Source organism: Lonchura striata, chromosome 6, assembly GCF_046129695.1.
Source record: "Lonchura striata isolate bLonStr1 chromosome 6, bLonStr1.mat, whole genome shotgun sequence".
Lineage (NCBI taxonomy): Eukaryota > Metazoa > Chordata > Aves > Passeriformes > Estrildidae > Lonchura > Lonchura striata.
The window spans coordinates 3,856,625-3,998,131 of NC_134608.1; the positions used below are offsets into that span (position 1 = coordinate 3,856,625).

The 141,507-nt window shown below is 44.7% G+C and overlaps 1 protein-coding gene across 1 annotated transcript; it reads left to right on the plus strand.

Moving 5' to 3' along the window:
* The first annotated feature begins 11,544 nt into the window (after nucleotides 1–11,544).
* PELI2 (pellino E3 ubiquitin protein ligase family member 2) lies at nucleotides 11,545–77,770 on the plus strand. The gene is made up of 6 exons (XM_021534638.3): nucleotides 11,545–11,704; nucleotides 36,129–36,258; nucleotides 68,429–68,530; nucleotides 73,480–73,677; nucleotides 73,955–74,143; nucleotides 77,141–77,770. The coding sequence occupies exons 1-6, from the start codon at nucleotides 11,628–11,630 to the stop codon at nucleotides 77,720–77,722; spliced, it is 1,278 nt and encodes a 425-aa protein (XP_021390313.1). The 5' UTR covers nucleotides 11,545–11,627; the 3' UTR covers nucleotides 77,723–77,770.
* Nucleotides 77,771–141,507: the final 63,737 nt, after the last annotated feature.

A 141,507-nucleotide genomic window follows, 5' to 3' on the forward strand; every position in this document is an offset into this window, starting at 1 on the left:
GGCAGAGCAGCATGACCCTGCATCAATCCAAAAATGCTGCCAGGAGGCAGAGAGAGGTGAGGACACTTCATGCACATCCCAGGGCGAAGCTTAGCCTACCCCATGAACAGGAATTATCCTATGTAACTGTGGGCATCCATCCTCTCAGTATAATATATAAACATCATGGTAAATATAAAAAGATATAATATTTTATAGAAGTACAAAAATACGATATGTAAAAATATAAGTGTGAGGTTGTTAAACCAACAACTTCTAAAAAATTTTTAATACTGGTAGGGACCTCAATATTTAAATGCCTGAAAGGAGGTAAAACCCCCAAACAATAGGGTTGGAAATAGGAAAGCAAAAGGGATTTGAAGCAGTAGGTTTAGGAGCAAAAAGTGCTCAGCACACAACCAGGTCTAAACCTCTTTCAGGGGGCATCTGGATGAAGCTCCCACAGCATTAATCCTTTTTAAAATTCACAGACTCCAGGCAGGGACCTCAGTGGTCACAGAGAATCAATTTAAGTGAAAATCTCCAAATTACACAGCCAGCATCCTACCCTTCCCTGTGCTTGCAGTGATGAGTGACTGGCCAGAGAAGCTTCAAGGGCTTGATTTTGGGAAAAGCTGAGTTGTCAGCACTGGCAGCAGAGCTTCACTGAACTGAACTGGCAGCATCACTGGAAGTAAAAGCAGGGAGGTTTTCTGTTTTTTTTTTTTTTTTTTTTCTCCAAGAGAGAATTTTCAAAATTTCTCCCTGATTGCTGAAGTTTTGGCTGGGTCTGTCAGGATTTGCTGGTGTGGGCAGCAGGGCTGGGCTGCACTGGAGGCTGGTCAGTGCTGGGGGTGGGGGCAGGACAAAGATACGTGTGTGCAAACCACCAAAACCTCCAGGAAAAATGAGGACAGGCTTGAATTTTTATAAGGAGGTCAGCACAGCCGTGGCTTTGTGCTTCCCACGACCTGCGGACAATGTCCCTTCTCACTGTTACACATTTGCAAAGAGGAGGAGGGGAAAGAATAAAAGTCAAACTTTGTCTCCTTTGCCTTGCCCGTGCCAGCCATGCCCTGTGGGCACAGAGGAGGTGACAGGGTGGCTGGGGTGGAGGTGACACCCTGCAGCACCAAGCTGCCATCGCTGCATCCATCAGCAAGGCACAGAGACAATGTGAATTTTGGGAGGTAGAAATGTTTATCTTGACTTCACGCTGCAAACTGTGTGGAGTAACCAGGAGTCAGAGCATGAATGGCTTACTACAGGGAGAGAAGAAAAACAAAAAAATTAAAAAAGAACCCCAAAGCCCTCAGGACTCTTCAGTCTGCTTTAAAGTTCTCATGTGGCATGAAACAGAGACATCTGCACTTTTTCAGTGTTTCCTTATCGTCCCAAAAACAGAGGAGCATTTGCCCACATGAACACGTTTGTGAGAGGATCCAGGCACAGACACGCTGAAATATTTAAATGTAGCACCATGCTCAGTCGATGACCTTTGCATAATTAGCAGCTCTTTCTCTTTCTGATCATGGAAATGGCCTGTGGCTTCTGTAGCAGGGACCTTTGTGCTGCCTGCTATAGTCTCCATATGCTCCATTTGCATCCTGGAATTATCGATCGCAAATGTAAAGATTTATAAGCAGCTGTGGCAGGGCTGAGGATCCCAGGTTGGGGGTTGAGGTCACCAAGGCTTTGGCTGCCGCAGATGGGACGAGCAGAGGGTTTGGCTGTGCAGGGCCTCGCTAATGAGCTGCAGGTTGGGTCAGTTCTTGGATGAGGAGGCTTCCTGTGGCTCTGTTCCCATCTCTTCCCCAAAATCAGGGGAACAAAACATGAAATAAATAGGATAATACATAAAATGAATCTTGTGGAATGAAAACTTTTGGGGCAAGGCCAGGTTGGATGGGGTTTGGAGCAACCTGGTCTAGTGGAAGGTGTCCCCGTTCATGGCAGAGGGTTGGAACAAGATGGGCTTTAAGGTCCCTTCCAACTCAAGGCATTCCACAACCCTGTGATTTTCCCACCACCAGACTGAGATTTATAAGGTTGCTTTTGCTTTCCTGGATGCTTGGATTTGACTAAAACATCTGACCTGAGGGCTTCTTCACTCCAGAAGGCAGAGGGTGATTTTTATTAGCAAGGGGTTTCCTGTTCCTTTGATTCCTTCGATAATGTATTTTCTGTTGCTGGGGTTGGATGTACTCCCTGTATATGATTGCTAACCCTTAGCAATGAATTCATGTTGATTTTCTTTCAGCTCAAAGGCTTTCCTCATTCATCTTCTCTCTCTTAATGGCAACAGCAGGTACGTCTGCGCTCTTTTTGTACCAAAAAAAATGTATCACACACTTTTCACAGATTCTTCTGGTATTTCCATACAAAATCTTCCCCTCTAACAGAGCTGGTAAATCTCGGCTGTGCGAGTGCCTTTTGAAGGCGATAACTCGTCTCCTTTGTTAAGGAAAGGCATTATCTGATGAGGTACAAGGCATCTCCATCTCCCAACCATTCCAGAAGCAATCAGGGGCCCACCAGGATCGTGTTTCTCAGCCATTACCTGATTGCTCTCAAGCACCGTTCCAGCCGTCCATCTCCTAAAGAGCCCATAATAAAGACAACCCCACCGGAATCCCGGCCGCTGCCGACAATAGCGAGCCTTTCAGCCTGTAAAGATAATGATTCACTAATTATCCACCCGGAGGAGAGGTGACCATCCATAACCACCTCTGCAAGCTCCCACAGCCGGCAGGAAGGCCGGGAGCTGCGGCCGCACGTTGATTTTAAAGGATGCTGCAGGATGTCGCTCCCTCTGCCACATCCCCCCGACATCTGCGCGCCGATGGTGGTCGCTGCTTTTTGGTGGTGTGTTTGTTGTGGTTTTTTGTCTTCCGATTTTTCCCCCCTCTTGCTCAGATTTCAAGGGTTTTTTGGGACTGCAGCAGCCTTTTTTCCCCCTTTTTTTTCCCCCTGAGTTTATGCACTGGCTGGCTGAAGGCAGCCTGGAAGTTTGCCAGGGGCACCTGGCAATGCACTCAGTAAATTACAGCAGTGAAAAGAATGTCAGATGCTGGGAGGGAGGGAGTTATAAGGCTTTACTGGTGTATATATTTTGGAGGCCAAATGCTGCTTTTATTACATATTCAGGTATGACCTGGCATCTCTTTACCCTAACAAGATGTAGAGGAGGAAATGATGAATTGCCAGGTCTTGCTACCCACAAAGACAGAACTCCCAAGTTGTTTTTAATCACAGAATGGACTCACAGAGTAGTCTTGGATGGGAGGGACCCTTTAAGGTCATTTTGTCACCTTCAACTAGTGCAGGTTGCTCACAGCCCTGTCCAACCTCTGCCTTGAATGTTTTCAGTGCTGGTCACCCACCACCTCTTTGGTCAACCTGTTCAGTGCTCCACCACCCCATCATAAACCCTTCCTCAAAGAACACAAGGTCCCACCAAGATCCCACAGCCCTTTCTGTCCCATCAAGTCCCAGAGTGGTTTCCTTCTCCAAAATCAGTGCTGCAAAGATTGCCAAAGGCAGTGATGAGGAATTTGGGGAGACAAGGGGATGGGCTCCCACGGGCTCAGTGCTTTTGGCTGTGGAGCTGAATCCTGCTGGGGAACAGCCTGGGCTGGATCTCAGTGGGGATGTGGAGGAGGTTTTTGTAACCTGCTGATTATCTGCTGGTTGAATGGGAGCTGGGGGAATGTCTCTCATTTCCAATATGCAATAATTTCTAAAATGCATTTCATTCTCTGTAGCAGAAATATGTGGAAGTGATGTTTGATTTTAAAGTGTCTTTGTGGGTGTTCACGCTTTGCTGGTGGGCGAGATATTTTGGCAGCTGCAGACTGGGGAAGTTTTGGGTCTGAGGTTCATAGTGCTGGTACTGATGTCTCCCATCATCCTGAAACTCCTCGAGCATCCCCTGAAAAGGGGATTTCTTGGCTGATAAAAATTGGTTGGGTGATACCAGCAGCTAGAGGAGGTTTTCAGAGATCTGTGCAATTGGATGACAAACCCTCACCAAGGGAGCCTTTCACACCAGAGCCAGGCTGAGACCACAGATCTGTGCTGTGCCAGAGCTCCAGTGCTTGGAAAGCAGAGCTCCTCTCCTACCCCATATCCTGCAATGATTTGGGTGTTCTCATGATGTCTGACTGGGAGAAGTCTGGTTGATTTATGGGATGGCTGAATTTCTCTTTGTGGATGAGGACCCAGCCATCTGCTCTGGAAGCTGCTCCCCTGGGGGATGGGGACCATCACTGCCAGGGATGGCTCCTGCAGGAGGATGATGTGATCCAAGCCCAGGGATCCATATTCACCAGCTTTGTCTGCTGGGATAAAGGTCAGAGTAGCAGAATTGCCCCTAAATTAGGTACAAGTAAATTATAGGGAAACTGTGTCCATCTTTTGCATCCCACCACTGTGTGTGTGTTAACTTTGCAATGGAGGCAAAATAAAAAGGAAAAAGGGGTGAAATCTTGAAGAGCAAAGGTCCATTCCCAAAACAGCAGCTGGGATAGGATAGAGGGATGTGGTGATTTGAGAGGGGATTTGGCTCTGGGCTGCAAGGTCCTCAGGAGGAGTTGGAGCTGTGGCTGGACCTGAATCCTCCTGGGAAAATTGCAATAAAGGCAATACCAAGATTTGGGATGCCAGTGTTCTGATTTTGGCAGAAACACACAAAAGATGTTTATTTTTATTGCACCTTAGCTAACACAAGTCCTTCAGGAACTGAGCTGCAAAGTGAGTGCACAGTGCTGGTGCTCCAGGGAAGGAGGAGGCTGTGGAGCACACGAAAAGGGACTCAGAACATCCCTCTGGATTAACCCACGTTGCTGTAAAAGATGTACAGAAGCATCTGGGCACGTTTGGTGGTTTAGATCATTCTCTTTCAAGAGGAGGACCTGTAGTGCCTGTCACACCTGGAATGACAATATATCAATTACAGGCAGCCATTAGACAGATATGGCTAAGGTCATCTTCTATCTACTTTACTCTTGCTGGGTCCTTCTAGAACTCCTTACAGTCAGCTTAAAATTTTTTTGGCTTGTCAGCAAACTTTCCCATTAGAAGTCAGCAGCCTGGCCAGGGCCCCACAATACCACAAAAACCCAGCAATAACCTCTCCCCACTGTGAAAACGAAAACTGATTTCCAGCCTTTGGTTTCTCTTGTCTCAGCTGTTAATCCATGCAGCCCTTTCTTTAGCTCATGCAACTTTTATCTCTTTGACAGCTCTTGTGGTGCCAAAGCTTTGCTGAACCCCAGGTATGTGATACACATGCGATCACCTCCTCCAACATATTCATTGACTGCTTTAAGGAGTGTGAATGCTTTATAAACTTTGACTTCTTTCTGCAAAAACTTCCTATTGCTCTTTCCCTGGTGTATCAGACCTTCCCAGTGCATCTCAGGTATCCATATTTACTTGAACTCCATTGGATTTTCATTTGTGTAGTGCAGGTCAGTCTTTGACTCTTTAAGTTTTTAAACTTGCTTCTTCAGCAAAGTTTATTTCTTTTAAACTTGCTTCTTCAGTGGCAAATTTGTTATTTCTCATCCTGTAGACAAGCGCAACCCTTCTCAGAATTGTACAAACGCAAATATATAATAATATATTTATACAACGTTTTATAGAATATAATGATATAATTATTCATGTAATTGTATTTGAATCTCTTTCCAAGTCTTGAGCCAGTGGCATCTCATTCTAGAAATTTGCTCCTCTGCCAATTTACCTTTTTATTCCAAAATTTTCTTGGTGATACTTATATTTAAGAAGCTCATCAGAGCCACTGCAGAGAAGGAGGGTTTTTCTGTGGGAGTCTCAAGCCCAGACACATGGGGAGCTCCTTTACTCGACCCACCAGTGTTTTATTTCACCCCAAACTTCTCATTTTCACTGCTTGCTGGTCCCAGTGAGTCCCTGATTGACTTTCTGTCTCTGCTTTTTTTGTGAGCATTTTTATGCCTCTGGTAAACTGCTTTGAAATATCTTCTCCCCTTGCCTTGCAGTGGTTTTATATTTTCCAGTGTTTGTGCTATATTCCATTTCCCTAATTTTTGACAGCTATCTTTTTTGTTCCTAATAGCCTTCCCCACTCTGCTACTTAACTTCTTTGCTTTTAAAAATTCCTTTAGGGTCTTTATTAAGGAATGTTACATATTAAGCTGGAGCCTGTACCATATCTTTAAGCTGCTGCCAGAGTATTTGAAAGTATTTTATCCTTTTAGCTTTTCCACTTATTTTGTAATGCAATTCTCCTCTCTAAATTTTAGGTGGTACTATGAGTCGAGACCATTATATGTTGTGGTGGAAAATTAAGACAATAGGAGAGCTTCTCAAATGGGGTAAGGAAAAGGAAATTGGTTTTAGCCTGACCTAAGTTAGGCACTGAACCCCTGAAACATGGACTGAGAGGCTTCCCCAAACATCCTAATCTTGGTATTGCATCAATATGAGCAATCAGATCTTATTTTTTCTGTAATTTATTTATTAAATCTACTTTTAAAACACCTGCTGCACTTTCTTCTGCTATTTCTACTTGGTGGCTGCTTGAGAGCCTCACTCACCTGCCAGCTGGAGACTTTCCAGCCTGAAAGCTATCATCCACCCAGATGATACCTACTTCATTCTAACCTTAGAGCTGAGAGAGTTTTTCTCCTTTTTGGGAGAAAGGAGAAAAATTAAATTTTTATTCCCCTCCCTGGAGCACCAAATCCAGGCTGTTGCCACCCCAGAGTTTAATTTTCCCATTCCCAACCATCCCCACTGATGGCTGAACATAAAGCTGATCCCAGGCCTGGAAACCTCTCTATGAACCAGGACTGGGAATGGAAACCTTTCTCCCAGTTTATGCTCTGATCCCATGTGCCATGAGTTCCACGTGCAGTGGAAGCTGCAGGTGTGATCCAGGGGCTGTTTAAACTCGTGGGATCCCAGAATGGTTTGGGATGGAAGGGACCTTAAATCCCATCCCATCCCACCCCTGCCATGGCAGGGACACCTTCCCCTATCCCAGGCTGCTCCAACCTGGCCTTGGACACTCCCAGGGATCCAGGGGCAGCCACAACTTCTCTGTGCAACCTGTGCCAGGGCCTCCCCACCCTCACAGCCAAGAATTTCATCCCAATATCCCATCTAAATCTCCCCTCTTTTACTTTAAAAACCTCTTTCAGTACTTTTGAAGCCCATTCCCTAAGCCCCAATTCATAAAAGCACTGAAGTACACTCAGAGTCCAGCACATCTGGAAGTACTTTGCTGAATTAGAGACTTATTAATCTTCCTGCATTTAAAATAACTTTTTATTACATTTTAAAAATAAATGGGCATGTACTATTTCTTCATGTTTGGGAATTTTTTTTTTTTCAAACATTGATTTTTAATGCTCGCCTGGCTTGGCTGGATATCCCTCCATCCAGCCAAGCAGCTGCTTGTGCTAAACCTGGGAGCAAAATCCCTCTTTCAGTATTGATGCAGCCTAGAAGGAGCTCCAAGTTATCTGTAACTCCCACTTTTAGTTTTTTGTGGTTGGAAAACAACCCAGCCTCCCTTTCAGCGCCCTAAAAAGCCACCCTGAGACACCCCAAATCCAAAAGGGAAGGATGTTTTGAGCTGAAAAGTAGCAGAGTGCAGCTGTGGGCTTATTTCTCAATTATTTCAATGGGTTTGGGGGAAAAACGCCAGCCAAATGTTGCTCGTACCATTTGAAAAAGGAATTTTTTGGAGCTGGGGGAAATAGAGAGTCTGGGATTTGGGGTTGGGATCTTTGTGGCACAGGGAGCTGTGTAATGTGTGGCAGAGCTGCTGCCTCCTCCTGGCTCTGCTTCATTAGCCAAAACGTAGAAATTTTAAATATTAAACAATTCTAAGCAGGTTTCCAGTGCTGGCAGCTATTGGTCTTTGGGAATAGAAATGAGAAAACCTAAAATTTGGCAAGAAAAGACTCAACAACCCTCAGAACACCTTGTGGGGCTGGGACTGATCTTCCTTCAAGCTAAAACACCCTGTGGGCAGAACGAAGAGATTGGACGTGGACAAATAAAGCAGATTTTCCAAGGAAAAAGAGTAATGGATCAGCCCAAGCTCAGGGTTTATGTCATAGTGTCCCACCACAGGTCCATGGCAGCACAGCTTATCCACCTCCTACAAACACCACAGATGTAAATATTCCCCTGTGAATCCCACTGGGATCTTTTCCCCCTGCACATTCATTTTTCAGCAATGCCAAGAAGAGCATTTTCTGTATTTAATAATATTTTCAGCAGTGCAAACCAGTGCATTTTCTGTAGCCATGGAGTGGGAATCACTTCTGTGTTTAATGACAGCAAATACAATGGTTTGTGTGCTAGGAAAAAAATCTAGTTTTGGGAAAAGGGTGCAGAGCTGCTCAACTTCCCTCTGTTTTCCAAAAAGAGCAGCGTTAAAAAATGAGGGAGTGGAAAAGAGGGGCAAACTCAGACCTCCAGGGTCCTTCCTCATCCCTCCATCCCCAGGTGGGAGCAGTAAAAGATGCTCTAAGTCCAGATCCATCCCTGACTTGTGGAAGCCCATCTGAGCTGAGCTGCTCGGGAGCATTTTTTGGAAGATTACTGGAGTTTGTTAATGCCATGTGAAAGCCAGGCTGCTGGGAAGGTCTTGCTTTCAGGGGAGAGATGCAGAAATTGAAGAGGATGCAGCCAGGAGCTTTGTTTTCCACGCTGTTTTTGGGAATTTATTTGTTTCCTTTGACAGTGACTTACGGCCCGGCTTTCTTTTCTATTTTGTTAGAGCAATAAAGAAGATAAATCTATAATAATTCAGCTCCCTGTCTTCAATAAAATCTTGTCTTCTTCACACAGCCCCTGGGAAGATCTCCATTTTGCAGCCCTTCGAGATTAGTTGTGTTTTTCCATTTCACCTCTTCACCGGAACGACAGAAAAATAATATTACCAGTAAAATTAATAGCTAAATACAATTTCTGGCAGAGGGAAAGCTTTCGGCAGGAGCAGCTGTGACTGTGCTGGCCCCAAGGATGCTCTTCAGCAAAGGTGGATGCTCCCATTGCTTTTGTCTTTGATAATGGGTTGGAAACATCAAATATCAGCTAATGAGAGTTTCAATCTTCAGCACGGATTAACATCAAGCCAATTTTTGTTGATTTTGGGCTTTAGTCAGGTGCAGAGGACAAAGGAGGAAGATAAGAGGATGGTGGTGGGGCAGACATCGAGGCACAAAAATACTCTTGGAAGTTGTTATAAATGAAAATTTGTCCGGCCAAATTAAAATGAAAAAAATAAAATATTTATTTTGCAATTTGAATTTTATCTAGCCAGCCACAAGGAAAGAACAGAGCCAAGCCCGGGGTCGGCCCTGGGTGTGTGACAAGGAGTCAGCCTCAGCAGAGGTTTTCCCCTATGCCCACACACCTCCATCCTGGCACAAGTGGTTTTTATAGGGAAAATTCCTCCTGAGGCCAAGATTTCAGCAATCAGTCCTTTCTTCTATTCAGAGTCCCATATTTTGATGAGATTTCTTTTCTTGGTGAAGAGGTAGAACAATTTGATGTCTGGAGTTGGTGAAACCCTTGATGGAATTTACGGGAACGCTGCATTCACATGGATCTGTCCTGAGGATTTCCATGATATCCATCTTGGGTCATTCATGAGCAGGCCTGGGTATCCCCATATCACAGCCATCTCCAGAGAGCCACATCCTTTTATTTGTAAATCGGGTTTCAACATACACCAGGTTTCACCTATGAGGGTGGGGGGGACTCCTAATACAAACGTGTACACTAACAAATATTCAATATCACATATATCGTACTAGAAACGGCACAAATTATATCTACTACACACAACAAAAGTCATGGAATGGGTTGGGAAGGATGTTAAAGAGTAGTAAAGAACAAAGGGGGTGAGGGCATTTCTGTCCCCTCAGACAGGAATTTCTGTCCCCTCCAGAGGACGCAAAAGGAATTTCAACATTTCATTTTTACCATTAAGAAAGACAACGAACAAAAAGCTTAGAGATCACGAATTTCACTCCCCACAGAACTGCTGAGGTAGCATTTTCGTTATATGGGGAAGACTGATGTGAAGTGGCATTAACAGGCATGACTCAGTAAGCACATTCTTAATATTTATTCTAGATCTTCTGACAATCTAGCAGCATAGTTTCTTCCAGAATTCAATAGGCATTTAAAGATGCTGTCAAAGGCGACAGTTTTACCCAGATCCAAGTTCATTCGCAACCTCAGAACCAGGTTCCCAAAGCTGTATTGGGCCAGCAACAACAATCACACTTTCTAGGTCAGAGCTTGCTTCTCTCTTGGACCTTTGAAGACAGCCTTGGTGGCACCTGGAAGAATAATCATAGGCCCTGCACACCACCAGCTCACACTGCAGGTGAACCTCTGCATTGCTCCCAGTGACCTGGAAAGCGTTGAATTTAAACCGGAGGATGTGTCTCTGCGGTGAGTAATAAGCAGCATAGGTGAGATCTTTGACGCACCTAAAAAGGAACAAAAAGAACACTGTGATGAATACACGCGGCAGAAGAGGCTGGGATGTGGCTCCAGAGCTGGGGGCCGGGAGGTGGGGCAGGAGGGCAGCGTGAGGGCACTTGCACCACCGCTGTCCATGGAAGGCGCAGGGATGGGCACCGTGAGGGCACAGGGATGGGCACCATGAGGGCACTCGCACCATGGCTGTCCATGGAAGGCGCAGGGATGGGCACCGTGAGGGCACAGGGATGGGCACCGTGAGGGCACTTGCACCGTGGCCGTCCATGGCAGGCGCAGGTATGGGCACCGTGAGGGCACAGGGATGGGCACCGTGAGAGCGCAGGGATGGGCACCGTGAGGGCACTCGCACCATGGCTGTCCATGGAAGGTGCAGGGATGGGCACCGTGAGGGCACAGGGATGGGCAGCGTGAGGGCACTCGCACCACCGCTGTCCATGGGAGGCACAGGGATGGGCACCGTGAGGGCACTCGCTCCGTGGCCGTCCATGGCAGGCGCAGGGATGGGCGGCCGCCCCCTCAGGGCAGGAGCGGACCCGGGACCCTGCAGCGATCGGGGGGGGAGCACTGCACAACCCCCAGCCCGGACAGGAGGAGAGGCGGCCCCGCAGTGACCCAACCCGGGGTTTAGAGACACGCTGGATGGATGCCGTGGGCAGAAGGGGACCTAGAGCCGCACAGGCGATGCGGAACCCGGGCTGAGGTGACCCACAGCCCCCACTCGGGACCCCTCGCTGACCTCGCGGGTGCGCGGCCCCTTTAAGACCGGCCGGGTCCCCTTTACTCTATGTTTACATAACACGGCCGGGCCGTACCACTGCTGCTTGAGCGGGGGGGGGGCGCACCCGCGCCCAGCCCCGCCCCGCCCCGTCCGCCGGCCGTTAATAGGCGCGCGGTGGGCGGGGTCACTCTCAGCCCCGCGGGGGGGGGGGGGGACGGCGCCGGTTCGCTCCTCCCGCCCCCCCGGCGCGGCGGGTTGGTCCGTCCCCGCGTGGCCCCGCCCCCGCGCCCCCCGCGGTGTAGTGGCCGTTGCCGGCGGCCGGCGGCGCAGAGCGGAGCGGAGCCCGCTCGGGACGCGCTCCCCTGGCGGCGGCGCGGACGGGGGCGGCCGGTGCTGCCACAGCGGCGGCCCCATGTTTTCCCCCGGCCAGGAAGAGCTGTGCGCGCTGAACAAGGAACCCATCAAGTACGGGGAGCTGGTGGTGCTGGGGTGAGTGCCGGGCAGGGGTTCTGGCGGTGGTGCGGAAGGGAGAAGCGCGGCGGTCCGCTCGCAGCCTCCGGCTCAGCGCCGGCCGCGTCTCCGCGCTGAGAGAGCGCTCGGAGCTGAGGGGGGCGCGTGGCGCTTCCCGCCTTCTCCGCGGCCGCTGGAGGCGGGGGGGTGACCCCGGTGCCCGAGGGGAGCCGGGAGGGATGGATGGAGGGTTCCCGTTGCCTGAGGGGAGTAGGGAGGGATGGAGGAGTGAAGCGGGGGAGGTCCCGGTGCGTGACGGGGCGCGCGGTGCGGCCGTTGCGGGGACCCGGTGCCGGTTGCCGGTGCCGGAGGGGAGCGGGGATGGACGGACGGATGGATGGGGGGTGGTCCCGGTGCCGGAGGGGAGCGGGGAGGGAGGGACGGATGGATGGGGGGTGGTCCCGGTGCCGGAGGGGAGCGGGGATGGACGGACGGATGGATGGGGGGTGGTCCCGGTGCCGGAGGGGAGCGGGGATGGACGGACGGATGGATGGGGGGTGGTCCCGGTGCCGGAGGGGAGCGGGGATGGACGGACGGATGGATGGGGGGTGGTCCCGGTGCCGGAGGGGAGCGGGGATGGGTGGATGGATGGGGGGTGGTCCCTGTGCCGGAGGGGAGCGGGGATGGGTGGATGGATGGATGGGGGGTGGTCCCGGTGCCGGAGGGACGGACGGAGCGAGGTCCGGCCGCTCTCGGGCATCGAGGTCACGGCGGGGTTTGGAGAAGAAACTTCTTGCAGTGCCTGGGGGTGCGGGGTTGTGGCACACAGATCTCCCCGCTGCGGGCCCCGTCCCTCCGCCGGTGCCGCCGTCCCTCGGCCGCTGCGCTCCGGGAGACGGCGTCCTCCCTGCAGATGGCAGGGATGATGACTTTGGAATGGGGAGGGTGAAGCGCTTATACTCAGATTCGTCGTGGAAATGTTTATTTTCTCGGCTTGATACGGATCTTAAAGTAATCCGCTTGGCATTACGCTGTTGCCCTGCTGTTAAAGCTCGCAGCCGCTGTGCTGAGCGCCGCGGAAGCAGATGAGAGAGAAGCGTCTAAGCCGTGCTTGCTGGGAGCCCTCGCAACCTCAGAAGAGATGCTTAATTTTGGTAGTTCAGTGCGTGGCAACGTGTGGTTAATGGAGTAGTTTTTTCACTGCTAAACACAACGGAAAGGTTCGGAGCCAGCCGCGAAGCAGCACGGTCACAGCCTCGCTGCGTTACTCAGCCTCCCCCAGAATCTGGTACATATCTGCTGCAAGGTCTTAGAAAAGCCTATTCTGGCTTCTTAGGGATTTTTTTTGTTCTGTTTTGGTGGTTTCCTAAAGAGCCGTGTTCACCTTTGCAGAATAAATGTTTGGAAAAGAGCAATCCAGGCTGGGTACTCGTATCCAGCAGTGCACCTTTTTTCCTTCAGGGATGCTGAATGTTTCCTGTCACGAGACTGGGTCAAGACGCAGTTACCGTGGAATAAAACACAGCTGCTATCATGAACGTGGTGTGGCTGGTTCTTGAAATCCTTGAATTTAAGTCCCTTGCTTCGTGAGGAATACCCTTATCACACTAAATTTAATAAAGAAACGCTCTTACTGTTTCAATTGTGGCAGTGGAGGGCAAGCTCAGCTGTGCAACACTGTCTCTGACAATAAAGTCATAGTATAATGCAGAATCTTTAATTAAATTAGAGTGCATAAATTGATGTTGTGCTGCAGAGGCTCTTTGTGCACAGCTGGAAGCATTTTCCTTTCTGTTGCTTTACTATTTTTAGCAGCAGTTGAAAGTACAGAAGTATGAAATGTTTTGGCTCTGATCTTAACCTGGCAAAGTCTGGTGCGCTCTGCTTTTAATATGGGGGCGCATTGATCTCGGCTTATCGGTTCTGCTGGGCTCTTGATCTTCACTGTGTGTGTTGAAACACACAAATAAAATCGCAATAAAATGTATATGGCTGGGTTTAGGTCCTGTTTGAGTTTCAGCTGCTCTCTGAAACTACTGAGGCTGCATCTTGTAGGTGTAAGATGCACTGAAAATGCAAACAGATGCTCTTGTCCTTGCAGTGCAGCCAGGGACAAGAAGTCTGTGCGAGGGAGCCGAGTGTCCCCGTGGCTGCACTCAGACAATGTGGCACTGGCTGTCACTGCTCACACAATGGGATGTAGGGCTAGATGGAAACGATCCAGGAAATCTCATGACTTCTGCAACTGCGTTTTTAAATTTCAGACCGAAGACTGTTGTTTTAAGAGCCCTTTGCTGCTTCAGGAGTTCATTACTGCCTGTCCTATCAGAGGTGTCTTAAATGTTTGTAGTGCCATAAATAATGTAAACATCCCTCTCTTTGGTGACTCACTATTTGTGACTAGGAACTCTTGGAACAGCTTAAGCTGTTCAGTATGCTGAAAAAACCACTTAATACCTGTTTTGTATTAAAATCTTGTAATCTGGAGTTTCATTTAAATAAGACAGTGTAAATCTGCTCTCCTCCCTGCAGTGACACTGAGACCTGGGGACCAGCACAAGCTTACTGTTGCAGCTCCTGTTACAGCTGCCTTATTAAAATTGATAGAGCAGCCTCGCAGCTAGGTTTAAAAAAAAAAAAAAAAAAAGAAAAAGCTGTTTTGAGACACTGTATGGGTTGTTTTGTTTTTTTTTAAAGAAGCCTTGATTGTGATGTTGATGAATAACTTGTGTCTTGAACTGTGAGACTTTTAAATTAGGTGGTGAAAAGGATGATGAACAAAGGAATTGGCATACCTGGCAAACTGCTGAGCTCCTGTTTTTAAGATGACAAAACTTTCCCTTTATCTTTAGCTCTCACTCTGCCTTAGCAATATTAAAGTGGGGTTGCTCTACGTTGACCTTTAAATCGAGGGGAAGGCGTGTTTTTTTGGCAGGAGGTGGCTCTCCCAGCAGGGCACGTTCCTCATTGTCTCAATACTTGGGATTGCTCAGTCTGCACCTCAGGGTGAGCCCCAGCAAAGCCCGAGGCGTTTCGTGTCACAAACACATTTCTGATAACCTTCTCCCAGCTCTGTGCTACGTCTGTGCTGGCAGTGATGTGGCAGCGTATGTTTGGTTAAGGTTTTGCCGAGGTTTACATAATCAATGTTGTAGTGGATAGAAACAGTTTATGTAAATCGAGCCAGACAGGTCAAGACTGCTGGTAAAGAAGAGATCATCTGCTTTATTGTGAATCTGCTTGTGTACATCTGCTCGTAGCATCATCTGCTCACAAAAGGCTCTGGATTTCTTGGTGAAGCAAAAACATTCATATTCTAATTCTTTTTGAAGAAAAAAAGAAAGCAGCTTTGTTTGAAGTCCTGTCAAAGTAATGGCTCATTATATATTTCTTGGAACGTGGGGCTGGAGGGAGTTAAGGAGATGCTGAATGCAGTACCAAGTACCTGAATAGTGTCAGGGTGTTTGTTACTGCCTTTGTCAGTAGCTTTTGTTTGACTTATCTAGTGCCTTAGTGTTTTGGCCCCTTGCTCCTGGTGCCCCTTTGTCCCCTAACTTGAAATTGTGCCCTTTATTCCAGCAGTGTCACTTCTGCTAAATGCATGGAGGAGCTGGTCCCTGGCTGCAGGGGGTGACTGTCACTGCAGGCAGGTGTCAGTGGCCTGGTGCCCTTAAATCCTTTGGGACTGCACGATGGGGATGGGCAGCTGTGACCTCTTAGGAAAGTCACTTGATTAAAATGATGTAAATTGAAGGAGGAACAGCAAGGAGACATGAGCTGTAGTCAGTGGCAGAGTTCTGTAGCAGTGAAAGATTTGTACCTGATGCTGAATGCTTTATTTGGATGGGGTTTCTGGTACCTGTGTACATGTAAATGGAATATTTCTTATTAATCAAAGGCTTTCTTGGTATTTGCTACTCCTTAGCAAGGTGGTGCAGCCTGGTGCATCCTCAGCTGAGGAAGACTTTGTTGTACAGATTTAGCGGATTTTCCAATATCTAATGAATTTTAAAAATTTAACCAAACAAAGCTCGAAGGACTGTCCCTCAGTGTTGTTACAGTAGTAATTTTGAACATTTTATATGTAAATTTTCCATTGACTATCATTAAAATGAAGGAATTGTTTAATTTGGAGGCTTCAGTGCTGAAATAAGCCACTGTGAGTTATGTGAGCATTGTTTAATGTGGATTCATGGACATCCTTGAATAAACAGGCTGTAGTTCTGCTTAAATTAAACTTTTTTTAAAAAGTACAATGAAAGGATAGGTCTTGGAGCAGCCTGGTGTGGTGGAAGATGGCCCTACCCACAGTAGGGGGTTGAAACCAAATAGTTTTTAAGGTCTCTTCCAATCCAATCCCAATCTGGGATTCTACAAAAATTCTCACTTGTGTTTACAGTCATACATTCTGTGATAATTTTTGGGAAGCTCTTCTCTTTGATGGACCACTTTATACTTGAAGCAACTTTAGATCTGAAACAGTCTTTTTGTATTAATCCAAAGAGACATGCATTTTTAAATTCCTATTTTTCATAATGTCTCTTTCTGACTGATCAGAATTCCCACTACCGCCACCTTCTTGCAGGGTAAATAAGGTTTCTGAAGTATTTTCTCCTTGTAAACAAATTTCTATTTTTTTTTAAACTTTTACCTGTCTGGCTTTTCAAGTCACTCATGTCCATCTCTTGCTGTGCAGTTTGGGAAGAAGCCAGTGCAGGTTTGCAGTGGTGTTGACAAGTGCAGAAGCAGTGTGGGATCTCTGCTTGTCCTTGGATGGTGTTTGCTGCTGTGCATGGACTGAAGGAGGAGGGAGAGTCATCCTGGCTGTGGAATTAAACTGGGGACTTAGTTTGCACATAGATGGATTTGCTGATACCAGACTGAGGCTTGGTTTAATGACTTGGTGGTTTCCTGCTCTGTCTGCTATAGATATATTGGTGAAACTGCTTAGGTGACTCGAGTTCTGCTGTTAAGCCTTATTTAAAAATGTACTTTAGGTTTCATTTAAAGGAGTGACTGCAGCATATAATGGGAACTACCAGTTAAATGTGTTCAAGGTCATGATTCTCTGAGAGTCATTGGCTCCAGCAGTTATAGCTGGAAGGCTGCTGTTCTGGAGAAACAGATTTTTTTTTTTAAAAAATTTTTCTTTTTCATATTTTTTTCTTTTTCATATTGACAGTGGCTTCTTGGTGACCTTTATGTCTTGTGCTAGGTTTACGGTGGATCTTATATGTGCATATTGCAAATGCGTCATCAGGGTCAGTTCAGAACTTGCAAGGAGATTAATCAAACAGCAGAAGAATTGTGTGTGAATAGAACATTAACTGCAGTGTAGGGAAACAGTGGAAAGGATTATATCTGAGGAAAGGTCTGTGGATTTTTTTGGAAAGCTTGTACATGGCTGGATAGAGCAAACATTTTGCTTCATTTAAGAAAGAAAACATACTTGAGTTGTTTTTTTTGCAGCTATCCTATTCCTTGGAGTACATTTGACTTTCTCAGAGTGCAGGTTTGTATCCAGCTGTAGGCTTTATTCACAACATCTCAGTACTGATGTAAAATCAGAGAGCAGAAACGTCAGACTCTAAAATCTATGTTTATTGAAGCAAATCACAGCATCAAATGTGTCTGCATGTTTAATGTTTGTTATAAAAAGGAAACTGAGTGCATTCTGGAAGTTAAAACTAATCCCCTTGGTGTGTACAGGCAGGAGGTCACACATGTGGTAGTGAAAGACTTCGGTTTTATTTTCTTAAAATATGGAAAACAGTTTACTCTGAATAAACAAGTCTGGGAAATATAGGACTTTGCCTTTGATGCAGTTCTTGTGTAGAACCAAGTATCTGTTCCTCTTCAGCCCTGGCAGAATCAGGGATGAATAGTTTTCCATTTTCAGCTGAAATTTGTAAATGGGTAAATGCTGTAGCAGTCCACTTGGTTCTACTTTAAAATATGCATATAAACCAAGAAATTATTTCTAGGCTGTTAAGAATTGGTTTTTTTGCTGAAAGCAGTATCTTACTTAAGCTATTTCGTGTTCTTTCTTAACTGTTCTTTTACTGTGATTACAAGGTTGCTTGAGAACAGGTTTTTCCTAAGAAGTCAGGAATTTATTATCCAGTTCAAATGGAAATGATGGCTGGTTTATACTTACAGAACTAATGTTGCTCTGACTTGCTCAGTAGTGATAGAAGGTATAAACTTGATACTTTAAGACAACAAACTCCTTATTCTGTACCCTAATGAGGTGTGTGTGTAGTACTGAGCCTGTGCCTTGCTCTAGGTTGAGTTTGTTAGCTCAGGGTGCCAGGAGAAGTGTTACAACTGTTTGCAAAGTCCTACAGAAGTGTCTTGTTTCCTGTTGGTATTATCTGCACAGCCTTTGGTTCCCAGTTTGTCCTGAGCACTTGTGACTGGTGTAGCTGTGAAACCTTCCCAAGATGACTCCTCTGGTGTGTTATTTGCAGTCTTTGTTATGTGCTTCTTGTGGTGTCATCTCAGTCTGGTTATTCTGCACTGTCATACTTGTGGCTTACTTGTCCTGTGGTCAGCCTGGCAAGTGAAGTAGAGAAGGATTTGGTCTAAGCTCCCACCTTGAAGCAGGATCTCGAGCTGGTTTCCAGGGCACTTTGTGCTTTCAAATCCTTTTTTGCCTCTGCTGTTTGATACCCTAAATCTCATTTGTGTTGGGATGCTTTTTCTTTTATCAACAGAAATCCTTGTTTATTCTTGCTCTGTCCCAAGGTCACAAATGGAAGCTTGCACGTGACTTGTCACGAGTTTAAAGCTTGAGGGACAGGAATGAGGATGCTGGCATAGGGAGTGTGCCTGCTTCCAGAGACTTCTGAGCCAAAGCTGCTCATTCTGTTGGTTTTATAAAGACATCACTAAATGCCCTTGCATTTTCATTTCACCTACATAGTAGACCAATATGTTGAGGGGCTTCTGCCTTTCCTTGTTTCCCTCTTGATAAGCTGCATTTCAGAATTTTATGCCTCCCTTATTTTTGCATCATGTTTGTTTTTAGGCATCTCCTGCTGTAGCTTGATGTGGGTTGGTCCTGGGTCTTGAGTTCATAGTGATGTCCCTGTACTTTAGGAGACCAGTTTGTGCCTTGTCTGACAAACTGTAAGTAACATCTGGGATTAGACTGCTTTAATCCTATTACTTGTTAGCCTGGAATAGTCTTGGTAGTCATGTTAAACAAAAAGTACAGTTGAGAGCAGTGGGGGTTCCAGAGCAGAGATTAGTGAGCTCTGAGGGCTGAGCAGGAGCAGTGCTGTCCCACCAGCTGTGCCCCCTCTGTGCTGACTCCTCTGCTTGACTTTGTAATGTCACCTCCTGTGCAAATACTTTCCCTGGGTCTCTGCATTGTCCATGACTGAATAATGATTTAAAACCAAACAAAGAGCAGGGGAGGACAGTGGGCAGCAAACTGTTTGTAGAGTTTTCTTAAAGTCTGAGTAGCCATTGTGGTGCTGGGAATTCAGCACTAAGAGTAACCTGTCTTGGGGTTTGCCTAGGAATAAACATCTCTCCTGCCTTTCCTGCAAACAGCACTCATTGGCTTGAGTTAAAAGATCTTTGGGATTCAGGAAGACAGCCCTTGCAGGAAATCCCTGTACAGTGAAACTTCAGTAGATTTAAATATTTGGTATTTGAAGGCTTGTCACTGAGGGGCCGTGTGGCAGGAGGATGCATTTGAGTGTGATGAGGCTATGAGTGATGTGTGAACAAGGTGACACTGGACTTGCATTGTCTTCATCTAGACAATGCTTCTATAATTACACATTCTGATTAGTATAACCTCTGTTCCCAAAAATAGCAACTATCAGCTGTTTTGCAGTGAAGTTTCTCTCAGTTCTTTGTATTCCAGCCTTGGAAGTCCTCATGTGAGGTCACTGGGAAGCATGGATGCAGCTGGGTAGGGCAGCAGTTATTGGCTCATGGAGAAAAGAGAGTAATTCAGCTAAAAGCTTTCCTCTGTTTCACAACAGAAATGTCATCTGGAGAGAGCATATTAGAAACAGCAGTTGTGAAAATGGATACAGACAACGTCTACAAAGCTGAAGAGTTTGTTGTGTTAAAAGCAAAGTGGTTTGGAGATGAGCTCTATTTGATGAGGAATGATGTGAAGGTGCTGATAGCTGAAGGACCTCTCTAAGCATCCTGCTTTTAATAGCAGTTTGTTTCTGCTGGAGAGGGAAAGCAAACAGGCTCTGTTTTGTGCTTCTGGAAGTTACTTACTTCAGATAATTTAACAGTATAATTTTTAATATTTCATGCTGACCTCACTGTAGATACAACTTGTGTTTCAAGGAGGATGGAGTAGATGTGGGCTGTGCCTAATCTGGGTAGCACAAGGCTTCCTGTTCTAGGGAATTGGTACAAAGGCCACACGTGCCCTCACTGAGTGTTTGTCAATAAAGACCTGATGTTCTTTATTGCTTGTATTAACTATGATATAGTTACATTGCTGTGTAGCAACTAATTGTATTTACCAAAGGTGCCAGCAGGCAGCTGCACAGTGAGTCAAGTACTGTGTAAAATGTCTGTCGTGCTGCCTCCCCAGAGGAGTGGGGACAGGCAAGGAAAGTTGTGAGACAACTGGCATATAGTAGGTTAAAAAGAGAAGGCCAAGAAGGATTGTGGTCATCTCCTTGAGTACTGTAATGTAAACTCACCCCCGTTTTTGCAAAATAATTTTATTTTCTCTTTACATTCAAGAAATTTGAGGACAAAAAGTTATCAGTCTTTCTTTCTGAGAAATGCTTTTTAACTTTTTGAAGCACTTGCTGAACTGTAACTATGCATTTAGTGGGCTTTCAGATTGCTCTTCACCCAGAAATGTGTGCTGTCTTTAATTTATAATCCAGTTTACAAGCTGTCATGAAAGAATTTTATTCTCCAAACTGGCTGGCTTTAGCAATGCCTCAACAAACCAGGTAAGCTTCAGACTTCTAAGGTGTATCCTCTTTTAAGGCATGGAAATGTCATGGGTGAGGACAGAGTGGGACTGACTGTGAAGACGATTAGTCACTGTATGAAAGTAAACAAATTGAAGTGAATAAAAGCTCAAATCCCTGCTTGCCTGTTAAAAATAAACTGGAGCCCAAATGTGCAAACCCTGGAGCACATGCCCCTAGAAAGAGTAAAAGAACTGTTTAGTCTGGACACAGAAGTTAATGGGCTGAAACTTTGATATAAGCACAGCTGTATTTCTTCATGTGCAACAGCATGAATTCATTTTGATTGTTGGTGTCTGATTTAGTGCTGGTAGAGGCACAGCCTTTGAAACAGGAGTAGAGTTTGTGTGTGTCCTCCTTTCACAGAAGACGCCGTGCTGGTGAAAGATGGCGAGGGCTGCGTGGTTCCTGCTTCCCAGCACATCCTGTGCCAGGGTTCAGCACCTCACAGACTGACTGTGTTTTTTATGGAACACTGACTAATAAACCAAAATGTTGCTGTCCTTTCAAGTTGCCTTCCTCCTCGTGCATGTTTGACCTCTGAGAGCAAGTGGCTGTGCAGCTCAATACTTGGATTCAAAATCATTCTGGTGTTGAAGACAAATCTTTCAGACTTGATAGGATTCATTACCTTGTGCTTGCCCTAACCTTCCTGCTACCATACATGCAATACTTACTTTGAATTGCATTCTGAATCTTAAAATGTGCTGGAGTAGTTTCTCAGTGCATCAGGGAGTGAGTTTTGATTCATGAGTTTGGTGTGTGCTGGGCAGTGGGCAGGAGTCCCATTGCAGAACCATGTGTGTGATGGGAGAGGTGGCAGTGCCCTGCTGCAGGTCTGCAGTACAGAGGAATTCTAAGTGTTCCCTCATCTGACTCTGCCAGAAGATTTAATTAAATGGGCTGCCAGCACTTCAGTGATTTTGCCAAAAAACTACTGGCAAATTAGGCAAATTGAATGATTTGGTGTTGGGGCAGATCTGTGAGAAGGCAGGTGCTGGTTCATGTGAGCAGCTGAGTGATTTCTTCCATCAGAGCAAAAACTGGAGAAGGAAGTTTGGGACAAGCCTTGCATGGTTTTTTGACTCCACTTTTATTTTAGGCTGGGCTTCACTGGAAGCATGAAAAGAATGGAAGGTGAGAGATGCCTCAGAACAGCCCTGGTGCTGCAGCTGCCCTTGGGATGGTGCTGGCAATCTGGGAAGTTGCAGGATCTGCCTCCATGGGCCATGGAAGCTGCAGTGCTTTGTTCTTACTGACAGTACTGGGATTTGTTGCCTAGCTGAGATGCCTTGCTCAAGGTGCCAGGGTAGAGACTGCAAGCTGCTTGTTTGCTTTTAGGGATGTGCACTGCAATTTTTTCCTCATAATCTCGTAAATATTTTCATAATACCCAAATGGGTTTTTCTGCCCTTTTTGGTAATGAGTCCCTGTGCCCATTTAAAATACTTTGATGGAGCTTTCCCAAAATCTCTGGGTATGTTCCTTCTTTTGCTTATGAAAGATAAGCTGGGTTTTTTCCAGTATTTTCAGTCTGCTTGCTGTCAGAGCAAAAGAGCTTTATTTTTTGACTTGAGTTTGGTGCCTTTTTCCATGTTTGAGCACAAAATGCTGGAGTTCCATTGCTCACTTAGCTGTGCCTTATCTCTGGTTGTGCAATCCCACTTCCAGCTGCGGAACTGGAGTGCCATATATCCAGTTTTATTGCAAGTTTAGGGTTTCCAGCATGCAGAGACTGGTGTTACCCAGCAAATAGCTGTCCATGTAAGGATGCAGGAAGACTACAGAAAGTACAGTTCCCTCTGTAAGCAAAGCCAGGGTTTAAGTGATTAGCAGGGTCTAAGTCAAGCTCTGTGTACCCTCCTAGTTTATTACGTGGAATGGGACTTCAAATTCAGCTCAGGAATTGGCCTCTGATCACGTATTGCTGGTTTGCACCTTCAGCTCTTTGGAGGAGACTGGTTTGTGTTATGGCTTTACCTACTGGAAATCTCTTGTTGTAGAGAGAACAATGGTAAAATTATACTTTGTTAAAGGGTAAGCAGATCGAAGCAAAAGTGATTTATTTGCTCTTTCACCTCTGGGCATTCTGTCTCCAGTGCATGGGGGTAAGGAAGGAACTGGATTTGGGCTTGGCTGGGGTCCAGTTGCAGACTCTGTTCAGACCCAAGCCAGAAGGAATATGGGCTTATTTGTAAGTTTTGGGCAGAGATGAGAGTTGAGAAAAACCAGCTGTCTCACTTTTGTGAGCTGATGAAATTAGTTATGAATATGTCAGGTGGTAAAAGTGGGATGCTTTGTGCTGTGCAGAGACTGAGAAATGCATTAAAGATGAGTTTGTCATGCCTAAGTCAAGAGACCAAAACATTTAGCTGAGTTAAACTAAGAGAGATAAGAATGTATGATGCTCTTTAATATCCAGAAAATAAGTGTATTCATTTGTAAAAACAACTCATTTATTGTACCCATGAGTACAAAGGAATGTTTTCCTACCTCCTCCACCATTCTTACTTGTACATGAACTAAGTGGAGCTTGTGTAAGTGATTGTGAGCAGCGTTTTGTTTACTTAGTCATTATTATATCTAAAGGCTGGTCAGGGTAGGAATAACACACATTTCATTTTCTTCCTGCTTCTCTTCCTAGATTTTACTTTGTATTTGGAGAAGGACTGAGTTTATTTGATGTACAGACCTATGCAGTGTGGCAGCTGTTGTCAAAATTTTAAAAAAACTGGTATAGCAAGCAGAGTTTGACAGGACATTTTAGTTTCCTGTTATTTATTGGTTTTTTTTGGAAGAACAAAAGTCCAGATAATGACTGTTCAGATGGGCAATTTGTCTTGGCATAAACAAATCTTTAAAATTGGGAAAAGTTCTGAATAGGTGTTTGTTACACTGATGGTCATAACTGCTTCTAGTGATGCCTCTGGTTTTAGCTTTTCTATGTTTCAGATTCTGTGCTGCTTAAATGTATGGGTCTGGGCTTCATCTCAGGGGATGGGGATGGTGAGCTCTCTTCACAGAGTAGGGAGACAAAACAATTCCTTCTCCAGCTGGGCACCAAGGACAAATGATCCAAATCTCAGCCCCAGGAGCACAAACAACGTGGGCTGAAGAGAGAAAAACAAGCAGGATGGGACTGCCTGGGCTAAAACTGGAATTGGACAATGAACTCCAATATGCAAATAGAGAACTTATAAAAATGTGAAACCCTGTGACCTTTTGTGACCATTTTGGGTTCACCTGAAGTGCAGCCCTGGCTGGGCTCTTGTTCTGCCCAAAGGGGTTTCATTGAGGCCTCCTAATAAATCCCTACTTTATTCTCTAACTTAGTCTAGTCTCTGTTCTAGGCCAGCCTTCACAAGGTATCAGTAGACTCTGGAGCTGCTGCTGTTGCTGGGGTGGGATAAGCTGTTTAAGGATCTGGTTTGGGGACAGAACAAGGTGTCAGTTTTGGGATGGTGATGCCACATCTGCAGAGAAGCAGTCACTCTCCAGGCAGTTTTCTTGCAGGACACTGAATCCTCAGCTCTGCTGGCACCACGGGCTCCCTCTCCCAGTCATTTTCCATCTGCCTCTGGTGAATACGCCGTGATTTACTGAGAGATGTAGTGACAGGTGAGGTTGTAGTCTGTAACTGGAAATGAAGGATGTCACTGAACTGATTTTATTCCACAGCCTCCTGATGCTATTTGAGCTCTGGTGAGGAGAAGCTGTAAAGATGAATGAGATTCCTACCCCCCTCCTTGTTAGGCATCAGGGAATCCATGTGACTGATTCTCACCTCAGAGGAAAAGCTTCAGTTGGAGCTGTCACCTCAGTAGACAAAGAAGGAATCCAACTGCAAGACATGTACCCAGAGGAAATCATGCTTTGCTGGTTCCCTGGCTTATGAAACTCCTTGTTTTTTCATTGTTCTCCTTGTCACTACTAGTGCTTCACCTCTGCTGCCTGCAGTAGTAATAACAGTGTTGGGATGTCGAGTTTGAGTGAGTGGGAATGGACACAAATGTTCTGCTGTAACTGAGGGCTGGGTGTAGGAGAGGTTTGGGTGGAGAAGACAATCACTTGAGTGTTGTCTTTTCTTGGAAAACCAGCTTTTTGGAATAATTTTGAACACAACCTGAAACTGCTTTGAGAATTGTCAACAATGTCTCATGTTGTTTAGCAGCCTCCTATTTTGCCTTATGGATGAGCTCAGTTCAGAGCTAAGAATAGTATTCTGTGTTACTCAAACATGTAAATTTTCTGGATGTGGAAAGTCTTCTTTTCCTAGTGGTTGTAAAATAGCCTAGTGGAGGATTTTTGTGCTTGGCTGAAACTCTAAAAGGAAAAATTTGGGATTTGTCCAGACCTGAATGTCTCTCCAGTAGATTTCAGGCTTGTTCCTTTCTAATGGGCAGTTCTAGGAGATTTTACAGATCTTCTGAGTTTTACAAAGATACTGAAACAAACTGATGGGGTGTGAGTATTTCTGGATATCATTTTTATTTTCTGCTTCCCCTCAAGGTGGTGCAGTGTGAGAGATTTCTGCAAATGCTCTTTTTTGATAGGACTGTAGGAGAAAAGGAAAAGAGTTGTGAGAGACCCTTAGAGACATTCTTATGTGTATAATGCCAAAGAATTGACAGAGTAGCAAGGGCATGTGTGCTTTATGTTCTGAAATGCACATGCAGCACCTTTAGCTGGGCAAGGGAGGACAGCAAAGAATTTGGTATCTGCACAACCCACATAAAAACAAGATAGTACAGACATAATCTGAGTCTTTCACATCCTCATGTGCTGCAGTGGCTGCAAAGCTTTTCAGCATTGTACCACTCCCCTCTTCAGCTGGAAACAGTGCAGCATGGCCAAGGTGCCCTTATGGAGAGTGATGTCAGGTATAAAAACTTGAGGGCAACAGGGAATCTCTGGAGCCAGGCAGCTGTAATCAATTACTTGATTTCTGTGTCTCTGAACTAGCTCCTGCAGTCATGCTTTGCTGGGCAATGCACTTCCAATTTCAGTCTTGGGCTCATGAGCTTTATTTCCACAGCTGAATTTCCATTTGGCTTGCAAAAGCTACTTCTGAGTCCTGTACTGCTGTTTGATATTATGACCTGTATTTGGGGAAACATTGCTTTAAACAAATCCTCTGTTTTCTTGGTCTGGTTTGCCCCATAGGGTGTCCTTGCCTTTAAAATCAAAGGAGTCTAGAGAAATAGAGAGAAACATATGGGGTGGCTTGTTTTCTTGAAAGTTGGTGAACAAAAATAGTAATAGTATGCTGTCTGTCTTTGTGGGTGTTGGCAGAGAAAAAGAGCTGGATTTCCAAAGGAAATAATTTGAGGGAGAACTATCTGTGGTTTTAAACTTATTTTCTCTTCTACAAACCATTGTGCCACTTGTGCACATTACTTAATATCTGTTGGAATGAAAGTTCAGCTTGCAGAGTGTAACCAGAAGTAGTCAGGCTGGAATAGTCCTGCAAAGGAGCTGAGAGAGAGTTTTGCTCTAGGAAACATCTCTGCTGTAGAGCCTTCAGTGTGGCTGCAGAGTTGCAGAGCTTGGACTGTGTATGAACACAATCTTGTGTGGTTGTCTTGCATAAAAATCTCTTGGTGCTTCAGTGAGGAGGAGTTTCCTTCCCATCTGCAGAGCACAGCAGTGCAAGATCTCCTGTCCAGGCACTGCTACACAAAGCTCTGTAGTGAGTTTCTTCAGAGATCAGAATCTCTGAGCATTTGGACATGAAAAAAACATTAGGAATTCATCACTTCTGTTGCTTTGATTCATTCTTAGTAAGTGGTGCTTTCTGAGGCCTGTGAAAGGTCAGTGTTTATTTTATGTAGCATTTTGGGAAGCCCTCGTAAGGAAAGCAAAATCTCCAAATTCTGTTGGTGAAAGTGTGAAACGGAAAGATTTTACTGTCATGAAGGTACATAGATCAGAATTCATTCTGCTGATCAGCAGTAAACATCTAATGGCTTTGCAGAAATCTTTTCCTGGCTAGAGATGTCTGATTAACTTTGTTATAGATTATGATAAAAGCAAACACCCAAGGTTGCTGTGAATTAGTAAGCTGTCAGTGTGTTTTAAGCCAGAAGAAGATATATTAAAGTCTAGCTCTCTGCACTGCTGCACTGCTAATTTCTGGTTTATTAAGACTTTTAAAAAAAACCCCACAGTTACAGCAGTGCTGTGATGCCTCTGTACCAGTAGGTTTCAGGTAGTTCTTTCAGGCAGGGTATGAAGAATAATTTATTCTGTGTGAATTTTAGGGTACATAACACACCTTCTAAGCAAGAACAGGCAGAAAGGTAATTCTTTGCTTTTTCTCTTTCCTTTACCCACTCTAATCATGCTAGGAGCAGGCAGTGCAGTAGATTATCTTCCCTTTGACAGCTTGTGCCATGGAGCAGTTGATATAATGCAGATTCAGTGATATTAAGAAAGCTGCTGTGTTCAGAGGGAGCAATGCTTGCAAGTGCTACAAAGAAAGAAACCCAATTCTTTCTGTTTCTGAGGCAAATATTTGGGATTCTATTCAGAATTTTAGGTTGAATTGGGAGCTGTGCATTTGTAAGGGTGTCTTTTCCCCTGGAAAACTAAAAGGAATGTTAAAATTGATGGAATTAAGAGTTGGATGTTGCAGTTCAGGATGCAATAATTGAGTGCCTCACTTTCTATTCAGTGCACTTCTGGTGACATCACCTATATTCAGAAAATGGATGCAGATTTTCTCTGTTCCTCTGTGCTAAATGGTACTGAAACCAGCCTAGGAAGATTCTTGCCATGCTTGAGTGTTTGAAAAAGCTGTAGCAGACATCCTGGAACTTCTTGCACTGTCTGTGAAATCATAAAAATGACATTGCCACTGCTTACATTTGGAGGTGAACTGAAGTTAGAAGAAAGCTATCACCTTTTCTTATGAAAATGTGAACTATTAAATAGTCCTTGATAGGGTTTTAGGGAAAGCACTTGATTTCTTAGGAAGGAACTGTTGGGACTGTGCTTTTATTTTCAATGGCTCAGATAGTCCTTTGAGTGCAATGTAGTTTCTCCATAATGTTTAATGTAGTGCAGTTTCAGCTGTAACACGGTGTTATTACTGTTCATTCCTCAGGCTAAAACTTGAGCAGTTTGGTTTTGCACCTTGGAGCATGTGGGAAGTACAAATAGGTTGGGAGAATGTTCAGAATGTCAGGGCAGGTGGGTTTTGAGGTCTCTCAACCTCTTGCATGCTATGATGTCTAATTTGTCTCAGTTCTGAAACTTGCAGCTTTTTCTTGATGTCATATTTAAAGACAGATTGTAAATAGTTTCCAAACAAAGCTGTGTGGTTCTTAAGCCTCTGGTGGTTTGGATCAACAGGATTCTCTTTCCTTTCTTTCCTCCTGTGCCCCAAAACCCAGCTGTGTGTAGTACTTTGCTTTGAAAGGGATTGATTTTGTGTTTTTCTGACTTGTTTTGAATGCAGTGAAAGTCAGGTCTTGCTTTTTGCTGTATCTGTGTTTATTTAACCGAACTCCATATCCAACAATTCTGGTGGCATTTGGTAGATGATGGATCCTTCTCAGATGAGCAGCATTTCCTCTGTGCTGTGAGAGGTTTAGGGTTGGAAAGAGGATTCTCTAAACATGCTGCTTTGCCCACCTCTTGTGCTCCTTTTTTTAGCTGGAATAAAAAGCATGCTTTGAAATGAACCTGATTAGTTTATATCCTGTTTTTTTGCTGGTTTTATGCAGTGGTGAAGGGTTTTAGCTGGCAGCTTTGGAGATGGGCTTAAAGCACTCAATAAAATTGCCTCCTTGTTAAATGAATGCTGGGGGGAGCAGTAAAATGTTGAAAATAAGGATTGTTAAGGAAATCATTATGTGAAAGAAGAGGTTTCTTTACCCCTTACCCCCTTTGCTTTTTGAAAGGGAAACATCTTGCATTCTAATGCTCTGCTGGCATATTACTTCTATTGGAATTGTATAATAATGCCTTGAATATGGAGGGGTTTTTTTCCTGTTAAAGTTGCTACCTTTCTTTTTCCATGACCATATCATGGTTATCTGTGTTTCATGTTGTGAGACTCAAGTCATCACTGCCTAGAGAGTTTTTATCTATTCAGTTGTTTGGAACTGTCAAGTTATTTGACTGCTTTAATTGAAGCGTATCCTGATGCTCTAGCAGCCTGCATCAGCATGTTCCTTGGGTTCTTCCAGAGTGTCAGCTTTTAATCAAACTCTTGTGCTACTTACAGAGCTGTCTTTGATTTCACAAAAACAGAAATAACAAATTATTTTCCAGAAAAATAATCTGGGACAAGTAACAAGCCACTTGCTAAGAAAAATCAACGAGTGTAGGAAGAAGTTTGTGCAGAAAGTTTCTCCCAGCCCAGGAGAAACACCAGCTCTTGTGTATTCCTGAGTGGATCTCCCTGGTTTTCTGTGCCAGGTAGCTGCAGTAATAAAGCACTGACTGTTTGAGGACTGGTTGCCTCTGTATTATTTTACTTCATAATTTCTTCCTTTACACCTCAGTGAGGAGAAGAGTATCAAAATAGCCAGAAATTTTGGGAATCTTGGAGGCAGCTGGATGTGTGGTGTAAATAAAGCTGTTTAAAAGCAGTTCTTACACAATCCATTTGGTATTTGCAAGCCAAGAGCATCCTTTAACTTTCTGGATAGAGTGAAGTTAATACAGATCAGGTGGGTTTTTCTTGAAGTGCCTGTATTACGTAAACTAAACATGCATGAGCATTAGTCAGCTGTATTTTCTATAAATATTCTCCTGAACCAAACTTGATTGTTTTATTACTCATATGTTACAACTGTTGTAATAGCAGCGTAGTCCTGCTGGTGCTGGAAGGGAATGTGTGGAGTGGAATAATTAAAATAATGAGTTAACCTGATCTGTAGGGTACCAGATTCTTTCATCTCTTGGTGGGTGGAGGTGGGGGAAACAGGAGGAGGCCACAGCAACCAGGAATAGCTTTTCCCCTTCCCTAAACCAAAAGAATGACCAGTTCTGCTCCAGAACACCAGGGAATAATTAAGGTCACCCTGGAGAACCTGAGCTACTGCACATATGACTTCTTGTGGTGTTCCAGTAGATAAAGTTCTACTTAATTTGTATATATACCCTGTGAAGGAGTAAAGTAGGTGCAGCTTATCTGATCTGCAGTAGGTGCCTCTGAAAGCTTTTTTTTTTTTTTTTTTGTGGTGTACCTAACCTTTTACTGTGTGCTCAGCTAATCCATGGGGCTGGCTGGGTGGATGTGAACATAAAAGTTCTGTGAGTGTAATGTGAGGCTTTGGGGCCAGCTCGCTGCTGGGTTCCTGATGGTGGGAGCAACTTTTGAAAGGTAGCTAAAAAAAGTAATTAAAAGTAATTCCTAATCCTGAGCCAGTGATGCAAATCAGCCTTTTCTCTGAAAAATCTGGGGTCATGGCACAGATTGGGCAAAGCTGCATTTCACTGAATCACTGCAGCCTCTGTGAAGGCTGGAGGACAGTACAGTGAGCAGTAAACAAAGCAAGGAGTACTAAAATTTGGTGTTGGGGAGGAGAAGGCTTGTGAGCACACAGGGCTGATCACTGTCCTGAGTGTTCCAAAAGTGCTGGAGAAGGGAATGCTTCCTGAAGTGTTTTATGATAGTAAAATGACTTTACAAATGCAAGTTGTAAGAACAAACACTTGTCTCAGAAGAAGAAAAAACCTCCCTCAAACTGATTATAGCCAAAATTAATAACTCCAACGTAGCTTTCTTATGGATAATCAAGTTCACAGATGCCAAAACATTGCTTTTAATTGGGTGAAGAGATGAGATTATTTGGGACTTTGGAACTTGTTGGTTTGGATTTTCTTGCTCTGCAGGAAGACTGGCTTTGTTAAGCTGTACGACTGGTAGTGATTAGGAAGCATTTATGCCTATGGAGATGTCTTAGCCAGCAGAGTCTGAGGTGGGACTGTCTTTCACTCAGGACTCCCTCCCAGGTTACATAAACCAAAGGTCTTGGATCAGTGGCTTTTTGTTAATCAAAGGATGGAAGCCCTTTGGTTATGCTAGGAGTTGCTTATTGCTGTAGCCTTTCTACTTAATGCTACTTTAGTTTTGTGTTTGTAACGACTTAAAGCATTTTCCTTCAGAAAGAAAGCAGAATCTGATGGGAATGAATTTTCTAGCAGGTGAGCCTGCTGTGGGAAGGAAGAGAGAACAGGTTGTTTAAGCTCTTTGGTGGCTTTGGCAGGAAGTGCAGGAGACTTGCTTGACCTGGATCTCCCTTGCTGTGTGCATGGGAAAGTTTTAACTCTAAAGATATTGAAACACAGTGGGGAGGCCTGGATCTTCCAGAGGTGTCATGGATGGACTGGATCAAGCCTTTGGGTTGGGGATGGAGCAGGTGACTCTGCCAGCTCTGTTTTTTGTCACTCTGTGGTCAGAAAGCAGCTGTACATTTTTCCAAAGGTGCAGTGGGGAAAGGGAACCTTCTGGTCAGTCAAGTCTTGTTCAGTGCCTGGGGTTGAGGGCAGCAAGGATAAAACAATATAAATAAAACAGTATCCTCCTTCCAGCCTCCAAGAAACCTCAGCATTAAAGGTGATCCTTGCAATCTGTTGCAGAGATTTGTGAAGCCCTGAGTGTTCGAGGAGCAGCCGTGTGTTCACTGCCAGGATTCCCCGACAGGAATGGGATTAGCAAAGCTCTGGTGGTGGAGCTGCTTCTGGAACAGACATTGGGGCATGCAGTCAACTGGAGACAAGCTGAGACCTAAATTCATATTGAGTTAATACCTGTGACACTGATAGAGCACCAGAGAACACAGTTCAGAGGAGGAAGTGAACCAGGAGTATCCCTGGAGTTGGTACAGAAGTACTCCTTAGCTTTGCTTTTGCTGTTTGGCAGCTCTTCCCCGTGAGATTAAGTTTGAGAATAACTCCACTGTTCTGTTTCACTGAAATTCTCAGATAACTGGCAGACAGCAACTGCTTGTTTTCTGAAGCTGTGATGCAGAAAAATGTGTTTGGAATAATTCTTGCCATTTTTTAAAAAAGAGGAAATTGTTAGCCATTCTTTTGCTGAAATATTACTAGACACAAAATGAGTTGTTGAGGCTGATACAAGGAAAGAGGGCGTAAAGACTGAAGTACTGGCAGTGATATTATATAAAGGGAGACACAAATACACTTATTTTGTTGTCAGCTTTGTGTATGTTGAAGCTTTCTGTTTGTATTTTGCTATAAACTTGTGACTTTTTTAATGTGTGTTCAAGGGAGGGAGTGCTGGATACTTCAGCAGCAGGAGAATTTTCCTGTTAGTCAGGACTTGAGTGTGGAGCTGTGAAAAGCTCTGGGACTGGGTGATGCAAAGGTGAATAATGTATCTTTAGCCTTCATATGTGGTGGATGTCATGATAGCTGTAGGACTGCAGTGCTTCCAAGGGAATCTCTCCTTCTCCCTGCTGTTTTCTATGTTGCTGATACAAGTGCTTCTGTGGCTTTGCAGTGGGCTGGAGAGTAAGGAATGTGGTTTTAAAACTGAACTTAAAACATAAATCTAGTTTTGTTTCCCCTTCATGTGAACCAAGGAGAGAAGCAGTGGGAACGAATTAATAAATGAAAGGGAGACTGCTGCTTTTGGCAGTGGTGTGGGACCACACTGGTTCAGGGAAGTGAAAATACAGTGTAAGCACAACCTGAATTTTGCTATGTGCAGAGTATGTCTACAGGATTCTACCAAATATGGGATCAGAATGTACTTACAAGGGAACATTTAGTCTGATTTTGCTTCTGCAGCTTTATTGTTTAGTGAGCAAAGATGTGCTGTTTGACTCACTAAAACTATGGAAACAACCAAACTGCAGCATCTCATCTGTTTATAGCCAAATCTGTCATTTGGGATGGTTTCCATCCAAAAATGATGAGGTGTGCTGTATATCTGTTAGTAACAGACAAGAAAAGCCAAGTTAAATTTCTCTTTTTTTGTCTGGGGGAAATGCTACCAGTGAAAATCAGGAGTTGTTCAGTTTTAGTCTTTAGGGAGGTAGTTTGCATAGGTATGCAGAAGTATGTAAGTTTAAGATGCTTGCATTTTGATAGCATTGCAAAAGAAATCAGCTACATGCAGCACCTTCAATGTCAACTAGTACATACTTTAATTCTAAGGGTGCCTTCCTTGAGTTGAAGTGACATTTACTGAGGTGCAGGTCAAGATTTAGAGCTGCTGTACCAAGATTTACTCTTTACCACTGTCTAGGCTGGATTTGTTTTTTTTTAAACAAAACCAAAATAAACATAAACCAAAAAAGCTTGTGTAACAAGCCTTCTGACAAATAGTTCAAAGCTTGTTGCTGATCTCTGAAGTAGACAAGTCCTTGTAGTAGTACAAGTAGTACAAGACTTGTAGAAAGTAGGAACTTGCACAGTGGACTGTGGGAGAGAGCATGTGTGGTCTTGCTCTCCAGACAGCCCTGAATCCAGGCAGAGAAGAAGCTTTCATTACACATCCCAGCCATGGGAAAAGCTTAATTGGAGTTTGCAGCTCAGTGTATACCAAACTCTTCAAGTGTTTGATGTAAATCTGTAGGAAACTGGCTTTGGTAATTATGGTGCCCCTAGCCCATGCCAGCACCACTCCCTTATTTGCAAGGAATAGTGCTATCAACTGAGATAATTATCCCAGGAGGTTTCATGATGCAGCTTGTCCCAGTACTGCTGTCCCTGAGAAGCATTTGGAAAAATACAGGACTGCTCCTTCCACGTGTGGTGGTCTGATGAACATCTGGAGAACTTCCAAAGTGCCCCACAGATCTGTGTGGGGACAGGGATGCTCTCAGAAATTATTGTTTTGTTGCTGTGACATTGATTTTTTTCCTAGCTTGTTTATTAGTTGGAAACAATATTTGTTCCAGGCTTTTTGGTGGGTGGAGAATTCCAGCTGCAGGTTCTTTTGGTGGTACTGAGAGAAGCAAAAAGCTGTGTGCTCAGGTGCTGGTCCCTAAGCTGGTCCTGGAGCTTTTGGAGGAGTGCAGAGGAGAAAGGAAATGGCTCCTTGTGGAGTGACTTTGTGAGAAGAAGTGTTTGGTGATGGGGAATTTGTGTCCTCTAGTCTTGTCCCTTCTCCTTACATGATTCCATCTCATTCCACCCTCATTTTTTTTCCCCTTCTAAAACATGTGTGTGTCCCTAGGAATTGTCCTAGCTCTTTCTACCATTGTTGGATCAAAATCAGACTTGAAGGTCTATAATTGAAGCTTAGCAAATCATAAAATTACCACTCAGTTCCTCCTGCCCTTTGTGGAAATGAAATGTAGAAATGTGGGCACAAGGAGAACCATCATGAGAATTTATCAGTGCTAATCAGGATGAATGAGTTCAGCGTTCACTTTGCTTGTGTTTGAATACTCCAAGAGATCTTTTAACCTTGAGCTTCTTTATTTATGTATTTTAAAAGTAATTAAACTCCACAGAGACCTGAAATGGAGTGGACTGCCCCAGTTAAAATTGTGTTCTGAAAATGAGGGAAAAAACCCCCCAGACAAGAAAGCCCTACTTGCCTGGTTTTAACTTCCAATAGAAGTACTTTAATTCAGAACTATTTAGCAGTTACACAAGTATAAGGAAAAATCAATAATTACAGAATTTAAAGCTAGCAATGTTAATATATAGTACTATATATTAACCTATAATATGTTAATATATAGTACTATATATTAACATATTATATCATTATATATAATTTTATATGTTATATATCTGATTATAATATATATTATATTCCCTATTTTTGAGGGAATTGTTACTTTTTTAGGTTTCCAGATAAAAATACTTGTAGAAAGAATGTTGTCTTCAGCAAGTTAAAGCTTGCTGGCATATCCCTGATAATAGTGTCTTTGAAAGAAAGCATGTGCATATACCCAGGGAAATTAAAGTGGAGAATCAAATAACTCCTGTTTGAAGTGCTGGTATGTAAGCTGCTTGTGGAACATTTTGATGTCTCTTTCTAGAGATTGGCCTCTTGTGATGAGGATCCACAGGCTGCACTTCTCTGGAGTAGAGTTAATAGCAAATTTCCAAGGTGCAAGTAGGCCTGGCATGAAATAATAGTGATTTATTCCTGTTGGTTTTGTGCTGTGTTAGGGAATCTCCTTTAATGCTCCAGAAAGACTCAGTAGTTTTCCCTGTGAAAATGGGAGTGAGAGGACAAGTTCAGCTGGAAGTCTCTCAACTTTCTATGTGGCTTTAGCATCATGTATTAAACATGCATTTTTTAAATGTCTGGGTTTTAAGTTCTAGAGCAGTGAGATTTGAGATAATTTTTATCTTAAATCTAGTCCTGCTTGTGCAGCAGTCTTGCCTTTGGGATTCCTAGAAGGGTAGGAGGCTCTCCAAGTGCATTTTCCTGTCACACAAATAGTTACATATACAGGATATAATGATAAAAAAAAAATATATTCTGTGTTACTGCATTGCTGCCTCTTTCCTTTTCATATTCTTTTTCTGCCTGCTGTGTTAACCTGTAATCATAAAGACTGGAGGAGAGGGATACATGAGATCAGTGTAGAACAGATCTCACCAGTAAGACAGAAGAGATTTATCAGTGGAGTAACATCTGTAGTTTCTTGGGTAAAAGTCTGAAATCTCTGAGGATCAGGCATGGAAGATTCAGTAAAACCCTGAAAGCTCTTCCAGCTGAGAGTTGGCAGGAATGGTGGTAAAAAGCTTTTATCTGACCCAAATCTTGGGGGTGAGGTGACTGTGAATTCCATGCTCATGCACTGCGAAGAAATTTCCAGTTGATCCCTTCCCTGGGGAAGGAGCTCTGTCCCCTTGAGGCTTCAGACTTCTCTGGATAATTAATCCATTGGGTCTGTGTCCTCAGGGAGAGATGAAAGAACTGTCGAGGGCTCCTGTGTTACACCTGATAAAGAAAATCATTAGTGAGTCTTCAGATAGCCACATAAATTAAAAACACTTGCATCCTCTTAGTAATTAATAGATGAAGCCTTTAGGATTAAAGTTCTGTAAAAAATGGGGGAGACGCAACTAGAAAAGCATTCTGTGTGCGTAGAATTCCTTTCTCAGTTTTACTTGCTCCTAAATGACTTTGATTTTCCTGTTGCCCCTGTTCTTCCTCCAGTCCTGCTTGAGGTGTGGGCAGATAGGTGGTAAGGTAATAAAACATTTTAGCACTCCTCACATTCTGAAATTAAAGTGAAGATGTAGAGTTTGTTCTTTTAAATTCCTTTGATTCTAGAGGTGAAGAAGTGTTTCTGTGGCTGAAAAACTGGCTGTTTCATTTGTAGTCAATTCCTTTTAAATGAGAATAAAATTTCAACCATTGATAGGTAAAGAATGTTTGAATGCTCAATTCAGGAAGCAAAACTTAGCCTGACTGTTAATTTTTTTTATTTTGCCCCATGCATTTGAGGATACCAGAATATTGTGGCCAAATTACCTCTCTCTCCTTTGCTGCTTTCCAAACTGGTGGTGTTCTATGCTAAACTTTTCCCCCTTATTTCCAGGTACAATGGATCCCTTCCAAATGGTGACAAGGGGCGCAGGAAAAGCAGATTTGCCCTTTATAAACGATCTAAAGCAAGTGGAGTTAAACCCAGCACTGTCCATGTCATCTCTACTCCTCAGACATCAAAGGTATGTGACACATATGGCAAATCCTGGTTTTTGATGATCCTGAGTGGAGAGCAGCTTGGGTATTGCTGCTGATTTACCTTGCTGCCAGTTTATTCTGTGCTTGTAGGATGCTTTGGTTTAATGAAGAGGCTGCAGTGGATTTGCTTTCTGGGGTATATAGCTTTAATCCAGTTACCTGTTTAAAATAGGCTGTAAGCTCAGGTATGAGATAATCTGACCTTCCTGCCCCTGTTCAGAAATCTGGCTGTCAGTGCTGACTGTTCTGAGCCATAGAGTACGTGGGATAAAAACACAAAAAGTAGTTTAGTTTCTTTCTCACTGGAGTGATCCTTCCTCTTCAGGAAGATAACTGACGTGCTGTAAAAAATGTTCTGATCCCTTTAGGCCTTTCATTTTTCTTCCTAATAATGAAACTGTACAAATTTTTACTTGAAGTTTAGCGTGGGTGAAGGAGGAAAAGCAGCAAGGTTAACATATTAACATAGTAACATATTAATGTATAGAACTGTCCAGGTTAGAATTCTGGTGGTGGAATGTATTTCAGGCTGTAAATGCTCTTCCTGTCTCTCTTCTCAAAGCCTTTTTCTTAAAGCAAGAAATGAGAGTAGAGTTTATGGCAAACTGGAGGAGGAGGAGTTAAGTGGTGGACTCATACAAGAGGGAAATGTACTTCACTGAAGTATCTCTTGGGATATTTCAGTGAGAACTTCCACTGTGCTCAGAAATGTGTTGTCTGACTTGAACCAAGAGAAGGATGTTGTTTAATACATAGTATGGCATTGTTTTATTTTCTAATACACAATATATGCCTAAACTTGTCAAAATACACAATGTCAGAGCTTGTTCTCTTTGAACATAGTATAGAGCTTGCCTGCTGCTGAGAAATGTGGAGTCTTTTGGATTAAAAGTTACAGGAAATATTTTACAGTTTTCTTGTTATCAAAATGAAAGCTTTTGTGAGTTAAATCTTCCTGATGAAATCAACCTTCAGAATAGAGCTGTAGTATATGTTGGTAATTCTAGTTTGTTGCTTAAAATATAACAAATGGGGGAAAAAAAGTGTTTTACATAGTGGATGAAAATATACATATGTTCTCACTGGATGATCTTAAGCATTTGGACTGCAGATAGTATTTCAGCATTTGAGTTGCAAAATATTTAAACACCTGGCAGACACCACAAGGAATCTGGTTAATGTTCATCTGTGGTGTTATTGTAGTACAGATAAAATATGTGTGCTGTACAAATTAGTGCCCTTATAAAGATAGCAGAGGGATCTGGGACATTAAAGCCTTTCCTCTGAGCATTTGGACTCGGGTAGATGTGTCAAGTTGAATGTATTTTGCACTTTCTCTGAACCCTTAGAAAAGAGCTTTTGTGTACTTGTGCTGCTGTCTGGGGCAGGGCTGGTGGATGTGTGCCAGAACAGTGGTGCAGTGGCTCTCAGTGAGTGCTCTTCCATGCACAGAAAGGACACTTAACATTTTAAAGATGCTGTCATCAGCTTGTCTCACAACTTAGGCACCAGAGCCTGGATTGTTTTACTGAGAATTGTTTCTATATGTAACTTGTGTAAATGCCTGAAGAAACCTAGGCTAATAAAGAGTGAACAGCTTAATTCTTAGAAAATAATGGGCAACTTGACCTCAAAAGTTTAGTTGTGCTCTCAGTCTTTCAGTCTTGTATTTAAGAAAGATAAACCAGCAGAGACTTGTGCTGCATAGGATGTTAGAAGAGTTTCCTCCCTTTACATTTCATTTTAACTTTTCAGGTACCAATTTTTTGTTTTGTTCTGCTTGTCTGTCACTGTAAACTGAATCTGTGGGTAAAAAGGCAAGTGTAGAGCACTGATGCTTTTTGGGTGGTGGATTTTGCAGAGGAGGGAGAAGCCCTGACTGCCTTCGTTGGTTTTGTCTCTGACAAACAGAGGCTTGAATAAGGTGCACGGCTGGTTTTGTGCTGATTGCATTAATGCAGCAGCTCAAGAACTGTAGCTGTCGCCAATTTTAAGTTCGTGTGTCAGCCTGAACACTGCAATAGATGGAAAGAGGATGCTTGTCATGTTCCATTGTCCCTGCTGTGCAGGTGTCAAGGACAGCTGGAGTAGCAATGGCTTCAGTAGTAAATTTAGCTGAGCTAATTACATATGAATCACTGCCTTTTGTTTGTTTTCTTCCACTGAGCGCTTGTTTTTTGCCACTTTGCCTTCTGAGGTGCTGAAGAAAATTCAGAAATATTTGGCCTTCTGAGGGTATATGGGTATATTTAGGGGGAAAGCAGTGCATAGGGTAGTAAGTCTCAAGTTTTTTCAGAGTTGCTGTCATTGTTAAAATACAGAGGAATCTCTTCAACATTATGCACTGGACTTTAAAACCCATTTTATTAACTCTGTGCTTAGGCACCATTCAGTACATTTTGTGGTGTCCCCTGTTTGATTTTTTTCCAGCATTGTCAGAATTGGTTTTACTGTAAGAAAGAGCTTAAAACTCTTCTGCTGTCCTAAGCTTGTCTGTGTGGATATGTCTGGGATAGAGGTTTGGGGAATAGGGGACTGTGAGTCTTCATTAACTGAGTAAGGATCTTTATCAAGATTTTAATAATCCACTTTGCTGAATTAGAGTTTTTTTCAAAATCATCCCATTACAGGGGAGGCCATTCCTTGCCTCTTGACCTGGGTCTCATGATGAAGAGGAAGGTTTATCAGTCACAGTAACAGAATTTGTGAAAACCTTCCTCTGACTACCAAACTCACAGGTGTAAATTTGCTGTTGGCTCATCATAGGGTTGGTGGTTTTTATTTTCAAGCTTTTGGAGCTGTTTAACAAAGTCAAGTCAGTTGTAATGTTTATTTCATGTAGTTGAGTTGTGTTAACTGTTGTTTTCATGGACAATATTTAATGCTGTGAAACTTCAGTGTCTGCTGGTGTCTGCAATGATTACAGGGTTTACTTGGGCAGAAATTTTCCAGTAAGTGCTGAACTTCAGGTGAGAGTGGGATAAAAGGTTGTCTTTAGAATAGTCACCTGGAAATGATGGGATGCTGAACTGGATTTCTCTGGGTTTTGGGAGGAATAGGGGAGGCCTTCATAAGAGTTTCTTGCATTTTGAGAGTTTGCAGCATTTTTTTTTTTAGTTGGGGACATTTGTGTCTGACAGGGAAAGAGGCGTCTGACTGAAAATGAAACTGCCTTAATACCATAATATTTGGAATAATATGAAACTGGCTTAGTACCATAACATTTGGAATAATATTTGAGGACAGTATATTTTCTTACAGATCTTAAACAGGTCAGTAGTATGCTGTGGAAATACAACTATATGATCCCAAATCCTGCAAAGAGTGGATGGTCCTGTTCCAGTCCACATCCAGTCTCTTGAATGAAGGCTTTCCAGGTTAACACTTTTCCCTGTACAAGCACAGGTGAATCTTCACTCCTCATTGCTTTTCATGACCATCCCTGGCTTCTTGCTGGATGTTGTTAGTTGGGATTCTTTTTGTGGAGCAGTGGCAGAGAACTGCCCCAGTCTCATATGAGAGGGGTGCTGGCAGCTGGCATTAGCACTGAGCTCACTGGTGTTACTGGGAACTCTGATCTTGGAATTCCCCATGACTTTGGCTCTGCAAGCATTTGGATTTCTCTGTTAGCTTTTGGTGCTTCAGAATTATTTCCATGGGCGTGAAGTTTAGAGAAATGAAGAAGGGGCTTCATGTACATTTGAACTACTTGAAGTATGGCATTAGGAAGCAGGAATTGTTGACAGTAGCACTCCAGGATTCATCTGGAAATGTGACTGAATTTCTTTATTACAGCATGGATGGTAATTGAGACTTTTCCAAAGTATTGAGTCAGTGGGCAAGAGAATGTAACTGCTGAGCATTGGAAGTACTCCTTTTTAACCAGAGACGGTTGGGCTTTCTTAAGTGATTGCATGTGTAATAGTGACTCCAGAAAAGATTCCAAATGCCTTTTGAACTGCTGAAGACTTGAAAAACCTCACATTTAATACCTTTTTATGGTGATGTGTCTTGGTATTTATTATGTCTGTCTTTCTTAGGATCAAAGTTTTCCTTTGGTAACCTGTGGTAGATAAAGGCAACCTATTTTCTCCCCTATGAAATTACTATTTCAAGCTGACTGAGGAAGATCTCTCTTGACTTCCAAGTCCAGTTACCTGCCGAGTTGGCTTCTGCTTTGTGCTATCACAACAGCAGCTTGGCTAGTCACTGGCTGGGTTCCTGCAGCTCTAATCAAGTTTCCTGCTGCTGCTGGAGAAGAACAAAACACAGCCATACGAATAATTATTAGGTCGGGGAGAGAGCTGCAATTTGTGCTTTGAGTGACGAGAGAAAATGAAAGTATAGGATTCTTGTGATTAGTTATCTACTGTAGCTACTGCATCTGCTTTGACGCACTTTGAATTGGGAGTAAAAAGCCACAAATCCTTTTGGCACTGACAGCTTTTTGGTGCTCATTGTGAATGAGAGCTGTAGAGCTCAGCTGCTGTCGGGAGGATGCTGTGTCTGTCAGTGGCTTCTTTCTTTCCTGTTGGGCTTATTTATGGTCTAATCAGTTCATGGAGCACTAATTTGTTCTGAAGTGACTTAATCACATAGGTGTCTCAAGAGCCCTGGCTTGTGCAGAAGCAGCTTTTTCTTGGCTCATCAGACTGAGTCTGCTTGAATAATAGTTTCCTTGGTGTAATGTCCTTTTCTTCTATTAAATGAGCATCATTTTAATGTGCTAACTCCCTACCCCAGCGCCCTTGCAAATAGCAGAGAATGGTTAGGCAGAAGAAGATGGTTACACCAATTTCACTGGTAGGGCTGAATAAATAACAACCCTTACTCAGTTTGAAACCCTCCCTCCTGAGCTTTTGGGTCCTGTGGAGCAGAATGCATGTCAAAGGTTTTGGAAAATAATTTTATAGTGTTTTCTAACAAAACCCAGATGTTTAGTGAAGGAATAGGAATTAAAAATTGCTGAGGTCTACAGCAATTATTTTTTTATGACTTAACGTTGCTTTTTGTTTTCGTGCTCTCCCTTCAGAGGATAAAAAAAAAAATCAAAAAATGCTTTCCTTGTAAATTCTCTTTAAACTACATCTGCTCTAAATCAATATTTTAGAGCAGATTTTACTTGAATGTGGTGCCCTTTGAAAGCAGAGGAAGATGCAGTGATCAGCAGGGCTGGTGTCAAGAAACTGGGGAACATTTCATTTCCCCGTATGCTTCCCCTTGGCTTCCCGCGGGGAGCCAGGCTGTGGAAGCACTGCTGTGCAGGATCTGTCACTTTGCAGTTCCTTGACCATGTCAGAAATAACCTGGGGGGTTTGGGCTTGTGAGAATGCAGAACCAGAGAAAGGAGAAGCTGCATCTCAGCTGAGGTTTAAATGCTGTAGTGTAAGGTCAGACACTGCAAATCCCACTGCCCATCACGGAATGTCCTGGATTTCTTTGTGCCACGGGAAAAGCGGCGCGTAGGATTTGTACTGGAGACAGCAGAGCCACTTGTTTCACTGGAAGATGAAAATTTCACAGCTTGAGCTTAATGTAGCATGACTTGTTTAAAACTGTCTTGTTCCAGTTTGACTGGTTCCTGCATGCTTCCCCACTGTTCCCCAGAATGTAGAGTGGAAATTTTGGACCACCTGCTGTAGTGGTGAAACTCTGTCCCGTTTCATATTTATTCTGTTTGGACTCTCAATTGCCTGGAATGGACCTGGTCTTAGAAGTGCATGTCTCCTGAGAGCTGGGCTGCTCTGAGCTTCCTAAAGGTCAGGAAAACTCCCCAGTCTGGTTTTGGATGCCTGAGCATCGTATTTCTACCTGTCTGGTGGTACTGCCTTTGGACTTGTTTGGGATAACTCACCCTGCAAGCTGGCAGTACTGAGGGAGATTCTCTTTAGAGTATTAATGTCTAGATGTGGAAAGACGGGTGACTGCTTAGGAAGGCAGGAGCTTCCCCTGAAATGGAAAAAATGTAGCTCCCTCCCTCCAAATTGTTATAAATTTGAAATTAAGGGGCTTTCAAGCAAAAACATGGGAGCAGGAATAACAATTCTTTATTAGGGAAGAAAATAAAATGATAAAATAAACAATGCAGTAAACCACAACAACACTGACAGAGTCAGAATACAACCTGACACCCTGCTGGACAGGGTGTAGGCATCAGTCCAATTGGGAATTATGGCTGCAGTCCTCCTGGAGTGTCAGGTGTGGTTCTGTTGGAGCAGTGATCCTGTAGAAAAGGGTTCAGTCTTCCTCTAAAGATGCAGTGAAAGAGGCAGCTGTTCCTCTGGGAAATCCAGTGCAGGAAAAGCTGTGCTGATGTTTCAGGAACTCAAGATTATATCCAGGTAGGAATGCTTGGCTCCTCCCTCTGGGTGGAGCATCTCACAATGGGATGTTACAGTTCTTATCAGTCATACAGTGACATTCAATAGCCCCTTATCAGCAGGTGTCTCCCCTCAGAGAGGATTGATTGTGGAAGAGATAAGGAAAACTGCTCACTTAACAGATGACAAGTGCCATACAGATGGCAAATAGAATACATCTTCAATCTGGGACAGTTGAAGTGGTGGGGATCTGCTGTGGTGCTCTGGGGCTTGGGTGGGCTGTGCTGGAGCACAGCTGGGAACAGCCTGAGGATTGCAGGGCTTTGTATACAACTGTTGGAGCCTGGGACTGTCAGCATCTATAATACAGGAATTTTTCTTCTCTGTATGGGTTGTTTCATGCTCCGAAGAAAATGCCATGACAAGGGAAACATGGCAGCTGATGATGGATATGCTTTTCTGATATCTCAAACAAAGTTGTCTTAAATGGATGGAACATTGTGTTTTGGAAAAGTCCAAGTCCATACTCATTCCATACTCAGAGTAGGGAATTGTTCTCCTGGAACAGGGGAGTTGGAACTTCATCAAAGAGGAGATGAGACTTCTCTGCTCCAAGGCTTTGTTGAGAGGGGCAATTATTTTGAAAACACAAAAAGCAATTGAAGCATCATGGGCCAACAGCAACTTTCCAAAGAAACAAACAGCTGCTACTCCTGTTTTACAAATTAGAAAATGCTTGTCTTCCAGAGTGCTGAGAGATTTTGTTGATGTAAAGAACAAAATCTAAATATTTCTCTTTTGGGGAGTCTCTTATGACTCCATCTGTAAAATGAGTAATGTTATCTGTGTGCCAAGAGAAGAACTAAGTGGGGTGATTCTCTTGTGATATTCAGAGATTCCTCTTTCCACTCTGTAGGTCTCTTGTTTGAGACATGTTTATGCTTTTTTTTGGATGTAGATTTACTTTGTTTTGAGATCCTGCTGAATTGTTCCTATTCAACACCAAAGACCTCACAAATATTTTAGGAGAAAGAAGGGAGTACTTTATCCTGATAATCTCTTTTGAAGGGATGTATGCCCAGCAAAGTGCTTATGGTGATGCTTCATTGGCTGGATGCTTCAAACTCTTCAGCTCTGCATGCAGAAATTCTCTGGCAGTCAGAAAGCAATCCAGAATTCCTTAGCACTCTGGCTTTGCTTTACGAGATTATTTTTTTTTTTATCATCCCTGAGGTGTCCTTCCATGAAAACAAATGAGTCCAGCCACTGGACCTACATCAGAGCTTGTACTTAGGTGACCTCTGTGTCAGACTGAGGGTGTTCTGTACAGACTTGCCTTGAAATTCTGCATGTCTCTTGTCCACAGTGATTCTGCCAGTTCTTCAAGAAGTTCTGGACTCTGCAGATGCCTGCTGTGAGATAATGCTTGTGGTAATCTATACTTTGGGCTTCTAATTTCAGTAGCAGCAGATGCCTATCGCTTTGACTTGAAGTTCATTAAAGGCCCAGCACTCTCAGCTTGCTCTGTTCACTCTTCCCCCAGCTCTGAGGGATCTCCCTTCCACTGAGTTCCCCACAGCCAGGGAATGATGGATGCTTTCCTCTCTGCTTTTGGGTACCAGGGAGAGATATCACTCCCTGGCCACCTGAAAGACTCTGGACTTGGTGCACTGAGCTGAGGGTTGCACATTTCCTGGGACTCACTCTGGGGACTGTGGCCTGAGAACAAGGGCAAGCTGTGAACAGTGATTTATCTGAAACTGGGATCATCCTGAACTGTTGCACTCTCAGCCTGGGATGTTGACAACAACTACCACTTTTGTGGGCCTAGAGATTTTCCTGGGAACCTCTCCTGTTTTGTATGTTTAAGATACTGAGAGACACTCTTCCTCCTCTTTTGCCCTAACCCAGGATAAGAAAAGAGGAAGCAAGTACAGGTTTGATTTTTATGTATTTAGTTTTCTTTCATGAAGCTCATGTGGCCAAAGAAACTCTTGTTCCAGGGTCTGTAGTTGCACAAGTATTTCTTCTCGCAGACTTCACAACTGATCAAAGGGTTAGATGGCAAAGCACTCCCAGTTTACAGCTTGGGTAACTCTTGTGTCTAAAACAATCCTGTTCAGCATTGGTCAGGGGTGTTCTTGAGCAGGGGAATCTGAAAAGAATATGGAACTTCCCTGGTGAGATAAACCACATTTTATATTTGTACTATAGCTATGCAAATCTCTGGGTTTTATTGCTAACCTCAAATTCCAGAGAAGTTTAACAGGGGAGATGGCTTGTTTGTGGGACTAGGACATGCACATTTGCACCCTGGATGACCAGGGAATTTCTGAACCTGTAACAGCTTGCTTGTTCTCCAGCTATTTGGGAAATTCAGTGGAAGCTGTTCTTTGGGGAGTGAGTTAGAGCCTCTGAGGATCAGAGCTTCTGTTCCCCAGACAGTGCTGTGCTCTTCCTAACAGAACTGTGCTGTTGCTCTTTCATTCAGCTTTATTTCAGCTGCATGAGTCCAGAATTCCAGAAGAGGTAATTAGAGATCATATGGTTCAGAGAAGGTGAGGGAGAGGTGCTCTTTTGTGCTTGAGGTTTTTAGAGAGTTTGTGAGTATTACTAAAGCAGAACTACTTCTGTGCTGGATAAATGCAAATAAAATCATGTGAATGATCAAGGACCCCTTCAGTGGTTATGAACAGATTTCTGTACTTTGTACCTTTAAGGCAATGGACTTTAAATATACAAGCTTACTAGTTTTGAATTTTCTACAAAGGTTTAGAGGGAATGTTGAAGAGGATAGCGAGAGCAAATGCACAAAAGTTGGAAGGGCGCCTGAAAGAAATTTTGGGAAGGCTTTGTGGATTGCTTTTGACTTTTAGCCTTCCTATAACAGCATTTATCATTAAAAACTTTGGACAATAGGCTACAGTGTAAAACATGCAGAAATTTTTCCTCCTCCTTGTTATCTCTATGTTAGCATTTGGTTTTCCAGACTTCTGTCTTTTCTTCAGCCCACCAAAGAACCTTCCACTGCTGAAGGTCAGGAATGAGGCAGTGCCTTGGTGGTCCAGGTGGGAGGCAGGGAGGGACAAAGCTGACCTTGCTTCAGCATGGGAAGCTGCTCCCAGATTGTTCCCAAAGAAAAGCTGGCCTTGGAAAGCTGGATTGTGAAACTTGTAAAAGCGCATGAAGTGTTCTCCCTAACTCATCCCTCTTCCTCCTCCTCAAAGCTTTCTCAAGTCTTTGTTTGGTGTTTTGTCACAAAAATTGACTCTGTTGCTACTTGGGTATAATAAATAAACTGCAGAAGTCAAAACAAAATGTTTGCAATTTTGTTGGAGAGACAGCCCATGCTGAATGTCTTAAAATATCCCTGTGTTATGATCTTGCCTGTTACTGGAAACACTCTAATTCTCATTTCCTTGGTTAAAAATACCTTGGTTATTTAATGTTGTCTCTTGGTATCTTTGCACTGTAGTAGCAAATACTTCTGGGGTTGAAAGTACCACTGTGCCATTATGTGATGCATATAAAAACAAGGCTCTTTCTAAGGAATCTTTATTTCATCTCCAGATGAAGATGCACTTGCTAAATTTAGAGGTAGGGCTCTGATTTTTCTCTGACTGCTGAGGAATTCTCTGTAGAAATCCTCTGATTAAAATTGAGCCATAATGCTAAATAAAAATATATGTGCACTCCAAATACAGCATGACAAGGGAGAACACCATCATCCAGTGTGGCACTGTGAATGCACCGAGGTTTTTCCAGGCTGAAGTAGTAATTGGTTTTTACTTGGTGGCAGTGAGTTACCTCATTTAGCCTTAAAAACACTAAACCACTTTGAAACAGGAGTGTGGAGGCACCTTCCTCAGTCAAAGGCTTTGATGGCTTCAAACACATCTGTGAAAAGGAGAAGATTTTGAAATTTAACAACTGATGCTTCTGCCTCAGGTTGGACTGGGGCTATGCAAAGGCTGAGAGGTGATAGTTGTCTCAACAAGTGGATGTTAGAATTTCCATGGAGCTGCAACCCATTCTGTTCCAGTGTTTACCAGGTAATGTTTGGCTGCAGCATTAGTGGTGGAGCAATAATGTGAATTGGATGATTTCTGATAGCCAAAGAGTCTTGCTCCCAGCTCAAGGAAACAGTCCTGCCTTGGTTTATTCTGAATAAGGCACTTTGCATTAGGTGAAAGCCCACAACAATGCTCCAAGTCCAGCAGTGGAGACCATCCTTCCCTGTGGCAGCCCAGTGGAGAAAGCAGTGTCAGGGTCATGGAGGCTGGGGCTGGAGCTGTGTTGGGACATTTTGGAGGATGCTGAAGGCTTGGCTGGGCAGGTTTGGGCTCTGCAGGCTCAGGGGTGGCTCAGCTGAGCAGCACGTGCCACTTTAGAGCGTGTGGATTTGGTCAAGCTCCAGTGAGTCAGCTGTATCCAGAAGGCCATACCAATTTTGGTATCTTAGTTGCTGATACAAGCCTGGCTGAAGGTCACCCCAGAAGGAGCTGTAGCCAGTTTGTGTACATGGGATGTTTGACAGCTTGGGAGCCTCATGTAATCCATTGTCCTTTGGTCATTTTTCTGCCAAAACCTTGAGTGTCTGCAGAGTCATCTTCTGAACTCCTGCCAGGATTCGGGTACTCTTTGTTTTGAAGTCAAGGAAGTTGTCTTCAAGGAAATGTCATATCCAGAATCATTTGTTAATTGTGCATAAATGGTGCATAGGCTGTGTTTTAGCAGTACTTGCCCAGCTTTCACTTGCCTACTTGTGAAATGTGTTGTTAGCACCAGGAGAAATTAATAAATCACAGATATAATCTGTGTATCTAATCAGCCTGTCCAGTGTTCCAGGATTATCTGAGTCTTGTGTTTCTCAGGCTTGATTAACAGGAAGGAGAGAGCACTTAGGACACTTGTTACAGGTACATGATGTCTCTTCTTTATCACTTACATTTTTCCTGTTTTATATCAATGTGTATTCGAAGAATAGTGAAGATAAAAAGTAGATTTTCTTTAAAACAAATCCTCCTTATTAAAATATTATGTACTCCAGACTGTACTATCTCCAGACTGGTAAAAGCCTGCACATTTATTTGCCATGATGGTTTGCTGTTTATGCACTTCCTTTATTTTGTTCTTTTCTTTGTTTGTTTATGCATGGATCTAGATACCATGTTCCTCTTATTACTGAAATAGATGAGCAGTGTTAAAGAAGGCTTACAAACTATTGGGAGGGAGAATGTAATTTACAATTACAATTCTTTCTCATGAAACATTCACTACTTTTAAGTCTATTTATTTAGTGCCTGCTAACTACAGCCAGGATGATGATGATTGAATGCTTTTTCATGCAGGCTCATGGAGACTTGAAGTGGAATAAGATTCACCTTTGGAATTCACTGAGATAACTTTGTCAACAGCAAGAAATTGCATGCAAAGTCGAAAGGCCAAGAATGTGCTGAATGTTTTGGTATCATCAGTACTGTATTAATCCAATTTCTGATTGTGCCTTGCTGTACTAGTTCTCTATTAATAGTTTCTTATCCCAAGAGTATGTTTTGCTCCACACTGGGAGAAAACACCTTGCCTTGAAAATAGGGTTTGTGGTTCTATTAAAGTGCTTTTGGCAGAAACTAAGATTAATACCTGTCTGAGGCAGGTTGTGTCTCCCTGTCAAGTGGCAGATGGGTTGGTTGTCTGTGTAAACAGTGAGACTTGCTCTCTGATGTGGTGTTCTTGCTGCAAAATTGTTAGGCTGGCACTTAATTCCAACTTTACCAGGATTTTAAAGCATCAAAAATTACGGCTGAAGGGGTTGAATTGAACTCTTTGATAATTGACAGACATGATCTGGCTGTGATAGACTTGTGGAAGGGTGTACAGTATGAACTTTATATGAGAGGATGATGTTTTATGTGGAAATAAACTGATACAGAAGCTTGTGCTTTGTCGTCTTCCCCTTATGCATCACCTCCTGTGCATCTTATAAATGCAGACATAATACAGAGTGTAAAGAAGAAATGGATTTCATGAATTGGTTTGTAAGCCTGAGTTAAAGTCCTGCTGTTATTTTCCTTCCCATTTTCTTCCTTCCCTGCCACTGACCTGTCCTGTGCTGCTCCTCTGCCCCTTTGTCCCTGGGAAGTGAGGGACACCAGGAGTTTAGATGTTGGTTTTTGCTTTTTCTGGTTTGGTCTATCAGTGAGATGCCTTTGAGCTTTTTAGGAAAACATAGCTGAACATTTTCTTTTTGGAAAGAAAAATGTTAAAACTGTACTCATGGGGCTTTAAAAGAGAATTTTCCTTCTCATTTTGCATTTAAGATATAAAACATGTATACACTGTGCTTAGCACTCACTACTGGTGTAGAGCCTTGCTCATTCTGGAATGCACATAAAGTGAAAATAGGCTGGTGTGCTCAGGAGTTGTGAGATTTGTGTCCCAGTTTTCATTCGTAACAACACTTGGACTGTGTTGTTCTGTCACTTCATGTTGGTAATATTTTGATTTTTATTTCTTTTCTCTTGAGCTGGCAAAATGAGTACCTTGTTTTTGCCATAGTGAGTTCTTTGCTGGTCTCTGAACACAAATTGCAGCAGTGCACCAAGAGAGTGGTGGGGATGTATTGACAGGATATTCCATATAATATTATGTTATATTCCCTATAACTTTAGATCCAGAAAAGATTTTCAATAATGTAAAAATATAAAGCTACAAATTCATCTCTTCATCATTTGTTTTGAATGCCTGTGTTCATGAAAGTAGTTCAGAGTCCTGATGGTTCTGGCTTAAATCTTAAAATCTTCACCGAGTCCTAGGATTGAATTTTCATGAATAAACAGATCTTAACTTTGGAAAGCAGGAAATGCTAGGGTTTTGTTGCATTGCTGTTTGTTCACGTTTCTGTGAAGGGGAATCCTGGCCTGAGAGACATGATTCTGTAATTAGAATATTAGTTACACTAGATCACCTCTTTCAGCTTTACTGGAAATCAGTGCTTTTCACGCTTTGCTAAGTGAGATGCACAGAGACAGGCACTAAAAATTACACGTTACACTTCAAACTCTTCCTCTCTCTTGATATTTTCCTTGGTACTGAGGCCTTTGGCTGCTGAAGGGAAAAATCTAGGATACATGCTGTTCTTTCATAGCTCTCATTTCCTCAAAACTATTATTATTTTCCTTGGAAGCCAGTCTGAGCAGAAAGCGTCAGTCATGGTTCTGTATGTCTGGTGGCACAACACTGTGTCATCTCCTGGTGTCACAAATAAAGGAATTTTTCCAGGTCAGGACAGAATTTCAGCTCATTTCTCCCGGACTGTTTGCACTGGAGAAGCCTCATAGTAACAACTCAGCTTTTTTTTTCCTCCAGGAGGAATGTCTGCCTTTTGTTCTTACAACTCATTGTTCTTTTCTGAATGCCTTCCCCATAAGTGCCTTGTGGGTTTTTTTGTTTGTTTTTCACTCAGACTAAAAATCTTGAATTAATTTGTGAAGTGGTGTTTGAACTTTCTAACAGAAGTTAGTCAGGTTGGTGTTCAGTGAGACAAAGCTGCAATTATCTCTATTTTTGTACTCCCGAGGGGCTTCATTACAGCAGCTCCTCTCTCCCTGCTGCTGTGTCCCGGCAAGGTGAGGTTCAGGATTCAACAGACACAACAAATTATTATTTTCTCTGTCTGTGTAGTATTTCATCCCTGCTGATGGAACATTTAACTGGGGGTTTGTTTTTGGTTTTTTTTTGGTTGATTTTTTTTTCTTGTTGTTGTTGTAGTAACAGGAGAATCTGTGCGAGTTCAGACAGAGCTTGTATTATTGAATACTTGTTTGGTAGTCTTGGTTTGAAAAGCCAGGTGTCAGCTAAGGAAGGTGGGAGCCTCCCCTGAAATGGACAGTGTAAACTCCCTCCCTCTGAATTGTTATAATTTTGAAATTAAGGGGCTCTCAGGTAAAGATATGGGAGTAGGAATAACAGTTCTTAATTAGGGAAGAAAAATTTTTAAAAAAATTAAATAAAAAGTGCAGTAATACAAAACAACACTGGCAGAGTCAGAGCAGCCCCGTCCCCTGAGGGTCAGGGAGTGGCTCAGCCCCATCCCAGGGGGGCTCAGCCCTCCTGCAGTGCCAGCTGTGCTTCTGCTGGAGCAGGATCTGCACAAGGGGGGAGTTTTCCTTGGAGCTCCAGGGCTGGGGGAGATGGGCCTGGGCTCCTCTGGGAATGCAGGGGGAAGGAAGCTGCTCCTCTGGGAATGCAGGGGGAAGGAAGCTGCTCCTCTGGGAATGCAGGGGGAAGGAAGCTGCTCCTCTGGGAATGCAGGGGGCAAAGGCTGCTGTGCTGTTCCCAGGTCAGATTGGATCCAGGTAGGAATGTTTGGCTCCTCCCCTGGGCAGAGCATCTCCCCATGGATGATGGAATTTTCTCAGCCATGTAGGAACACTCACTGGCCATGAACAGATAATTAATAATTAATGGCCTATGAACAGAAGAGGTCTCCTGGAGGGAGAATTGGTTGTGGAAGAGATAAAGAAAAACTGCCCAATGAACAGAGGATAACTGCCCCACAGACAGGAATAGAATACAACCCCAGTTCCAACCCAAGACAGTAATGATGTGGCAAAAGTATCAACAGTTCTGCTGCATCAGCTCCTCCACTGCTGTCAGCCAAAGACAGGGACACTTCAACCCCAAAATGGCTTTAAACTGCTCTATTTTAATATTGCTTAATGCAATTTGACAGGCACATAGTGCTCTCTTAAAGCCTCTAACAACACTTTCATGATGGACTAGTGTGGGTTTAAGCAGGCTTTCCTGAAGTTTTAGATTTGCTGATCCAACCCTGAGGGCAAGTACTTAATGCTTCAGACCCTCCAGACTGTTAGTTACACTTCATAGTAACATTTCCTTCTTCAGGTAGTGCTTTGTCTTTTCATAACACTTAAAATAAACCTCCTTTAATTTGACAATTTTAGCTATCAAAGCTGAAGCTTGAGTGGCAGCATGAAACTGTAATAAGGATACATTTGGTCACAGACACAAAAACTGCCTTACATTTATACTTTCCACTGCAGAAAATTGTTGCACACCTGTTGTTTCAAGACCCTTTTAATAATTTTTTAATAAATCTCTTTTTTTTTTTGCTTATATATTTTAGTAGGACATAGTTCTTTTTTTATAGTGATATCTTTAAGTATTCAGTGCAAGTCAGGGGAACTGAATAGTTTATTCATGCATTTATAACTCCTTGTTAAGGGAATGTCTATAATATTTTGAAAAGAATGTACTCAAGTAACTACCTGCAATTCACAGAGCTCTCTGCCTGGAAAATGAGCTTTAGCTATTGTTCAATATTTATTTTTAGAAATTGTGGTAATCTGGAGAGGTCTATTCAAAATATTTTACTTAAAAGAGAGTATGTCAATATTTGGCAGGATGCAAATCCTGACTTTCTCAGATTCTCTCAGCAAGGAGAGGGGGAAAAATGTACCAAAACCATTGAGAATTAAATGCTCTGGTGTTTTGCATTATTTTGTTGCATTTCAGTGGAAGATGGATTTTAAGAGTGAAGACCCCAACCTTCTGCGTGGGGAATTTGTCTCTGAGATTGAAGACAAGGTAGAGTATCCACGTGAACAGTCTGTGGTAAGAAGTAAATAGGAAAAACTTACTTAGCAGCCTCTAGTCCCAAAAATTCCTTGCCTATGTAATAATGTGAGGAATCTGACATTTCTGTGCCTTGCTGAATGTAAATGAGATATATAATAAATATATTTATTATATATCTGTTGGTATCTATTAATAATTATTGATATAATAAAAGACACTTTGAGAAAGTGTATGAGGACACAGTAAAGAGGAATTCTAAACTATTTATCCTCATGTTCACGAGGGAGGGATCAGTTCCTCATCTATTTGGGTTTGATGGGGATCTATTTTCTGTAATGAGGGAACAGGAGAGAGCCTGGCTGTGCCTTTCCCAAAGCTTGCACAGCACCTCCTGCTGCCTTTTCATCCCTCTGCACACATTTTCTCCCTGCATTTGGGGAAAACAGCAGAACAGCAGGTGTCTGTTCACTCTAGGGTTATAAGGTGAGTCCTGGTTTATTGAGGACATCCTAGAAATACAATTTTCTAAATGAGTGTGTTCCCAAGGATCCTAAGTGGCTAAAGAGAGAGGGAGAGAGCACCTGCTGGCTTGGTAATTGATTGCTGGGGTGAGAGCAGTGGGGAATTCCTGAAGAGTTTTAATGGTCCTCTAAGAGCTGGAAAGGGATAATGAGAGCCCAGATCCCTGTGCAGGATGGGAACGTGGCACCACTGCACACTGGTATGAAAAGTAAAAATGAGAAATTGAAAAGGAGCTTCAGGTGATATTATCTTCACTGTTATCAGCTGGCTATTAATTAATTTAAGTCCTGGTAAATTATTTGTGAAATTGAAATTCCTGAGCTGGTTATTAATGGGATTTTGTAGTAGTAAGCAATTTTCCAGCCTGAAATGTATCACATGAAAGAACCTTTGAAAAACCAAATAACCAACCCCATAAATTTCATTTGATAAAACTGGTAGCAGTTCATGTGTAAGAAGAGTAAGTAAAATTAAGCTGCATGGAGTTGCTTGCCCATTTAAAAATGGTCTTTTTTTAAAAAAAACCACATTAGTTGTAATTAACTATAACCAAAATACTAGCAAAGTGAAATACTTGGAGGATTTCAGTAGGGCATATAGGTATTGCAACAGAGACTTGCCTTGGGAACAAGAGTTGTCTCCAATTGGTAAAAATGTAATTCTGCAAAATTGGATTTCTGGACTGGGATGAGCAGGGAGTTGTGGAATTGAACAGTCTGTGTTGACGAGGCTGCCTTATCCAGTACAGATCTGCTGTCAAGTGTTCAGAAGGATTCTGAAATGCTGGAGAGGATTCAAACGGGAGTAGCAAAACTGATTTGAAGGAGGGAATGGAAAGACGCTGCCTGGTATAGCAGCAAATGAAAACTGGCAGCTGAAATGAGCTGTTGCACAAGTTACTCACCACAACTGCCCGAGAAACCTGGCACAAAGTGCCTCACCAATTTGATTCTGAACTCCAGCAACTGCCTAGGAATTTCCACATGCTGCTGTCTGAAAACTGATTTCTTTGAAGAAATCTGGTTTGTTTTTAATTTAGTGTATTTTACACTTCATTGATGAAATCAAATTAGCATGAAGCAGATTGACATGTTTTAGCCAAATGTGATGCACTTAAACCAATGTGGGGACAAAAGGATGACTTTGGAAAAGAGCTGGTATGGGGAAAATTTAACCTGATTAGGTAATCCTGTTTAAAAATCTAAATTATAATTTCTTTGTGCTCTTTTGGAGAAAATATTAAGTGTGCAAAAGTGTTTGGTTATTCTGAAGCAGGTGTTCACTCTTGTCTCCAGGATCTGGGTGGAGGGTGGAGTGAGTTGTATCCCAGTAGCTGCAGGGTTTTGAAAATGATGGAAAATGTTCCCATGTGTTGTAGTAGGCACTGTGTGGAGCGTGTGGAATGGGAGGGTAATGGCTGTTGTAAAAATGAATTAGGACTGTTTGTGAGTAAGTGCTAAAATGGAACCTTTTTTTTTTTTTTTTTTTAGGTGTAAAAAATGATGATGCTTGTAGTGAAAGTCTGTGTACATAATGTAGGGGAAAAAACAAACCTGGGAAGCATTAGGGAGGGAAGATTAAAGGAAGAGCCCATCTTTAGAGCCCATATGGGATTTGTAGCTCCAGCTCTGTCTGCAGAGACATCAGGGAAGGGGGTGAGAGCCCTGAGCCTTGATGGATGCAGGGAAACCCTCGCAGCTCTTGGGGCCTTTTGTTCCTGCTGCTTCATTAGGCAAAGCAGATGTGAGATTTAAGGGATTATTTGCTACTCCTACAGAGGCTCAGCAACAAAATCCAATACCAAAAGACCTCAAACTCGAGGTTCTATTTCGTCTGGGGAATTGTAAATTTGGAATGATCCTGTGTGAAGTCTAAAATGTAGTTTATAATCAACCACAAATTTTGGTTTATGGCTTCTGTGCCATCATTTAAAATCCTGTTATCCGCACTGCCTGACCTGACTTAACAGTCAGAGGGCAAATCTTCTGAGTGGAAATAATTTTACATCAGTTGCCAGGTACAGAAACAAAAAGGTCAAAATGAGATACTGTGATAAAAGCTGCTCTGAATTGCCTATTACATGTAATAGCTGTATTAATAATAATAGTAGAGGTTGAGAGAGCAGGATGGGTTAATGTAGCTGAATAAAACACCTTTTAGGTGTGAAATATTTTCTACATATTCCATTGCTTGTTAGAGAATAGATGTCATTATCCCAGAGATTTAATAAAACATTGGAAGGTCAATGAAAAAATGAATGTTTTGATAGGACAAGATACTCAGGGACAGGGGTAGTTGGAAGTCATGCTGCAAGTGGGGAGTGCATTCAGCTATTGAGACACTCCAACCTTTCCCTCAATGTTTATGGAACCCAAGAGAGGTTCTGCTGCAGTTTTCTGAAAGGAATTCTTTAAGTAAAGCCAACCTTTGGTGTACAATTTGTACGTAAAAAGAATTTTTGTGTTGGCACTGCACACTGTGGTCTGCATTTCTTCAGCATTGCTGTGCTATTAAGTTCTTGTTTTTAAGGATCAGTGAATCTGTACCAGCTTGCTGGGTGGTTGTTAGAAAAATGGGTAAGTTTTCTCAGTTATAATTACATTAAATGTGAATTTAAATATACTCTTCACTTATATTGACTTTGATTTTGGATTTCAATTTATTATATTTGCTCAAAAAGTATGTAAGATCTTAATTATTTTTTTTTAATCTGGCATTTGATCTGGATTGCTATTTTCATCTGTTGTCTTTAATTAGGCTTCCTGCTGGGTTTTGTAGCTTTACAGTTCATACCTTGTGAAAGAATCAATTGATTTCAGTGCAGATTCCCACGGTTACTATTCTTAAATTGCTTTCTTAGCTCAGCAGAGTGGTGGCACAGTTCTTGAAATTGGATCTTTACAGCCACTGCTGTTTATTTAAAAGAAACAGATTACTCATGATTTTTCTACAGCCTGCATGAGATGATTTGATAATTTATTTGTAGGCAGTGTTTGCTCCAAGGAGTCACCAGAGCTGCTTCTTAATTCGCTCACCCACAGTGTCTTGGGGCTTCCTCTGGATACCATCCAAGTATTCCAGAAGTGCACAGGAATGTGACTAAAACTGCACCCAAAGCATGTGATTTCAGTGTTTTTAATTTTATATATATGTATATAACATATGTGTTTCAATCATGTAATAAATGCCAGTAGGTATTTAGTCAAGAGAATGTAAAGGGCAGGTAAGTCTGGAGATGGAGGTTGGTGCAGAGGGAAGGAACAGTGGAAATGATTTAAATGATTCTGGGATTTATGGGGCAGCTCTCTGGAAAGTCAAAATGGGATTTTTGGCAGAGGGTTGCAAAAGGGAATGTTTTTTTTCTTCTTATCTCCAGCATAAAAATGATGGGTGGAGTAAGCAGTGATCTCTTGAGCTGTGTATGAAATGTGTAATGGCTCTTCCAAGTCCTGCTCTCAGTGAACCTGTAAAACTGTGGATAGTCAATTTGAAACATGTCAAATACTGCTCTTAAAGCTCTCAGAAACACGTGTGTAAATTCATGATTTTTTCTTAAATTAAACAATAATATTGAACACATTTATCATTACTATGGGCAGCCTGATAGTGCTGTGTGCTAAATACCCTTCACTGGCTCAAAGTTCTGCCAGAAGAAGAATCAGCACAGCAAAGATTTTCCTTCCTCCTTGCTAAAACTTAAACAACTGTTTTAAGACATCAAGTCATTTAAAACACCAAATTGAAACCATCTTTTAAATCAGTTAATACTGGGAAACACAATTTTTATGTCAAGAACTTCTACCCAGGCATGCTGTGGGGGCAAAAAAAGATTCTTGAAGTGCTTTTTGCTGTCTGTAATTTTATAAACCTGTTCTCCACATAGATGTGAGCTGCTTTATCCTAGGAAGCACTGGATATTCTATAACCCTAATTAAAACTGTGCCTTATTAACACTGTGGGCTGCTAAGTGCATTGTGTCATTATTTAAGACTCTTACTCAATGCTTGTTTCATTCAATATAAAGTCCCAAATCCCACCTTCCACTGGGAAAATTGTATTTTTCATAGAAATAATGACATAGCCCATAATTTGGCTCCTGCAACTTTAGATTTGTGCTCTACCTCTTTATTTTTAAAATAAAAATAGAGAAACAAGATATAATTTAAAAAAATATAATTTAAATTATAATATTTTTGTCTGTGTGTGTGTTCAGATAATTTGGGTCTTATTGCTAAAGGTATATCTGGAAAAAAAAAAAAGTGTTAATATGGGATGGAGCCTCGATTCTGTCTGAGCCAGCCTGTTTTGGAGAGGGGCAAAGCAGGTCATATCAGTGGTGAAGTCATGTTGTGTGAAGTGCAGAGCTTCTGATGAGCTGTTCTCTTATCTGACATTACATGTGAATAGAAAGCAAGTTGCCTGTAAAGCTTGCTTTAAATTTTAATAAACTGTAAAAAAGATAAGTGGTAATTTCCTGATGTGGATGCATCTAGTAGAGCCTGCTAAACCCAAATCTCAGGATCATAAATTTTAAAACGAATCTTAGTGGCTTGAATTTTTAAGCTGGCATGATAGATTTAAATTTTAGGGAAATAAATTTCCCTTCCTCTCCTCTGCCTGTATCAATCTTACTGCAAAACGACAGAAGATTCAAATGTGAGAACACAATGAAAATAACAGGAAGGGAGAGCAATAGAGGCGACTAATCCTCTAATTACTTTCTCTGAACACTGGGAATTGGGCTGCAGAATATCCTTCAGTACAATCTAGAGTAAGCTAAATTTATTCCATTCCAAAGCTGTAAAGGGAAGGATTTTGCTACCAGCTCAGAATAGTAATGGGCTGTGGTGGTCTTTATCTGATGGCAGCCAAGCAGATGTGGCTGCTCTGCAGATTTGAATTTCTCTGCCTCTTAATTGCCCTGTGCTCGCCCTTTCACACCCTGGGGTTTGAAATGGAATGAAACAATTCCATGATTTTATAAACCATGGGGCAGAGCCCTCTGTTCTGGGCATGGGGGCTGAGGATGGCGTTTACAACAGAATTCACAGAATGACCAGGTTGGAAGAGACCTTAAAGACCATAGAGTCCAACCCAGCCCAACACCTCAGCTAAACCCTGGCACCCAGTGCCACATCCAGGCTTTGTTAAACACACCCAGGGATGGGGACTCCACCACCTCCCTGGGCAGACAATTCCAGTGCTTAACACCCTTTCTGTAAAAACCTTTCTAATATCCAGCCTATATTAGGAAGTGACTGTTGGACTCTCCTAGAAAGTTCTCTTTGGCTCCATACTGGTATAAAAGCTGTTTTGTGGCAGACGTGACCTGTATTTTGGCTCAAGTGCTCTCAGCCAGTTCTTTTGTGTTTACTTTGCTCACTAGTGTGCTGTTGATATTGATATTTTCCCCAATCCTTTATTCCACACTGAAGTTTTAGTAAAAACACAAAGATGCTGTACACGTGTGGCTTTCAGCTAAACCTCCCTCTGTTGGTGTTGCTTGTAACCTCTGGCTGGTGTCTTGGGTGCTAAAATTCTGGAGTAACACTCAGGCACAAAACATTCTGGGAGAAATGAATCTTAAATCTGGCTGTAAGCACTTTGTTGTGGTTCTGGTGAATGACTGAGAATGGGATTTGCTTTCTCACTGTGTTTCTCAGTTTGCAGGGTGGGGAGGCAGTACTGGTCCCACATCCTCCCAGAGCCCTGACACCTCCTAGCTGCAGAGATGGTCTTTTTTTTTTTCTCCCTTGGATAATTTAGAAAAGTTTGGGAAACGGGGCCAGCCTTGTTTTCAGCTTTGCACAGATTGAGACAGCACCAGGGGGGTTTACAGTCACTTATGTTTTGGAATGAGCCTGGCAGCTGCACATGTGGGGAGGAAAGCTCCTTGCTTTGCACTTGTTAGCAACTTGATTTTTCAACTCCTGTGCAGCACATAATTCAGGATTTAATTCTGACTGCTGTTTAATGTATTATCTTGTTGACTTAAATCACTTAAGTAGCTCAGTTAAACACAGTTCAGAGAGTGTGTGTGTTTTTAAGTACACTATGTTGTGAGTAAGGAATGTGAGCAAGCTCTGAACTTTGCCCAGGAAGATGCTTGGTAATGTGTATAAATAAGAACTGGAAAGGTTACAAATGCTGTGTTCATCGTGCACTTGTAGGGCTAAAGAAACCCAGAGTGATTTTTTCCACATGCAATATGTGGGCTATTAATTTGTGTTAGTGAACTGAGAGGTCAGATCATCCCTTTCATCCTGCAGGAGACAGATTCTACAGATTTACATTTACCTGGCTTGTTCTGCTCCCAGAAATCCCTTGCAGTAAGGATGCTCTGTTTGAAAAGTGGGCTTAACATACTTTTGCTCAGAGCTACTGTCAAATTTGCCTAACTTAGTTCAAGCCCCAGTTGAACTATTCTACAGATATTTTTATATTATTGAAAATCTCCACTGAGGAAATTGCCACAAAGTGCAGTTTTCAATGACTTGTTGCAGTTCCTGTAGCAATCCAGACCAGTAAAAAAAAAAACCTGATTGCTTTTGGGTTTGTTCTGTCAGAGTGTTTTCTCTCAGGACAATATTCCATAGTATGATTTCTAGAAAGCAACTTCTGTCCCTTGATGGGCTCTATAAAATCTAACTGCTTTCCAGAAGCACTGAATGGCTTTTTTGGCAAGAAGTATTTGCTTTTTTCCCCTCCCTCTTGAGAGAATTTTGTGCAGCTGCTTAACAGGTCTGTTAAGGTAACTGTCTGGAGAGTCTTTGGCTGTCTTGATGTAAAACTGGCTTGTGTCAGATGCAGTTTATGGAGTCTGGGAGCTGTGGAATGATCTGCAGCTTCTCCTGGTGTTATTGTGTGCTCTCCTTTGGCAGGCAGGCACAGCTTGGTGCTCAGGGGTGCTTTGATTCACAGAAGCATTCACTGCTGATGAGCCGAGTGTACAAATCTTTCAGGCTGTAGATTGATAAAAGCCCTTGAGGGGACTTCATCACTATATATATATATATTTATTTTTTTTTTTTTTGTCTGGCTTTTAGTTAAGGATCCTAATTTGTGGCTATTTTGTGTGCTTGGCATACCCAAATACACGAGTGTAGCCAGGCATCTGCTGCTTTTGTTCCTGATGTGTATAAATGAATTGTAGACTGTTGGCACCAGAATGTTCAGTTACAAACACTGTTGCATCCTTCTCTAATTACTGATATTTTTGTGGGAGTGTCAAGAGTTTTGGGGATGTGATCCAGCTGCAGTGACAAAATCATGTTCATGTCTTCATGTTTAAATCTATAGCTTTGTAGTCTTCCTGGAAAAATCCTACTCTTAGGAAATTAATGCCAGGAGTTTTGGAGTCAGAAGTTTTGCTTTCCAAAAAGTCACACATGAAGGAAGGTCTCACTGGTGTCCGAAAAAGTATTTTAATAATTTGAGTGAAATCTCTACTGAGAGGAATATGGAAATCTAACCTGTAATACAGTGGAGAATCCCCCTATATTCTGTAGTGATTAGTTAAGGCATTGAAAAGAGAATTGCTGCTAGAGTAAATAAGAAGTAGTGGGACTTTTTTTCTTTTTTAAGTTATTGTTGACTGCAAATATTAAAAAATGCAAAACTGCCAAAAATCTGCATGTGACAACGTGATACAACACCACTGAAGGTCTCCTATCAAACAGATGAAACTCTGCATAGGAAGTGATAAACAAAAATGCCTCCTGAGGCTCCAGAGCAGCTGAAATGTGTCCTCAACACAGGATTCCCAGCAGGCAGCTCTAGAGCAGCTGTGATAAAAATTGTCACAGCAATGTGCAGGCACTAACGTGTCCAGAGGAGCATTCTGGATTTTGGGAAGGAAGATTTGGGTAGTTGATGTATCTGACACTGCTGCAGTTTGGTGTGATGCCTCTGAGCTGTCTCTGGCTCTGGTCTGTTTGGGGGAGGAAATTCAGCAAACTGAATAAAAGGAGGAAAAACAGATAATTCTAAAGATGGGTGAAAGATCACTTATCATGTAATGTTACTGAACATGGGCAGTAGAAAATGGAGAGAAGAAAGATCTTAAGGGCTAGAAAAGTGAGAAGGTGAGATTGGGAGGAAAATGGTTTATAGGTTGGTTCTGTAAAGTGTTGGTTCACAGCAACCAAAAGTTGGTGATTTACAAACAACTCCTGAGCTACTGTGTCATAAAGTTGGTGTGTGTTGGTATAAACTGGTGTCTACTTTGAGCTGCTTTTACTTACTAGGGGGAGCAACTGGGCTTGCAGAGCTGGTCAGGAGTCCTAGGAATGAGAAAGGATTCTGGTCTGGTCAGTGGCTGCAAAAATGATGGTTTGGACCCCTAACTTCAATCTGTGCAGTTTCACCAACACCCCCTTGAGCATTTTGAGGGTATTTTGAATACTCCCCTTTTGTTTGGGGAGTAGCCTATTCTACATTCTTCTGAAAAGCAGAATATAGCCAAGGGTCTTATCAGCCCTGATGTCGGTTTACAGTAGCTTATCTAGGAAAATTTTTCTTTTTCTGCCTCCTTCCCTGCTGCAGTACCCAGCCACAGAATTAGGGAATGGCATGTTTTGGTGCTGCTTCTCTAGGGAAGGGTTCTGTGTGTGGTATTGGCTGGTTGTCTAAAACAACACAGATCCAGCAAATGGAGGAAAGGGTTTAACATCTGCCTGTTGAGTTGATAAATGAAGTGCTCGAGTGGCAGCACACAACCCCACATGTGCACTTGGAGCAGATGGCTTTGATATGTGCTGGAGACAAATGTGCTGTCCCTTCTGTCCCCTCCAGCCTCAGCAGGGAAAGGTGCACAGAACAAACCTGGGAGTGCTTCAAAAGCCATAAAAACATGAAGTGTAAACAAACCACGCTGTGCTGACTTTGTTTCTGTGTAGTCACTGAGCCTTGAGTTTTGGGGGGTGATCTGCATTCAGTACATTGAAGTGGGGTGGGTGATCTGCTATTTTCATGCTTCAACTCGTTCATTGTGACAGGGATTGCAGACAGTGCCACACATAGGTCGTTTCAAAGTGACAAAATTTAATTTCTTTGTGGTGGCACATTGCCTTCCCTGCATGCAGTTACTGGCTCTTGGTCCTTTTTTTGGTCATTTCCTAACACTCTTTAGCTGTCAAGAGAATATTGGCAGCTGAAGTATTAGAGGCAGACAAGGTGTTAACATTGATATTTCAAAAATGACTGCAGAGATGTTGTTGCAGTTGCAATGTTTATAAGGAAGGGGGAAACCCTGGAAGAATGGGCTTGTGTGGAGTTGTGCAGGAAGCAGATACAGAGTTAAAAGAGCTGGGCCAGTGGTTCTGGTTGATTCAGATATTTCAGTCTCTCCTACAGGCACATTAAACCCTTAAGTTTTCCATAATAATGTGTCTTTCTTTGCAGAAGGCTGTAGGAAAATTACAGTATATATATACTAGCTGTATCAGTAGGCAGAGGTCAGTGTAAATTTATTGAAGTGCTGTGTTAGAGAAGCAGTAATTCTGGGCAATTACTCTTAGGTTTGAGACAGAGTAAAATTGCAAACAGTCTTTAGCTAATGTTCTACGAATTGGCATTTGTCTTAATTTGCTGGGAAACTTCCCAAGTGGTGAACATACTTTTCTGATGTGGGTAAAGTATCAGTGGCTCGTGCTTAGGAGCTTTTGTTATGTTTTCTTATGATAACTCAGAGTCTGCTGGCTCTGGCAGTCAGTCTGTCCAAAAATCCAGTGGAAATGGGATGTGTTCTTCACTTTTGAAGGCTTCCTTCCTTGCTGGCTAAAGCTTCCCTTTAAGTTGCAAGATCTTTTGTCTGACATCCCCGAGTGTTTCTTGTGTTCTCTTTTTATAAAAGCAATGGAAGGCTGGCAGCCAAGTCTGAAAGCTTTTAACTCATGAAGGCTCTGCTGTCATTAATTTTAAACACGTCACTGTGGTGTCGGTCAGCTCCACTACCAACAAAGAAAACTAAAGTGTTCCCATAAATCATTTTATTGTCCTAATCCAACCTAATTAACTCAACTAAAAATCCTATTCTGTTGAAGCAGCCCTTCCTGTGAGACATCTGCCTCTTTCTTAATGGATTTTAGCTTTTATTTCTGCTATGGTGCACAAGAGATGGTGACCATAATAGCATTAAGTCCCTCTTGCCCTCTTTGGGGAGCTCACCTGCCACAAGGGAACTAATTTTAAACTTCCAAATGCAGAGATTTTTTTTTCTTCCTCATTCCTTGGAAACATGGTTTGCAAGCCAGGAGGAAGCAATACAATCTCTATTTCTAGAAGTGGATTAGACTTGTTCCCTTCAAGCTTTGCAAGCAGCAGCCTAAAGGCTCTGAGAATTTTGGGATCTGCTTCTGTAGTTCATGGACACGCTCCTGACACGGCAGGTTTGGCTGAGCAGTGTTGAGCTGATGGGATCCTGCCCTGAGCTCTGGGGCTGGAGGTGACTCAGGGGAAGGAGCAGCACTGTCAGTGTGCAGGGCTTTGCTGTGGCACACCAGGACATGAGCCCAGATAGGGAACATCTGGCTGAGCACAGCTGTAAATTCAGTGTAGGAGAAAAAGGTGAAATGCTGACTTAAGAGCCATTTCTGCTCTTGGGGATAATCTGTTGAAGATTTGTTAAGTTGTAGTTTTGTTCCATCCTTTTTCTGTATCTTGGCTAAAAAAGCAGAGCACTAAGAAGCATTGGTTTTAAATATAACCTTTATATATTCTTATTCCCTTTATCTATGAGGTGCCTTTCTTTGGGGTGAGGCAATTTGATTTTCTCACTTCTTGAAATGATGATAAAACTGATAGCATCCACCTTTCCAGGGGAGTGAGTGGAGAGCAAGAATTCAGATGGACTGAGATATTCCAGGGGCTGGCAGAGTTTGCAGTGTTGCTGCTGGGAAAGCAGACTCTGTTTGATCTCTATTTGATCTTGGCTCCTCTGAGACCTGACAGATTTGTAAGTCATAGCCTTTAGCTGCTGCTTTGATTGTGAGGGCAAAGTGCTGGAACGAGGTTTTGTTCTCAAAACGGAGAGAAAGGAGCAAGAATGAAAAAGTGTGTGTAAGGAGGCAGGGGAAAAACCAAGGCCAAGTGTAATTCCAGCCAGCAGGAAGGATATAACTGGAAACTTGTGCTACTAGCAAAGTCGAAAAATGAAAAATAAAAAGTAAAAAGGAACATTTGCTTGGGCCATGTTGTTGTGAGGTCATAGGCTTTTCAGTCTCTGTTCAAACTGGGGAGTTTTGATCCAAAATGACCAGAACACAAATCTTGAGGTAGTGGGGGGAGCTGTGGGGTTTGCCTGGAGCAATAGGGAGGAATCTTCCTGCTCACCTTAAGAGCAGGCTCAGCATCCACTGAGGCTTGGAGCCTCCATCTGGGAAGCCCCATGGATTTGTATTCATTGCTGTGCAAACACGAGCCCTGTGTTGGAAAAGTGCTGGCCAAATCTGTCCCTTCATGCCACCTAGAATATGGCACTCAGGGTTCCCTTACTGGTTTTTTTTGGCATTTGGACTTCTAAAAATCCCTCAGTCCCACTGTGGGCATAGTCACTAGCAGTGCAATTACTGTGGAAAAAAATCTCTTGCTGCTGTTTTTTCCCCCTGTTCCTCCACAGGGTTTTTGTCAGGTCGCCTTCCCTTTGCTCTCTGTTTCCTCCAAAGGGAGCTCTTGAGCACCTTGAGACAGTTAAATGTAGAAAAACAAGTGTTGTGTAGGCAGCTGAATTCACCCAGCCTGTGTTTCCCCACCAACTGATGTGTCTTACAGTTCAACTGCTTACAGTTGAGCTATAAGAACTAGAATTCCTAAGATCATTGCACACATGCTTTTGTAATGTTTAGGTAACAAGAGTTACCTCAGAATGTTAATGCAACATTAAACATCTATAGAAATACAAGCTTATAGTGTAACTGTAACTCACACTGTGCATCGCATACCTCTAATGTGCTTTTACAACTACCAAAAAGTGTGGTTTTAATCTGTAGTTAGTATTGAGTTAGTATCCCAAGTAAAATAACAAGAATTCCCTGCAGTTTGGGGCAATTAACCCTACTAACACCCCACATAACAATGATGTATAAAAGATAAAAAGAAGTACACAATCACTCCAACACAAATTTACTTCTCAGTGTCAGGATAGTGGCCTTTGAAGACCTAGTTCTATTATTTCTGCATCTGTTTAGGCACCTAGAGTACCTGCAGCTCACACTTTAGCCAAATTTAACCACATTCCTGCTGGACAAGGGGTGGGATGTCTGTGGTCAGCCTGGAGCCACATGGTTTGGATTGGCTTGGTAGGCTCAGGCTGTGGATGTTGGTGAGGTTTTTCCAGCATTTCTATCTGTTGGAAACTAACTCAAGGTGGGATTTTTTTTTTTTCCTGTTCAATTGATAATGTTCATTAAACTTTTATGAGCCTGAAAAGCAGGAGCAAACTGTTCAAAGTTAAACACAGGGAATGGTGAAGGAGCCCAAAATGCTGGAAGTGCCTGAAGGAAGATCTCCCTTCCAAGACAACCCTGGGATTTATGGTTGGATTTGATAATCTTAAAGGTGTTTTAAAACCAAAATGATTCTACAGTTCCACTCACTCAAAAGCTTACTGGATTCTAAGAGAAAGCTTTGAAAATACCCAGTTTTACTCTGGTGGCTCTTGGCAGCCTTGGAGTGGAGGTGAGGAGACAGAAGACAGAAGTAGAGTTTGGTGCCAGGTTCTTGTTCTTCCTTGTCTTGTTTCCTGCCTGGAACGTGGACATGGTGTTGTCCACCCTGAAACTCTGAATTTATCAGTGAGAGCTCTTGAAGCTGCTGTAATTCTTGTGGGAATCAAGGCTTTTCTCACCATTTCAGTTGGTGCACCAGGGCAATTATGTGACAGCATCAAGGGGTTTTGAGGAGGGAATCCTGCTGACAGGAAAACAGTCTGAAAATTTGAATGCTAGAAGCAGTAAAAAGGCAAACTCACTATTTTGGTTGCAAAAAACCCCAGATTTGTGCAGTCAATCTCCAGACTCTTTTGGGACTTGTAGTAATGTGGTTCTATATTTCCTCAAGCAGTCAAAATCCTTCATTTTGCCTGTGTCTGCATTCCACTTGAAATAGTGTTTTATTAGTAGGAGTCTAAACTTCCACTGTTTTGTGTAGTTCCTAAAATACTGTTACTTGTCTCTTCTTTTTTAATTTCTTGACTTTGGAAGTGGCCAGTTGCTTTGCTTAAAATACCTGTAAAGTGTCTGAATTGGAATAACTGTTGGTGCTCAGCAGGCTGTGAAAGCACACAAGTTGAAACATTTCTCATAACGTTGGCTTTTTCCAAAATGATTACACAATTCCAGGAAATTAAATCTAGCGTTTCTTTACTGAAAATAACTGGGTATAAATAATGGAAAACAAAGAGGAGGGGAAGTAGATGGGGAAGAAAAGTTGGGAGGGGGAAGGAGCACACAGAGAAAAGATTATGTCCTACCCTGGAATTTCAGAGGACACACTGACCCTGGTCAGTATTAGTAATATATCTAAGCCCTGAGCTCTGTAGGCATAGGGCACGACCTGAGTCAGTAATTCAGGAAGTCCTTGTGTTTCCCTCTGTGTTTTTTCCAGCAGACCTTAAAAACTTCCAGATTGGATTCTCAGCAAAGCTTCCATGTGATGCAGAAGCTTGTCTGACACCAGCCTGGGCTTGGGGCACACGTCCCTGCCTGGGTGCTGGTGGCCACTGCTGCACAGAGAGGCTGGAGCTGCAGTCAGGACTGTCACATTTACACTCTGTCCTCTGCTTATTCCAGCTGCAGCAGAGATTTGTGGAAATGAGTGATATCCTGTGTAGGAAAGCTATTGCTTTCTGATCTTTGAAGTGGTGATAGCTGATAATATGAGTATGAACTGATTATTGCTATGTTAAGCTTAAAACTTAAGGTGTAAGGGTCTCCTGTTTATTTCTTTATTTCACTTCATTCTTTTTTGTTTTATTTCTTTATATCCTAGGAGCACCTTTATTCTTTTCTATCCTAGGAACACCTGAGACCTGCATAGAGTTTCAGATCCCTCTCTTAGTTGTCAAACAAGCACAGAGGAAAAACTTTTGAGAGCACAGCTCAGTGTCCTGGCAGGTCACAGAGTGTTAGTGACGTAATCCAAACTGCATTTTGGTGCCACTCTAGTGGTTATTACAAAACACTAGAAATAATCTGGGAAATTCAGAATCTGGCTGTTACTGATTACCAAGTGTGTTTGCATCACTTCTCAGCTGTTACAAGGCTTAGATTTCGTCTTCAAGTTTTGTTAAAAGCTTTATTGCAGAAAAGAAGTACTGGGAAAGGTCATCTTGCCTAATCAAAGTATGGTTTGGTGGGAGGGAACCTTAAAGAGGATCCAGTTCCACCCCTCTGCCATTGGCAAGGACATTTTTCACTAGACCAGGTGCTAGAACTTCCAGCAAGAGGCACTTTGTAAATGCATTGTCTGGTTGTAAATGCATGAGGTTTGCAAGAAACAATTCTTCCATTACGTGTTTTCAATAATTCTGTGTCAAATACTCTTGCTAACCCTTAGTAGGCTTTTAGTATGCACATAGATGTTTTTAATACCTCCAGCATTCAGAAGGATTTTTAATGATTTGTTCAATAATTGATGGAGCTTTGGCATAATTTAGGCTTTTGTGAGGGAGAGCAGGCAGATGAGTAGAATATATTTAGTTGTTTAGTTTAACCATCCCTATATGTGAATTCTTTAGGTGAAAAGCAGAACAAAGGAAAGGAGCAAGTGAGAGAACAACTTGGAGAAAATTAGTCCCTGAACTGAAAACTGGAGAAAGCTTTAATTAACTTATTAATTCATTGCTTAAGTATCTGCAAAGAGCAGTAACAGTCATTGCCTTCCAGAATTGTGTGTGGAATTTATATGGACCTTTTGTCCATATAAATGTCCATATATGGTCCATTTATATGGACCTTTATATTTACATCTATTTCCCTGTTAGCCAAGAAATTCAGTTTCTCAGCTCATTTTCCTCAATCTTGGTGAGATAAAGCAGAAAACAGGAGCTGTCCTCGTCTTGTCTTCTTTTAAATACAAAAATACTTTTTAATCTTTGATCTTAAATCCATATCTGTAGACACCAGTCTACTTTGACAGGTAGTAAGAAGTACCCTTTAATGAGGAAAACCACACTGAAAGTGTTTGGATTTTGTCAGCAGTTATATAAAACTGCTGGGCTCTTTCTGATATAAATAGGAATTTACTTAACCTGAACTCCTAGGTTTTAACTGGAAATCAGTTCTGTTGTTCACTTACTTCAAAAAAAAACCAAGCCAAAGCCCCCTCAACTCCAAGCCTTTGCTAGTGTACAAGTTGCTGCAAGGGTTAGGAACTGAATATAATTTCAGAGAAAAAAGGTGTTTGGAAAAAATATAGTATTTTTTACATTCAGAATACCATATAAAAATGGTATTTAGTATCTAAAAATGTATATAAAAATGTAAAAAAAAGTATTGGGTACTTCTGAACTAGAAACAAACAGCTGCAGCTTGGGGTTTTCCATTAAAAACAAACAAAAGAAATCCTGTTGTATGTGCTTACCCAACCTTGTAATAGCATGTTATGATACATTGCTTTTCCTGATCACAGCAAAGGTGTTTATGTAGAAAAATGATTTGATTGCAATATTTTTGTGTGTAATAGACATCTTTTTTTTTTTTTTTTTGTCCACCAGGCAATCAGCTCAAAAGGCCACCACAGTGTCTCTTACACATTATCCAGAACCCAGACAGTCATAGTGGAATATATTCATGACAGAGAAACAGACATGTTTCAGGTAAGGCTCTAAAATACTTGGATTGTTTTTTAAAAGCAGCATAAGAAAACCCCAGTTCTGCCTTATCCTTTGTGTGTTCTCTGTGACCTGTGGGGTTTCTGCAGTCTGACCCAGCTGTATTAATTTGGGAGCACTTTGAAATTTTGCATTATTCTGCTGTTTGCAAACCCACACCAGCACCTGTTAATGCTCTTACTGACTTACTCCTTTAATTGTACTCTGCCTTTTCTCCAAAGACAATTCTGGAGAGAAATGTGTGCTGTTTGAATTCATGAATGTGCACAGAATTACACCCACCACCCTCCAGATAATAATGTAGCTGGAGTAAAAGGAAAGTGGAGGGAGTAGGACGTGAGATGGAGAAGGAGGAAAGTAAAAGGAGCTGGGCAGTAGGGGAGACAAACCAGATAAATTATATTTATCATTCCAGCTCATTATGATGAGTTCCTGAGGGGTGTGCAGATCTATCAGCACACACAGGTGGTGTGGGCTGAATTTCTCTAAGCTCCCATCCAGTGTCCAACACGTGCTCAGTGTCCCCTGCCTGCATTTGTGTTTTTCTGCCTCATTTTGGTAACCTGAATGATTTTCTTGTGCTGGGGTTATATTTATGTATAATAAGAGAGAGCAAAAGTTCTGTTTATACTTAGACTTGAAACTTGGGGAACCCAGATATGCCAAACAACCTTTTTGTTCTAGACTGGTCAGGTCTGTGTTATCTAGAGCATCTCACCAGGAATTGTTATCCCTCCTCATTCAGCCTTTCATATTTAAAAGGGTCAGCAGTTGAGTGCTGTTGACAGAGAGGAAATAACTCTTTGGAGGTGTTGTTGCTTCTCTTGACTTGTGTGTTTTGCTCTATATTAAATTTTCCAGTGTGACCGAAACTATTAGGTCCAAATAGAAATTGATTAAAACCCAGTCTCACTCATTTGCTGCAGAATGAAGGATTGAACAGCCAGGATGAACTGAAATAGGTTTTTCTGTGTTGACTAGTGAAAGAAAAATGTAACCCATCCATTGGGGTTACAGTGTGATGCTTGTTCAGCTCTTGGGTAGCTACAGTACTATTTTTTCCTGTATATAAATTTTGAAAAACCATTTTTGAAAGCTGAATTTTTCCTCTTCTTGAGTGCAGTATAAAATTAATAAAGAGTTGCAGAACAGCTGCTTTTTCTGGGCATACTGCATAGTCATCTATTGCATAATGTCCTAGTGGTGGGTACAGCTTTTTTTGGGGGGGAATAAGACACCATTTCAGTCTTGAGGTGTGTGGGGGGTCCTGCTGTGATTTGATCTCAGTGAGTGCTGTGTCCTGGTTCAGGTTTCTGCTCTCTGCCTCTTTCCTGAGGATTGCACTCCATGCACTGGCTGCAGGGGCTGACACAGGAGTGATCTGCTGGACTGTGGCAATAATTCCCCACTGAAGCAGTGCCAGAGCAGCTGAAGAGGTTTCCATTATTCATATGAGCCATATAGATTTGAGCTGTTCTCATGAATCTGTTGGGGAAAAGTTACTTGAGGATGTTTAGTGCAACCCTGTGGTACATGATGACAAAATTCATGTCTGTTGATCCACAGAGTTTCACTGTTGGCCAGGCATCACTTGGACAGACAATCCTTGGAGTTTGATGTTTTCTTTTAAAATGTGTGTTCTTGGTTTGTGTAGGATGTGGAAGTTGAAAAGGGGAGGATAATTCCTGGACCACAGGATTATCCTGAGCCTTCAGGCCCCACTTTGACTGCAGTTAACATGTATTATCCTGGGCAAATCCTGGGCAGTTAACATGTATTATCCTGGGCTTTTTTGTTCTTTATTCCCACTGTGCTTCTTGAGCTGTTGTTCTACTGTGTTGTTTGTAGTTTCAGTTTTTGGTTTTTTTTTTTAACGTGGCTATTATGAAATCTGTGTGCAAATGCTGCTATGCACCTTTGTCTTAGTGACATCCAGGTCAGATTTCTTCATTTAATTACAAAAAGAATGTACAAATGCGTTCCTCTGGCATCTCCCAGACTCTTATGTGGTCCAGCATCCATGTGCTGCTATAAATGAAGATTTTCTTCAGAGTTTAGCCATTCTGTTGATGATGCATTAGATGAAGTTGAACTTGTTCTTTCATGGTTTGATGGGGTGAAAATGGGTTGATTTTTATCTGCCGGTATCCCTACAAAACCTGAAGTGTGCAGCTCCTACCATAAATAACCACAAGTTTATACAAGAAGCAGGTACATTCAATACAAAACATTGATTTTTTTTCCCTGAAAAACGACCCTTCAGAAGACACAGAATCCAATTCTCACTCTCACCAGAGTGAAATTCTGTTGAAGCCCAAGAACCTGCAGCTGTTAAATTCTGTGCTGGCAGAGTTTTTGTCAGGGGCAGTGTTTTACTGACAGCAGCAAAGGCAGGCACTGCCTGCCTCTCACCCAGCTTTAACAATCACCTGCACAGGACACAGCTCCTGCTGCCTCTGCAGCACCTGGCACATTTATGGGTTCTTGTTGGAAGTCACTCAGGGAAAGCAGGTGACACAGTTAACAAGAAGGGTCCCAAAACACAGCCTGAAGTTGCTAGAAAGAAGAAAGTCTTCTGTGCTGTACAGGACAATGGGAGAAAAATGAGTAATGAAGTGTGCAAAGAGCAGCTCTGAATTATGGCCTGGGTCTGTAGTGACTCTGGTCTGGCTGCAACGGAGGTAAAAGTTCTGCAGGGTGGATGTTGATAGCATCACGATTTTCCATTTATTCCTTAGGCCCTTGCTTTTCAGGTGATCTCAACCCCAAATTCATTATGTAATACAGAGTTTGATTGTTCGTGCAATCTGAGAAAATTGCCAGATTTTAAAGGCCACTTTTTCAAATAAATTCAAATGCTGAAAAGTAGCACAATACATGAGACTGATCCTCTAGAAGGCTTTCTCAACTGGAAAAGGAAGGAAAACCAAATACTTAAAATATTTGATTTTGCACTGAAGGAAGGAAAACCAAATATTTAAAATATTTGATTTTGCACTGACATCCTTGTGACACAAATGAGAAGTACTGAAGTGTTTAGATAAAATGCTACATATGATTGCAGAGATTTTAAAAAAGCACACAGATGCATTGTTTATAGATCTTAATGGTTATATCTAATGAAATTGGAATTTCATGGTGAATGATTACTGTGATGTAAGGCTGGGAGCATACACTTGTGTGCTTTGTCATCCTTTAAGGAAAAATGAGGCAGATTTTTCTCTAATTGCATCTAAAAGCTTTGAGAAAATGATCTATTTTAGAGACTGCAAGAGGAAGAAACTTGTTATGAACAAATTAATTTCATATTTGTTATTGATTATCCTTTAAGAGACTCCATGTACAGATGGAGAATAGTCAAAATTTATTCATGAGGTTCCTGCTGCTGCTCAGTGCTGACTCTTAGCAGGAATTGCTTTGAATGGGAAATAGAAGCCTGGTAGAAATAATACTGTAAAAGGAAGAATATTGCTTTGTAAGATTTAGCTTCAAGTTGTCAAGTTCTATAAATCAGGAATATCCCATATTAAATAGTTTCTAAACTCTCTCTCTCCTGGGTGTTCTAGTAGACACTTTCTGTGAGAAATTGAAATGTGGACTTTTGATTAGGCCTTGTTGAGTATTTCCTGTGCAGGAAGCTGATCCCATTTTGTGCTTGTGCTGTGGAGACAGGAACTGGATGTGCCACTGAGCCAGGAATTCTGACACGTGTTAGACTGTGACCCTGCAAACAGAGCTTGGAGCAGAGAAGCACAGGAGAGATCCCTGCACTGTTTCTGTCAATCCACTTGTGACAAGGTTTAGATGTGGATAATACGAATTTCCTTGACTCTTGAACAATGTTTCTTTAAAGCAGGTTTACTTTGCAGAGATGTTTGTTAATGATGGAACTGTACATGGCTCCCCATAGCTGGCTTTAAAGAGCAAGATCTGAGCAGAATGGAACTTCTTGGGGAACACTGAGATCATGTTTAGTGAGGAGGTTATTTAATATCAATGTAGATACCTGATACTGAAGGTCGTTCCATGTGAAGAGTATTCCTAATTCTGTTTGATCACAAGGTGTCTGTAAAATTAATATTCTGTTCCACTTCTTGTTCCTCAGCTCCACTTTCCCAGTTAAGCTCAAAGTTGGTGTAACACTAATTTGCCTGTAGAAATATTGATAAAGCCTCCCTGTCTGGCAGTCAGATCCTTCCATCCATGTAGTCATGAAGTTTTCTTTCCCAGATGTTTCCAGATTTAGAATTTAAATTTTTAGCTGACCACATAGAAAAATTTTTGTGTCTGCTGATAAGTATGTTTAATTTCTGCTCAAATCAATAAAGTTTTTTAATTCTGTTAGTCATGCATGTGCATGATTAGGAATAAATTTCAACATAAGGGTGGGTTTTGCCTGACAAATCTTCTTTCTGGGACTACAAATCCTGAAAACATGAAGGTGGATAGCTCTTTATGACATATCAAAATAACCAAATTTAGGGTCTAAAAAACGTCCTTTATTTTCATGGCAAATGTATTTGGAACTGGAAAATGTGAATAAAACGTCTCAGTCCAAGCTAGTGCTTTCTTGCCTTACAGAATGCAGTGGTAAGTAATTTGTTGTGGTTGGATGAGGAAATGGAAAGGTGATAATGCTTCTTTGGTGACAGTACTCTTATCAAACAGATCAGCTGTGTTGATCTGTTTCAAGCAAGCATGAACATCATTTGTGGTAAGTGAAAATTTGTCATTCCATGTCCGTGTTGTATTTCTGCCTGGCACAAATGTGGAAATACAGATCAGTCTCTGGTTGGATCTTGTCATCCAAAAATTCAGTAGATAGTTTACTGATGTCATCAGCTAAGTATTAACCTGGCAAAACTGTGTCCTGTATGCTTTATATTTCAGTGGGTATTTCTATTTATACCATTATCTTAATTTTTTTTTTGCAGGTTGGGAGATCTACAGAAAGTCCCATAGACTTTGTAGTAACAGACACTATTTCAGGAAATCAAAATACTGATGAAACCCAGATTACCCAGAGCACCATCTCCCGATTTGCCTGCAGGATTGTTTGTGACAGGATCCCACCATACACAGCAAGGATCTTTGCAGCTGGCTTTGACTCATCTAAAAATATATTTCTTGGTGTAAGTACTGCTAATAATGATATATTCTGTTACTTTCAAGCCCCCAAATCTCCTTGTACTGGTTGATAACTTGTACTGCCATTAGACTTTTATTACTCCAGTGCACCAGCTGCAGTGTTAAATAGAAACTGCAGTTTTATGTGCCTGAGTTATCACCAGCAGAGACTCGTGGTCATAATTGTCTTTAACAATGAAGCTGCACTTCAAGAACTGTTAGATGATTTTCTTTAGGTCGGTTTGATGTATTTCTGATAGTGACTGTGACTGTCACACGTAGGAAAAAGCAGCCAAATGGAAAAACCCTGATGGCCACATGGATGGATTGACAACCAACGGGGTGCTGGTGATGCACCCCAAGGGAGGCTTCACGGAGGAGTCCAAGCCCGGGGTGTGGCGGGAGATCTCGGTCTGTGGGAACGTCTACACGCTCCGGGAGACCAGGTCTGCCCAGCACAGGGGCAAACTGGTGAGTGCCAAGTTGTTAGTTTTATTATTTGTTTTAATTGAGGTTGGGATTGAAGGTACTCGAGATGAAAATTTGTGTTCGGACTCAGGCGTTTATTATTTTTTATCAATGCTACAGTCTTACAGCATTTTCACTAATAAGGCACAGAAATGGTTAACTATCTTTTGTTAAAAGGTCTTTTAAGGCTAAACTGTCTAATTTAAGAAATGACACCTAAATTATTTTCACTTTTAACCCAATAACTAATCTCTCAAAGTCCGTACTGTGGACTTTTCTGTCCAACTATAAAATATTACCCAAACCCATAGAGAAGGAAGAAGGTGGTAAAGAAGAACAACCTGCTTCTGCCCTAAAACTTCTATCTTGCTTCATATATATTACTATATTCTAAAACCCCAAACTCTTTAAGTTTTCCACCCTGTGATATTACACACTTCTAACCAACTACACACCAGTAATCTTAGTGCTATCAATCAATTTTGGAAGCCTGCTCCACGGCTCCAGGTCAAATGTAGTGTTCTCCAGGAAGTCAGAGTCTGTTTGTACAGAAAGTCTAAAAAATTTTCAACATACAGAACTCCAACAGGATGTGACTGAGGTTAATCAAGGGGTACTGTAGATGTGAGAGTCTGGTCAGAGAGAGAGAAAGCGAGATAAGCTTTGCCATGAATCAGTCTGGGAAGTTTCAGGGAGCTGGAGACAAAGGATGATAATAAAATGGAAAAAATCCACAGGTTGTTTACAAATGGGTGTCTTCTTAATTAGCCAGTGGTGATGGTGTTTTGATTAAAGGACCAATCAGGTTCACCTGTAGTGAACTAGAGTATAAAAAGGAATGGGTTACTAAAAAAATTATTAGCCTTCTGGAAATGCATGGAGTGTGTCACCCTTTATCCATGTCTCTTCTGACTCAACGGTGACAGGGTACTTGTTTTCTTGGCTTTGAATGCAGGCAGGTACATGGTGGTTGTCCCCGAGTAGTGGCACTGTAAATGTGTGTGTTACAGCATATTTTGCACTGCTGTTCTGTTCCTGAGTGTATGGGAGAACACTCAGAACTTTCTGCTAATGCCACTTTTCCAGCTGAAATAGCGCAGAGAGTAAAAGCTAAATAAACTCTGCTCTGGAATGTTCTCCTGGGACATGGGGATGTCTGGAAGTTGCTGCATGGGGAGCTGTCTTGTGCAGTACTGCCAGAAGAGTCCACTTTTGTGCAAAAGCAGTTTGAGTAAGGCAGCTTCTGTTTGATTTACCTGCCACTGGGAAGATAAGAGGAGCCCTGGAAGTAAATTTCTGTTTTCTCCTGTGAGTCAGGTTAGGCTTTGCTTTCCCAGAAGTGAGAGATTTCAGCTGCCAGGGACCTGTGGCACATAAAACCAGGAGAGAAGTTCAGTGAACTGACTTTGCCACTCTGCCATTGGCTTTGGAGAAAACTGACTGCAGAAAGAGTTAGGGGAATGGAGTTGGGCTGCTCTGCTTTCAGCAGCCTTCAGCACATAAATTGCTTTGTCACACGGATGGTGGCAGGCAGATGTTGCCTGGGGACCTGGACAGATGATGTGGCAATTGCAGCCTTTGTACGTGGTTAGCAAAACACCTTTTAGTGCTGCTAAAGAGAGGCACAGCAAAACAAATGAATCCCCCTCCCTGCATCCAAAACGAGTTGAATTCTCATTTAAATAAAATTGCATGGCACACTGGTATTGATGGGATCAGTATTCGTTGATTGGGTTCATAAAACCAAATGCAGGCTGTATAATGAATTGAACACGTTGCATGTGAGGGAGCTTTTTGTTTTGCTGTTTGTGAGGGAATTATCTGAAAAGAGCATCAGATCAAGGCTTCTCTCTACTTGAACCATTACATTTTTCTGCTGGAATTACTTGGCACTGGTGACCTCTTATCTGTAGTCTGTATTGTACCACTGAGGTGTTTTTTGCAAGGATGATCCACAGTTAATCTGTGAATTTAAACTGGATTAAAATGTAAATGCTAAATTAGTTGTCATTCATAGTATTCTTAGGCAGATGTGATGATTTCATGTGACCTACTTAATGTATTTGTTTGTATTTGGCTGTTTGTTCTGCGTTAGTGGTACTTTCTGTGCATTAGTAGGTCTGTTTTTCTCTTTAATTTTATAAAGAGTCTTTTTAATATATATTCATCATTAATGAACTGATAGCAAAGGCATGGATGTCTTATATGTTTGTGACATTAAAATAAAGAATATTTCAGTCAAGTACAATGTGTGTTTGGCATAATCCCTTGAAAATGTTGTAAGTACCTGCTTTTAATCAGAGAGAAGCCTTTAGGCAGTGCACGCTGGGGCTGTGTTTGCTTGAAATACTTCATTAAATAAGAGGGCTAATGAGTGGGGTGGGTAATTGTTCATAAGCTGAGCCTGTGTGGCTTCAAATTTGTCACCTGAGAAATTCAGCTGGTAATTCTGTCTGCTGCAGCGCTAAGCCATGCAGGTGCCTGTGCTGCTGAGGCACACTCTGGGAGCTCATGCTTCTGCAAAATGCTTGACCCGTGCCACAACCCCAGAACAAATGGTATCTGAGAGGCAGGACAGCTGGCCTGTCCTGGGCAGCAGTTTTTAGTCCAAAAACGATTGGTTTTTTTTAATATCTGAGCAGCTTCTGTCAGTGTTATGTGGGCAAAGAATTCCAGGAGAGAATTTGCTAATGCAGCCCTCAGGGAATGGCACGTCTTTTCTTCAGTCTATCAGGACTTAGTGAAATATGACAAAGGTACAGAGAATCAATATTGGAGGAAAAAAATGCATGCTCAGGGGCCAAAAGACTGTATAATAATTTATACTGCAAATGCAAATCCCCTGTACAAGCACAGAATAAGAGATCAGTGCTCATTATAGGTTAGGAGGTGAGGTGGATTCAGGACAACAATAAGACAAAATCAAGGAGGTGAGAAGGGTGCCGCAGTGCCTGTAAAAGCTCCCGGGCTAAACAGCCTCCCCTTGTGTCCTGCCACCAGGTAGAAAACGAGACCAACATCCTTCAGGACGGCTCCCTGATCGACCTGTGCGGGGCCACGCTGCTGTGGCGGACGGCGGACGGGCTGCTGCACACCCCGACGCAGAAACACATCGAGGCGCTGCGGCAGGAGATCAACGCCGCCCGGCCCCAGTGCCCCGTGGGCTTCAACACCTTGGCCTTCCCCAGCATGGAGCGCAAGGACGTGGTGAAGAAGAAGGACGTGGAGGACAAGCAGCCGTGGGTCTACCTCAGCTGCGGCCACGTGCACGGCTACCACAACTGGGGCCACCGCAGCGACGCGGAAAGCAACGAGCGCGAGTGCCCCATGTGCAGAACCGTTGGGCCCTACGTGCCTCTGTGGCTGGGCTGCGAGGCCGGCTTTTACGTGGACGCCGGGCCCCCCACGCACGCTTTCACCCCCTGTGGGCACGTGTGCTCCGAGAAAACTGCCAAATATTGGTCCCAGATCCCGCTGCCCCACGGGACGCACGCCTTCCACGCCGCCTGCCCCTTCTGCGCCACGCAGCTCTCCGGGGAGAACAACTGCGTCAAGCTCATCTTTCAGGGCCCCATCGACTGAGAGAGCGCACGGCAGTGACCACAATAAAAGTTTTTTTCTTGAACGGTTTACTGTGAAGATTTTTGCCACTAATTCGAGATTTTAGCTTTTTTTATAATGTTGTTCGTAGGGGTGGGTAGGGTGGGGATGGGGGAAGCGATGAGAGGATGGAGGGACGGTGGTGGAATTGGGATACATTGATACCTGGAACTTGACAGATATCAGTGGTGTTGCATGCTCAAAAGCAGCATATTCATGGAGTCTTCTTGGTCAAATTGTAGTATATTTGTAATCTTTTTATTAGTACCCTGGATCAGAAAAAGGTGTCTTAAATGATTTTTTTAAGCTAAGATTTTTTAATGGAAAGGTTTTTTCTTCTAAACTTTGACAAGCCTTTAAAACCTATTTTTCAAATCTAGAAGGAACATACAGAATGTAACCGTCTTTAATTTGCAATATAATTTAACTTGAATAGTTTCTCAAGGAGCAAATACAGAATGTGTGGACAACCCATAGGTGAATGTTCACTAGAGATAATTGGATATGTAAGATAAAAATTAGCTGCCTAAAGTGTAGAGGATAAAAGTATTAAAATATCTATTATGGTATAACACAGCTGGCCAAAAAGGCATCAAAGATTACTTGAAACTGAGGAAATCCTGTTTGCATTGATTTCCTTTCAGTGCAGTAGATATCCACTGGCTATTAGGTATGGGAGATGGCTGATTATTTTCTGTTGGTGTTTTGTTTTTTTTCCATTTAACCCGCATCTGGTGAAACCACTTTTTTCCATACTTAGCTCTGGGGTTTAAGCTGATGTTTTGTGTGTGTGTAGCCTGGCCTTTTTATTTCTGCTTTGCTTGCCCTCAGTGCTCCTTACCCAGGGCTTTTGGGTGAGTGGAGTTCACAGATTCCCAAAATGATTTAGGTTGGAAGGGACCTTAAATTTCATCAGTTCCACTCCCTGCCATAGCAGGGACACCTTCCACTGTCCCAAGCTGTTCCAGCCTGGCCTTGGGCACTTCCAGGGATCCAGGGGCAGCCACAGCTGCTCTGGGCACCCTGATGTAGCCAGAGGCATGTCCAGGCTTTCCTGCAGTGATGAAGGGATGGTTTAGGTACAGCTGGTACAGAATTTATTTACATAAACCTGAATTCAGGAAAGCACTTAGTCTGTCTTTAAATCCAAGCCCACACCTGGGACTGTTTAGATTCTCAAGAGCTTCAGTGCATTGCAGTTATTTGCTGTTATGTTTAGGAAAAAAAAGGCATTTTAAAATAAATTATTTTTTAAGCTCACTTTAAAGCATTTTCACTAGAAGGGAGAGCATAATTTCCAGTTCAGCTGAGCATTTTTGTTCACTTTTCAACTTGCTGCCATCTGTCACCTTTCTTTTTGCAGATTGAGTTGTGTTTGTATCTCTTTTTTCCCCCAAATGTTTGCAAATCAAACAACATTCAAATGTAATCAAATATATGCACCGGGGTGGTACATCTGAAGTGGATCACTTGAAATTCGTGACTTTTTAAGAGAGCTGATAAATGTTTACTATGGAAATAATTAAATCAGAATTTCATATGAGGTGTACCCTGCCCACTGTTAGGCTCATTTCGTGCAGAATGATAACTCTTTGATTTGTGGTTTGTTTTTTTTTTTTCTTTATGCTTTCTGTACTCTTGGTATCTGAGGTATCAATCTATCCAGGTTTAAAAAAAAAAAGATTGGGAGAAATCTATAACATCTCTAGATGAAATTGATCATTCAAGCTCAGTTCTGTTTAATCAACTATAGCTTTTTGCTATATTTGTGCCCTTTGTATAAATATATAATTTATATGATTTTAATATATTCTGTATATATATATACTTGAATTGGCCTGTTCATATTTTGGTTGTAAAATTGTTTTATAGTTAACCTTATAAACATTTTACATGTCCCTTGCCAATGGTGATGGGATGGACTTTGTCTGCTGCTGTTTTTAGCATAATTTTGCTGTATACGTGTTCAGCATTTTAATAATTTGAAAATAGCTTTACTTTGCTGTTTAAAAATAACTGCAGCATTTTTTTTTCTTTTTCTAAAAGCCCCAGACTGTACAGTTTTTGTCCCACTCAGTGATTGGAAACAGGATTAACCTTTCTGCTTCTTCCTAGTGCCTTTTCAAAGAGATCCTCTTGTGATTCCATATTCCAAGTCCTCACTCCCAGCCTCGTGGCTCATCTCCACGGAGAGCAGCAGCCCCAGCCAGGTGGGGAAGAAACCCAGACACGGAGGTGCCTCTTCCTCAGCCCTAAGCCCCTGCAGCTTCCTCAGGTCCCACAGTCATTCCTGGTTAGCAGATACCTCATTTTTGGGAGAGGCAGCCTCCCTCCTCCCTCCCTGCTGGACTCACTCCTGCAGCTCCCCTGCACGTGGGGTCGTCTCCTCTGGGCCCCCAGGGACTGGAAACACCCAGGCAGCACCTCCCTCCCGCAGCTGCTTTAGTCCTTCCCTTCACTTGCAGTTAAATTGCTGCTTCAGGGCTTCACATCCCTTCTGTTCCCTGTGGAAAGTGAATGTACAGTGTTGGAAGGATCCTCACTGGAAGCACAGCACACCATCAGCCTTGGTGTGTTTGGCTTGTGTGAAGCAGAGCACTGGGTGATGGTTTGTATCCAAGGGAAGTGTCTGTTTGAAACTGTTTCAACAAGATTTTTGTTTTTTTCCTTTTGCTGTTGGCAGTTCTGTGTAACAGAAGGAATACTGCAGGAAGGAAAACTCAGAATCCCAGAATGGGCAAGGCTGGATGTGACCATGGGGGCTCTCCCTGCTCAAGAAGGGCCATCCTGGAGCCCAGGGCACAGGATTGTGTCCAGATGGCTCTGGAATATCTCCTGATCCACACCACACCCTCTCTGATCTCTGTTCAGGGCTTGCTCACTGCACAGGGAGGTTCTTCCTCACGGTCAGGTGGAACCTGTGGGCATCAGTTCCTGCTCGTTCCTCTTGTCCCACAGAGCAGAGCCTGCTCCATCCTCTTGGCACCCCTTGAGATATTCATACACATTGATGGGTTCCCCTCTGTTGTCTCTTCTCAGGGCTGAGCATTCCCAGCTCCTTCAGCCTTTCCTCCTGACAGAGGTTCCACTCCCTTCATCCCCGTGGGAGGATTTGCCCTCTGCTGTTCCTGCTCCAGCAGCTCCATGTCCCTTCTGTCCCGAGGAGCCCAGAACTGGGCACAGCACTCTGGGTGTGCCTCAGCAGGGCTGAGCAGAGGGGCAGGATTCTTTCCTGGGAAGCAATTTCCCAAGGTTTGTGTGGAATTCAGGGACTTTGCTGTAGATGTGATTTTCCTCAAACCCTGCTCTGGTGAAATGGTGGAGCATTCAGCTCTTGGCCCTCACCTTCCCCCAGCTCCATAAACTCCTCCTCTGCTCTGGTACCTCGATAGGAAAAAGGAGTTTGTGGATAAATAAAACTAGAGTCAGTAAACTTGAGAACCACGCTCAGGTTTATTCATTATTTCAGTGTTTCTTTGCATCCCATTTCCAATGCTGGTAATGTGTTCCATAAGGATTTTTTTATCACCTGTTACTGTTGATTCTATTTGGATGCCTCAAAAGCAGCTTTGACTGCATAACTTAGAACTAAAAGTATTTTTCTAGTCTGATTTTTTTTTTTTTTTTGAGGTGAGATCTGTCAAATCCATGCATGTTGGAGCTGGAACATTTCCCTTTTTCCTGGCAGCTTTTTGGGAGAGCGCTGAAGTCTAAATGAGTGATGAACACTGTTCTTACTGGGAATTGTTGTCCAGTTGTACAGGAAAGTGCACACAAGACTGTGTTTTATTCATTATTTTTTTTCAGATGTGGTCATTTTGTGCATCAAGCTACAGTCATAGTACTGTACAGGCTGAGTAATTAAGGGAGAATCTTTTTTTTTCCATTGTGAGGGTGGGAATGGGGATCAGAAGAGAAGAAAGCCATGGCTGAACTGGTTCCAGTAGGGACAGATCCACCTTGAAGCAAAGGAACTGCTTGGAAATGTGACTGGAGCTGTTCCTGCTTTCAGACCTCATCCATACCCTCCAAAGGATTCTCCTGAGTTTGGTAGGAAGTTCTGGGATGCTCTGGAAAGCCCATGACCTTCCCAGTGAGACACTCCTTGGTGTTTTAGTGGCAGTTCCTGGAATTGGAGGGTTTGGCTTCAGAGCCTGAGCGAGGAGACAGAGATGCTGAGTGTGTCATAGTGAGAAACTGCAATGGAACTGTGAACAGAACTTAATTATGGTTTCGTGCTTAATTATATTTTAGGGCTGTGGTCATTCTCTGGTCATTCTCCCTTTAGTGCTCTTGCTCACCAACTTTTCATTCTTCTAGAAGTGGAAAGAAACTTCTCCAAGAGCATCATGTTTCTGTTCCTCCATCCCACAGTCTTGAAGCTTTCCTGTGGTTGGAGAGCCATTGCTAGGGGAAGAATGATAGGCATTTAAATCCACTTTTAGCCTGCTAGGAAAACTGACCTGACTTCCTCCTCATTTCCTCAGTTTTCCACCCTTCTGTGTGTCCTTGGCTCCTCCTTTTTTATTTATCCCCACAGTTGCAGGTACACAAATAAATCCAGCTTGGAAGGAAAACAAGGGAAACACAAGCCAGGGTTGCAGTGTGTTTTTGACACATTTTTCTCATTATTCTGGGTTTTCTAAGCACTGGTCACAAGCCTGCAAACTCAGTGTTGTGAGGTAAAAGGACAAAGGTAGAAGGTAAGGCTGGTTTTGGGGTGGGGGTGGAGAGGGGGTAGTGTCTAGGATGGAGTCACAGTGGCTCTGCAAACTGTGTCCCACTGAGTGCAGTGGGCACTGGATTTTGGAAGAGCAGTGGAGTGACCCTGGGCAGGCAGCAAAGACAGATCTTCACTGTCTGTGCTGCTCAGTTTTCATTTCAGAGCAAAAATAGGAGCTGCTTGGATACCCAAACAGCAGAAAAAAAACCCCCAATGTCTGTCCACATTCCCTTGTTGGGGGCGTATTTATGTTTTCCTGTTCCTCCAAGTCACCTGGAGTCCCTGCTGCTGCTGTGCTGGGGTTGGGGATGGGAATGGCTCTGCCCTTGCGTTAAATCCACGCTGGAGAGCCCCTGAAGGCAGCACAGCCCTAGGAAAGCCTCTCCCACAGCGAGCCCTGTGTGATGGAGGGGTGATGTTTACCTTCAAAACCGTGTGAGCAGCTGTTCAACTTCTGGCTATATTTGTAAAATTGGTCTTTTTATACGCCGTGTGAAATGGACTGGAATAATTTCTTTTGCTGTTGTACCTGTGGAAGTACAAGCCATTTTACAGGAGAAAAAAAAAAAAAATGAAACAAATTAAAATATTATCTCAGTATTGTCATTGACTCCTTCAGTTTCTTTTCCCTGCTGGTTGGTTGTCAGAGCTTGATTTGCAAAAAACCATATAAACAACTTCAAAAATAAATGGTTTCTTTTACTCTTTTATCCCCTTTCTACTCAGCAAACAAAACCTGAAGCCTTTGATTGAGGATTTTTAAGTATTGGAGGTAGTGGAGCGTATTCAGGCGTGAGTGCCCTGGAATTTCAGTTAATTCCCTTCCCTGATTTTTAAATTGAACTGTTTGTTTTCAGTGCCAGCTCCCTTCTTGCAGCGTTAAGGTAATTGCTAAATAAAAGCAATTTCCAGGAATAATATGCTTTGTGACTCCTAAAATTAATTTCCATAATGGGAATTCAGTGGTTTGTTTTCCATCTGTGTATTCTGTATCCCTTTTTTTGCAGGTGGCCCCCATGAGTACCAGGAGCTTCATTTTTAAAAAGGAGCTAAAAGGAATTGTCAGCTTTTTTTGGGACATGGAAAATTAATGTTGGTGTGAGCACAGGGAAGGGAAATAAGGATCTCTGCAGTGTTTTCTAGATGTTGTCACCTGCCAGCTGACTTTTGGGCTTCCATGGAAGTCAAGAGTGCAAAATCCTTTCCAGGGAAGTGCTGCTGGGTGAGTGGGAAGCTTTTGGGGTGTCGGTGTAACTGTGCCCACTTCCCAGCAGAGCAGGGAACCCTTTGTCCTGTGGGATTGCTCTGCCCAGCTCCACTCCAGGACACTGGAAATGCCCTCCTGATGGCAGGGATGTGTTCCTGCTGGGTTCCTGGGCAGGAATTGTGTGCAGGGGAGCAGAGAGAGGCTCTGCTGGTTCAGAATGGATGGGGGGTTGGAGTGAGATGATCTTGGAAGTCCTTTCCAACCCAAACCATGCCAGGATTCCAAGGCAGCCTTGGAGCAGTTCTGGGACGTCCTGGGTGAGGGGGGAAGTTTCTGCTGCTCCTCAGAGGAGGGGAAGAGCCTCAAGGCAGGAGCAAAGGCTGAGAGGGAGCAACAGGCAGAGTTCAAAGCTGAGCTGCTGCTGCTGTAGCCCCAGCCGGGGGAGAGGGATTAGGGAATCACTCATCCCATTCCACCCCTGCCATGGACAGGGACACCTGCCACCATCCCAGGTTGCTCCAAGCCCTGTCCAACCTGACTTTGGACACTTCCAGGGATCCAGGGGCAGCCACAGCTTCTCTGGGCACCCTGTGCCAGGGCTTCACCAGCCTCACAGCCAGGAATTCCCAGTTCCCAATCTCCCACCCATCCCTGCCCTCTGGCAGTGGGAGCCATTCCCTGTGTCCTGTCCCTCCATCCCTTGTCCCCAGTCCCTCTCCAGCTCTCCTGGAGCCCCTTCAGGCCCTGCAAGGGGCTCTGAGCTCTCCCTGGAGCTTCTCCTCTCCAGGTGAGCACCCCCAGCTCTCCCAGCCTGGCCCCAGAGCAGCAGAAGGGTCCCAGCTCATATCCTAAAGCAGCACCTGAAAACCCCTCAGGGTCAGGACTGACCCTCTGTGAGCTGGTTATGCAGATTGTGTGGATTTTCCATCCATTCTGTCACAGGTTTGTTTTTCTAATTGAAACCTTCAGCTTTCAGCCTATTCTCCATTCAATTTATGCAAGACAACAGGACCACACATCATCCTAATGATCCCATTCCCTTGCTCCTTTTCTCCTCATCCCTCCAGCTCCCTGATTAAAGATGTTGTGGTCTCTTTTTTTCACTCCTCTCTGAAGAGAGCATCGATCCCTGTCTGTGTTACCTGGCTGTAAAATTTCACTACTTACCCACTGTGGTTTGTGCTGCTGGGAAATCATCTTTGTGAGATTCCCAGGGTGTCTGTGGCTCCTGCTTTTCTTTGCCTTTCAAAGCATGGCTGTATGGATGCATATTTTTAGGAGGAACTTAAGAAATCTCTTTCATGTAAAACTAAGGCAGACAGAAGTTTGACAGAGGAGTCTGAGCCTGATAGTTCTTTTCTTTCCCACTCACTGAAAACTCCTGGTTGAAGACAGGCTTGAGATGAGAAAAGATTTCGCAGCAGAAAGGAATTCTGTAGAACCCCAGTTACATCAAGGCTTAAAATCTTGGATGTGTTTGTAAATAATTAAACAATTATATATGCATATATATTCTTTGGGGAGCCTTTAAATGCTGTATTTTTAAAGGAGCCTGGCCTTTGAACTGAGCCCAAATCTGCTAATTTCTTCCTATCTGGGGTCACCACATTTTTACTATATCCAGGCCCTGCCCTTCTGAACTGGTGACACTCTCACACTGTTGGATTTCTCTGGAAAAAACCAAATATCTTGGGTTTGAAGCAGATGAATCCACAAAGGGAGAGCAAAGCATCTGCTGGATGCTGCAGGTTCACTTTGGAGCCCTGCCCTGAGCACAGGTTTCCTCTGGGACCCTGCAGAGCATCCAGCAGCACCCAACAGCAGCTCCCAGCCCTGGGGCTTGGCTAAACTCTTCTCTCAGGAGGGGTGGGATGAGGGCTGAGCTCTCACACCTTCACTCCTGAAGCTGACAGAGGCAGCTCGTGTCTCCCAGAAGCTGAGGTGTCAGTATGGGGTTTTCTCCCCTGTTTTTGCTGTGGTTTTGTTCCTTTTGACAGAGAATCACCCCAGGATTCTGCACAGGTTTGAGTTGTCTCCTGCTTCTCACTGCTGACTGTTGCTATTGTGTCTTATTAACCACCCTGGGTAGATGAGTGTGTTAATTAGTGCTGGGAGGTGAAGGAAAATGAGGGATCAGAAGTTCATAGAATGATTTGGGTTGGGATGGACTTTAAATCCCACCCAATTCCACCCCCTGCCATGGGCAGGGACACCTCCCACTGTCCCAGGTTGCTCCAAGCCCATCCAGCCTGGCTTGGGACACTTCCAGGGATCCAGGGGCAGCCCCAGCCAACCTTTCCCCCACCAACACAGCCCAGCCACTGCCAACCTTTCCCTAAGCAGGATGAGATCCTTATGGTCCTTCCCACTCAGCTTTTTCTCTGCCCTTGAGACCATTTCTGTGCTTCTTCTGTGCCTTTTTCAGGTTCCCTCGCTGGATCTGAGCATGTGGCTCAGTGGGATGCTGTAGGGTCACATCCCAGCCTTGCAATCCTGTTCCCACCCACGAGGCCCCTGGGATGTGTTGGGAGCTGCTGCTTTTGCTGAGCTGAGCTGAACCTGGTGGGATTGAGGCTGCCCTGGCTGCAGATCCCCACCCCACGGGGCTGGAATCCTCCCCACCTGCCAAATTCCCCCTCCTGCCGTCAGCCCCATTTCCTCGTGGAATCACTAAGGCTGGAAAACACCTGTAGGATCAATGAGTGTAAGGATTTTGCAGCTTTGCTTTCCAGTGTCAGGGATTTTTGATTCAAAATCCTCCTGGGATTCCTCTCTGGAATTCCCTGCTGTTGGTAGAGCTGAGAATTCGCTGATGGAGAAGAACACTCGTGTTGGGTGGTTATTCCTGCACATCCTCCCAGTGGAGGCAGGTGGGTTTGCATTTCTTTGTCCTTTGAGCTGAATCCTGCACAAATACCTGTGCTTTTCCACCTGGGACTGGCACCCGGTGGGAAAAAAACCTGGGTGATTCCTTTTGCCTTATTCAACCCTGGATCCACACTAAACCACTTTTCTACTTTTCCAGAACTTGCCTGCTATCCACAATTAATTAGATGTCATTAACAGCATTGTGTTGGCTCTGGGAGGTTTCATGTAACATTTACACATTTGCTTTTCTCCTTTTTTTTTTCTTTCCCAGTGATAACACCGAACTGTTTTGCAGTATTTACAAGGTAAAGCCCCTCCTTGGAGAATCCACCAGCATCCATCAAAGCCCCGGAGGTTTTTATTCCCCGGTGATTAGCAGGGTGCGACTCATCCATCCTGTTTAATCGGATTATGCAAAGTGTTTTGCAGGGAGGATGAGGCAGACACCCGGCAGGACGCTGGATGAGCTCAGATTTGGGGATGGAGATGCCGCATGGGGCGGGAGGGAGGCACTGCTGCGTTCCCTGGGATGCCTGGGGATCTCCTTTAATTCCCTCAGCAAAGGGAGCAGAAGTCAGAGCAGGAACCAGAACAGGAATTAGAGGAGAAATCGGAGTGGGAATCAGCAGACGAATCAGAGCAGGAATCAGAAGAGAAATCAGAGGAAGAATCAGGGCAGGAACCAGAGGAGGAATCAGAAGAGAAATCAGAGGAAGAATCAGAGCAGGAATCAGAGTAGGAACCAGAGGAGGAATCAGAAGAGAAATCAGAGCAGGAACCAGAGGAGGAATCAGAACAGAAATCAGAGCAGGAATCAGAGCAGGAACCAGAGCAGATTTTCTTTTTCTCATCCTGCATGGAGGAAGCTGCTGGGGAAAATGGGGGTTCTCACTGTCTCTGTTTTCCTGGGATACTCATCCATTCCTGGCTCGTTTCACACACATCCCTGTCACCCCAAAGAATCTTTGTTCTGGGATTTTACCTGCAGGTTTCTGGCCAGCTCCTGGTTTTCTAGCAGATCCAAATCTGTCAGAACAAAGGGAACCTGGCACATGCCCCACCTTGGTCCCTGCTCTTAGCACAGGGCATTCAGAGCACCCTGAATTCCAGGCAGGATGTTGGATGTGGGGGCTGATTCCTGGAGCTCCCCACCAGCTATTATGGCATCATCCTGATTTTTTTTTCCCCTCTCCTGCCTGCTTGTTTTAAGGATTAACATCTAGAGCTGTGTGAATGTATCAGAATTGCAGCTATCTTTTATTTTCCATTTTTTAAAGCCCACTTGGTTGCAGGGGGAAACATAACCCCAAAGAGAACACACATCAAAAGAAAGCCAGATATAGAACATTAAAAAAAAAAAAAAGACAATTTTGAATAATAGCAATGTATGAGTGAGATTTTTTTTAAAAATCTGCTGACTTTGAAGGCAGTCTCATGACTTATGAATATTTAGAGCTGACAGTCCTGGGTACAGGCTCTTCCTTTTATTTGGGAAAGTGGTGCTAAATTCCAGTGAGTGATGGGCTCAAAGCAGCTCAGGGTGTCAGAGCTGTGGGAACTCAGCCCCTTTGGATTTGGGGGGTTTAAAGGGAGGGTAATGTTTGCCCATTCCATGGAATCCTGGAATGTTTTGGGTTGGAAGGGACCTTAAAGATCATCCAGTTCCACTATCCCAGGTTGCTCCAAGCCCCATCCAACCTGGCCTCGGACACTTCCAAGGATGAGCCGTCCATAAGCTCTCTGGGTATCCTGTTTTGAGGTTTTGGGAAGCAGCTCACCCTGGGAAACCTCCTCTGAGCATTTTGGATTTTGGTCCTGAGCTTGGGAGCTGCTTTAGCCTCCTGCATCCTTAGGAGACCCACCTGGTCTTTCTGAAATGCTGTGAGATGTGAGCAGAGCACAATTTGGGGTTCATTTCCCCTTCAGAGCATGGGGGAATCAGAATCCCAGAATGGTTTGGGTTGGAAGGGACCTCAGAGCTCATCTCCTTCCAAACCCTCTGCAATTTTCCATCGTCCCAGGCTGCTCAAACCCCTCCTCCCAAAAAGAATCTGGAGGGTTTTTCCTGGTGACTTTGGCAGGGGAAAAAGTGGAGCTGAGCAAATAATGAGGCAAAGGTGCAGCTCGAGGCCTTGCTGTTGGTTTTGTGATAAAGGTCCTGGGGTGCTCTATTCCTGCTGCAATAAAGTCATTATAGGTTTTTTTCCAGATGTATTTAGGGTTAGGAGGCTAAGAGGAAATTCCTAGCTGAATTCCTGTCTGTGGGATAATACTTTTTCCATTATCCTCCCTGCCAAGAATCACTTAATTATGAGTAATTAAAAAAAAAAAAAACAACCCAACCTATAGCAGGGCTTTGGTTTGGCTCAAAAATGCTGAGGGATTTGGGGACAGGAAAATGGAATAAGGGAATAAACAACAAAAAAATATGAACTGAGTGACCTTCTGTGCAGATGGGACTCAGCAAAGAGGGGAGTGCTGGGGGGAAAAGGGATGTGGGGGAGAGAGGGGATCTCCTTATCAAGGCAGGGATTTTGGCTGCAGGCAGAGTGGCCCCTGCCTGGTTTTTTTTTTTTAGGATGCTGTTTGGTTCCCTAAAGAAACCACAGCTCCTTCTCACCACAAGAGTTGGTAATTCTGTCATTTCTCTCTTTATCCTCCCTGCCAGACAAAAAAAAAAAAAAAAAAAAAAAAAAAAAGTTGTGTTTTCTCCAGGGATTTAGGATTTCTGTGATGGACCTGGGGCTGTTGGCTCGCTGGTGTGTGTAAAGATGCAGCTTTCCCAGGAAAGCCTGATGGGTTTGGACAGGGGCTGGCTCTCAGATGAGGTGAAAAATCTGAGCCCTGGAGCATTTGGGGTCAAAATCTGAGGGGATTCATTTGATTTTTCCCCTTCCCTGCCAGGGATTTGATTATGGGCCCTCCAAAATGCAACACTTAAAGCAGCAAAATGATTCCAAGATGAAATTTTATCCCCGAGGAATCAAAAGTTTAGCTGAAGACTCATCTCATAGAAAACAGCAGAGGGAAGTTTTGAGATTTACACCCCTCAGGTGTGCTCCACCAAGGAAAGCTTGGGTAGTTTGAAAGGTGGGGTTGAAATTAGCCCTTTGCTAATTGTTTGCCCTGGAGATGGGCATCAAATGGGTTGGTTTTGTGTGTTCTTTTTTTGTTTGTTTGTTTGTTTCTTTGTTTTTGTGTTTTTGTTTTTTTGTTTGTTTTGTTTTTGTTTTTTTGTGTGGTTTTTTGTTTGTTTTTGTTTTGTTTTTGAAAGTGCTTCAAAACCACACAAAGATCTGGAGCTGTTTCACACCTGTGCTGGCTTTTGGGGATGGATTCTCTCATCCATAAATGAAACATAAAGCAAAGTGGGATCATCCTGTGCTCCATCCCTCAGAGCTCCAAGGGCACAGGGAGGGTTGGCACAGGGACATTTAACCCTGCCAGGGCTCTGGGTTTAAGCTCCTGGCAAGAATTTCTCCTGTTTTCTCTCAGGGTGGGTGCCCAGAGCTCTGGGCAGGGCTGCATTTGTACCTGGATGTGTTTCAGTGAGAGATTGTGGATATTGTGCACATCAAACCCACTGAGAGCCAACTCCCAGGCTGAGGGACCTGGAAACATTCCTGGCTTTGTGGCAGAAGGGGAGGGAGCTGGAAGTGATGGAGGGAAAATCTGATGTTGAGGGAAAAGGGTGGGGGAGGATGGAAAAGGAAGGACGTTGAGGTTGTGATAACCACGGGGGCAATAAAACAAGTGTGGGGCTGGGAGGGAGCCTGGGGCTGGGATCTCCTTCCCCAGGTGCTGCTGCACCCACCTGGCTTGGTGTCAGAATCTGTGCTATTGATTCCAAAATTGTAAAAGTCTCTGTCTCTCTGCCCCGCTGCCAAAGCAGAAGCCATAATTGGTCTGTGCTGGTTTCCAGGTTGTTTATTCTGTTTATCTCTCACATGTTCTGCTGCCCTGCCCAGCTCTGTCTGAAGGTGAAGTGCTGGAGCTGGGTTGGACTCGATGATCCTGAAGGTCTCTTCCAACTTGGTCATTCTGTGAATTCTGTGGATGCCCAGACCCAGGGGCAGGTCAGGCCAAATGCTCCTCTTTGACCAAACCAGGTGCCACAGCAGAGGAATGTGAGGAAAACCAAGTGTTTGGTGGCCTGAAGGGACCCACTGGTTGCAGATTGTCCCAACAGCCAGGACCATCCTCCTGGGGGATCCATCCCTCCTTTCATCTCTCGGGGACGATGGGGAGCAGCAAATTGTGTGCTCACTCCCTTAAAAAACCCTTTTAAACCTTTCTGCACAAAGCCTGGAGGTTTTGATGACATGTGAAAAAAGCCACAGCAAACGTGTGGAGCAGCCCTGGCTGCCATCCTGAGCCGGGGCACAGGGATGCTGCAGGAATAAAAAGGATATGGCAGCTGTGGAGGGCAGCAAAATTTATTTTTGCAGGGCAGTAAAACCCGCTCAAATGAGGTGCCAGGTGCCACAATATTTCACTGAAACACATCCAGGTACAAATGCAGCCCTGCCCAGAGCTCTGGGCACCCACCCTGAGAGAAAACAGGAGAAATTCTTGCCAGGAGCTTAAACCCAGAGCCCTGGCAGGGTTAAATGTCCCTGTGCCAACCCTCCCTGTGCCCTTGGAGCTCTGAGGATAACAGGGATGGAGCACAGGATGATCCCACTTTGCTTTATATTTCATTTATGGATGAGAGAATCCATCCCCAAAAGCCAGCACAGGTGTGGAACAGCTCCAGATCTTCATGTGCACTTTCAAAACCAAAACAAAAACAAACAAAAAACCCACCAAAAAAAAAAAAAAAAAAACAAAACCCACCGAAAACCCACACAAAACCAACCCATTTGACGCCCATCTCCAGGGCAAACAATTAGCAAAGGGCTAATTTCAACCCCACCTTTCAAACTACCCAAGCTTTCCTTGGTGGAGCACACCTGAGGGGTGTAAATCTCAAAACTTCCCTCTGCTGTTTTCTATGAGATGAGTCTTTGATTCCTCGGGGATAAAATTTCATCTTGGAATCATTTTGCTGCTTTAAGTGTTGCATTTTGGAGGGCCCATAATCAAATCTCTGGCAGGAAAGGGGAAAAAAATCAAATGAATCCCCTCAGATTTTGACCCCAAATGCTCCAGGGCTCAGATTTTTCACCTCATCTGAGTGCCAGGCTCTGGTAGGAGCTGAGACTCTGATTTTCTCCTTGCTCATCTCCAGGTACAGTTTTCCATGGATTCAGCCTGTGCTTGGCACAGTGTGGCATTCACGTTCTCTGAACAGAGACAGACACGAGTCCCTCTCCCAGGAGTTTTCCTGGGAAGTTGTGAGAGGCAAGTTGTGAGTTTTCCTGGGAAGTTGTTCTCTGAGAAATCTCAGAGAAAGAAGAAAACAATTCTCATCTCAATTGGCTGCTCCTGCTGTCTGACACATGTGGTGTATGTTATGGAGCTTGTTGACCAGGGAGTGGTTTGTTAATTGGACACTGCTGAAGGTTGTTTGGCTTGATTGGCCACTTGGAAAAATCTGTGTTGTGACTGGGAACAGTCACAGGTTTTTCTTGAGTATCTTTTTGAGTATGATATAGTCCTAGTACAGTATAGGATTAATGTAATATAATTTAGCTCAATAAAAGCAATTTATCCAGTTCTTTCTGCAAGACACAGTCAGAGCACAGGGGGGTCCCGCTGCTCCTATAGCACAGAACATTCCTGCCATCCCCTCCTCCAGCTGGTGCTGAGCAGGGGCTCTCCTGGAGCTGGCAGGTTTTGGGGATCTGTGGCAAAGAGGATCCCCCACAGGGAGCTTAATTTGTCTTTAACCCCTAAATTTGTGTTTAATTTAAATTTGTGTTAAACCTCCACCTAAGGCATGGAGGAAGGGTTTATGTTTGTGGCTGTTGCAGAGAGGGATGAGGAGATTTATCCTGTTCTGACTGCTGCCACTGAGTATTCAGGCAGGGCTCTGAGGGGTGAAGGATTCCTGGATTTATGGGAGAGGGAGTACAAATGCAAGGCAGGAACCAGCTGGGGATATTCCCAGATCAAGCTTTTAGGCTTTTAGGGCTGGAGCAGGGAGCAGAAGCACAGGGAATGCAACAAGGGATGGCTGGGAGGGCACATCCAGGGGAAAAGCAAAATTTTCTGATGCCAGACAGCTGCCCTGGGGAGGAGGGGAGAGATGAGCAAGGTTTTGGGGTGGGATTTGATGCCCAGCACCCCAACCCTGAGCAAGGCTGGCTGGAGGTGCAGGGAGGAGCAGAGGGTGCCTGCATTTCCCTCTGGCCCTCCCAGCTGTGGCAGTGCTCGGGGTGCTCTGCTCCATCCCCCCAAGCCCGTTTTTGAGCCCAGCTGGGTTTTTGCAGGTGGGGAGAGGCTGAGCTCACCCTGAGCTCAGTAAAAGCTGTTTTCTCCTGGGATTCACCTTTTCCCTGAGCACACTGCCCTGCAGCTCTGCACCTTGTCCCCAAACTCTGCCCACGAGTCCTGCAAGCAGGTCCTGCCATCCTGGCTGATTTTCCATTTTTAATCTCCTGTACTCTCAGTATCTTTGAGTCTTTACTGGCTTGGAAATACCTTTTTTTTTTTTTTTTTAATTCTCTCTCTCTCACCCTTCATGCTGCCATCAGCTTTCTGACACGGGGGTTTTATTGGAATAAAAGCAGATTTTTATCTCCCAAGCCTGTTTATTAAACCCTCTCTTTTCTTCCACAGTGAGCTACCACCCACCCTCCCGGATGTCTGTCGATTCAAATCAGGTTTAATCAACTGACAATATTGGACACAGTAAAATTGGATTTTTGAAAGCCCAATAAAGTTGTGCCACTGCTCTGGAGGAGCTCAGATTTCATCACATCGTGTCAGCAGCCACCAGGAGCAGCCCAGGAGAAACTCATCTGCTGGGAGCAGCAAGCTGCTAAAAATGGATGGAGCCTCTCCCGAAGAAATATTGACTATTAGTATTCTTATTAACATTCTCCTGTCAGAAATGACCAGAGGTAATAAATACAGCTGCATCTTTTCATCCCCCTGCCCATTCATCACTGTCTGCCTGAGCTTCCCTCGGTGCCCAACTGCTCCCCACCGTGCACATGACCCCATCTCTCTGCCCAAAAGGAGCTGATTTCCTTCATTTATGTCCTTTATTGTTATTATTATTATTAATTATTATATTGTTTGGCTTGGAAGGGACCTTAAAGCCCATCCCATTCCACCCCTGCCATGGCAGGGATATTTTCCACCATCCCAGGTTGCTCCATGCCCTGTCCAGCCTGGCCTTGGACACTTCCAGGGATCCAGGGGCAGCCACAGCTTCTCTGGGCACCTGTGCCAGGTTCTCCCCACCCTCCCAGCCAGGAATTCCCAATTCCCAATCTCCCACCCATCCCTGCCCTCTGGCAGTGGGAGCCATTCCCTGGGTCCTGTCCCTCCATCCCTTGTCCCCAGCCCCTCTCCAGCTCTCCTGGAGCCCCTGGGAGCGGAGGCTGCAGATCCCGATATTCACCTGGGGATCCCAAAATCTCCCCAAGAGCTTTTGTGAGTGATTTGCTTTTGTGATTTTGTGAGTGGTTTTGTGATTTTTGGTTCCATGGAACCAAACCTTTGGGGGTTTGGGGCTGGGGATTCAGCAGCCCTTGTGCATTTAGCTGTGGGGTGATGGCATCCCTATCCCAAAATCCCAGTGTGGCCAACAGGACCAGCTTGGAAGGGACTTTGCTGCTCTGAAGGAATTAAATATTCCCTGAGCAGAGAGTGAGTGTCTCTGCTGCTGCAGGGAACCACTGGTGACTGGCCATTTTGGGGTAAAAAATGCCAATAAAGGCCAACCAAGTTGTTTTGGTGGGCCTTTTGGGATGGGATGGGCTTTGCTGGGCAGAGCAGAGCAGTGCCTGGCCCTCCTGTGGTCCCCACCCAGCAGGAACAGTTTAATTTTTAATTATGAAGAAGCACTAAAGCCCATTTTTAAGATAGGTTTTGAATGGCTGCATCATAAATTAAGGTCAAAACGCTGTTTTAAAATATATTTTGAATGGCTGCATCATGAATTCAGGTCAAAATCCAATTTCTAAATTCTCAATCTATGATGCAGAATTTGCTTTATTGATTTTTTTGTGTGATTTGTAGCAGCTCCCATCATTGTTTTGACAGTTTTATCCTGGAGTAAAACACTTCCTTTTGGATAATTACAGTTTCTACATTAACTTTCAATCTTCTGTCGGACTCAGATAATCACACTTAGAGCGTGTTTCTTTCTTTAGTTGTACATACTCAATAAACTTCCCATTACAGCACTAATTGTTTTAACGCTGGAATGTCAAGGCTTACAGAGGGAAGTTTAAGGGTTAATCATGCAAAAAACCCTTTAATCTCCAACACTGGTGGCAACACTCATTTTCAAAGCAGTGAACATCTATTTTAGGGAGAGAAACAGCCAAACTGGTGCTGTTGATCCATCACAGGAGATATTTGAAGCTGATGAATTGCACGTGTCCGCTTCCAATGTGTCTCTGTGTCTCATCTTCAGCCGCAGAGGGGTGCCAGTGAAAGTGCCACCACTTCCCTCTCCCAGCCCAGCACCGTGGGTGCTTGAGACTGTTCATGAGCCTTGACCAGAGGAAGAAAACAGATTTTCCCTCTAGAGAAAGCAGAGGAAGGTGTTTTACAGCTGCTGCTGCAGCCACCACCGTGTCAGGGATATCTCTGCATCTCCAGCCTGCAGTGATCTCTCCCTCCGGTGCCCGGTCATTAAAAGGAAATTAATTTCAGCAGGCACTGACGTAAGTAAACTCTCTGATTCCTGCCCTGTTATGACTGTTAACCAGCTAGATCTCTCTTTAATAGCTTATTTAAAGCACTGGGCTCCTGACAGGCCAGGTGATGGATGGAGCTGTCAGCGCCCGCTCCGTTTGGAGAGGAGAGGAACATCTCTTAAACCACCAGCTCCATAAATCAAAGGGATGAAAAGCAGCCAGTGCATTTTCCTGGACAGGAGCGTCCTTCTCCCTGCAACAGGCACGAAACTGAGGATGGATTTTTTGGGTCTGGAACCCCTTTGGTCTGGAATGGGAGGGAAGGTGTGAGAACCCTGGGCTTGGTCAGGGGTCTCGTGTGGTGGAAAAGTCTCTTCTCCAACCCGAGCTTCCAAAGAAAACTCTGCAGCCTCTTGTTGTCTGGTCTCAAGGCAGTTTAGTGCAAGTTATCTAAAAGATTTTCTCCTCGAGCTGCTGTGGTTTGCTCACAGCTCAGGCAGAGGCACACACACACCCTGACATCCTCTCTGACCCCAACTGCTTCTTCTTTCCCACCCAGGGCTGCTGCTGTCTTTTATATGGTACATTACGTGTGACATGGTTACAGTTTTTCCCCAATGCCTATTACCTATATTAAATGGTGCTTTTCTATCTTTTATATGGTACATTACATGTTACATGTTTATAATTTTCCCCCAATACCTACTACCTATATTACAAAGTGCTTTTCTACTCTAAACCAATCTGTGAGTGCCAACATCACCAAGAACATGGAGGCAAGGAAGAAGAAGGAGGAAGAACAGGATCAGCCCACCTTCCTCCATCTTAGAACTTCTGACCCCCGTGTACAAAGTAAAAACCCCCCTGGACAGGTGCTAAACCGCCCCTGTACAATACAAAAAAATTTCCCCTCTGTTTTGTAACTACTTTAACTATCCTATCTAACCCTTTGTGACTGCTTGTTCCACTTTCAAAGTTGGTAACTCATTCCATGGCTCAAACTCAAAATCACAGCTGTTTGCACCTGCCTGTCAGGGTCTAGAATGCTTCTGACCAAGGCCTGGAACCTCTAAAAATGTCTGAGAGATATTTTGAGTTCCAACAGGAAGGAGCAGGGAGCAGCGAAGCCACACCTTGGGGACGTCAGCCACGCTCAGCAGCAGCCCTCTCATGGCAATTCCAGTGTCACTGCTCATGGAAACAGGGAATTAATTCTCTTCCCTGTGCTCAGTGCTCCCAAAGCTCCCTGTATTCTGGGGTCCATCCTGCCTGTGACCCCTGGAGGTTTGGCAGCACTGGAAGCACCTCCCTCGTGCCAGTGGGGTTCTGCCCCTCGTTCAGCCCATGGAGCTCCAGCAGAAAATGAACTCTTGGCTTTCTCCTGCCACAAAAGCACCGTCAAATGGCACCAGGCTGGGCAAAATTGAATCCCCATCCCTGGAGGGATTTAAAAACCACGTGGATGAGGCACCTGGGGACAGTGGGCTCAGCAGCGCTGGGGGAATGCTTGGACTTGATCTCAGAGGTCTTTTCCGACCTTAATGATTCCAATACACCAAATATTCACGGGGCAGAGCGTTACTCCTCCAGGTTCTGCCAGGTTTGAGAGCCTGCCAGCACTACAACCTTTTCTCCGTATTTTTTGCAGGCTGCCTTTCCCAGAGAGCTGATGGATGGGAGCAGGAGCCACCCCCACCCCCCTGCAGATGAGTTATTCGCAGCGCCTGAGTTTTGTTTAATATTGAAAGACGTACAAAGCGTGGCTCTGACCTAGATTGGAGCTCTTGGGGGGGAAGGCTGGCGGTGGGCTGGGGAGCAGCCAGAGGAGGCAGGGCCTGTGCCTTGCCTTGGAATGCTGCTGCTGCTGCCCTGATAAAATAATCATTTAGGGATGGGAATTAACCCACTTAATCAGTGCTCCTCAGTGAGCGCTCAGAGGTGACTCGAGGTGCACAGACCCTGCTGGGCCCCAGTGGCTCCTGTGGGTGCTCCCACCCTTGCCTTACTTCCAGGATTGCAAAATGTTTGAGCCTTCCTTTTTTGCCCCTTTTTCGTTTTTTCCTTCCCCTTCTCCTTTTCTCCCCTTCTCCTTTTCATCTTTTCATCTTTTCATCTTTTCATCTTTTCATCTTTTCATCTTATTTTCATATCTTCTCCTTCTCCTTCTCCTTCTCCTTCTCCTTCTCCTTCTCCTTCTCCTTCTCTCCTCCTCCTCCTCCTCCTTCTCCTCCTCCTCCTCCTTTCCCCTCTCCTTACCTTTACCCTCCTCCTCCTTATTTTCCCCTTTTCCTTTTCTCATTTTTCTCTCCCATTTTTCCCTTTCTGTCGCTCCGCTGGGGCTCCCCTTTAGCAGCCCCTGGCTCCTTTGGGATCACCTGCCCTGCCATGCTAGGAAAGCAGAGGGGTTCTTCAGATTCCAAGGATGGACATTTTTTAGAAAGCACACCCAAGGAGTTCTTTTTAGGTCAGAATATGCATTTTTAAACACTTCCCATCACATCCAGTCATCACAGAGAGGTTTGTGTTTCACACAGAATCCCTGGAATGCTCCCACATCTCCTCCAGGCTTGTCCTAAATCCCTTTTTGGGAGGAGGAGGCATTTTGTGTCACAGCAGTGGCAGATTGTGGCTCCCTGTTTGTCAAGTCCAAGGCTTTCACAGCGGAGCCGTCGAAGGAGAAGGGAAAACCGGTGAACCACATAATTAGTTTTTGATTCAGTGATTAATATCCCTTGCAAACAGGTAATCAGAGCCCGAGCAGGCTCTTCCATGATGTTCCTCCCAGTGAACCAGCGTGGCTGGCTGCTCCTTTGCCTTTCAGTGGGAACACAAACACCGGGAGCTGCCGCTGGAATGAACAGAGGATGTAACAGCCAAAATCCTTCGGGATCAGCGATTCCCTGATACCCCCAGCAGCTCCTGGCCTCTGCCTCATCTGGCACCACCCCAGCCCCTCCTGTCACCATCTGCCAGTGGCAGTGGCCCTGCCAGCCTTCCCTGCCCACTGAGAATTCCCAGCTGCTTTTTCCTGGCAGCCCCTGGAATCGTGGCTGCTGCTGGGACCAGGAGCTGAGTTCAGAGCTTTTGTGCCTAAACCCCGGGCTGCTGGTGGGATGTGGGATCCATAATCTCCTCCTGCAATAATCCCGGAGCTGCAGAGCCCCGAGCTGGGGCCTGCCCTCGTTTGAATGTGATTTAGCCAGGCTGGAGGAGCTCTGACTACTCTGGGTTTCTGCAGGCAGGCAGTGTGGCTGTAACAATAATCTGGGGGATGTTGTTTTGGGGCTGAGCAGAGGAGCTCAGTGTCAGGATGAGCCCAGGGTCAGCTCCAGAGTATTCCCAGCTGGGATGGATGCCTGAATCCCCATCCCAGCAGCTGCAGCTTCCATTTTGTTCCTTCCTCTCTTTTTCCTTCCAGGTGAATTCTCCAGAGGCATGAAGAGCCCCTCGCCATGGATCCCTCTGCTGCCTCTTCCCAGGGAAGTTTTGGGTGCTGGGTTTCCCAGGGGCAGGCTGTGCCTCTCTTTTTGGGATGTGGGGATTGCAGATGACCCCATTGCTGTGATATCCAGGCATTTAAAAATAGCAATAATGATCTGTCTCTGCATCCAGCCCGCAGGGGAAGGAGCTTGATTAACTTATGGATCTCCTGGTTTCCCTGAGAGTGACCACGGTGCCCAGGGGAGGGGATGGAGGAGGTGGGGATGTGCAGGGGGAAATCGAGGAGCAGCCAAGAGGGGAGACCCCCCTGGACACAGCCATGGGGTGTGGGGTGCCTGGTGACTCCGTGTTTTTGTCCCCAAAATGGTTTTTGGCTGGATTTGGAGCTGATGGATGAGCGGGAGTCACTGTGATGGATGGCAGCGAGACGGGGCCACGGGGAGAAGGATGACAAATGCAGGAATTTGGGAGCTGTGGCTGCTCAGTGCCAGCCTGCCACGTGTGCTGAGTGCTGTGGATCCCCTGTGTCCCTGCACCCAGCCCCAAGGTCTCCAGGGACACCCTGCCAGGTAAAGCTGCCCTGTCCTCCTTCCCAAAATCCACCTTGATAACACAGAGCATGTGGAATCCTCAGAAATCCCAGGGCACTACCTTGGAAAGATTTACCACAGAGTTTTCCCCCTGCTAGGAGGGCAGAAAGGACTTCCCATGGAGTCTTGCACAGTTCCTTCCGCCATATGTCCCAAATTTGACAGGATCAGGTTATTTTGGAGCCTGCTCTTGTTGCCCTCTCTGGTCTGAATAAACCTCCCAAGGGATGTGGGTGGGGAAGGAAAAGAGGGTCCCATCCAGCCGGTGTGGAGGTGTCACCAAGAATGCCACGAGAACAGATGAGAGGCCAAATTGCAAGAAGACAAAAGAAGCTTTAAAGGATTCTCTGGCTTATACAGACCGATATACATTCTACTTGTTTGGCTAGTTAATAAAAACATCTTTCTCACACACCATCCTTGAGATGAACAGAAGAGCAAGGTGGAAAAACACCACCTGCAGATTGTTTATACTGACAAGTTATCACAATCCTACAAATCCCTAGAAGTTCTCCCAAGCCACTGTGAGAAAGGATTGCAGTTTCTCTCTCCCTGACCAGGCTGGCTTCCACACGGAGGGCTCAGGCTTTCCCTGAGCATGGAATCGATGGATTAAGGTGGCTCCGTGTCAGAGTCCAGCACATCCCTCTGGCTGCCCTGGCTGTCTCAGGACCCTGGCAGGGGTCTCAGACACCTTGGCATGAAGTCAAAAACACCTGTGGCTTTGATTTTAGCCCATGGAAAAAGCTGCCAACTCTGTGTGAGGAATTACAAGTCACAAGGGTTTTAGTAGTGTGACATTTGAACTAACACAGGGTGGAAAAGTAGAATTTTGGGATTTTTAGAATGGGGTTCAAGGGGGTACAAGAGGGAGGGATTTGAGCGTGTCCTGGCCTTCCTGTCCTTCACCTTGTCCTCCATGTCTTGGTGTGGTGGTGGCACTTTTCTGTTGGTTTAAGGTAGAGATTCACAGTCTGACATGGGTGATGGGAATTGGGGAAGAAATTGCAAACACAGACACGGAGTTTTGAGTAAATAAGGTGGGAGCCACTCGAGGCTCAGGGCAGAATGTCACGGCCTCCTTGCTGGCCAGAGCTCAGCAGGTCAGAGAAAGAATGTTTAGATGAGAAGAAATAAACAACCTTGGAAGTGCAATCAGACACATTCCAGGCTCCTCATTTGGCTGCTCGGGCTAAGGGAGGCAAAGACTCTTTCTGATCTCCTGGGGTCACCCTGACCTGGGAGCCCCGAGGGAAAACCCACAGCTCCGTGCATTGGGCTGGTGGAATCAGCCCCGCGGCCACTGCCGGGAAGGTCCTGGGATTCAGGGAATGTTGTCTCCCGATGGCCAGGGAGGGCCTGGCCACGCTTTAAAAAACTGATTTATGCTCTAATCGGTCTCGAAGCTTCATTATTGCCAGCATTAGCGTGTCTGAGCCACTGGCCTTGTTTGTTAATGTACTGAAAGCACAGCAGATGCGCTGTTCTTCATCTGTGACCCCATAAGCTCGCTGGTTCATCTACTTCCATTTTCATTTCCCTGTCATTGATTTATTAATGATGTCTTACTTATCTGGGGCTCCTCTGGAGGGCTCCTCCTGCCCAGCCCCCAGAGAGATGCTGGAGGAGCTCTGTCCCCCTGCCCAAATATCCCGTTTTTCAAACCATTTTCACCATCGCCGTTCCAGAGAGCAGATGTTTGAATCATTTAGTAACTGTGGCTTGTACAGTTTGTGGGTGATTTTCCTGCTGAGACAACATCATCCCTTTTTTTCCGTGGCAGACAGGGTACCCCATCCTCCAGGGATGCATTTGGGAATGAGAGTCCATCCAGGACTCCATCCAGGAGCTCCACAGGATGCAGAGGGCAGATGTCCAGGCTGAGAAAACGGATTGGTTTTCTTGCCTTTCTCTGCTGCTTGGGCTGATCCAGCCTGGAATAATCCCAGGAGGAGATTTTGTGCAATTCCCTCCTTACTTTGAAAATCTGCTGAGGAGTTGGATCAAACTGTGGGGAGATCCTTTGGATTTCCTTGGCCGGGTACATCCTTTCTACATTGCCTATTTGACCTGGGCCATGATGAAAATGATTTGTTTTCTGAATTAATTTTAGAAATTATTTATTTTCTGCATCCTATTATGGAAAAATACCTTTATTCCCACTCCTGTCTCAAGAGTGAGCCTTGAGCAGGTTATTGGTTTGCCTTTGCCTTGCAAGGGGATTTTTCTCCTCCTCTGGTCCAGTGATGGATCTCTTGGATAAACCACAAAGCAGAGGGAGCTGTAGTGACCTGGGAAGAAGCTCTGGCAGGCTCTGTCCCATGGGATGTCTGTCCCAGGATTTTGGCAGCTCTCAAGTTTTTGGCTCCTTACCCTTTTCTTTTTTTTTTTTTTTTGTTTTTCCTCTTGGCATCCCACTTTGAGCTGCTCAGGGCAAACCCTGCTTCTTCTCACTGAAAAGCATCTTTTCCCTGAGCAGCTCTGACCTAACACCCTCAGGGCTCTCCAAAAACCAAACTCTGCCACAAACACACACACACACAAACCCACAGGATCTGGGGAAGGGCACTCCAAGTTGATTCACAGACTCTTTGTGCTCCTCCTCTCCATCCCTAAAGCATCACCCCTTGTCCCTGTGATTTGCTCCTTGCTCCCACTTTTCCTGCTGGGAAATTCTGCCTGTTTCCAGCTGCTCACCTGGATCCCTGGGGGAACTTTCTTTGCTTCTGGGGATATTTGAGGGATTGATGGTGTGGGTGTTGATCCCTGAGCCTCAGATCCCTGAACCTCGCTGCTCCCTCAGATCCCCACTTTGATCCCCAGCCTGGTTAACTCCTTGGCTCTTTGCAGGGTGGTTGGCTCGTGACACATTATCCCAGTTTTGCTGGAAAAAAAACCCAGAAAGCTTTATTTTTCTTGCTTATTTTTTTCAGGAAAAATAATTTTTTCTAGGTTTTTTTCCCCTTTGCATCCTTCTCTCCTGATGAATTTCAGGTGCTGATAAGGGACTTGCCAGCCTGGAGCCATCAGGTGTGTGTTACATTATTGGCACTGCAGACAAGCCCATGCTGTTTTATAAATGTAAGTACCTCTCCTAATCAATAAATCAACATTCATGCTGGTTTAAATTGCCACAATGAGGTGAAGGAATTTTCTGGGCAATTCTTTTTCTTTCTGGTTAATTTACTTTGTCTGCATAAAATTCACATTTGGTGAGGGACAGATCCTCAGCTCAGTGCCCTGGATTTTCAGCAGTGCCATTTCCAAACATTTGCTTGGATGCAGAGTCATAGAATCTTGGGATGGTTTGGGTTGGAAGGGACCTAAAGGAAAATCCAGTTCCAAGCCCCCTTCAACATCCTCCATGTCCAGATTGGATTGGGAAATTAGTATTTAGTATTTATTGATATATTATCTATTATTTATTATGTATTATTTATTATTCAATTTTAAGTTTTATTTTTATTTTTATTTTAGTTTTAGGTTTATTTTATTTTCATTTTTATTTTTAGTTTTAGTTTTAATTTTATTGTATGTTTATTTTGTTTTTATTCTTTTTTGTTTTGTTTTTATTTTTAGTTTTAATTTTAGTTTTAGTTTTAGTTTTAGTTTTAATTTTATTGTATGTTTATTTTGTTTTTATTTATTTTTGGTTTTATTTTTATTTTTATTTTTATTTTTATTTTTATTTTTATTTTTATTTTTATTTTTATTTTTATTTTTATTTTTATTTTTATTTTTAATTTTTTTTTTTTTTAAATCTTGCTCCCACCAGCATCCTAACACCTCGGTGTACTGCCTCGGGAAAAGCCAAGCAGTGATGCGGTGGCTTGGGCTGCCCTCTCTTGGCACTGCTGAATGTTGCAGAGAACAAAATCCTCAGCTGGAAAAAAAAAAATTTAAAAAATCCACATTTCTTGACATCATCTTTCCCTCTGCAGCTCCCTCCGTGCTGGAGAAGGGCAGGTCTGGAGCTCTTGCACCCCTCCTTTCATCCCACGCTGCTCAGGTTCCCTGTTTTGAGGTCGGGGACCATTTGTGCCTCCGTGACTCGGGCACATCTCTCTGCCAAATCCCTTAATGAACTTTTCCAGCCTCGCTTTTGGCCCGGCAGCGGCTCTGAACCGGCCCCTGGGGGAGTCACTGAGGATTTTTTTATTCCCAACACATTTGTGGATGTGACCCCTGCTCCTCCCATTGCCGATGGAAGTGGCTGTGGGGTGCTTGTGACAAATCCCAAAATCCCCCCATGTTGGATTTTGTGATATTTAAATTATTATGAGATTGTAAAAGTCTCTGTCTCTCAGCCCCGCTGCCAAAGCAGAAGCCATAATTGGCCTGTGCTGGTTTCCAGGTTGTTTATTCTGTTTATCTCTCACATGTTCTGCTGCCCTGCCCAGCTCTGTCCTGCAGGGCAGCGTGTGGGGCTCTGCCCTCAGTGGGATGTGACAAACATTAAATACCAGAAACTCCCTGGGCTGCATTTACAAGAACGTGCCAATATCTGTCACCTACGTTGGACAGTGTGTCCCCAGCCTGAACCAACAGAAAAATGCCAACACCACAGTGAGACATGGAGGGCATGAAGAAGGAGAAAAAGGACAAGACACACCCAATTTCCTCCAGCTTGTCCCCTTTGGACCCCTCATCTAGAATCCTAAAATTTTACTTTTGCACCCGTGCCACATTTAATTATTACTCATATCAAACACTCAGAGCTGGTAATTGATCCTGTAAGATTGAAAACTCTTTTCCATGGACAGAGATCACAGACAGTGTCTCTGGGGGCTCTGTCCAGGGGGGTTCCTGACCCCTGCCAGGGTCCCAGGGCAGCCAGAGGGAAGCTCTGGATTCCCACAGCCCCAGGCTGGGAGGGCACAGGGCTGGCTGGAGCCTGGCACATCCTCCACCCCTCCTTGCCAGGTTGGCTGCACAATCTCATGAGCCAGACAAAGGGCACAGCCCAAGGTGATCAGCAAGCTCTTCCCTCTATGTCCCTATATTTTTTTAATTTTTTTTTTTTTTTAAATAGGAATTTGGTTAGCATTGATCTGGCTGGTTTCTCCCAGCCTGCTGGCTTTTCCCCCTGCAGGGTGTTGGATGGGGTGGTGCCAGCCCCAGCCTGGCCTGGGACAGGGCTGCTTGACAGCTTTCAGGCTGGGCAAGCTCATAAGCTCATCTCTGCCACGTCTCCTGTGGTTTTTGTTTGTTTGTTTGTTTGTTTGTTTGTTTTTGCTGTGAGGGGTTTGCATTTGCAGAGGAGGGGTTTGGAAGGTGTCTCTGTCCTTGGCAGGGGGGTTGGGACCAGATTTTAGGTCGCTTTAGTCCAACCCAAACCATTCTGGCATTCTCTGCTGCTAATACAGCAGACACTGAGGATCAGCATCTTTCCTTAGACTCTCAGAGCAAACCAGCTCCAAAAAAACAACAACAAAAAAAGGTGATTTTTCTTTTGCTGGAGCAAAGACTTTCTAGATTCACTTCATGGCCAAGCACCCTCTGGCACTCAGGGCTTGAACCTGCTGCTCCCTGCAGGAGTTTGGGTGAGGCTGGGTGTTTGCAGAGGTGGGACCAGGAAAAATAAAACTAAAAATCATGTCTCTGACCTCTTTGGGAAAAAACCCAGCCATGTGGTTTCCAGGCACCCCTATCTCCAAGGGGCCAAAGGACATGCTGCTCCCTGTGTTTGTCACACAGACCCAATAAAACAGCCTGGGATTGCTCATTTCTCTGCTGGCTTTTTCTCTGGGGCCCTTATCAGGATGGCAGATAAGGTCATGTGAGGCTGAGAGAGTGGCTATGTCAGATTAAAAAAACAAAATATAAATACTGTGCCCTGCAAGTTCCCTTCCCACATCCATGAGTCTGCTGCAGCAACAGCCCAGACACCTTTGTCCCTTCTCCAATTGTTTTGTACAGTGGTGACCCAAAACCATTCCCAGTCCTTTGCAGTGACCCAAAACCATTCCCAGCCCTCAGTGGTGACCCAAAGCCATTCCCAGCTCTTGGTTGCGACCCAAAACCATTCCCAGCTCTCAATGGTGACCCAAATCCATTCCCATCTTCTGGTGGTGACCCAAAACCACCCAGCCCTTTGCAGTGACCCAAAGCCATTCCCAGCCCTCAGTCATGACCCAAAGCCATTCCCAGCCCTTGGTGGTAACTCAAAACCATTCCCAGTCCTTTGCAGTGACCCAAAACCATTCCCAGCTCTCAGTGGTGACCCAAAGCCATTCCCAGCCCTCAGTCATGACCCAAAGCCATTCCCAGCCCTTGGTGGTAACTCAAAACCATTCCCAGTCCTTTGCAGTGACCCAAAACCATTCCCAGCTCTCAGTGGTGACCCAAAGCCATTCCCAGCCCTCAGTCATGACCCAAAGCCATTCCCAGCCCTTGGTGGTAACTCAAAACCATTCCCAGCCCTTTGCAGTGACCCAAAACCATTCCCAGCCCTTAGTGGTATCCCAGAACCATTCCCAGCCTTCAGTCATGACCCAAAGCCATTCCCATCCCCTGGTTACCCAAAACCATTCCCAGCTCTCAGTGGTGACCCAAAGCCATTCCCAGTTCTAAGTCATGACCCAAAGCCATTCCCAGCCCCTGGTGGTGACCCAAAACCATTCCCAGCTCTCAATGGTGACCCAAAGCCATCCTCAGCCCTGGTGGTCACCCAAATCCATTTCCAGCCCTCTGTGGTGACCCAAAACCATTTCCATCCCCTGGTTGTGACCCAAAGCCATTTCCATCCCTTTGCAGTGACCCAAAGCCATTCCCAGCTCTCAGTGGTGACCCAAAACCATTCCCAGCCCTTTGCAGTGACCCAAATCCATTCCCAGCTCTCAATGGTGATCCAAAACCATTCCCAGCTCTCAATGGTGACCCAAATCCATTCCCAGCCCTTTGCAGTGACCCAAAGCCATTCCCAGCCCTCTGTGGTGACCCAAATCCATTCCCAGCCCCCGGTGGTCCAAGGAAGGAGCTGCGGCTGCCCGGCTCCTCCATCCCTGAGCGCTGCTGCCATCTAATGCCCACGGCCGGCTCCCCGCAGGAACATTTTGGGAGCTGCGACAAGAACGATCCTCCTCGGTTAAGAGGTGTTGTTCGTGCGGGTAAATGATGCTCCTTTCCCAGGTACCAGCCCCGTGGATAACTGCGAGCGGTGGGAGCATCCGAGCAGGGATGCAGGGTACCCTGGGGTGCTTTTAGTTGGTTCTTTCGGCTGAGGACAGCTAAAAATTGCAGGAAAAACACCCTCCAGCTCACCACGGCCAGGATTTCATCCTGCTGGGGCTGCTCCCCCCTGCCCCTTTTTCTGCCAGGGAGGGAGAGATGGGTTCTTGGAGAAAATCACGTCACAAAATCCTGGAATGATTTGGGTGGGATCTTAAGGAACACCTCGTTCCAACCCCCTGCCATGGGCTGGTGGCTGGGGTGATGGGCTGGATGGGACATCTGTGCATGGAGAAAGGAGTTTTTTCAAGTCAGATCTTCATGAATCTCAGTTTCTGAGCAGTGTAATTAATAATGATAAAATAAAGTATGATGCCTGTAATTACTTTTTATTTATTTACTACTTGGGGCAAGTTGCTTCCATTGTGTCACTTCTGCAGAAGGTTTCTTTTTTTTTTTTTTTTTTTTAATATTCAAAATCACCACTCCCCAGAATTAATGTAGGTGGATACAAAATGGATTAAAAACCTGCTCTTGTCCTTCCCAAAGAGACTCTCAGAGTGGGGTCTACTCTCCTGAGGACCTTCCAAGGGATTTTGGTGATTTCACATTTCCATGAAGGATGCAGAGGGCGTGGGGCCTGTGTGGCTGGTAAATAAACACAGAATTTTTCACAAATTCTGTCTTTATTTTTACAAATTCACACTGAATTTGGAGGTCACAGCATTTGTCTTGGCCTCTATCTTTTGGAAAGGGCAGGGATGAAGGCTGCTGGTACCTCTGGGGCTGATGGGCTCATGGGACACACCCAAGACATTTCCTCATGACTGTGCCCAAAATCAAGGCTCGATTTCCTTTCATGGCCTTTAAGAATTTTACCTGCCTGCAAGTCATGGTGCTCCTGGTGGGAGCTCCTGGGCATTGTGCCAGCCAGCTGACCCAAACATGACACAAAAATCATGGAACTGGGCATTGAAACAGTTTGTGGCCTCCAGACTTACTCTCAAGTAGGGAAAAAAAAGCTTTTTTCCTTTATTTTTTCCTTCACCACTCTAAAACCCTCATCTGGCACAAACACCTTTGATGGTCACAGGACATCCAACAAAAATTTCTGAAGTTTCCTTTGTACCTCCTGCCAGGAAACCACTTTTTAAATCTTTGCCCGTTGCTTTGGACTAGCCCAACACAAAAAGAGGTTTTCTCCAAAACTTGACGAGCAGATATTTATATTTTTTGGATGAAGCTCACTATGAATGAATGGTGAGCTCATCCTCTGTGAGGACAGGGCCACCACGCCATGGTTCTGCAGCAAAGGGGACTTTTGAGGGGGTGTTTGGGTGGGGCTGTGGGGATCAAGCTGTGACATTCTGTGCCCTGGTGCTGCCCAGGGCTGGCCAAGGCTCGCTGGTGCCCTGTCCCCTCCCAGCAGTGTGTGCAGAGGGATTAGGTAACACCAGCTCTGTGTTTGGGGTCTGAGTGCTCCTTTCAATTTAGCTTAACTCGGTGAGGAATTGACTTAAACTAGATTGATATAAGCCACTCTTAAAAGATTTAAGCCCCATCGTAAGAGGATGTGCTCATGGGTTTACACTGTATTAACCCAGGCTTTTAAATAACAGCTCCAGGCTAGGTCTATACTTGGTTTCTATACCAAATTATTGCAGCTCAGGCCTGCCTGGTGTTTTAATTGAATCAGTGAGAAATGTTCATGTGGATTCACTTACACTGGTGGGATTTGTCTTACAGTGGGAGAGCTCTGGGAGCCATCCAGCTCTCCCAAGAGTGGGAATGAGGAGGGCTGCAGGCTCAGAGGGAAGAGGGTCTGTCAACCCAGGCAGTGCTTAAAGTGTTTTAATCAGCAGGGAGAAGAAAGGAACCAAAATTTCAATTAAAAAAAAAAAAAATTTAACCTCCTTCACTTTTTTTCTGTGGTCAGCAGCCTCTGGAAAGGAAGGAGGACAGAGATATCCTGATATATGGGGCAGATGGGACACTTGGCTGGGATAGAGCAGCAATTCCTGCTGGGGGGTGTTTTCCCCACAGTTTCCAATGCTAAACCCAGCAATTTTGGCCAACACTTGGTTTTGAACACCGTGCCATGGCTGTGCCAGCAGCTCACCCTGCTCTCAGCTCTGGCTGGGGGCGATGCTGTCCCAAAGCTGCAATCAGCTGCAAAACCAGCAAGTTTTGGCTAATCCCTCCCCTAGCACAGTACATCCTTTGCACCAACACGCCACTGCTCTCTAATAGTATTAATAATTCTCCCTTTATTTCTCACTCAAACACTCTCGGAAGGATCATCCAATTTAAATCACAGCTTCTCTGGTTAGCGCGTGTCACCACGAGAGGGCAATAAATCATCTAATTACAGTGATGGAGCCGCTGTCCTTTCACAAAGCCACCCGTGATGAACTTAAATGGATTTTAAACATTAATATAATAGGCATTTAGTAAAGAATGGGGAGGAAAAAAGAACATTTTAAACAAGCCAGCAGGTTCCCCTGAATGTATTTGGGATGCGGGGCTCGGATTGGCCACCAAAACCATCCTGATGTGCGGAGCGAGGGTGGAATTAAAAGCGGGGAAGGGAGTCCTGCCTCTTTGAGATGCTAATTCAGGTAAAAAGCTCATTTTGAGGAGTGCAGACGTACTGACCCTAATGATTCGGAGCTATTTGGAGAGCTAATGGAGGGTTACTAATTTCAAAGCATATCGGTCTCATAAAAAGTGAAAGGAGACGGTTGCCTACCCATCCTGGGGGATGTCTGGGGGCTCCCTGGCCCCTTCCTGAGCCCTCCACATGCCAAAATGCTCTGCTACACCCACTGCTGAGGCTTGGCCCGATGGAAACCAAGGAAAAGCCACTTTATCCCCCAGGCTGATGCTGTCAGGAACAGGTATCTAATCCTGGTACTCTGACCCCAGCCAGGGGAGTATTTTTGCTGTAAAATGGTCCCACGCTCTGCTTTATCCCCCAGGGTGAGGTGGCAGGGTCTTGGTGGATGTTTTGTGGCCCTAAATGTGGCCACTGGTGGTGGCAGGAGCAGATGGCTCCCACCTCTTTTGGGATGTGTTTTTGTGGTGACCTTGGCTGGGAGCTGCTTGAGGGGCAAGGGTGGGAGATGTCATTGAATCGGCCAAATCTTGTCTTGGCATTCATCAGTCTCCTCAATGTCCTCATGATCCCAGTCTTCCCAGTTTCCACAGGCCAAGAGGGCATCTACCCATGAGGCAGGAACAGAAATCCATCAGAAACAGCCATTCAAAGGGCATGGGAGAGTTAAGGGCTGCAATACAAGATGTTGCTGGCATTTTTGGGTTATTTAATCCCTTTTGTTTGACTTCCCACACTTGAATGGATGAGACACCAAGCTGGTGCACCTGTGACTCTTGGAGATGGGGAGAGACCAGAGCTTTTCTGCAGGAATCCAAAATAGACCTGGAAGAACCCAGGTCAGAAATGAGCAGTTACAAGTTCTCAAAGCCCAGAGCTTCTGGGCACATTTAGGAGAGCAAAATTAGGCACACAAGTATGAAACAGAGAAGAGATGGGAAAGCAGCAGCACTGGGGGCTGGGTGGTGAAGTTTGAACAAATCACAGCCTAAGGCTGATGGGACAGCAAAGAAAAACTTATTTGGGGTGTTTGTTATAAAGAGAGTCACATGTGGGACCTGGCAGGGACTGGTCCTGCCTTGTGTGCTCCTACCAGGCATGAGGGAAGCCTTGTGTCCAGCTCAGGGCTTCAAAACCTTGTGAGCAACTTGTAGGGAGTCCAGAGGGAAGGAACAGAATGCTGCTGGGCCACAGCTGGTGAGGGAAGGTGGGCTACGAGCCTCCTGGAGTAGTGTGAGGAATGGATTTGTAAGGGATTCTCCAAACCTGACTGCAAGCTCACACAGTCTTGTACATCTGTGTACAAACTCCGAGATGAGGTGTGGTGGCTTAGGGAGGCCATGGAATAGAGATGACATTGTTGAGAGACTGAACAAGAAACAAGTTTGAACAAGTTTCAAAATATGGCCTTGCAAAAAGACCAGATAGTTTAGAGAATTAGAACTGTGAAAGATGCATTGTAGTAGGACATGGGGTAAAAATACAGGTGTTAGAAGTATTAGCAGCATTGTGTGGTTAAAGCTAATAAGCTGAAAAACATTGATAAGGTATTGTGACCAGGAAATAGGTTGGCTTCTGATAGAATGGGGTTGAGTTTTACATCTCTTACATCTCACTCTTCATCAAGACTGATAATGGAATAAAATCTTTTAAAATGCCTCTCAGTTGCCCCATCTCCGAAAATCTGGGAATAATCCAACAGAGTAGGATTTGGCTCTCCTGCTCCTTGGGGAAAGGTCAAAGCTGCACTCAAGGAAAAGCTGGTTTGAGTTGGAACAGCAGTGACATTATGAGGGGACCACATGCAGCCTCTTCCTTGGAGCTTTCCAGAACAGGGAGAGCTCTTGTGTCACCCTGATTCTTAAGATTTTCTAAAGCCTTCTGAGTTTACATTCTGTTAGAAAACTTTCCCACACATTTTCTATAAACAACATATTATTTTGCATTCCTTCGTGGGGGTGGAGGAAGTTGATGTACTGGTGGTTTGTCCAATGTCTTTGGAGAGGTGGCACGTTCACTCTCCAATCCACTGTCACCTTTGGAAAAGTATAAAACCTGGAGTCAGAATAATAAGCTTCCTTCTTTTTGCCTCGCCATTGCTCCTGTTGTGCTTTTTGTGTCCTATAGCGACACTCCTGGGTCATTCAGATCTTCTCCATTTTGTGGCCACCAGGAGCAAAGCAAGACTGGTGGGAATGCCATCAGCTCCATCCTGGGGCCAGAGCTGGAGAGGGTTGGGAAATGCTCCTTGTGACCCCTCTGGAGCTCTCCTGCAGCTCTGCACGTGCCTGAGCCCCGTGGCTCTGTGGTGGTTGGCCTGAAACCACGAGGAGCAGCAGAGAAACCAAGGCTAATCTGGTAACAAGGCCCACAGCACAGCCAGTGCCTCAGTGCTCCAGGAGAAGGGAGAAGGCTTTGGGATGGGATATTGCTGCTCTGAGGAATTTCCAGGGAACACAGGAAGCCCATGCTAAAAGTTGTCTTGAAAAACAAGGGGATGACAAGAACTGAGGGTCACCACTTCCCACAGCAAGTCCTGATGTAATGGTTTAAGGAGCTGAAGGCTGTGGGCTCATACACAGATTTATCCTCCGTGCTGATATCCATCCACCATGGAAGTCATGGTCACCATGGGGGTCACCTGGCAGCATTTTTCAGCCTTTTCCACTGGAATGAGCAACGGGATGGAGGAGAGCAAGGCAGTTCAGGTGTGGTATGGGTAATGGACACCCCGGTAGGTTGTTTGCAGCAGTCCTGGGTGGATATTTCCCTGGATTTCCCTTGGATCAGCGCTGGCGTGTTCAGTCCTGAACAGAGCGTGAAACAGGGGAGGAGAACATGGAGACACAGAGCCCAGCCAAGTTCTGCGCTGATTTTCATAACTAATAAAGATCCGGTATGAATATGAGATTGAAAGGCCTCAAAGCTGATTAAATCTGTTTGATATTTGTGGGTTTCCTCCCCCTCCCTCCCCTTTGTTAAAGGACAGTCTCCTCCTTCAAAGTGAGTGATGGTCTAAAGTCGTAATGCCGATTATTGCTGAGATTCTCACACAAATGCGGTGGGGAGAAGGGGGGAAGAATAAAAATCCCTGTAGGGTAGTTTAAAGTCGGTGTGAGTAGTGTGTAATCTACCCAACAGGATTGATCCAGGTCAGGCATTAAAGGCTAAAATGGATTAAACAAAAGACATTCCCCTTGTAACAAGAAGGAAAAACTTCAAAGGTGGGATTTGTTCTTGTTATGACAAAGGAAGTGGATTTACCAAGTGCCTGGGGGCACACACCCCTCCGCGGCTTTCAATTTGCTCGAGTTGCTCTGAAGAAACGGGACAAAATGCGTGGGGGTTTTCGCCGTGCGCCTCGACGCCGCCGGGGCCCTCCCCGGGGTAGGAGCGCTGGGTTAAGAGGATCGGCTTGGCATCGCTTTTTCTCGTTTTGTTTTGTTCGCTCTTCAGGGGGAAAATAAAATAGGAAGGGGAAAAAAAGAGAAAGGGCGGGGTGGGAATAACAAAAAGAGGGAGAAAGGGAGGGTTGGTGGGGTGGCAGAGAGATGTGGTGGGGACTGGTGGGACAGGCGTAGGCAGGGTGAGATGGGATGGGAAATGGGAGTTTCAAAGCAAAGAATGACCCAGGTTGTCCCAGACAGGGGTGAAGGGCTGGAAAAGGGGCTGGTCCTGTTTTGAATACCAACCACCCTCTGCACAAAGATGCCTTTTCCCTCCTGCTCCTCACTGGTCACACCATGGCCAAAGTCGGTGCTGATTGTCCCTGGCCAGTGGAAATCCAGCTCTGCATGGACCACGAGGGAAGGGAACGGGACTTTCAGGCCAACAAATCTGCCCAGCCCAACAAATCCCACCAGGTCTCCAGGTGAGCGTTACAGCCACTTGTTTTTACAAGATTTGCACCCCGCCGGGGTTGGGGGGGGATTATTCTTTTTTCTTTCTTGTTCTTGAACCCACTCCAGGGCGAAGCTAATTCTCCTCCCTGGCTGGGAAAAGGCACCGTGGCAGTAGCCATGGTGACAGCAGGGCATGGTGGCAACCAGTCGTGGCTGCAGTGCCTGCAGTAACATCCCCTCCACCTTCCCCAGGTCCTGCCACTGCTGCAGGGGACACGCTGTGACACCAAAAACCTGCAGGACTCAGCCAGGAGACCCATAACACTCCAAACCTTTCCCAGCATGGTGCTTCCACAAAACCTGAAATGCTCCTTGGTGTCTGGTGCACCCAAATCTGGGGCGTCTCAAGCTGGGCTGGACAGGGCTGTTGGGCAGTCCTGCAAAAGTGCTGGATGGTGGGAACCTGGTGGCTTCCATGTTGTCTGGTATCTCTAATTGCTTGGATTCGAACTACGGCTTCTTAGGAACCAAACCTGTGTGGTTTTGAGCTGTTTCTTGAAGGGAACACGCCCCACACTCTAATCTGTGTGATCACAGCTGGGTTAAATTGAGTGTGTCCATGCGCCCCTGGATGTGTACAAGTTTTCCATACTGAAGCCAGGTTAATTCTGTCAGGAAGTGGATCCTCGCTCTGCTGCAGCACAGGGTTATTGTATTTCTATCTAATTACCCAGGTAATGCAATTAGAAAATCGGGTCTAAGCTGACATCCAGAGGAGAGGTCCCCAGGTTTGCCCAGCAACAGGACTACGGCGATTAAATGTGCCACACTCAATTACTGACATGTGAAAGCATCTTTGGGAAACTCCACCTCCACCCACATTCTCGGTGATAGCCAACAGATCTGAGCTGCAGCTCACTGCTTTGTGGACAGAGAAGGATTTTATGGGAGCCTGGAGAGACAGGATAAGGGGGAATGGATTCAGACTGGCAGAGGGCAGGGTTAGATGGGATATTAGGAAGGAATTGTTCCCTCTGAGGATGGTGCAGCCCTGGCACAGGGTGCCCAGAGAATCTGTGGATGCTCCATCCCTGGAACTGTCCAAGGATGGGGCTTGGAGCAACCTGATCTGGTGGAAGGTGTGCCTGCCCATGGCAGGGAGGTGGGAACAAGATGAGCTTTAAGTCCCAAACTAAACTATCCAGGGATTCTGTGAACATGAACTCCTTCTCCCAGTGTTTCTGGCAGTGGGCTGACTCATCTCTTCAGAGTGTGAGGGACAGGGATCACCTCTGGCTGGGAAGGACAATGGAGGACAGATGGGGATAAACAGCAAGTAAAGGTGCTCACAGCTAGCACAGAGCCCCTTTCCCCTTCCTGCAGCACAGTTATTTCCACAGAGCATGACCAAACCCCTTTAAACACAAGAGTAAATGGCTCCTGCTGAGGTGAGGATGAATGATGGAGCTGGATCTCCTCACCTCAGGAGCCCAGGCAGGTCCACAGGACCACCCCTGGCTGGAAGCAGTGGCCTGGCAGAGCCATGGAGGTGAAGAAAAGATGTGGATTCACCACTCCATGCTCAGCTTCTTCTGACCTCCAGCAGCAGCTGGAGAGGGTGGCTGGTCCTGTCTTTCTCTGACACTGCCCTCTGGGCAGCTTGGGCTTAATGCACTTGTATTTAACCATGTCTGTGCCAACCTTTAATGACAGAATAATTTATTTCTATTTGAAGGAGCTGTGGACAGATTCCTGCTGTGGTTTGTCCAGCTCTCATCCCTTTTTAGCAGGTTCTGAAAGTACTTTATCGTGTCCTTATATCCCCTGAGCTTTGCTGAGGGTGTCACCTCCCTTGGGTGGCTGGATGGGTAGACAGGGACATGGAGTGGTCTCTCTGTCAGGCCTGTGACTGCAAGATATCCCACACAAAGCCCAATTGCCAAATAATTGTCCCTTCCCCACTTCATGGGTGGGACATCCCCAAAGAGCTGAGTTGGTCCAGGTTATCCCATGCCTCAGTTTCCCCCCTCTAGACCAGGGGTGGTGTCACACAGTCCTTCCTTCCTGCCTTCTCCAAGCAGAGGAGAAGACACCCTATGGCCCATTAACATCCTCCCACACCACCTCTCTGCAATACTTTATACTTTGGGGTCTTCTTAGGGGGTCTCAATTTTATAGTGAGGTCCTGGAAGTCTTTTGACATCAAATAAGAGAAGTACTTATGTTAGAAAAGGCCTCCAATACCATCAAGCCCAACCTTTGCCTGATCACCACGTTGCCAACAAGACCAGAGCATGGAGTGCCATGTTCAGTCTTTTCTGGAACAATTCCAGTGCCTGACAACCCTTTCCATGAAAAAAATCCCTCCGATAATCAACCTGAACCTTCCCTGGGGCAGCTTGGGACCGTTTGCTCTCATTCTGCCACTGGTTCCCTGGGAGCAAAGCCTGACCCCCACCAGGCTGCATCCTCCTGTCAGGAAGTTGTGGAGAACAAAGATGTCCCCCTGAGCCTCTTTTTCTCCAGGCTGAGCCCCCCCAGCTCCTTCAGCTGCTCCTCACAGCCCTTCCTCTCTCCAGTCATGCATCTCATGGCAGGGCAGTGGGCACGTGGTCAACCCCATCATCCCCAAACATGTTCCAGGTGGTCTCCCCTCACTTCCAGCTCACTCCAGGCTTTGAAAATCCGCTCCACCTAAGCCACACCATTTGCACAACCTCTTTCTTTGCATTATCTCAGCACCTACCCATGCACTGGGGCCACCACACGGCATCCCAGCGGGAGCCCCCTGAGGGCTGGCAGCTCCTCCATCCTCTGCAGCTCTCCCACCTCCTGCTCCTTTACAGGATTCTTGGAAATCCCGCTGGGTTTTGTTTGGGTTTTTACAAACACCCTCTTGCCTGGGTTCTTCTTGCTCGCCTCCCCGTTTTCCCCTCCCCCGGGAATGGGCTCGCGTGCCCCACGAGCTTGGCACGCTCTGGAAAAGGCAAGCGTGAGTTTTCCGTCTCCACAGGTGAGCTTTCTGTGCTGGGATCAGCAAGGAGCCCTCACACACGGGGAAAACATTCGCCTGATTGAGCTCTGCCACCGCCAAAGCTCTTGTTGGCACCGGGTACTCAGTGCAGGCAGCTTGAAAAAAGGGGGGAAAAACACAAAAACCCAGCAAAGCGAAGGAGCGCCGAGTTCGTGGGACAGTGGGGGAAGACAAGAGGTGGTGCTAAAAGAGCAGCAAGACAGGGATGCTGGGCACCACGGGGCAGAGGATGAGGGGATAATTCCCCATGGCAGGAATATGCCATCTGTAAAAGCCCATTTGGGCTGTTTTTATAAGAAGCGAGGTGGTAAAACTACATTCGCTAGCAAATAATTTAAATATTGCCAGTCACGTCACATTGTGGTTGTTTGGAAATAATTATATCCATATCACAGACAGTAAATAATAGATGTGCTTTCACTAACATTTTATTCATGTTCTGTTTTAATATGGCAAACTTAGAAGTAATTTAATCTCCCAGTAAATTGAACTGGTAGGGGGTTCTTCACACAGAAGATTGCAAGTTATTAATTCCAGGCAGTCTTCATCTTGTACAATTAGTCACTGTTTGCAGCTGGAAATGTTTTATTAATTTTCCATAGCAGTTGATTTTCCACAGTTTTCTCAGTTTAAATTAAGCAGTAAGAGCCGCTGTTTCTTCTTAAATAAATTTCCTTTCCACAAAAATACATGCCTCTGGCTATGTCAATTTTCCCGTTTGATTAAAGTGCCAGCAGGCAATTAATAACTTAATGCATTTTAAAGTACTTTTGGAAAAGTAATTTGAATAGCCAAACTTGTATATTTGAATTGATTGTTGCAGAAGATTTAACACACATTCTTAAATCACAGAACCTTGTAAAGGACAAATGAAGAGTTGCAGAAGAAGCAGCCACCATCCAACACTGTCTGCTGAGAACAGAGGGATCTTCTAAATCTCCTTCTCTTCTGGGAATGTCACCCAAATTTTGGTCCTGGGAGAGGGATTGGGGCCTGGTTCATTGGAGGCTTGCAAGGGAAGGGATTTGCTGCCTTGGCTGATCTCATTGGAGACGAGCTCCTTGGGAAGCCCTGAGGAAAGGACCTGCTCTGGTAAGTAATTGTCCCTTCTCCCCTGCATGGGCTGGGACATTCCCAGACCCAACAGAGACTCCCACTGGCAGCAGGAATCTGCTCTCAGGTGGGTCCCAGAGGGTCCTTGTGGTGGTTCAGACCTAATTTCCTTGCACATCCATCACACAATCACAGAATTGTTTCATCTGGAAGGGATCTTAAATATCACCTGATTCCAACCTCTTCCATGTGGAGGGACACCTTCCACTAGGTGAGGTTGCTCCAAGCCCTTTCCAACCTGGCCTGGAATTCACCTCAAGGGATGGGGCAGCCACAGCTTCTCTGGGTACCTTGTGCCAGGGCCTCACCACCCTCACAGGGAAAATTTTCTTCCCAATATCCCATCTAAACCTACTCCCTTTTAATTTGAAGCCATCCCCCTTGTCTTGTCCCTTCATGCTCCTGAAAAAGTCCCTCTCCATCTCTCTTGAAGGCTGTCTTCAGGCACTGGAAAGCTGCAATTAGGTCACACCAAAGCCTTCTCCTTTCCAGGCTGAGAATTCCCAATTCTACCAGTCTTTAGCCATCAAGAATTTCATCATAACCAACCTACACGTGCCTTCTGCCATTTCAAAACCATTCCCCCTTGTCCTGTCCCTATCTGCTCGTGTAAAAAGTCAATCTCCCTGTTCATCTCCACGCTCGTGGTTATATCCATGCCCTTTGCCATGTTGTCCATGGTCAGGCTCAGCAGGAGCAGCTCGGCACGAGCCCCTCCTGTGATTCCAACCATCCCTCGCACGGAAACAGGGACCTCAAAAGGCCACCTCGCCCACTGTTGCCCCGATTCTTAAGATTTTCTAAAGCCTTCTGAGTTTGCATTCTCCTAGAGAACTTTCTCACACACCTTTCTATAAACAACCTATTGTTTTGCATTCCTTCATAGAGGCGGAGAAATTTGATGTACTGGTAGTTTGTCCAATGTCTTTGGAGAGGTGGCACGTTCACCCTTCAATCCACTGTCACCTTTGGAAAAGTAGAAATGCTGGAGTCAGAAAATAAACTTCTCTTTTTCACAGGGGCTCACGTCGTGCTTTCACGGGTCCTGTAGTGACACAGCCACGCCCGGCTCTCAGGTGGGATCAGCAACTTCCAGACTAGAGAGATGCTTGTTGGTGGCTCATGAGACCCCACCACATCCCCTGGGCACCCAGCCAGGCTTTGCTGCCCTTCCAAGGACTCTGTCCTGGCTGTAGCTCCCACTGGATGCGTTTTCCCGGGAAGTTGTGCTGGGGTGTGCCGAGGTCACGGCGGGCAGGCGAGCGCGGCGTTTCTCCTCTCACACCTGACACCCTGATCCAGCAAAGCCCTTAGGAGCTCTCATAAATATAACCAGATAAACACCCCCTTTGAGTCGGTGCCATTATTCCTCTGCTTGCCTTAAAGCAGGTGCTTAAGGACTTTGTTGGATTGGATTTGAAATGCTTTAGCCCTCATCTTTATCTACCTTAAAATCAGTCGTGGAATACGGGCTGCCTTGTATTATTCCTTTCAAGACATCAACAATCCCATAAATGTTTCCTCCTTTTTGCAGAAGTTGAGGAATGCTGTGACATTGACCAGTTGCCAGGATCTGAGGGCACCACAAGAGAAATCTGAATTTCACCTGGTGCATCCACCAACTGGAAAGAGATTATTTTTCTTGATGCTGAGCTGACTTTTCTGACCATCTCGATGTAGACCTGGAGCCAAGTGTGGGATGGCAGGAGGGGAAGGGGTGGGTGATTCATGTTGTGGCTATCAGTGTTTCACACGTCTGAGAGCATGGAGTGCCCCAGCTGAGAATTTCAATCCACTTAGTGCCAGATAAAATGGCAGCTGTGTTGGATTGATAAAAAATAATTATCGTGATGAAACAATAAGATTAATGCCAGCTAGTGCTGTTTAACCAAAAGGTCATTTTGATAGAGGTAATTTTTATCAAGAAGCATCAAAATATCAGATTCATTTTTGCTTTTTTTGAGGAGAGGGCACTAAGAAGACAAAGTGGGGATGTTGAACGTGCCAGGATTTTCTGGGCTGTGGCATTTGGCTGGAAGCAGCTCCGAGTTTGCAAAGAGCAGGATCTCAGCTCTAGGAACATCATGGCCAAAGCTCAGCCATGATCAGCACCAAGCTCTGAGTCCCAGCTGAAAAACTCATCCTCAAACCACATTCCTTTGGGTGAACTCTCAAGGGTTTTATTTTGCTCTAATTTTCTGCAACAGTTTCTGATTTCTCCACTAAAAAACCACCTTCCTGCTTGTCTTGAAAACCCAGTTCAGCATCACTCCAGTTCCAGTGGCCTGTCTGGTCCCCATGGGCAGCCTTGGCTCTCCAGGGACTGCGCAGGTTCTGCCAGCACTGATGGCTCTGCCTTTCCTCTCTGAACTGGCTTAGTGCCCATCCTAAGGATGATGGGGCTAAAATACATACAAATGAAAAGAGAAAAAAAGGTTGTAAAGTGTCGGAACCCCGGCCTGGTTCAGGGGCTCCGTGTGGTGGAAAAGTCTCTCCTCCAACTCAAGATTCCAAAGAAAGGCTCAGCAGTCTCTGTTGTTCAGTCTCAAGGCAGTTTATTTCAAGTTGTCTAAAAGATTTTCTTCTGGGACTGCTGTGGTTTGCTCACAGCTCAGGCAGAGGCACACACACACCCTGACATCCTCTCTGACTCTGACTGCTTCTTCTCTCCCCGCCCAGGGCTGCTGCTGCCTTTTATATGGGACATTACGTGTTACATGGTTACAGTTTTTCCCCAATGCCTATTACCTATATTAAATGGTGATTTTCTATCTTTTATATGGTACATTACGTGTTACATGGTTACAGTTTTTCCCCAATGCCTATTACCTATATTAAATGGTGATTTTCTATCTTTTATATGGTACATTACGTGTTACATGGTTACAGTTTTTCCCCAATGCCTATTACCTATATTAAATGGTGATTTTCTATCTTTTATATGGTACACTACGTGTTACATGGTTACAGTTTTTCCCCAATACCTATTACCTATATTAAATGGTGATTTTCTACTCTAAACCAACCTGTGAGTGCCAACATCACCAAGAACATGGAGGCAAGGAAGAAGAAGGAATAAGAACAGGATTAGCCCACTTTCCTCCATCTTAGAACTTCTGACCCCCATGTACAAAGTAAAAACCCCCCTGTACAGGTGCTAAAACCCCGTGTACAATACTAAAAAATTCTTCCCTCTACTTTGTGACTACTTCTACTATAATATCTAAACTTTTTTGACTGCTTGTTGTTATACCTTTAAAGTTGGTAACTCATTCCATGGTTCAAACCCAAAATCACAGCTGTTTGCACCTGCCTGCCAGGGTCTCAAATGCTTCTGACCAGGGCCTGGAACCTCTAAAAATGTCTGAGGGACATTTTGAGTTCCAACAGTAAAGTTCTGCTCCTTGCCTGGTGCTGTGGCAGATGGAGAAAAGTTGATTGGGAGGAATAAGTCTTTGTGTGTCTCCCTTCTGCTGGTGTTTTTGCTGGATCTCCACCTCTCTGCTTTCCCAGCAAACCTGTCCTACAGCCCTGGATTTGCCCAGGGTTGAGTCTCTTGTCCCTCCTGGAGGAGGGACCCTGCTGCCAGGGGACTGTGGGTGCTGAATCTGTCCTTGGTGTACCATGGTCTGTGCCTTTCCCCTCCTCTGAAGGCCAGGGTGGTGTCCTTGAACCTCCCGTGCACCTCAGTGCCACAGGCACCGTGCCCAGGGATGTCACCGCTGCCTCCCCACACCATGAACAACCTGGTGAGCTGGAAGTGTCCCTGCCCATGGCAGGAGGGCTGGACTGGATCATCTTTGGAGGTCCTTTCCAACCTAAGCCACTCTGTGAGTCTATGATTTCATGACAGCTTGCCTAGCCATGCTCTGTCAGCCTCAGGCCCCACATTTTTGGAAGCTCCTTGGCAATCCAGGACCAGATTTGGGAGGTGTCTCCTCCTTTCCTGTTCCACCTGCCACCTCCCTGCTGCTCAGGGTGCTTTGTATCTTTCTGGGTGTGCACCCTCCAGCAGAGCCCAGTTAAAACCAGTGTACCCCAGTTCAGTGAGCGAGGGGTGGAATTGCTTTATTTTTACCTTTGGAAGCAAGAGGTGGTTTCCACTAAAAGCCAGAAATGGGTTTTCTCCTGGATTTGGCTGCTGAAGTGTGGGACTGTGCTGTTTGCATCCCAGGAGCTGCTCCCACTGCTCCCATATCAAATGCAAACAGGAGCTGTGGGAGGCCAGCCCGTCCCTAACTGCGTGAATCCATCTGAAGGGAAGAGACAAAATCCCCAAATCTCGAAATAATGAAAACAAAGATATCCAAGTAATAAAATCTGTGAGAAGCACAAAGACAACATAACTCAGATCTCAGCTGGCTCAAAGAAAGTGTCCATTAACAAGGGATTAGCGGGAGGGAAGTACACAACCAGTCAATAGGAAGTGAAAACACACCACACAGTCACCTAATAGCACAGCCCAGTGCAGGGTTAGGATGAAGGATGTGTTGGTAAAGTCAGAATAACAGCTACTCCAGAAATCTATCAAAATAAAAAAAAAAAAAAAAAAAAGTGCTGCCAAACCTGCCTTTGCTGTGGAGCCTGTTTCTTAAGAAACCTCGACAAACAGAGATTTGTTTGTCTTGGGGCTATCTCCTCACAGATTTGGACCTTTGAGGTGCCTTCTTCACACAAACAGGAATCAAAAATCAGTGAGATTGATTATGTTCTCCCCAGTGCTGTTTTTCAGCTATTCTGTAAGGGTCCCAACTCTTCCCTCCCGAAATTGCATTGTAATCACTTGTTTGAAAGGCACTGGTGCCTTGTGGAGTATTTCTTCAAAAGCAGGGCAGGAGCAAGTGCTGTGTAATTAGATATGCAGAGAGCGTAGCGTGTGTGGGTGATACATTCATTTGGAGTAATTCACACACTTGCACTTCCATCGTTATTTAGAGATTAAACCAGTTCAGCTCCTTAGTGCTCACATCTGCCCAACACCCCCGTGGGCTGCAGGCACTGGGGTACCTCCCGAAGCCACAAAATATTAAACCCCATCCCAAAATGCTGCTCTGACACGAGTGTTCACAAGCAAAGCCTTATTTTAGTAACTCTGAGTTTTAGCTGCTCTGTGTCAGGAGGGTGGGGAGAGGCTGGGTGGTACCCAACACCCTCCATGGTGAATCACAGCCCCCTGGGGGGGTCAGCCCAGCTGCACGGGAAACAGAGCCAGGTTCTAAATAGGAGCTTAATCTGAGTTAAAATTAAATGGACTTAATCTGGTCTTAATCTGAAATAATACCTCCGGTGTTCTGGGTGTATTGGCAGAGGGTTGGTGGGACCAGGCACCGTCCTTCAGGAGCCCTGGGCAGTGCTGCCAGCCAGGCTGGCTGAGCCAGCAGCTCCCTGCTGCCTCCCAAAATGACCTCTGGGTCTCTGTGGCCACCAGCAGCAGGGGTGATCACACCCTCATCCTCACCACCCTCTGCAGACCGGAGACTCCTGAGTGCAAGACAGGAATCTGTTGGATTTGTAGGTTTGTGAACGCCCTCACAGGCTTGTCCTGGAGTCAGTGGAGCTCCTAAAGCAGTGCAGGTGCTGCTGTAGGTGGCACAGAGCTGTGGGCCCAGCAGCTGGGTGTGTTATGTGCTGTCAGGGTCCCCTCGAGGCCGTGGTCACAGGGAAATGGAGCCCTGAGATAAAGGCTGTGGGTGAGCTGCCCATCCTGCTGGATGCAGGTGAAACCATCCTTGTGGCAGGCACAAGGATCTTTTTCACAGAGGAACACAGAGAGAAGAAAGAGAATTTCTATTTCTATTTCTATTATTTCTATTTCTTCTATTTCTATTTCTATTTCTATTTCTATTTCTATTTCTATTTCTATTTCTATTATTTTGATTTCTATTTATTTCTATTTCTGCTCCTTGTTTTTCCCACTTGGAATGTGTTTGGAGAATTGTTTAGCTGGGGAGATGGCTTGGTTGGATTCTGGTGAGGATTGTTTGAGCCTGATGGCCAATCCAACCCACCTGGGGCTGGGCTCTGGAGAGAGGGTCACGAGTTGTGAGTTAGATACGGTAGTTAGAAAAATAGGTTTGTAGTTTTAGTATCTCCTTTAAATAGTATATTAATGTATTTTAGCATAGTTATAATAAAGAAATCATTCAGCTTCTGGACTGGAGTCAGACACCATCATTTCTTCCCACTGAGCCTGAGTGCAAAGGAAACTGCAATGGGCACAAGAGGGAGGATGGGAAGGAAGTGTGGCAGGCCTCAGGGACAGGGCAGGACATTTGCACTTGAAACATGAGCAGAATGTTGTTCCAGGAGCAGATGAGAGGCTCTGCCACCACCAAAGCCCATCCATTCAGAGGAGATCCTGAGCTGGAAGGGGACCACAAGGATCATTGGGTCCAGCTCCTGGCCCTGCACAGACACCCCAACCATCCCACCCTGTGCCTGGGAGCATTGTCCAAACACTCCTGGAGCTCTGGCAGCCTCGGGGCTGTTCCCATTCCCTGAGGAGCCTGGCCAGTGCTCAAAAACCCCTCAGAGTGCAGAACCTTTTCCTTATATCCAACCTAAACCTCCCCTGACTCAGCTTGTGCCATTCCCATGGCCAAAACCCAGTGAAAGCAAATGGGAACTTTTAACTTCCTCACTGGGAGCCAGTGTACAGCTGAGCCCTTACCCACCCCAAAGCCATCTCAGCACCCATCAGAGGCACCAGCAGCTCCTGCTAAAACCCTTCCCAGCTCTTCCAACATCCCCCAGTGAGGGGGGATGCCTTGCCAGAGGATCTGGGCACCTGCAGCTCAGAGGTTTCTGCTCCCTGGGTTTGCAAACCTAAAGCAAAAGTGTTTTTTAGGACGTGTGCCCTGAATCCTGCTCCAGCCTGGTGGATTTAGGTGAGCATTGGTCTGAGTGGCATCATCTGACATCAACTGGCACCTCTGGCAACAACTTCTGGGCTGGGGGAGAAGTTTCACAGCTTTGCTTTGCTTTTTGCCTGGCAACTGGCATGCAAACGCCCGCTCCCCAGAAAATAATGTACATTGTCCTGAGGATTTATGTTGCCAGCTGCAATTTATGAGATTCTGCAAGCTCTGCTGGTAGCTTTGTATACTGGAGGTTTCATTTGAGAGTCATCAGCCACAGATTATGACTGCAAGGGGTGCCTGTCTTTAATCTCATTTTTGAAGGAATAAATGTTATTAGTTTTGATGAATTAATGGTATTTAGGTGTGCAAGGTTAGCATGAATTAACGTCCACCAATTTCTGTTGTGTGGCTGACTATTGTAAAAGAACTCTGGTAAGCAATCTTTACACAGTCTCTTTTTTTCTTCCCCTTCATTCTTTTCTAATGCTCTTTTAGGAGCTTAAAAATAATGTTTGAGAATTCTTTTTTTCCTCTTTCTTTTTAAGTAAAAAGAAATATTGAAGATTTCCCCCTGGGTAGAGCTGACATTAACTTAGCCACTGCTGAGTCACGGAAGACTAACAAGCATTTGGGAGCCCAACCAAAAAACTCTGATTTATGGATGCTGCAAGTGGAGGAATAATTCATGGTATAGCTCAGCTTTCTGGGGAAGTCTGGCATTGCTGAGGATTGTGGATTTCCTGGCTGATGGCAGGGCAGCAAGAGAGGAGTTGCAGGGAACGTGCCACCTCCAAAGTGGGTGACAGGAGTGCAGGGCACTGGGATCTGCTGCCACATGGAGCCAGGGACCACAATCCCCTTTATGAGCCGTTCACCTTCTGCTTAAACCATTTTGTTTTCATTTTACCTTATAATCATTGAGCCACAGAATGGTGTGGGTTGGAAGGAACCCTAAAGACCATTCCACTCCAAAGCCCTGCCATGGCAGGGACAGCTCCCACTAGCCCAGGTTGCTCCAAGCCCTGTCCAACCTGGCCTTGGACACTTCCAGGGATGGGGTACCCACAGCATCTCTGGGCACCCTGTGCCAGGGCCTCAGCATCTTCACCCTCAGGCAAGAAGTTTTTCTGTATATCTAATCTAAATTTCCCCTTTTTCATTTTAAACCCATTACATTCTTCTTAAACTTCCATCTTTTCCCCTGATCAGAATCAACCAGCCCTGATCATTACAAAACCTCATTTCTTTCATTTCCCCTGGCTGGTTCATGATCAGTGTAATCTGGCTTGTTTGTGCTCCACGCTGTCCATCAGATTGAGGCAAGCATGCTGCTTTGACTTCTTTGAGATGATTCTCTCCAATAACATCACTTTAATGGTGGGGGAAGAAAAATCAATATAAAAATTGCATATTTAATGTCCAATTTTTATGACAGGTCATGTTTTGAATTTCTCTGTGTGGGCTGAGGAGGTTTAACTCTGAAATGGGTGGACAGTGTGGTGAAGGTCCTCACTGCCACTCCATCCTTCAAAAGTGAGGACAGAGGGATGTATCTGGCTCTTTCTCTGCCCACCCTGCAGAGAGCTTGGCATGGGCTCTCTCTCTCTCTAACCATTTCACAAGGTTATGGGGAAAGATTAGACTGATCTAATAAGTTTGACCTCTTAGAAGGTTGCTCAGCACAGAGGTTTCTTTGGTAGTTTTGTACTCATGAGTGCAAACAGCCTTTCTGAAAACAGGCAGCAATATCCACTTCCAAACCTTGAGGAATTATTCTACCAGAAAAATAATTTTCTGGAATAAAATCAGCATAAAACTGGGTTCCAAATCAATATGCCATGAACACCTAGACCAGATATTTATTTATAGATCCCTGGCAATGTTCAAAGAAGGTTGGAGAGGTTTGGAACAACCTGGTCTTGTGGAAGGTGTCCCTGCCCATGGCAGGGGGTTGGAACAAGATGGGCTTTAATGTCCCTTCCAACCCAAATAATTCTATAATTCAATGGTTTTCAACAACCTGGGAACTGAAAACACTGATCATTAAAAAAACAGAGATTTCTCTGCCTTTCCTTGGTCCCATCAACGGGGGACTTGCTCTGTTAAAAGATAATAAGATCTAAAATCTGGCAGTGTTATCTGGATGGAAAGAACCTTTAATTGAGGACTTTTTTTCTTTCTTAATGAGAAGTCTCCAGGAACAGGTGGGAAATTCCTGCACTGCTGGAAGGTTTTATCATGCTTGCCTTCACAAAATGCTGTGTTATCTGGTGACAGCTACAGAGCCTTCCCCAAAATTGGGTTTGTTACAGTGCATTCGCTGAAAAAAATTGCACACAAAAGATCTGAACCCCTTTACAAGGGAAGCACCTGTAGTATGTGATAGGCTTCTTTCTCCTATATAGGTATATTTAGGAATAACAAAAAGTCTGTGTAAAAATGCCTTGAGCTGTTCTTTAAGTTAATTATCACTTCTTTGGGTACTATGAATGGCTGTTCAATGACACTGTCAGCGAGTGGAATGAACCAAATTACTTTAATTATGGAGTAATTGCACAGAGTGATGGTAATTAAATCTTGATCAGTTTAAGTGAGTGAATTAATTGCTCCAACTTGGAATGCACACGACAGCAAGAGGAGTTGTTTTGTAGTTTAATTAACACCAACCACTAAATTCTTATCATATCTAAAATGCAGACAATTAATGAGTTTGATTCTGCTCTCACCTTAATAGGAACTAGGACAGAATACATGCTGAGAAAGGTAGTTGAGGTAGCAAAATGACAGAAAACTTAATATTCCTGTCAGTGGTGGAGATACATTAGCTATATTCTCTGCTTTGCCTTGCAGTGAAATGTGCAAATAGAAATATTTCCATATAATTAGCTCCTGGCCCCATTTTGTTTCCATACTCACTGATCAGGAGACATTGCCAAATTTGTTAATGTTTTCAACTTCAGCTGCCTGTGTTTCCAGGTGATTTTTAACCTCTTCTCCCTGTGTTGCCCAGCGTGCTGCTCCCAAGCTGGATAAATGAGCTACTCGTTCCTTGTGCCACGTGCAAAGGTGCTGCCATGATTTTGGGTGTGTGATGGCCACACAAACCACTCCTGAAGGCAATGTCCACCTTCTGCCTCACCTGACAGCCTCCCAAAAGTGACCCCTCTCATGGGAAGGTCTTTGCTCCTCTTCTATGCACTCCTGCCATGAAAACATCTTCCTGAAGGGTCAGGGGACATAGAGGTTCGGGTGTTGATGTGTTGACAAAAGGGAGGAACGCTGCAAAGGAAACCCACAAGTGCTTTCCATGCTGGTGACACTACTTAAGGGAGTTGCCAGCAGATGATGTGTCTGTGGCTTCAGAGTATTAATTTTTAGCTCAATCATGGAGATCAGAGGAGGGGGGAAACTCCCTGGATTGATACCAAATGAGGAGCTTGGCTTAAAGGTGCTTTTATCTGTCCTGAACACCTGCCTGGGGCACTTTGGCACAGACAGACAGACAGACTGCTCCATCTTTCACTAACAGCATGAGGAGGTGATAATTTACTCTGCAGAGAAGCTGGTGGAGGTGTGACCCTGAGCTGGAGCTGCCATTCCTGAGGTCACACCCACCAGGGCACTGATGGGGAATGCCACGGCTTCGGTGGCACCAAAGTTCTACAGGTGTCGAGTGTTTAACTGGAATTTGCACCCCTGAAGTTGTTGGAACTCAAAATGTCTCTCAGACATTTTTAGAGGTTCCAGGCCTTGGTCAGAAGCAGTTTAGACCCTGGCAGGCAGCTGCAAACAGCTGTGATTTTGGGTTTGAGCCATGGGATGAGTTACCAACTTTGAAGGCAGAACAAGCAGTCACAAAGGGTTAGATAGGATAGTAAAAGTAGTTACAAAACAGAGGGGAAATTTTTTAGTATTGTACAGGGGGGTTTTAGCACATGTACAGGGAGGGTTTTACTCTGTACATGGGGGTCAGAAGTTCTAAGATGGAGGAAAGTGGGCTGATCCTGTTCTTCCTCCTTCTTCTTCCTTGCCTCCATCTTCTTGGTGATGTTGGCACTCACAGATTGGTTTAGAGTAGAAAAGCACCATTTAATATAGGTAGTAGGTATTAGGGGAAAACTGTAACCATGTCACACGTAATGTACCATATAAAAGACAGCAGCAGCTCTGGGCGGGGAGAGAAGAAGCAGTCGGGGTCAGAGAGGATGTCAGGGTGTGTGTGTGCCTCTGCCTGAGCTGTGAGCAAACCACAGCAGCCCCAGAAGAAAATCTTTTAGATAACTCACAATAAACTGCCTTGAGACCGAACAACAAGAGACTGCTGAGCCTTTCTTTGGAAGCTCAGGTTGGAAGAGAGACTTTTCCACCACATGAGACCCCAGATGAAGCCCGGGGTTCTTACATGAAGTCTCTGAATTTGAGCAAACGCGGTGAATTTTCCAGTGCAGAGGAGCACTGAGTGGTGTGAGCAGGGACACTGCCCAGCTGGCAGTGCCACAGCAGCTGCCTCCTCGTTAGCTCTGATTTCTGCCTCCTCTTTAATTGGTGCTCAGAGCCAGCGCTGCCATGGATCTGCAACTCTGCTCTGCCCAAGGCCAGCTCTCGATCAAATTTTCCACATCTCATCCTGACCTTGGTCACATTCCCTCACTCCTCCCTCACCCCCACTCGGCTCCATGTCTTGGACAGAGGCACAGCTCCAGGAGATGATTCCTGCTGAGTGATATCTCTTCTGATTTGAATTGCTGTCAGTGGCAAAACACCATCTTCTGGAAGGGAAAGAAAGGACCTGCTGAATTAGAGGTATTTCTCCATCCATTTGCAAGATTTCATGGAGTTAATTCGAATGCGTGGCTCCTGTGGCTGCCATGACAAAATCAGAGCCTTGGAGATGGCCAAGGAATTCCCATTTGTAGGGATTTTTGATCCCCTGAGGCATGCTCAGCTTCTGCTAAGGACTCAAGCCATGTAAAGTGTTTAGATAGCAGCTCCCTCCTCCTCCAACACCATCAACAAAATAATTTTCATTTATTTCAGAGAATTCTCCTACTGTTTTCCCAAAATAATATAATAGCACAATGTCTGGGGCTCACTACCCAGCATCTTAGATTTTCTTTTTATTTTTTTTCTCTTCCTTCTTTGGTGACTTTGCCCATGGACTGGTGCACGATGTTTGCCTTTGGGATTTTCATTTTACTTTGCCTTTCCCCACAGAGCACCACCTTCATTTTGGGACTGGAGAAGAGGCCACACTGTGATAATTTATTTTTGGGGATTTTTGAAAAAGATAGAGATGGGATTTTTTAGTTGTTTTTGATGCTGTGGTTTATTTTTTTTATTTTTTACATAGGAATGGTGAGTTTGATTTACATTGTTACAGTATGGTTTAGAAAGTTATAAGACTTTTAATTATAAATTTTTTAAGGGAGTTATTCACTAATAAAATACTATTAACAAAGATATTTATGTTTTTAACCTAATCTTTAAATATTTTGTCTCATAGACTCATACTACAGTATAAGTTTTTTTAGCTAATCATGTTGTGACACACAAACCTACAGTACAACATTCTTATTTACCTCTGTAACTACTTTTATTTTTTCTATATACTAATCTCTAAAATTCTAAATTTTCCTTAACGTGTCTCTACTTAAAACTATAAATCCACATTCTCACTTCTAACACTTAAGTTTAGAAGCTTTTCCCAAGGTCTCAAATCAAATCTTGCATTTAATTCTAAGCTTTAACTTACAAACCCAAAATTCTTTACATTTCAAATTCCAACACTCCACAACCACTCCCCACAGACAGGGCCCTGTGCACTCACCTTTGGGCTCCTGAACGACCCAGCACAGCAACCCAAAAGCAACACCCAGTGTTTGCCTCTGGAAGGACAGGGAAGGAGGGGAATTGCTTGTTTTTACTTTAGGGAGGGTCTGGAGCCACTTGGACCCGAATTCCTTCCAGCTGCCCATCCCTATGGCTTTTCTACACCTCCTGCCTGGGTCTTGGATGGTGCCAACCCTCTCCAATGCCACTGAGATAAGGGTGACCAGGAGTGGCTTGCAGTGATTGTGGGAAGGTTTGCACAGCCCCCACTCCCTGTCCCCTCAGCAATCCATCCCTCCTGCAGGACCCTGGCTATCAGGAACGGCACGGAAATTCTGCTAATCCCATGCAGCCGTAGAGAGCTTTTCTCCCATTTGCTGGATGTACGAAATCCATATGTCATCAATCTCTTTCTGGTGGCTGGAGCCTGCTCATGGAGCTTAAATCTCTGGCATGTGGCTGGGAGCACCAGGGCCAAGTCCTGGCGCCTGCCAGCACAAGCTCCCACCTCCCACTTCTCCTGCTGCCCTCTTGTCTCACTCCCCTGGCAGCCAGCACTCCCTGCAGCGACTCTTGGATCCATTTTAGGGGAACCAAATGGTTCCTGAACAAATTTGGTGGTGGAGCAACCCAGATGTGCTGTTGGAGCAAGGAGGAGGCAGAGCTGGGCAGCTGGCTGCGTGCTTTCCCCAGGAGTGCATCCTCAGCGCTCCAAAATCTTCTTCCCAAACCACCTGCCAGCCCTCAAGCTGCCAAAAAAGCAAGAAATGAAGTGCAGCAGGGTCAGCTGCCTGGCCTCCACCAGCATTGAGGAGCTCAGGCTGCTTAAAAATTATGGCACTGCCAAATTTGGGGGCAAAAATCAGCCTTTTGTCGATATTGTCTTTGCTTCAGTGCCTGGCTTGGGCTTTCCAAATTCTTCTCCAGAGGCTGGGCAAAGGAAATGGGCAAAGGGGGCTGGTCTGGGAAACAACCCAGCCTTCCACAGTGGGAATGTGTGGCTGAGGAGGTCCTGCAGTTGGCAGGTGTGGATATTCTCAGTTCAGAGAGAAAAAGAGAAAGATTTTTGCCAGGCTAAGCCTGGAGAAAAGTCCGGGAGGACTGTAAACAATCTATTATCTTACTTTCCATTCATATTTTTTATATGATACTGTTGAGGCAGGACGGGAATGAACAGACTCTGTTCAGAAGGTGAGAGACTAGAACTCTGATTTATTTCAAATACATCACTCTTTTATAGAGAGCTTCATCTAGACCAATTCTATTGGACCTAGAGTGAAAACATCCCAAACCATTGGTGTGCAGTGAATGACGTACAGCAGCAAAACCTAACTATAAACAATGTGAACAACAAGAGAGGTAAAGAACTTATTTACATTCTTTCCAGCACTTTCTCAGGCTTCTGCCTGCATTGAAATTTTCCGTTTTCTCTTTGACTGAACCTGAGGCCTACATTTATAGATGTGTTCTGCCACACTGACCTAAGTCCAGTGTACCAATCAGGTGAAATGTTTTTACCTTAAGACCAATGGAATTAATGCTCACGATGTTCTCTATAAAGGAGAGAAGTGCTTTTGAATAGATGGTGTGAGTCGTTTTGCCCATCCCTGGCTCAGCAGCGTCAGGTAGGGAGGAGCTGGCACAGGCTGGGCACCGTGGGGAGGTGCCAGACCTGCTGGTGGGGACCAGGGTGCCAGGAACGCTGCCCCACCACTGCCAAGCTGCCCCTGAGCCCCAGCACTGCCCAGGCACGGGGCAGATGTGGGAGGATGGGGAATGCTGCCACAGAGAGGTGCCCAAGAACAGGGAATGAGGCCAGGAACAGCCCAGGGTTGGGATGGGGGGAGAATTCACACGGGGTCAGAGCCCTTCTCCCTTTATCTTTGGGAGATTTGGGTAGCTTACTTTATTTTAGTGCCTTGCAATACATTTATATAAAGCTGCTTTGGGCTGAGTGCTTCTTAGTGCTGGCCTCTGCTCTATATAAACATAAATGTTTTAAAGTGCACAGATAGGTTTTTAACAGGGGAAAAATTGCATGTGAATTACATTTATTTCTTGTTTACCCATACGACTCCAGCCGACACTTATCGACAGATTAACTTTCACTAAACTTTCTATGTAATATGTTTTAAAAACCCACTTCAAGTACAGATTCTATTAGTTCCTGACCTTATGTTTTAAGAGGAAAAAAGTGGCTTTACACCACATGAAATGTGTTAATGCATGGATAGAAGTCCTCTTATCCTCCTGCTTACATTAGGTCCAATCAGGAGAATGGATTATGTTTTTAATAATCTGACATTAGTATTAAAAGTAATATTTAAGGCATTAGGATCCATAACTGCTGTGGTGTGTTCAGAGCTTTCTCTTTGTGTGTGTGCACACAGGGCTGGGCTAAAACATATGTTTATGAAACAATGCATTAGCCCAAAACCTCCCCAAATATATGGGGATAAATTGGGGCAGCAGATTACTGTTGACATCACTTTTTCAATTAGAGGCAGAGGGAAGATTTGATGGCCATTTTAAAACTGATTATGGAGGGCAGGGATTAGGGGCTGTTAGGAACAGGAGGTCTTGCTCTCCTCTCAGCCTTGGCCTCCTGGAGCTCTGTGGACTTCAGGAGTGGGTGCTGCTTTATGGGGTGGAATAAGGCCAGAGGCACTGGTGGCACTGGTTTTATGGACAGATTGTCTGTGCATGGGGCTGGACCTCTCTGCCTGTCTTAGTCCCTTGGAAACACTGCATGGGACAGGGGAAGAAATTTGGAGTCTTTATCCCTAAATTGAATGTTTTAGGGGAAAGCAAATCTTCCCAGCTGGTCTGATGGGTAAACGCTGAACCCTGCTAGGCTGGATCTCTTCTCTCTGCCTTCACTCATGGTTGGAGGGACATTTAAGTCATCTCAAGCCCTGATATCCCCTTCATCCCCTGGGAAAGACAAAAAGGAGCTGGAAAAGCAACAGAGAACACCAAGAGGAGGAAACAGTGTGTGTGGCCATCACCATGCAGAGGAGTGGACTATGATCTGCTGTCCCAGCCAGATTTCTGCAGTGTTTCACTCCCTCCACTCAGAACCTTACTTCTAGGTGTAGTTTGTCTAATTGCAGCTTTTAGCACTTCAGGCTCACTTCAGCTTTGTCTGCTCAATTAATCATCCTCCCGGAGTCAGAAATCTTCTCCTCATGGGGCACTCGCAGCCCACGGCCACGTTACTGCCCACCCTCCTCTCTGCTAAGCTGTAGATTGCTCAGTGGAATTACAGAGGGTTTTTTTTGCACCCCTGCTGGTGCCCACAGCAAATTTTAGACCTGTCCTATGTTTTAAGAATCCTTCTTGAAATCCTAACCTGAGCCTAATGCTCCCAGCAGGATGCAGATGTAACTCCACAACTGCTACTTCCTGTTGGCAAGAACTTGAGATCAAAACGCTTCAGCTTTCACTTCTTAGCCGCTGGGAGAGCATCCTCAGTTATTTTCATGCATCTTTCTCTCCCACATCTCCTGGAGAGCAGGAATTGCAGGGAGCCTCTGCCTTTTCCCCCTCCGACAGCAAACGAGGCATGATCTTCCCAACATATGTGCAGTAACTGTTGCTTGGTGGCAGAAGGGAAATCCACAAGCTATCCAGCCACTGCACCTGCCTGCTTGGACCAAATTCCCCTACTCGTGTTTGTTGACTGGAGTTAAGCAGGTCCTGGGCTGCGAAACCAGCTGGGAAATCCAGTGATTACAAATGAGCGAGGGGCGGGGATGGGCAGCCACTCCTGTTTGACCACCACCCAGGGAATTTGGCAACACACCATCCTGACTATTTTAATCCCAGTCAGGGGAAATTCGAGCCAGCCAAAGGAGGTGGGAGACAGGATATCCCCCACCCTCCAGTCTGGACTGGTGACACATTTTGTCTGGGGGATCGCAGCGGTTCGAGGCGGCCACCCTGGGGTCTGCAGGCTGTCCTGCCTTCCTCCTGCTCTGCCATGGCCTTTTCTCACTCTGAGGGGGTGTCTGAGCAGAGCCTCTTTGTCTCCAGCTTCCAGACACAAGAGCTGTTTCAGGGGGCCCTCCTGGCAGCCTCTCCCAGCTGTGGTTTTGGCCAGCACAGGGGTAAAAAGTGCCAGGTGAAAGGATGGGTTGTGCAGAGCTTGTGGTGTTTAGCTGGAAACTTCCTTCCCCGAAAAAGCTGCAGAGCTGGGTCATTTCTGGGGAGACAAGAGATGAAACCCCACAGTTATCTCCATGCTTGGTGTCCTTCAGGAAATAACAGGAGCGACTCCTTGAACTCATCACCCAATGGATTTCATCCATGTGTAGAGAAATAAAATTAATTTTAAAGGCTTTTCTTGTTTTCCCGGTGTTCTTTCCAGTTGGTCAAAAACCCAGCCCAGATAAACTGATATTCATGAATAACAGTGGATATTATTCTGCAAAAGCTTTGTTTGGGAAGGTAGACTTATACGGCATTATCTCATATTTATGAGTGAAAAAAATCCACAAGGTTCCTAGAAAACAGGAAAAAAGGCTGCAATTCCTGCTGTATTGCAGAAGAATTATCTGTGCTGATTAAGCTGTTGCTCATTAGCTCACCAGGTTTATCAAGGCCCCAGCCCACAAGGCCTTTGACCCTCACAGGAATGATAGCACAGAACATTTGGACCACCTTGGGTCACCGTGCACCCACTTTGCCTTTCTTTCCTGCTAATATCATGTGTCAATATATGCACAGCTGACCCTGCTGGAGAGTCCCCTGTCCCCTGCAAGAGGCTTCAGCTCCCCTGTGCTTCCTTTCACAGCGTAAATTCAGGCAGATTTGTGGAAAGCAGGAGATTTTGTTTGCGCCTAAATCTTTTCGTAGGATTTTCCTTAAAGGCCTTAATGCCATGGAAAAACATCAAGAGGCAAATTCTGCCTTGGGTTACACCAAAAGGGGAGTAAGTCAGCTGAAGGCAGTGAGGGAAGCTGGATTTATCCCAGTGGAGGCAGCAGCAGAGCTCAGCCCCTTGCACTTTGCTATTTTCTGCACCAGCAGTTCTGGCCTTTGAAAAATGAGATGCATTTTTCTCACTGTGGCTTGAGAGGAGCCTGCAAATACCAGATGACAGAAAGCAGAGGAGGAGAAGTCTGAGGCTCCTAAATTAGAAGCTGTGGCAACTTCAGGCACTGCCCTATAGAACTGCCCTTGGCTTTATGTGAAATGTTGTTTTCTTGTGATTGTCAGCATTTGGTTAAAAAGATGCTCAGGGAACTCTCATTTTACCTCAAATCCATGACTGGGCAGTACAAGATTGGAAGATTTGTCTCTTTATGGGATGGGATTTGGAGCAACATGGCTTAGTGGGAGGTGTCCCTGCTCATGGCAGGGTGTGGAATAAGATGGGCTTTAAAGTCTCTTCCAAACCAAACCATTCCATGAAGATTTTGGGGTCCTTGCCACAACATCTTCCACAAGGCAGCTGTTTTGGGCATGGACTTCTCACATGCAGTGCTCTGGCCACATGGGTGCTGAGCAACTGGTGATGTGAATGGGCAAGCCAGGTCTGGGAATACACCCAGATTTAATCTGGATTTAATGTAATCCCTTTAATCTGTTTCCTAGCCTGGCCTTCCACAGGAAATGGAGATGGAGCCAAAGTATCCTGATTCTGTTTTTGTGCTTCCTGACCTCTAAGGAGAACAACTGCAGGAGCTGTACAGACCTTGAAACAAGGGAATGGAGAACATTCAGGAGATTTGCCTGGATGTGTGGAGGGTAGAATTCCACCTGAGCTCTGGGACATGCTCCTGTCAGCTGCCAGCACGCTGAAAGAAACATGCCTAAGGTTTGGATTGGTTTTTGAAGCTGGGGAGAATCCCACTGTCCCAGACTGAATTTTTGTGAGGTTTATGCTTAAATGGTTCACCTATTACTGTGAGTGTAGTAGAAGAATATTGTGTTCTGCTCCTGTGTAACAAAAACAACAGCTCTGGGACTGTCACCCCTGGGACTAAGGCTGAGCCAGAGATCAGCCTGGGAAAAGCAAACCAGCCCACTCAGCCAAACTCAAAATCCTATCCAGGGGTTAACCTCCCAGCTGTCTTCCCTCCAAAACTTGGATTTCTTACATTGGAGCTGTCCAGGTAACATGAACTATTCACAAAATGGCAGGTCCTGCATGCTGGCACACCTCTATCAGAGGTTAGAGGGCCACCAGCAGGGCTGCTTGGATATAGGAAATGGGAATCATGGAATCCCAGAATGGTTTGGGTTGGAAGGGACCCTAAAGCTCATCTGATTCCACCCCCTGCCATGGGCAGGGACACCTTCCACTATCCCAGGTTGCTCCAAACCCTGTCCAAGCTGGCCTTGGACACTGCCAGGGATGGGGCAAGCCCACCACCTCTCCTCCATCCCAACACTACCTGCTGCTCAGCATCTCCACAAGTTCATTTTGGCCACGTATCAACACACCACAGTCCTTGCCTGTGACCTCATCTGTGCAGAACAGGGGGAGGAGAAAAGGTTCCCATCACAATCTTACCAGAATGAGATTAATACAAAATCCCTGTGGGAGAACACAGATGTTGGAGCTGACCCTGGAGCTGCATCAGTTTCCAACTGGAATGAAAGACAACCACGAGTAGCAGCACCAAGGATTTGTTCGGTGGAGGAACACAACAAAGGTGTGGTGGAGCCAGGCAGGAAAATGCAGGTTAAACCAGGTGCAGAGAGCAATTTTGGAGGGTACAATTCCTGTCCTCCTTGACATCCTTTGTGCAGATTCCCTAAGCGTGATCCTCAGCTGACACAATTCTGACAGAAGCTGAAAGAAATGGGAACAGAACAGAAAGGACTGATGGAATGTGAAAAATTCTTATCTAAATGAGTTCCTTGATGAGTTTTACTGGACCTGTGAGCACAGGTGAAGAAATGAGAGTTTTAAACCCTGAACTGCTGGTACAGATTTTCAGCCACGTGCTGTGTGTGGGTGTTTCTTGGGCCAGGCTGCGAGTCTGGCCACCAGGGTATGGGCTAGAAATTGATGTCGTACACCTATAATTAAAATAAGGATGAAAATATATAAATTAGTAAAAAAAAGTTTCCTTTTTCCAAACACTTACCAGAGAGTAATGGAGCAGCCCAGGGATAAAGGGAACAAAGCCCTCAAGTGGTGCAGCAGCCAGAGAAGATGGTCTAGGAGGTGGTGGTGGAGTCACTGTGCAGATCAAACACTAAACTTGAGTCTGCTAATAAGGCATGGGGATAAATAAATAATATTTGTTCAAGGAAATCAGATGTGAAAACATAGATATGACTGTCAGAGCTCTGGGAAAACCAGCTGAGACAAGTGGGCTCTGTGACTGCTCAATGTGGCAGAAAATCACCTGGGAGACCATTGAGATTGGTGCAGGAAGAGACTGGAGTCTTCTACAAGTCAGTAAAGCCTTTCTGACAAAGGTGCAAAACTGTGGGAAACAAGAAACGGGGAAATTAAAATGAAAAATGGAACCAGGAAACATGGGGAAATTAGTTCAGTCCATTTTCCTGTTTGGGGAATAAAATTAAGTTGAGCTTTGAACCAAAGAACAAGCTGTCCTAGCAGAAGTGGAACCAAGTCTGTTTTCCTATGGAACTGAGCCCCTGTCTTCTCCCAGACCTCTGACCCCTTCCCACCTGGGAGAGTTTTGCCTTTCCTTTGAATTTTGAGGGGTTCACAAGGCACTGGGGGTTTCCTGGTGGATGTGCAGTGTGTGAATCTGGATCCCTTGGATTGCCAGGGAGGACACAAGGAACCAGCAGAGAGCCTCCCCACGTGCTTTGGGTGACCAGCCACATCCAAGCATGTCCTTGATGGCTGGATGTACCTTGAAAATGTGCTTTTGCAGGATGGGCCAGAGAGAACCCCATGTCTGACATGTTTTGGCTTCTTTTTTCTACCTCTGTCAAGGTCAGGATTGAAGCTCTTATTTCATGTTCAGGCTCAGGTGTTTATTATTTCTTATCTATAGTACAAGTCATGAGTTCTACAGCATTCTACTAACAAGCTACAAAATGGTTAACTGTCCTTTTATACAAGGTCTTTTAAGGCTAAACTGTCCAATTTAGAAATGACACCTAAATTATTTTCACTTTTAACCCAATAACTAATTGCTCGAATTCTGCAGTGTGGACTTTTCTGTCCAATTACAAAATAACACCAAAACCCGTGGAGAATGAAGAAGAAAGTGAAGAAGATCAACCAGCCATTGCCCTAAAACATCCATCTTGTCCCATATATATTGCTATATTCTAAAACCTTTAAACATTTTTCCACTCTGTGCTATTACGCACTTCTAATCAAAGTACACACCTGTAATCTTAGTGCTATCAATCAATTTTGGAAGCCTTCTTCATAGCCTCAGGTCAGATATAGTATTTTCTTGTGCTCTTCAGCACAGAAAGTTTAAAATCCTCAGCATCCAGGATTCCAACGCATCTCCAGGGACAACAGGATGCTCCCAGGACCGGATGTGCTTTTACCCCACTTTATTCCCCTCTGCCCCATGTCCAGTGCAGCCACGTTGCTGTAACTGGGATATGGGAGCTTGGTCTTGCCCCCCTCAACAAGCAAGTCATAAAAAGCAGCTAATTCAAGCAACTAAAGAACAAATGAAAGCAGCATAACCTCCTTTCTCGTGCTTCGCGGGCGGCCATACATCACCAGTGGAAATTCTGCCAAACTTCTTGTTTAAATATAGGAGCTGGGCTTCTTTGTGTTGTTGGTGGTCCCCACGAGGACCTGCTCTCCTTGCATGGGGATATTGTTTAGAATGAAGCCTGGGCTGGCTACTTTGCCATTAAAATTCCGTGCCAGCCCAGCAGTGCTGACAATATTGAGGCTTTGCTAAATATGTGTACGTGTAAGTTCATTAAATGGGTGCTGACTGTTGTTACACGAGTACAGCAGTTGAGTGCTTTCTGTATTAACCTTATCACCTGATGGGCAAAAGAAAAGGTTTAGCTAAAGCTTAGGACTAATTGAACGGTATTTCAGTATTTTCTTATGTAAAACTGGTTCTGGTCTATTGTTTTTATTTATTTGCAATAACTGTGCTCATTCAAGTTTGTAATGACACTGCCATGGGTGAATAGAATTTGCTTTAAGTATTATTCTCCCTTTTCCTATCTCCTGCCTCCTCTAAACTGTGTCTCTCAGGAGAAAATCTGCAACAGAGCCTGGTAAAAAGACAACTCTCTAAGTACACAGTCATTTTGGGGAGATACGTTCCCAAGCTGTGTTTTTAAAATTACTTTTAGCAGTTCCTGTTTATTTTCTCAGCCTGCCTTGGGTATTTCCTGTCGGGCTGAGCACCGAGCGTGGAGCTGGAGGAGATAGGAGAGAAAAAGCCTCTTGAAGAAAGGTGGGAGGTGTCTTATCATCAAGACACTGCACAAACCAGAGTACTTTCTTTGCTCGGTTGCCACTAGAGTATGCTCTAGTGCTACAAGTTCCAAGGATTTTTTAGAAATAAATCACTCTGTGTAGCACGAGGCCGTCTTTCAAATGCTTTACACTTGCCCCAGTGGTTTGGGATTTTTCTAAGTAATACTTTTGTTTTTTGTTTTTAATTGCTGTTGAGCACATACTCAAAGCTTTGAGAAAGCCTAGGTCCCTCTGTGGAGATGTGAGTCTAACTTGGGTTTGGACAACTCCCAGCTTCTAGAGTGTGGGTGAAAATGGCCAAAAAATATCTTACCTGTTTTTAAAAAAAAACAACAAAAAAGGTGGTTTGCATGTCCTTCCTGTCTTGATCAAACCCCTGGGTCATGGCTGATGAAGAAAGGGGAGGCAAATCTCACGAATTAATAGATTTCTGCTTACAGAAGAAACATGTAAATTCCCCTTTTCAACATAAAGTGTGCCTGTAATCCCAGCCTTTGAAATGGTGGTAGTTATTCAGTAAGAGAAAGGCTGCTGTGAGCCTGCCCTACCACATTACAGCAAAGTACTTTGTCACTGGCACCCTAAAAGTTCCAGCTTCTGCATGACAAAGATACAAAACAACTTGCAGGACAATTAAAGAACAGTTTGTCCTCACCCTGTTATTACCAGCCATTCTTCCATGTTTCGATATTTGCCCGTAAATTGCTACCTCCCCCATCAATATAATTGTAATCAGCCACGGTTCACATTTGTCTTTGGATGCCTTTTCCAAGGGAAACACAAAGAAGGAAAAATACGGCAAAGAAAAAAGCCACGCTCCAGATAAAGAGCCTCGCCACCAGCCTGCTTTCACACACAGGCTGCGCACTTTGCTGCTAAAATTACATTTTAGGAGCCCCAACGGGCGCGGGAACAATGACCCCGCTCATTTCCATAGTGACAATGGCTGGCGGAGGATTGGAACGTGTCTTTTTGCTCTCCCCGAAGGTGCTCAGCCAGCACGGGCAGAAACCTGCCAAGGGCTTGGGTCTGTGGAAGCTCTTGGTCACCACAGAGCCACGAGGTTCCCTTTGGGGTGGGAGGCAGCTGCTGGGCCCAGGTGGGCTTCACAGCCTCACACACCAGCTCCTCCAAGCAGCCCAGTGGCTTCTGAGTGGGTCAAAACTTCAGCTTTTCTCTCCAGCCCGGCTGAGTGCACAGAGCAACCCTGAATTCATCAGATCGCACATGACTTGGGTTGGAAGGGACCTCAAACCCATCTCAGTCCACCCCCTGCCATAGCAGGGACACTTTCCACTACTATCCCAGGTTGCTCCAGGTCCCATCCAACGTGGCCTGGGACACTTCCAGGGATCCAGGGGCAGCCACAGCTTCTCTGGGCACCCTGTGCCAGGGCTTCACCACCCTCACGGGGAAGGATGTCTTCCCCATATCCCATCTAAACCCATTCTCTTCTAGTTTGAAGCCATTCCCTTTTGTCCTATCACTCCGTGCTGCTGTAAGAAATCCCTCTCAGCTCCCCTGGAGCCCCTTCAGGTGCTGGAATGCCACGGTGAGGTCACCCCAAAGCTTTTCCTCTCCAGGCTGAGCACCCCCAGCTCTCCCAGCCTTTCCTCCCAGCGGAGGGGCTCCATCCCTCAGACCATCTCGGTGGCCTCCTCTGGACCCGCTCCAACAGGTCCATGTCCCTCCTGGGCTGGGGACCCCGGAATTCCCTCCATGCTTTCCTTGGTTTCATCTTCCGGGGGTTTTGTGCTGCTGTTTTGGCCGGGCCCTTTGCAGGAGCTTCTCCAGCCCCCAGAGCACCACGCATCTTCCCTCGGTTGTGTCAGCCCTTAATCCTGCTCTTTTCTCCTTAATAAATGCAAACCTCATTTTCTAACGTCCCCACTTAGATCTAATCCATAAGGCTGTTTATTATCCTCGTTACCCTCTTCTATACCTTTTTCATTTGTATTCAAAAGCCTCTCTTTAATCTGTCTCAATTCTGCAGGTATGGCCCCGCCGCTCTTTCGTACAATCCCATAATGATTTCCACGGATGTGTTTTAGTCCTCTATCGATAGGTCTCGGGATGCTATTTGCCTTCCTTAACTGCTTCCCTCAGCGGGGATCGCCGCTTTTAATAATCCGTGCACTGACACCTTCCATCTTTTCCTTCACCAGCATCTCGTGCCGCCCCATCCAGGGGTTAAATCTTTATTATCTGTCTATGGGCACACTGGGGCCGTGCTGGAGGGGCTGCAGCCTGCACCCAGCACTGTCCGAGGATGGTTTTGATGTGTCTGAGAAGGAGCCGATCCTTAAAAATCCCA

Coding starts and splice junctions, on each gene's coding strand:
- PELI2 (XM_021534638.3), top strand. CDS start 11,628: ATGTTTTCCCCCGGCCAGGAAGAGCTGTGCGCGCTGAACAAGGAACCC. Junction 36,259..68,428: donor CTACTCCTCAGACATCAAAG/GTATGTGACACA, acceptor TTTGTCCACCAG/GCAATCAGCTCAAAAGGCCA. Junction 68,531..73,479: donor GAGAAACAGACATGTTTCAG/GTAAGGCTCTAA, acceptor TTTTTTTTGCAG/GTTGGGAGATCTACAGAAAG.